This window comes from Pholis gunnellus (genome assembly GCF_910591455.1).
Source record: "Pholis gunnellus genome assembly, chromosome: 4".
Classification (NCBI taxonomy): domain Eukaryota; kingdom Metazoa; phylum Chordata; class Actinopteri; order Perciformes; family Pholidae; genus Pholis; species Pholis gunnellus.
The window spans coordinates 4461236-4605414 of NC_136530.1; the positions used below are offsets into that span (position 1 = coordinate 4461236).

At 44.6% G+C, this 144179-nt stretch overlaps 1 protein-coding gene across 1 annotated transcript; it reads right to left on the reverse strand.

The window, feature by feature from the left end:
• Window positions 1-601: 601 nt before the first annotated feature.
• On the reverse strand, window positions 602-105749 carry ncanb (neurocan b; the record flags this gene model as incomplete). The annotated part of the gene is made up of 15 exons (XM_079157367.1): window positions 602-732; window positions 2946-3128; window positions 11426-11570; window positions 11951-12033; window positions 16927-17085; window positions 32054-32167; window positions 52732-52848; window positions 73934-75112; window positions 79734-80531; window positions 81574-81867; window positions 85158-85285; window positions 87171-87345; window positions 91572-91740; window positions 91846-92075; window positions 105677-105749. 15 exons carry the CDS (start codon window positions 105747-105749, stop codon window positions 602-604), a joined length of 3978 nt encoding a protein of 1325 aa, XP_079013493.1.
• Window positions 105750-144179: the final 38430 nt, after the last annotated feature.

A 144179-nucleotide genomic window follows, 5' to 3' on the forward strand; every position in this document is an offset into this window, starting at 1 on the left:
AGTCAACAACACGGATGTCTTCCTTGACTCGTCTGATTTCGATGCGCCATTTTCAGTGACGTCGTCCCTATTTGTAGTTTGTACTAAACCGCTTCTCTCCGAAGAATGTTCGGCGTGGATCTCTCAAAAGTTTTTTTTTCTTGTGTTTTTTTAAAAACAGGTCGGCGTAGCCCCGTGTTTCAGGTCGTCGTTGAGCTCGGAGGACGAGTAGCTGGGTGGAGTTGAGAAGGACGGGTTGGGAGACAGACGAAGTTAAACAGAGAGAGGAAAGTAAAAAGAGTACAAAGGGACTCGCTGCTGTCCCGGGTTGACGCCTGGCAGCACTTCAGCAGGCCTCAGCGTTGACGCTATAATACAGGCTGACTCGAGGGGGGGGGGGAGCCAGGGGCGGAGCTAAGGGCAGTGCAGGGAGGGGAGGTGGGGGGGGGGGGCCTTGGGCAGAGAGTTTTGAGCTGTAACATGTGAAGTGGTGTTTCGGGGGAAACGGGGGCGAGAGGAAGGGACGACGGGGGGAGACAGGCAAACCGCAGTTGGCAGCAGAGGAGAAGAAGAAGGGAAAGACAGGGGGAGTGGTTATTTTTTTTTGTATTTTTCTTTTGGTTCAGACGTGGGCGTGGTTGTGGCCCGGCTCTCCTCCGTGGCGCCCGCCCTCTCTGTGGCCGTGCCTCTTGTGCTTCCTGCGCTCCCTCCTGCCCTTGTGGTGGTGGCGCCGGTAGCGGTGGGCTCGTCGGGCTGATTTGAGCAAACAGAGCGGAGCAGAGAGAGAGAGAGAGAGAGACGGTGAGATAAAAGGGAGAAAACGGGGGGAAAGGAGATTTATTAGAGAAGTCAGAGAGGAACACTGATGTAAGAGGGAGATGAATCACCGACGAGCATCGGGAGCATTCAGACGGCTAGTCGGAGGGAGGTTAAACCCAGCTCGGAGAGGAGGGAGAGGAGATCAGGTCAAACACCTGCATGTTCTCTGTAGAAGGTTTAGCATGTTTCCACCACACTGAGGGAAAGTGTTTTATCTCACAGTCAGTAGCCGGGGCGCCTTCAGCAGAGCACACTGAGCCAGCCACCCACTCACTGCCTCAGTGTGAGCTCCTTTCTGGGGCCAAATTAGGCTGCTCTGTCCCTCTGTGGGTTTTGCCAACAAAGACATGTCATCTGCAGAAAAAACAACTCTGTCCAAAGTCGAAAGGAAATATCACTTTCAACAGCGGCTACATTAGTTCAGTATTTCATCATTACTGTCACATTGTGAGCGGACTGAAATGAAGCACACGGCACAGTTTGTTGAATATGTAAATATATATCAATGCCTTTACATCTCCTTTGAAGTGGAGAGAAATTAGGCTGAAACGTGAAGACATTTATTCAGTCCGTTCAAATCATTTTTAGGGAAAAATAAAGTTTATTTTAAGGCTCAAAGGAGAAAAGGTGTGTGAAAGTTTGCATAATGAAGGAACGTTATCGTTGATTTTAGATGTTAAACTGTGTTAAAATAAGAGGCGGCTTCAAAGAGGAATGAAACATTTCGGTGTCATAACGTCTAATAGCGTTCACTGCTGCAGAGCTCCAAGAGCCACCCATGGTGGAATATCACATCTTTTAAGGTGGAATGTCACATGTGTTAAGGTGGAATATCACATGTGTTAAGGTGGAATATCACGTGTTTTAAAGTGGAATATCACATGTGTTAAGGTGGAATATCACATGTTTTAAGGTGGAATATCACATGTGTTAAGGTGGAATATCACATGTTTTAAGGTGGAATATCACATGTGTTAAGGTGGAATATCACATGTTTTAAGGTGGAATATCACATGTGTTAAGGTGGAATATCACGTGTTTTAAGGTGGAATATTACATGTGTTAAGGTGGAATATCACATGTTTTAAGGTGGAATATCACATGTTTTAAGGTGGAATATCACATGTGTTAAGGTGGAATATCACACGTGTTAAGGTGGAATATCAGGCATTAACGAATCTCTTAGTGTTGAGAGACCTTCACCCCTGCTTATAACGTTAGGTAACATAACGTCAAGCAGCAAATAACTTTATGAGTTAGCTATGCTAATGTCGTTAGCAAACCAATATTAACAGGAAAAAATGCAAAAAGCTTCAAGTTATCATTTCAGTTAAAGTTAACGTTAGTTTGCTAACAGCATTAACATAGCTAGTTAAAGTTAGAAAACTAATTTGATTACGAAATATTTTCCGCTTAACGTTACCGAACCTAATCAAAATAATGAGGTTAGGTTGTTTACCTTGGTGTTATTGGTGGATGTCGTGTGGCTTATTCAAACTAATGAACGCATGCTGTTGTATCCTGATAATCTATCGTGTACAAAATTATAGACGTTACTTTCTTCCACAAGCTCGGGGCCAGAAAGGGTCCCACGGAGGAGGTGGGCCTGAGCCTGGAGCTCTGCAGCGAGACCCTCTACGGGAATCATTATGATAATATTTGCTGCACTTGCAACCGTTTATTATTTATACACTAAAGCTCATGTATGAAACAGAGTCGAAAGGTCATATTTCACTTTGGTTTTAAGCTTTTAGTATAAATCCTTTGTATTTCATAATTGGTCAACAAAAAAATTGTTTTGAAAAGTCTGTAAAGAAGACCTCCACCTCGAGCATGAAGCACTTCAAAGGAGACCGTGCCACTTCTTAGTAAGCCCAGGAGACTGCATTCAGTCTGCAACCACAGTAATCTTTTTGCTTGCAATTATTAATAATGAGAGCAGGGATGGCGAGGCTGAATGCACGCGGTGACAGCGGCTCCCGGGGGCAGATAATGCAGGAGGTTCGTGTTAGAGACCTACGGTGGCGTGCATGCTAAAAATAACAAAATGTAAATGTGAAAATGACCTAACAAACGGAAATACTGCTCCAAGTCTTGACGTCTGGCCCCCCCCCCGCTGTGTGCAAACCCTGTCGTGTAAAACTTACATTTTATGCAGATGATTTTGGGCCGGTCCCACTTGCCGTTGGCGCGACACTTAGCAGTGGGCACGTGGCGCTGCAGGAAGCCGTCGGCGCACTTGTAGCGAGCTACGGAGTGGATGTCGTAGTGGGAGCGCTTCCGACCAATCAGGAAAGCATTATCCACAGTGGGCGGGGCTCCGCAAAGCACTGTAGAGGAAAGCAGCACAACACAGAATATCTGTTATCTAATAATAATGACTTTTACCTGGGCTCGCCTTGTCAGTATGCATGACTAAAACATTTCAATGTCCCTAGTGCTTTCTGCTTTCAGAGTGTATTCAGACTTCTGATTTTAAGGCACACACATCTCTCAGGAAACCACTCACAGCACACACATCAAAATGTGGATCTCGTGGCCGCAGGACAGCGTGTCTGTCCAAGTCTGTGAGCGAGTGGGCGGCTGTCAGAGTAACACAGCGTCTCAGAAAGAAGTAGAATCAGAAAAATGTTTCCCCAAGCTGACGTGGAGCGAGGATTGACACTCCGGTCGGAGACTGACAGGACGGCGAAGCCTCGGGGACGCACGCCAACAACTGCACAGATATTTGAACTCTCCTGTCAGAGGGAGCCAGGCCCTCCGGGGGAGGCAGCGGGTGAATGTGGGAGACCCTCCTTTAACTTTAAATCGCTGTTTCATCCATGTTAATATTTGATTTAAACATGAGTTAGGTGGACAATGTAGCTGTTATTAGTCATGACAGTGCACGGATTCTTCACCATTTATCAAATAGTCAGAGATGGAAGAAGCTCTATATTTCAATGCACGGCTGAGATTTTAACTGAAAGTTAGGCTGGTTTGTAACACTGAGGGGTCATTGTTACCAATAAAACTTCTTCATCAAGAAGGCTAAAAAGGAGTATTTTCCAATTTTAAAGAACGTGAACTGCATGTTTCCATTCTTTCCACACGTTTTCCCCCATTAGTTCCTGCTGAAACTCTACAAAAGAGTTTTTATTTAACAGGGAGCTCGAGAGGAATACAAGCTCCTTCATATTCTGGATTTGACTGACGTGTTTGGTTTATGTGGATTGATTATCGCACTCAACTATCCACTAAATGTCCATCATCTGCATTTTAATAGTTATGACGTCCACAGAATACTTCACGTTCTTTCTAAGTCCCAGCTTGAGCTCCATTCAGAGAGAAAATTACGTAATCACGGCCTGCACGTTGTGCGAAGAGTCTGCTGCACTTGACTGTCACAAATAGTTCCCTGATTAAAGCAACAGTTACAAGTCTCTGGATTCTACAAAGAAGGCCTGTTCGTTTTTAGATGCTTTAGAAACAGGAAGTCCTAAAAATCTCCATTTGAGTAAATATTTTGCAGCCAAATCAAATAGTTTTACAGGTTATTCAACCTCTGTGTCTTTATAATGCATGTACTGCTTGACTGCTTCCTTCAAAGGGCTTGTATGAAGGCAATAAAGTAGTCCATGAATACGAGATACGAGTGCACAGATAATTACAAACCCTCCTCTGCATTGTGGAGGCTGCTTTATGGCTTTTTGCCGGTTACACTCGTTGTCTTTTTGTTTCTTCACAGTTTGTTATGCCGGACGCCCTCTGGTGTTTTAGTGAATGATGCAACGAACAGCGCGTTGAGCGTAAACGCCTCCGTGCATCCTCGGAGCTCGCGTGCCATGTGTGAGTATAAACAAAGCTGAAGCGCTGGCTGGTAGTCTGAAGGCTTAAAGGTTGTGGAAACGTGTTTGAGTTAGTGTTAGTGTTGCACGGTGAACTGATATTAGAAACGTATCGCGATACCGTGAATAAACGGTATGATACCACATTTTATTAGCACTGGTACTTTGTTTTTAAAGTTCCATGTTCTGTCATTTATTATTCAATTCCCTTTCCTGGCATTTCAGATTTCTGCCGTGGTATCGTTCCAGCGACATCACTAACTTCCAATACGGCCCACATCCAAGGCACCTATTCTGCCAACACCAGAAACCACCACAGAGTCCACCCGTGAATGTGATTTACACACTTCAGTGCTGAGAGCGGTCTTGAGAGGACTTAATCAGCAATCAGAAAATGTTTACAAACCCTGTTTATTCCCTTGTCCTTTTCCTAATACCTCTTAAACTCTTAATAAGGGAAAAGCAATGCCATTAACTCTGATGAAAGGTTTAAATGCCACATTTACAGTTTAATGTGTTGTGGAAGGAAGGGGGCAAAAAGCACTTTCCTCCTCACTTGAGACGATCACACACTGGACACAAATGGCTGAGAGGTAGTTGTTTTTTTTCTCGCAGTGCAAAGTCAGAACGTATTGAAGTAGGGATAAAAGAAAATGTCACTGAACTCTGAGAGCAAAAGGAGCCGGGGTTTTATGTGAGAAGCTTTAAGTCAGAAAAGGTCTTTTGTAGAATGAAGCCTGAAGGACGTACGGGGCTGCTGCCGACAGAGGAACCAAGTTTCTTTTTTAAGAAGCCATAAAAGTCTTTTAAGCAGCAACTCAACCTTTGAAATAAAAGTGCGTTTGGTAAACCTGACTTTTTAAGACTAAACATTCAGCCGCTCCCGACATCCCTGTGTGTCTGACAGCGCACGGACAATATCTCAGACAATCTCAGACAATAATTATGCTGAAATGATTAGATCGGCTTATAATATAATATCTACACTCTTATCTGCTGTGAGCGGCTTTGTGTGTACAGACAGATTTAGAAATGTTCTCAAGACTAGTGGCTATTGTCAAAGCTTCAATAATCAATATTTGTGTCTGTTGAATCACAGTGCTGCTGAGAGTGGGAGTAAGGCTGTTAACTCTGTGTTTGCGAAGCTGAGAGAGTAACACACACACAAACACACACACACACACACAAACACTACTTGATGTCACAGGATCACTGTACTGTTCACACGCTGCTGTCTTGTAATCAGGAGTCGTCGTGGATTTCACGCTACACGGCTGACTGGCGCCAGTGCGTCACACACTACAAGATCCACGATGAGTCTCCAAACTACACGAGAAGCGACACAGTAAATACCGCGGCTCAGTGTGGAGCGGGTCGTCCTTCAATTTAGAAGATCAGCGGTTCACACAGCGGTTGACGTGTCCTTGGTCAAGACACTTAACCGCAAATTGCTCCCGATTGCTGTGTATTTGGTGTATGTTTGGCAGCTGATTTAAGGTATTTAAATTTAGCCGACATTACAAGGAAGTTACTCCTGCTTGCAGGTATGGTGTGTGTGTGTGTGTATGTGTGTGTGTCTGCTTTAGCTGTGTATTTGAAAGCAGCATGTTTCTAGAGGTAGTGTCTGTCGCTGCGTGGCAGGAGGTAGTCAGTGTGAGTTAGCAGCACGGGGAGAGCTGCAGACAGTTAGATGCTGGTTCCTCTCAGCACTCCTCCATGGCCTCAAAGCATCCGCACTCCTACTGGCAACGCTGTTAGAATGAATCGGAGACACATCAAAGTGTGTGTGTGTGTGTGTGTGCATTCGTACTGAATCACCACTGGAGTCTCACATGGAAACTACTATAACAAACTGCAGGAGTTGTTTGTGTGGATGTTTGCTGCACAGACCACCTCGCAGATATAAAAGGCAGTAAATGGGGATGTTTGAGATGACTGTATACCATGCACCACACAAATACTAGACGGACCACAGCGTGTCTTTACCTTCTGAAATATATCAGCAAACAAAAGACATCACGGAGCAATGTGTCACGACAACAAAAGCACAGGTGTCACCATTAACGTTAACAATGGCTCAGTTCCAATTAAATACTTCATTGAGGCAACATGAACAATACCAGAGTCCTGCCAAGATTGCAGCAATTATTAAAACAATCGTAAGACATTTTGTGAAATAGCCCTTTTCTGCATTAGACGAGAAGTAACTCATGCCTGCGTCAACTATGCAGCTGCAGCTAGGACACGTTAGCTTAACTTAGCATAAAGACTGGGAACAGGGGAAACATCCTGATGGAAAAACAACAATTTCAGCCTTCAGAATAAATCCTGCAGTAGGATTGACAAAAGGTTATCTGTTCATCCAGCACCTCTGAATAGCAACCCAAGGCTCCAGGAAGTCACTGCTCTCCTGTTTGTGGTTCGCCAAGAAAGGTCACTCGTGTTTAAATGGAATGAACAGACAAGATAAAGCTTTTATATTCTTGAGCTGCAGAGATTTTTGAATCCACCGAGCAGTTTCCCTCTGCTTTCAATCTTAACGCTAAGCTAAGCTAAGCTAAATGTCTCCTCCACACTTAACACACTGATAAGAGTGGTATCAATAATCTCCAACACGTCCTCACACCTAAAGGACAGAATAGGGAATTTGCCAAAACGACGTACATGACTGTTCTATTTAACGCAGTTTTAAACACGTGGTAAACACTTCTTGGTTAGGTTTATATCTTAACGTTAGCTTTTTAACGTGCAAGTATCATAAATGTTTGTTTGCCACAGATCTTATTTTCTCCAATATTTCCCCCCAAAAAATCTAAATCCAACGTTAACCTCGTGGTTGTGGATTTATGTGAGCAGGTGAGCAGTGAAGTGCGCTTAGAGAGCAGCTCCTCGGAGGTCTGGCGGGTCGTGGACCGCTGTGTCCCTGCACACGTCTCCCTGTGGAGCATGTTACAATCTGGTGCAGCCATGTCTACAAAATGACAAGACAGGGTCCCTGTGGGGGGAGTGTGAGGCCGCTCAGGTGGGGTCGGTGAAGCGGAGCTTTATCTCCTCTTTGTGACTGCAAAGATCCATCTTCAGCACTAAATATAAATCAATTGGGTAATTCATATAGAAATCTAACAAAAATAACTTTCCCCCTCACTTTCAAAATACATTTGACAGTTTAACGCCACACAATGTGCCTCCTACAATGATTTCATTACACACCAACGGACTAATCAACTGCCAAAGGCACTGACGACAGCCTATCATCTCCGAAAGCACTCGGAGAGCGCGCTGAGTATGTCTCGCAAAATTAGATTTCCTTTCTCTGTACATCAAAATAAATGGAACAATTTCTTCATACTTGCATGTCCTGTTGTGGGTAAATTCCCTCTCGTCCTCGCTGAGAGAGCTCAAAGGCAGCTCAAGAGTACGTGACTCTCTTGTTACTTGAATCCCAATGGAAGTGGAAAACTTGCTCTGTGCTGCTGTTTTCCATCAAATTAATTTTGTCCCCTTTTTCACAATGTTCCAGGAATAAAATACTGCTTCTGAATGTATCAACTGCTGTGTTTCAACCTACAAAATCATCAAATATGAAATGTTAAAAAAGTCACTCCAGATCACAAAACTCTCCATGTATATATTATTTGGGGAGGATCTGTGTTCTGAATGACCTATAGACCTCACGTCATTGATCTGAAAACGTTTGTGCAACGAATGAAACCACAGCAACACAGACTATCAGTTCATGCAGATATTTAGCTGGGTTTTGGATTTTTGGAAGAAATCAAAATCAGCAGGTTTAACCTGGCGGTCAATGTTAAGAGCCTTAAACTTGTATTCCAGTTAATGTCCACCAGGGGGCGACTCCTCTGGTTGTATAGAAGTCTATGAGAAAATGACTACTTCTCTCTTGATTTATTACCTCAGTAAACATTATAAACATGAGTTTATGGTCTCAATCTCTAGTTTCAAGTCTTCTTCAATACAGCATGATGTTCATTTAGTAAATGATGGTCCATTTAGAGTCAAATAGACCATAAAGCAGAGTATGCTTTAGGGCGGGGCTACGTTGTGATTGACAGGTCGCAACCAGAGCCGTATAAGACGTCTATACAGTCAATTATGGTCACTGGTTGCAAAAAAACACAATGGCAACGGCCGAATCTTGAGGCTTCAAAACCGCAGCCCTCAAACCAAAGGGTGACGTCACAATGACTCCGTCCACTTCTTATATACAGTCTTTGAGTTTCACAAGGTTCAACACATGTGTGATTAATGACTAGAGGCTTGTGTGAGTGGGTTGTGATGAGTCCCTCTCTTCATCCCCACATATCTGACCGTCGTGTCATCGGATGACAAGAATATCATCACCATCACCATCTGCATCACACATCACCCATCACCGGCTCCAGGGCGACTGATTGAGGTGTCCGATGGGCTCACATGGTGCTGTTGTTGTCTAATCAAGACTAAACAGATCAGTTGAGCTGTGGGCTTTAGAAGTCTGGATGGAGAACACTCAGCACGGAGCTGACAGACTCCACTAATAAGACAAGACATTACGTGGGGATACTTAGAGTGAAAGAAGACGCTGACGGGGAAAAGATGAAAAGAAATGGTGATCGTAGCCGACTGATTAAGGTCAGAGGTGGGCTGGATGCCGGGGACTTGTGACAGTGTGAATCGGAGATGGTGCAACTTCTTGCTTGTGAGGGAAATACCTTTCCTTTGGTACGGGAATAGAAATGGAGAAGTGCTCGTTGCCTGAGGCTTTAGAAGGACGATCTCTACGCTTGTGGCCTCTGACTACAAAAGCATCTGTTGAAGCACAAGTAATTTGTTCAACATAACATGAGGCTGATCAGTAAGGCCTGTGAGGCTTTTATGTTAAGGCTCATCTAATATTCAGTGACAAAGAGGGACGAAGAGGGAAGTTATTTGATCAGTTCTACATACGTATAAGTCAAACACCTCCATAGACTGAGAGGTTAAGATGACAACCATGAACCCAAATGTCATAAACCTACCCAGTAAAGATTTAGTTTATTAGCTGACTAATACCCTCATCTACCGTCAACATCCATGTCTAGATCAAGATGGGATTATTTGGATAATCCCACATTTATCAAAGTCACAACTGCTTTAAAGAGTTTGGAGTAAACTACAAATACTGCCTCGTGGTTGTGTGCCTCCGCCAACCGGCCAAGTTGTAGTTCAAAAATGTCATCCCTTCATTATTTTATCCTGTTAGACATTTGTGCAAAGAAAATCCCTCAAAGAGTTCCTGAGATATCACTAGGATGGGACGGGCGTGAGGTCACGGGGACCTTTGAATACCTCCTCGAGTCCAAATGGACGTTTGTCCCAAATTTGAAGAAATTCCCTCCAGGTGTTCCTAAGATATCGCGTTTACGAAAATGGGACATGAAAACATTCTGCTTCTGAAAGTGAAACTTTGCACAAACTTTACAGCAGAGCAGCTCACTGTGATCTCGTGATTGATGATGTTTATGCTCACAGCAGGAATAATCAATCAGACTCAATGATTTACTCAATGGGAGGGGATTGCAAATCAAATCAGACGCCAACTTTTGTCTTTGTTTTTGAACCCCTGATAAATGTATTATTCACATCTTAGTTAAATAGTGGGCTAAAACTACCATCATCTCAATTACACATATTTCTTCAGCTAACATATCATTCACAAGGATCAACGATGTTTTGTACATTCACTACAAAATATATCCCAAAAGCTATGTGTGTGCTCACCTCTGCTGCTGTGCTGCAGTCATCTGAGGTCTGTGATTTATAGCGTTTCTTTAAAAGCTTGAGAGTAGAACTGAAGGATTTTAACGTCTGCACGCCCACAGCCAGAGCACAAAGCTTGTTCCATCCAAAGCTCGGGGGAAAGCTTTTGGGGATGCAGCCACCGGCGGCGTCTTTGTATCCCAGTATTTCTTTAAACCTGCCAGCTAAACTCCACCTCGCCACTAACGCGGCTGTCTTTCTCGCCATCGGTCGTAAGTTCCGACCTGTATGCAAATCTGTGGCAAAAAATAAGCTCCTAATGGGCTCTCAGAGGAGCACGTGGCGGCCCGACTCCGGCTCCGAGAAGGGGCAGCAGCAACAGGGGACGTGGAAAGCGGAGGTGGCGGCGCATAAAAGGAACTTAACCAACCAACAAGTTTGCTCACCTCGTTTTGCTGAGTTGAAGTTTCCTGAACATAAAGCACAAAAGTACCTTATGCCCCCAAGACGTGCTTTACGCAACTAAAACAGAACATTAGGCAGAGGACATGGAGCCGCGGTACGAGAAAGTACAGCGAGAAACTTTTTAAAAGTCGTGCTGGAGGACGACGAGAGACAGAAGAAGAGCAGAGAAGAGTAATGAGTGTGAAGCTGAAGTACGTGGACTGATTGAAGAGGCTCTAATGTGTGTGTAATGTTAAGTATGACATAGATGTTCATGAAGGCACATGTGCTGTCAGAAAGAGGCTGCAAGTAAGTAAAACAATTATAAGAACATTTTGTTCGTCTTTTCCTCACTTTGGATTCTCCTCGTATGATTTCAGATTAAAGAACTGACAGCAGAGCGAGGTGGTTTCTCCGCTGTCCGATTCCTCACCGTCTCACTTCTGTAAATCCAGTGTTACCTCACAGCCTCTTCCTCTTTTTCAGTGTTCCTATTTTTCATCCGGATGCTCTCTGTCTCCTCACCTCTCCGTCAGTCATTTTAATCACCTCTGGAAGTCACTCCCTGCCACTCTCTCCTCTCCTCTCCTCTCCCCCTCTCCTCTCGTTGCTCTCACCTGTTCCCTTCTTGCAGACGTAGGGCAGTTTGTAGTTGCAGGGCACGTCATTCCATTTGCCGCTCTCGTGAGCGACCATAACCACGCAGTCTTCTCCTCCGGCAAAGAAGTTGTCTGGCTGGTTTTCACGCCAGTTCTCATATTGCTGCACACACACACACACACATGCAGAAAAAACAGTCACACACTCAGACGAACAACTGTGTCTTTTAAACATAATTTTCTTGACATCAGAGACTTGTTATTGATCAAACATCTACTTTTTTACCAATGATCAATTCTGTGCAGAACATTTTCTCCTTTAATTTCATGTTCTCTATTTGACGTGATGTTTTTGTATGTTATGATGGGAACTAAAGATACAAAACAACATATGTTGTTGTTATCTGTAGATAACTCTGTATCACAATGAAACACAAATTCTTCTCTTTTCTTTTAACAAGCTGCGGTTCAGGATGTCTCAGGCTGTGACACTGACTGTATTCAGTTTGTCTGGAGCCTAAACAGACACAGCTTGTTCCTCACCAGGTCCATCTTGTCGGTCCATTGAAAGTCGTCCTCCACCGTACGGTCGTTTAACCCGATCCAGGTGTTGTCGTGGCTTACACCTGAGCAGGAGGTAACGGGACGGGAATACAGAGAAATTAAAAAAGGCATACAGTACACAGTACACAACACACACAAGTTAGTCAGAGAAATAGCACCTGACAATATAATACAACTAATACAAACACAGAAGAAATGGGATTTGAGCAATTTTTCATTTGATAGACCAACTTCTCCACTTCAGCAAAGTTTAAACTTTTATCCCTTTTTTTATTTTTTTATATTTAGTGCATTTCTTCTTCGGGTTTTTATGTGCAAATTGAAAATGTGCATAAAAACTGGTGAATGTAAACACATGAACTGTTTTGGATTGCAATAGATTTCCTGATACTGAGTCCAGTATAAACGGTCCACTGTCACACAAAAGAAACCATGTCTGGAAAATAGAGGTTTAATTCCCTCCATGCATTAGAAATGTATAAATGTATAACACACACATTCAATAAAATCATCCACGAAGCACAATAGGTGATGTCACAGAGATTAGGAGTTAACATTTGTTCTAGTGTGGGTCGATCTCCAGAAACGCTTCTACTCTTCTCAGGTTGCAATAAATAGATTTTTTGGCAATACGACAAAAACAACCATAACATTTTTTGGCATTGCACGTTTCTACAAACCACGGATATGTTGAATGTCGACGTGTCTGAACCAAAAATAAGTTTTATATCGACCTCGTATCCTGCTTGCAGAGAAACACAATGTCTCGATCGTAACAACGCAACTACACTCAAACAATAACAATAACGCCCTTAGCAGATTTCGTCCTGTAATAATGCTACAGAATGTAACAAGCAAGAAGTCAACATTTACTTTTAGTTTCACACAGAAGGTGAACTGTGTCTCCTTGGTGAAAGTCCTTTGTTTGTTTGACCCACGTAGTGTTTTTTCCTCGCTCGTTACACTTATTATACCACGTGACTTTCAATAACGGTATAACAGGAATAACGACGTAACTTGCAAAAAACGTCCACATTCAACGTTTCTGTGGACGATGACATCATCTGGGTTGTTTCCCCACCAGGTCTCACAAAGCACATCATGCAGCTGTTTGCACGGGTTCAGTGGCGCTCCCCGTGACTGGTAAACTGAAATTTACTGGAGATTTAAAATGTGTGAAGCTCATTGATGTTTCATATTGTGCCGTGGGTTATTCTGTGTGCAACAGGCTTCATGTGTGTTGCACTTGTCCCTGAACCGTGAACAGCAGCAGCTGAGAGACGAACAACGGCGCAGATATACTGTTACCGTCTGTGATGCACTGCTGATGACAGTTCTGTTTACGTGAAAGGAAATATCACTAATGGAGTTTTGGGTTAATCTCATCTGTGTGTTTTTGGGGGGACGCCTGTGTGCACGGTCGTACACGGGGGCGCGTGCTCGTGCGTGCTTGTGTGAAATGGAATTTCAATCATGGTGTATCTGCTTAACATCATTACCAGGCCCATTAATCTCCCTAATGGGCCTGATCCCCTTATTGCAGGGGTGGAGACGTCCATTTTCGAGGCAATTAAACACACTTTTTGGTAACTGTGTGCGTGTGGAAGAAAGATGAGTGCTCGATGGACGGGCGCCGTCCTGGCATCTGTCCGATACAGAAGGTGGATCCAATATTACAGAGGGATTACTGTTGGTAATCTGGCTGCGGAGCAAGAATGAAACGCCAAAGAAGGACTGTGTGGATATTTGCAACAAAACGAAAAAAATCAAACAGCATTTGAGCATAATAACTCAGGACAACATGCTTAAAATACCAGGTGGGTGGACTTAAAAACGCATTTTCCTTAAATACAAGGGTTGAATGGGACTATTTGTTATCGCTCTATTTAAATAGAATCAAGTGCCTCTTCTGTCTTCCTACTGGTCGTATTTAACCCAGTTTAACATCACTGACACTTGCATTTCCTTCGCTGGACACAAATGGAGTTACTTCACCCACTGTGGGGATGTTTTCACCAGTTTAGAGACAAATCGCATCCTTAGAAAGAATATGATCGTATATTAAATGTTCTGTCACAGACACTTACATCAGAGCCCGCAGCACCTTTTCATTGCCACGAAAGGTGATGCACATTTATGTGGCTGAACTGACTCGGCTCCTGAGGGTGTTTTTCAGCAGGGAGCTCAATAAAAAGCCTTCAGGGGCCGTTCAGAGCAGATCCAGACATTTATCACTGAGTTATGGAATACACACACAAGGCAAGAGCTGCCATTGCCAAGTATGGTAATAATAAAGCAGATATAAATCAAAAGTAAAAGCAGTGTGTAGCTAGCAGACAGGAGAGGAAGAGATTATGAAGGCCATGTAATTGCCGTTATTTAAATTGTCTGGTGACTTGTTTAAATGTGATTGGTGGCCGTGAGATATATTTCTTGAGTTATAGAGTTGTGAAGTAGGGAGAGCCGCTGGTTCCACGAGTGTTTTTATCATGGCTTTAAATATCAAATTTGCTTTTACGTCTGTGGGTTCATGATCTGGTGATTAGGTTATTTGTTTCTGAGTAATCGTGTTCCTGTTTTTCACCATTTGAATATTGGATTTGAATGCTCATGAGTCTCAGCTGCTGTTGCTCTTGAGATAAAGTGAGTCACCTCTAGAGGTGCAATTCCAAACTGCAGCAAATTCAATCCCCACAGGATGAACCCAAATCCCCGACTTTTCATCCATCATCAGGTCAAAATGAAATGTGTCCAATAGTTACATGAACAACAACAATAATTTCAGTCCTGATACCGATACCTGGGCTTTGGGTATCGGACCAATAATCTGTAGGCCTCACTGTGCAGAAGTTACTGGGATCATTCTCATATGAACATTGCTTTACTAACTTTGTAAAACTAAATGTAACAAATAAACACAGATATCCTACGGTAGCTGTGGACTCGTTGTCTTGTCTACTTAAAGGAGCAGCGTGCAGGATTTAGAGGCATCTAGATTGCAGACATACCCCTCCGCTCACCCCTCCTCTTCCAAGCGTGTCAGAGGACCTACGGTGGCCTTCAGGTAACGTAAAAAAAAACCGTCCTCGCTAGAGTCAGTGTTTGGTTTGTCCTTTCTGGGCTACTGTAGAAACATGGTGCAACACGGCACGATGTAGATATGAAGGGCTCAAAGTAAGCTAACAAACAAACACGATGACGATAAACTAATTAAAACGTAGTTATGGATATCATATGCCATTTCCTCCAATAGATCTCCCTAAATGCTACACGCTGGCCCTTTACAGTTTTTTTCAATTGCTAACAAGCAGTGTTCAATACTGAAACGACATGTTCAAAACTCTTCACACGTTCAGCGACACACAAGTGTCTACGGACCAAACTGTGAATCATTTTTCATTGCTTTCAGACTAAATGCATTCAATCACCACATTTTTCAAAATTCACAAACACTTTTGTCATTCATACTCCACAAACTGCAAAAAACTATGTATTTGCAGGACATTTTTCATATGCTAACACACTGCTTTCAAAACTGATAAAAGCACATTCAAATCAGAATGATGGCAAATTTCAAACATTTCTGCAGTAATTATTTTGAAATATAGAAAATGAATGAAAATGAAATAATAATCATTCCAAGCTAATTGCAATTTCAGCTCAAAGCCAGCCCAGGTGTCTTGTTTTAGTCTAATTACCGGTAGCTTGGAACTGATTTTGTTTGGAAATATGGATCACAGAAGACAGGTTAGTGGGGAAAGAGGAGTGGTACGAGGGAGAGTGCGAGGAGGATAAAGGAGAGGAAGACCAAGAGCGGTGATATCGGATGAAATAAGGGCCACAATTACTGACCATGTTGTAAACCACGGTCTCACTTTGAGAGAGGCCGGTCTAAGGGTGCAACCTAATCTGCCCCGCTCAACAGTTGCGTCAATAATACAAATTTTCCGGCAAAACAACAGGTGAGATGATACATATTACAGGACAATAGGAGGAGTTTTCTCTGCATGGAGGTGGAAGGTTTATGACCACCATCCACATGACCAGATGACTTTACTGGAGGTAATGAATGCGGAGTGTGGAGACATTTCTCCTGAAGACTGCCAGGGTTGGGTTAGACATTCCTAAAGATACTTTCCAAGATGCATTGCCAGAGAAGACATCCGATGTGATGTTGATGAGAACATGTGGCCTAATCCAAGAGAGAGGGAGGACTAGAACCATCACAGAACTTCACAACGAGTGATTAGACTACACGTGTTGTTGACTTTTTCTTTTTTTTGCCCTGGAATTTCAGGATTTTTTTTTTCTTTTGTCACCTATTTACAGTATTTTCACAAATGAAGTACTATATTAAATATATATATATATTTCTGATTCATTCTTGTTACATACGTATGCTTTAGTACATTCAATAAATTAAAAATCTGTTATTCTATATTGAAATACTGTGTGTGAAAATTCATTCTAACTAAATAAAAGTTCAGAATTTATGTAATGCTCCCTGTTGCTAGTGTTTTTTAGGTCAGTGTGTTCTGAGTGACATGCATGTTTTCTGAATGAGAATTTGTTGCCAGTGATCGGTGGAACGAGCTTATTTTGAGACATGTATGAAGTGTTTTGTTGGTCTGAGTGAGTTTTGGAGGTTAGATTAACCGTTTGGCCAAAATGAATCTTGGTAATGCAGACTGTATGAAGAGTTTTGAACACGTGGTTTCAGTATTGAACACTGCTTGTTAGCAATTGAAAAAAACTGTAAGATTCAACTAGGAAAACCTTTTTTGAGAAGAATTATTTATTTTTTAAGTCGTGGAAGTGCTCCAACTAGCAGTTACCTACCAGTTAACGAGTGGAACTTATCTGCCTAATTTAAGACTTCCCACCAACATTTACACAGGCTACACTGTCTGTCCTTGTGTCCTCGTCTCCTCGTCTCCTCCCCGTCCTCCACCCACCTCTGACGAACTTCTGCTCGGCCAGGCTGTGGATGCTGGTCAGGTGGCCGCTGTGCTCCCTGCAGTCCTTCTCGGCATCCTCCCAGGTGTGTCTCCGGCTGAAGTACCTGTAGCAGTGGCCGTGGAACTTCCTCCATGTGTGCTCGCAGCCCTCGGTGTCTGCAGGTGTGGGAGTGTGGGAGGGGGGGGGGGGGTAATTGAAAAAGACAGTGATTAGTCAATCAGAAATCCATGGAAAGAGAAATGTGGGTTTTTAAAAATCGCTAAACCCCCACAGCCGACAGATGCAGAAGAATAATAGCGTTGCACAGGAAAAGAGTAGGAGGATTTAGGACCATTATTTATGTATTTTCTTTTTTGTATCGGATCACAGCAATGTCTTGCAGCACACAAGATCTAAATACTACTTCCTCCCTCTCTCCCGCTCCTTCCTTTCTTTCCTCTGTGCTATCTTTCTTTTCGTGCCCTCTGTGACTCTCCTCTCCGTCTCCATCCCTCCATTTCTCCCTCCGTGTCTTTTCCTCTTTGATTTTAGTTGGACTTTTAATCCACAGCAGAGGCAAGCCGGCAGTGAGACAGCTTAGACCAGTGAAAGGGCGTTTTAATCTATTCAAATGACAACAATCCTTAGAAATTGCTTCCAGTGCACAGCGCTCGCTCGGTAATTAAGCCCTGTCACAGTGCTGTCAGCACACCAACTCTCCCTCCCTCCCTCCCCCTCTCCCTTCATCTCTCTCATCTATCGTCCCTCATCTGTCTGGGGGTTAGCTGTGTGATTCGGAGTGTGTGTGTGTGTGTGTGGCTTTTGCTTCCATTTGTTCACAGATGTGGGTTTGCAAATGTGTACCTAAATATGTGGAAATGTATGTAGGGTTGATGTGGTTCAGGCCCGAATCTGTCAGCAAAGCCACCTCCGGTTCCCTCGTCATCCTCACCCCCTCCCTCCCTCCCTCCCTGCCTCCCTCCCCGCGGTGTGGGGATCAGGGAAAAGGCCTCAGCTTTTCCTCCAACAAATGTGAAGCGACACCAGTAAATTGCGTGGTGTAAATTGGGCCGTATGGGGCCCTGCTTAGTATGCAGAGAGATGCAGTTTTGGCCGCGAAAAAAGAAGAGGGAAGAGAGGAGAGGAGTCCATTATGAAAGCCCTTCTATACTGTAATATGAAATAAGGGCCTCGAAACCTTCTCGCTGCATCGAGAAGTGCTTTTCATAGCGTCCATTTGCTTGTTTGGTTCTGGGCTATTTGAGGTACAATGATGCGAAGTGCAATGACACCATTTCACAACATGCAGTGCGCTGGAATCACACAGCGAGACTGCCTCAAAGGGAGGTTTTTGCAAAACTCACTCTGCTTTGAATCAATATATTTGCGTATTTAACACATATTTCCATATCTTCTTTCTCGCAGCTCAATGCATCAGCTCGCTCAGAAGCTGCACGCAAACGCCTCCAGTGAGTGTGAAAGTGACAAAACGCACTAACTGACAGTGATGATGAGAAAACCCTCAGTGTGTCTAACCTGCAACAGCGTGCTGAAGTAGACTTGTGTTTGTGCTCAGCAGGTTTTCTTCGTCACGTCTCATGTACAGTCTCGGGTCTCATGCAGTGACATTACGCTGACAGGTCCACAATCAGACACAGATGAATGTGTAACCTTTTACAGTGGAAACCTTTTATAGTGATCATGTTTGTTCAGCTCAATAAGCTAATTATTAGAACCATTTTCATTTTATTTTTCCATATTTCTAATGCAGATTACCATCTAGTCTGCATCTGTATCTTCATCAGATAGATATATAAAGTAATATAAAGATAAAGTAATCTTCAGTGGATTTTATTGACTGTTTGAAACTACAGTTAAAGTTAGTAAAGTATGTAAATGTAAATGTATTTTTCTATAAACACTTTAGTGATTCATGATTTAAATTTCACTCAAACTCTTATGTATTGTATTTAATATGTAGATATAAAGCTGACTTTCTCTTTTCTTCTTTCGGGCGAGTCATTATCACTATTTTCTTAGTAGTTTCCAACATAATACCTTTTTTTCCAGATGATTTGTGTGATTTATGATCTGACTACATTCTGATGTTCGTGTTATGTTTAATACGTGCTTAATGTTTAATATTGATCTTGTTGTTTGTAGTTCTTTCATAGAGACTCTCTCTCCCTCATGTCAGACTTACATCGTTCATCTTTTTCGGACCAACTTGAGAGTAGATTGACTCAAACATGCTGATCACAATCACCTGAGTGATGAATGTGTTTGTTTCTATTTCCTGCTTGTTCTGCTTTCTGGTGCCTGAAGAAGATCTCTTCGTAAACGCCGTATTCAAAGCTGGGAGCTTTGAATACGGCGTTTGGATCTTCTGCTGGATTCTTGACTGGGTTTGATGACTAACGGCTTACTCGCAACAATTGCGAAAGAGGCTCCTGCGCGCATCAAGACGTGGATCAACTGATATTCACAAATAATTCTTTACATATGAAATACGGTTTATCACGCCAACACAGACATGCTGAGAACATAAACCCCCGTCAGTCACAGAGAAATATGACAAAACAAACATTTAAATACGTTCCTGTCGTTCATCCGACTAAACCCAATTTCCTGAGTACTTATGAACATTATTAGACCAGAATCCATCATACACACAAACCAATCACCCACTCGAATGTTTGGCTTGTGTAGTGCTAGTGCTACTTTTAGCGGGTGCATGTTGGGTCTCTAAAATAACAACACTTGATGATTCGCCCTGTGTTTAAGAGACACGAGCGCTCATGCTCTCTGCTCCAGTTATTTTGTTTGTTTGTACGACATAAAAAGTTTAGTGCCCGAGTTCCTCTTGAGCCACTTTACTACTATTCATACTCGATCTAGTCGTGTCTTCTGAGTAGTGACGGGAGTTGCTCTGACGCTTATTGCAAACGTGGAGGATTGCTTCATTACATCTGTTCTTACAGGTAACACTTCAAAACATAGAGTAAGATATCCGGCTGATGGAGGAACACAAATAATCTGTCCCGATGCACTGAAAGCCATCAATAAACCAAGCTGTCTAAGTGCTTCCCTTTTGATTTCTGCTTTATTATAAGCGTAAACTTTTTCCCAAACTAATTAATTTAGCATTAAACATTATGTAGAATTTGCATCTAACAATCCCGGTGAGGCATATATGGAAATATGTTGTTAGTGTTGGCACACTAACGTACCGGTTATCAGTGCTGGTTTCCAAATGTTTATTTCAATATGCAGAAAGTTTCAGGATCCCCAAGGCCCTGATTAAGAACGAATGAATTGTTTATTTAATCTACTGATTTTAAACGAGGTTTCTTATGTTGTAAATTTGTCACAGCTTCAGAGGAGACCAGCTGCATTAGAGTCGTACTTCTGAACAGAGAGAGTTTAATCAGCATTAGGTAGAATGATGTTACTTCTGTTATCTCTGATTCTATGGTCCCAAAAAAAAAAAATCTGTTTCACTGCTGGCCGCTAATGTGCCCCCTCCGTCATCAGACCTGGAAGCTATACCTGCTCAATATGTTTGCCCGCATGGCAGCGGGTACATCGTATTAGCATCGGGAGCGCGTCCAGTTTGGCTCATGGAGGTGGACGCTGGGTTATTATCTACAGGAACAGGGACGGGAGGAGAGTCAGGCCGGGTGTCACAGAGACACAAATAGATCTATAAATTAAACATGCACACCTCCATTGAGCCGACTGCAGTGAGTCTGTACTGTATGTGTGCAACGCTAGTGCTGACCACATTTAAACCAGAGACTACAAACTACACACACACAAACGCAGACTTGGAAGGAAGACAAAAAAAAACAACTAATTGCATCAAACACACTAAGTTACAGAGTGGGAGGACAGAAAAGAGAGAGAGAGAGACAGAATAAGAAAGTAAAAGAGTCACAGAAACAGAAAGAGAGAGAGAAAAGAAAAGATGAAAAGTAAACAGTGTGTTTTCTCCCCCTTCAGATCTTCAACCTATCCTCTGCTGATTTATTCTCCTACTCGCTGACAGTGACGCTCAAAGCTCGACATCACATCAACCTCTTCAAATATTTAGACATTACTCAAGTCGTCTTCTCTTTTTTCTCCCCCGTTTTCTCTCCGTCAGGCGCGGGGAGAGAGGCAGGGGGTACGTTTCAGCGATTAATATTCCCAAAGACTTTAGTGAGCGGCAGTTAGGAAATAAAAGGCGCTCACTTCCAGCTGGCTGATTGGCTCGTTTATCCACATCACCGAGTGATATTTCTACGGCTCTGCCTTTTTCTTTTTCTTTTTTTTTAGATCTCCTGAAGGATGTAACGGGCACACGTCTGCACCGTGTGCGCTGCCATCATGCCTCCTCCCTGTGTGACTCTACGAAAAAGGCTGACAGCTCAGTGCGCCATTTGTGAGAGGGCAGATGACAGCAGTCCAGAGAGAGAGAGAGAGAGAGAGAGAGAGAGAGAGAGAGAGAGAGAGAGAGAGAGAGAGAGAGAGAGAGAGAGAGAGAGAGAGAGAGAGAGAGGCTGTGGAATTATTAATGGTTGTTACGAGTGCAGTGTTGATGATTGGAACATCTTAATAGTGTGATTCTCACAATTAGGAGTAATGGATGTTACAGTAAAACAGCTCCGGAGCGCAAACATGAATGACTGATGTCAGTCTGAAGGCTCATTCTGCGTAATTAGCCCACAGACGTGTCTTCGCAGACTGATGGAGGAGGCCGAGGTTAAAGGGAGGGCAGCTGCGGGGAGGCCTGTACAGTAAACAGGCCAAAACAAAAGACAGTCTAGTTCAATCAACACGTAAACAGTGTGTATCGGTGTAGGTTGGAGACGGCACACACAAGCAACATATTTGTGTATTTACTGCAGCAGTATTGTTCTAAAATGCCGACGTTTCTGAACCAAAAATGAGTTTTGTGTCATCCAGCGGAAACGCACAATGTCACATGGGACGGTTAGGATTAGGCAACAAAACTACTTGGTTACGGTACAAAAAAATATGGTTTGTGTTCAAATAATAACTAAAGCGTAACTACATCGCAACCAACTTTCGAGCGAAATGTAACGTTAAAATAACGTTACGTAATAAGCGTAAGGTCGATGTTCACTTTTGGTTTCATAAGGGACCCGAACAGCGGTCTATTGGCCCCGCCCCTAAAGCATATATTGCTTTGTCGTCTAACGGGCTCTATATGGGACCATTATTTACTAAATGAACTTGAAGAAGACTTGAAGCTAGCGATAACCATGAACTCAGGTTCACAATGTTCACTGAGGTAATGAATAAAGCTTAAAGCAGAAGTTCAGACTCTCTTTACTCTCCTTTTCATTCATAATCTCTCTCTCGCTCCTGTGATTACTCTATCAGCTGATTGTGGGCCTTTAAATTAACCAGTTTCCTTAAGCCGATCACACCGTTGCTGTCAAACTTTACAGACGTTCTCCTCTCTGCTGCCGTCAGCTGTCATTTTCAGCTCAAATGTAAAACTTCCTGTGGTGGATTTCACTGTGGGCTGACGGTAAATGAAAGACAAAAGGAAGTGCAAAAGTACGAGCCAGGCTTCGTAACTTGGCCATCACAGCTCGAGAATTATCAGAGGGAGGAAGTTAGAGCGGCGTGCTAAACCTCGAGCCCAGCTCACAGTAGTGTTTTACACCGCTCCATCAGAAACCTTCATTAGTGCACAGCAGAGGAATACAGCCTCTCCTCTCTCCCTCCATCTCTCCCTCTCTCTCTCTTCATCTACACCTGCTCTGATGCTTCCTCTCTTTTCTCTTCTACTTTCTTTCTTTTCTGCCTGAACTTCCCTCCACACAGGAGAAGAGAATGACAGTTGCTTGAGGAACATTGTCTAATTAATCACCTTGAATGAGAATAAATTAGCCCCCCCCATCCCTCCGGCTTTCCTGTTGGGAGAGAGAACAGCATCGAATGCAACGATATGGAGTGAGAGTGACGCCTTGCTGTTATTCCACTTGAATAGCCTCAGCCAGGATTCGGCAAAACTTGTGTGTACCTGCCTGTGTTTGTGTCTCACTGTGCACGAGGTAAACCAAGAAGTCTCTCTTCTCCATCTTGGCACGTGTCCCTCTGGACTTGTTATTAGAAAGCATGAATATTCATTAGCATTAGTAGCCTCTAAAGACCCGGAGGATACACACAAATTAATTTTGAGCTGCTGAGTCGTCAGGGACGGGACAGAAAGGCACCGCGACAAAGTCGGCAAACTCAGACGCCTTCCTTCTCGGCTTCTCTGCCAACTCTGAAAGCTGATGCTGAGTCACGAACCCACCCACTCCAAGAACAACGATATATATATATATATATTTATATATATATATATATATATATATATATAAATAAAAGGAAATAACAAACAGAGGAAATCAAACAGCAGCCAGCAGATCACAAGTTCAGGCAAAGTGCTCGGTGTATTGTGGCTAAACAAGAGAGTGGAGAGAGGAGATAAGCTCGGAGTGACGTATCTAATTGACCAATGAGAGTTCATGAATGGACACCTCTGGCCCAGAAGCAATGGCACACGATAAGGGTGAAGTGACTGACGCTGATGATGGAAAAAACCTGGTCTGAGCCGCTAGAATCAGTCGAGACTTGTAGCTGTATTTGAAACAAGAGTTCAACAAAAGGACGGCTTTAATGTGGTAAGATCCTTCAGACATTTACTACGTTTTGCACTCTTAAACCAGTGGCCCTTCTGTAGTCACCCTGTGTTCTGTGTTTTCTTATATATATCTATGTTATAATGCTCCTGTTAAGCACTTTGTGACTTATGTCTGTGATAAGCGCCAAATAAATCAGTTTGACTTACTTTACTTACATACTACATACAGTACAAATTCATTAAAAAATGCAAAAACGTGATTATGAAATCCTTTGTTCAGATTCCAATCAAAGCATCATTAAGGTTAGGGTTCGGCATGTAAAACACTGGTAATGTAGGTTAAATGTCGTGGTGACAGTAATTGCAGCGTTTGCAGGTCTGTAAGTGGATGTTCTCCTGCAAAGTCAAATCTACGCTACATAAATATACACTACGCTACGCATGAGCAATGAACATTGGCACTGGACGTAAACGGCGAATTGTCCAATGTGGAAGCAGTTCCTAGGGATGTGCTGTTTGAAAGTCAATATGCCTTCAATTTATGTGCAAATCGCTGCAAACATTGCGCCTAAGTAAAATACCGTTGAAATATAAAATGTAAGAGCGTGCATACCGGAGAGAGAAGGTAGAATGTGAGGTCGGATGAGAGGTTTAGAGTGAATGACAGAGGGACTGCATCTGGAGCGTTCGGTAGCATTTCCCACCGCTGTTAGTCAGCTCAGCCTGCTCTCCTGCTCATTAGTCTCAGTGTGTAGGCTACACATTGTCTGCTGCCTGCCTCCAATCTGCAGCACTGGTGTTGCTGTTGGCGTCGACGTCCTCAAAGGTGCTCCTATCTGTCTGCCCCAGATTCACCTGCCGTCCTCTTTGGAGGGGAAGTTGTGCTCCACTTTTCTTCAGGGATCCTGTAATGCCGTCTAGTTTGTTTGTTTTACTGTCAAATGACTGCTGTGTGTCTGCGCAGGAATGTGTATTGTGTGTGCGTTTGTATAAACAGACCTGCGGCCTCATTACAGAAAAATATCCGGCCTGTCCTGTCTTCACTTCAGTTTCAAAGATAGGAAGAATCGTATCATCCTAGAAGTAATTCCTAAAGTCGTGTCCTATCCCGTGTCAGAGCGCTCTTATCTTCGGTCGGCTACTCGAGATGGACAAGCCCTAATATCGATGTCTCTCACTTCTTAAAGGAGAAAAGAAGACGTTCAATGTTAGCAACAACGAGTCAGAGGCATTAATCCTGTCAGTGGAGTAATGAAAATCCCACTTTTAATAATTTCTTCACGATATTGAGCGCTTTCAATCGTTATATGCCGGTGTTCATGTTCCCCACCATCATTGTGCACAGTGCTGCTGCAATTCTTGGCAGTTATTTTGAATTTAGGACAGGGTTCATGCCATCCTAGTTTCGGAGTCCTATTTTGGGATATCCTTGAGTTAGGAGGGTTCTGTCATAGCTAGATTTATATCCTAAAATAAGATATGATTTTCTCCTAAATGCAGTTCAGAAACGTGTTTCTGTCATCCCAAAAAATCCTAAATGTCACCCTGAACTCTGTCAGTAAACTCTGGGTGCTGCTCCACCATTAGTTCCCAGTCATAGTTGCCAGTAACAGCTGTGCAGCCTACTGGGGGAGGTAGCACTTTTCTCCCAAAAAAGTCAAATAAAAATGAATAAATATGGATGATTTGACGTATAGCAGCAGGGCAACGAGAGGAGGCAGTGGAGGAGACGACGGATGGAAGTGCTGGTCTTGCCTGTGAGAAACACATTCCTCACATAGAACCAAGCAGCAGCCAGACACCTTGGGATTAATTAGCTACACAATCCTTTTAACGCAAGCTTTCTGTTTCCAATTTGTAGATTGTTAGTTAGGAAACAGAGGAAATGAGAGAGGATTACTGCTTTTTTTAGCGTGTTGTTGAGTAGCCACGAGTTACTCACAACACTGTAGTTTACTGCTTGGGAGTCAGAAGTGTTCGACTGCCGCCTGAGCTGCTGCAGGATAAACAGAGAGGAGGAAAATATTCCGATAATTGGAAGGGCACATGGGTAGGTAGAGCTCTGTGTGTTTGCGTGGGCAAATAACGTATCAGTAGTAGTATCGGTTAGTGTGCCACCAAAGCAGAAGAGAAACGCAGCAAATGGGAAACGTGAGTGTTACTGTGTGTGGTTTCCATTTTCGTGAAAACATATTTAAGTTTCAGGCCTTGAGCAGTGAGGGATGTTTGGGAAAGAGTCGACATTTTGGCATCTAGGGGGATATATTAACAGAAATTAAATATAATATTCATAGCTATGTTTTCATTGTCGTATAATCACCTGAAACTAAGAATCGTTGTGTTTTCGTTAGCTTACAATGAGCCGTATATATCTACACAGGGAGCGGGTCCCCTTCCATGTTTCTACAGTAGCCCAGAACGGACAAACTGAACACGTTGGCCACCATAGTTCAAAGCACACACTTAGCACACACGAGAGGTTTCAGTTGGTCGCATCTGCAACCTCATCGCTAGATGCTGCCAAATCCTTCACACTGGGCCTTTAAGACTGTTAGGCCTTTACACACAGAGGGATTAACGAATAATCCACACAAAAATGCAAAATACACGCCTGCGAATATTTCACATCAAAACTATTCACACAAGCAGCGAGCACTACTTGGATCATATTGACACAGAGCAGCATATGGGAGTCTGACTGACGTACATTGTTGTTTTAGTTATTGTAAGCTATAAACTTGGTAAACAGTTAAAGGGTATACGTCTAGAGGCTTTTATTGTGAAAGGTAAGAACAGAGGATCTGGTATGCGAGGCTTTTGTCCAGGTTGAAAGGAGCAATAAAGTTTGCCATCTTGGTTCGATCCTCCCTGTTGGTGTTCACTACAGTGTACGTTATGAGTCTGTCTGTTCTGGACTTATTGGTGGTTGTAGTTCTGGTTGATGCCGTTACTCAAAAGCTCAGAAAATCGACCCTGTTCCACAAAACAATGGCTTTTTTGCCGCTTAATATTTAAGTTCTGTTTGTAAGTATCCTTGACCAAAAAAAACTGTTTTAAGAAATATATTGTTCCGTGAATATTCGCACAAAAAGAGGCCTTAAGGGTCGGGGTTAAGGCCTTTATTTGTGCATTATATCAATGAGGGTCCACAAACATATGCAAATGTGTTGTTGCTGCGTGAACGCCTGTACGCTGAAAGATCTCTAACTTCACAGCTCTAAGAAATGCTAAAGCATCACACAAACATCCGCACACACACACACACACACACACACACACAGTCACAGAGAACCAGCAGATGTGGTCTGTACAGACGCACTCATACAGCGACACACAAACACACTCGCACAGACCTCCTATGGTGCAGCGGAGATGAGAGGCACAAAAAGATACAAGGACTGCAGGGAGTGACAGCAGAAAGATATGAAGAGGAAAGAGGAGAAGGAAGCCAACATGAAACAGAGTCTACAGTAGTGGAATAGCAAAGTAAACCCTCCTACACGTGTACATTATGTCGTCTTTTCTCTCTAAAGAGACCGAGGGAGTCTGAGTGAACGACGGATTAAAAGACAGCCTGGAGGAAAGAAGCTGATGAGAAGGAACCGGCTAATGCTTCCTCCGTCACTTTTCCCTTCAGTCAGGCTCGGAGAGATTCGGTTTCTGCCTCCGCTGATTAGGCAGCGAGTCAGAGAAACAGCAGGTTAGACTCAAGAGTGAAACAGCTGACTAATGTCTCTGTTACTCTAATCGCAAATCTGCAACTTTTCAACAAGACCTTACTGATACGGAGCCGCTGGAAAAATGATTGCAAGAGTTGTTTTGCAAAACTGCAGTGCTGAATATCAGAATAATGTGAAAAATGCTGAAAGTAGAATTAATTTCTAAAACTCTCAAGTGTCTTTGTTACGGACACAGAATTGCTCTGAACCGGCCTCCTCCTCAGAAACAAAAACCTGTGTGAAAAATGTAAATATAAGCGTCGTCCTCTCTCTCTCTCTCTCTCTCGCTGGAGGACTTCTCGCAGTTATTGATTCTAAGATGGGATCACCATGGCAACAGGCCAGCAGCGGGCCGGATCTACCCAGAATGCCAGGCTGCGAGCTCACAGCACGTGAACCAGAGAGGGGGGGGGGGGACGCGCGGTGGACAGAGCCGGGGTGTTCTGACTCGACCTGCAGCCACAGTCAGAGATAACCACGATGATGGTATCTACTGGCTTTGTTGAGAGAGGCTTTCTTCTTCTTCTTCTTCGGGCTCTCTGCACGCTCGGGCCTCATTTGACTCTCCTACCGCACGAAATGGACCGAGAATAAAGAAATATCATTACAGCGAATAAGGCGGAGGGGAGACGAATGCCGGCAGACTAATTGTGTATATTTGTATGTGAATATATTCATTTTACCGCTGAATGCACTCTCGATGGGACAGGGCTTTAATTCATTTAGCAAAAAACTGAAAAGATGGGAGAATACGATCAAATCAGTATGAAAATGACTTCACGTCAAATAACATACCAATGTCGAATCAATCTTTAAATCTAACGTTAAAGGCTCATTTTACGGCACCGTGACCACCATCACACGATGAAGAGGTGAGGACTAAACAGAGAAAGGTGCGGGCACTTTTGTTTTGTAGCCAGCAAGGTAACGAAAAAACAGCCGGACACAACGGACACAAACTGTTTGATCGCTCTTGTTTATCGTGCCGGTAGAGCTGAAGGAGTCGTACTTGTGGTTGCTCGTGTTTTCCGTAAAATTAGCTGATTTGCGTGGAATCTAAACGATGTAGCGACGTGCAAACGTTACCTGCGGTCTAGTTGACCCCTGTGTTCATTTGTCTAAACGTGTAGCCACACCCGGAGAATAAAATGTATTACCTCATTTCATACGTGAGTAAACGTCATACTGGATAATAATATACTGAACTATTATTGTTTGCTTTTTTTAGAGGCTGCAGAGGCAACTGGCCAGAGAACAATACAAACATATTCTGTAGTTCAGCGAGAGCAAGAACAACCTTTGTGAATAAAATGAAACCGTGTTCTTGCTCAGATTTTCCCGGTCAGAACTTCTTCGTTCGGTGTCATTCCTAACACACGGCTCCACAGGTTTGTCGCGTTCCCTCAGCTGAGAAAACACTCTCTCCCTCCGACTAGAACTTCTGATAACTCGGTGCGTGTTTTAAAGCTGCTCCTGACCAGGTTCAGCGTGCAGCGTAATTCCCTTTCTAGCCCGGTTAAGAAAAAGACTCTGCATGGTGTTAGGCTCAGCGTACCTAATCTCTCTTCATGGTACACCCCTCTGCATAAACATGCACATCACATGCACATTCAAGAAGCACACAGCAAATGAGACGCAGAGAACCGGACCACTTTGGTGAGACAGGGACCAATTGCGTGACATTTAAATAGATGAAAGCCTCGGCGGAACGGATGAGTTCGTTTCCAGCGTTCACGTCGCGGTTCTGACCCCCCCGGTGAATATCAAACTGAGATCACAGCTGAATGGCAGAGCGACGCCTGGTGCGAAGTGTACTTTTCACAGCAGAATCCAACATTTCTGCAGAGCGCGGAGAGACGTCAGAGGCTTGAAGACGGAGACTTTCGTTTTTCACAATCAGACCCGCTGCTCCCAATTAGGCGTTAAGGCAGCGACGCAGCAGGAGAAGAGACGTACCCACAGCTCCAGTTCATGTCAAATGAGAGGCACATCCTGGAGGTGTGTGTGTGTGTGTGTGTTTGGGAAGGAGGGGAGGGATAACACACACTTTATAGGGCACACATGCAACACTGAAGGCTGGTAATATCGAAACCCGAGAGACGATCAAGCGGCCTTGATTTAAAGAAGCTGTACATTTAAGATGGCGTTAAAACTGCCTGAAACGCAGCACTATGCACAAATTCATGTTCTTTTTATTTTCTTGTTTGTGTATGTTCTGCACCACAGGAGGGGCATGAATATTTTAAAAGCAGCCATGACCACAGGGAAATTATAAAAAGCAGATACCAAAGTTAAATTCGGTTTGGTGAAAGATCAGAAAGTTAACGAGCATTAACGAGAAAATAACAAGAAAACTGTAAGATTAAATAGGAACTCGAGCAATTTCATATTTCACTGGTGGACTCTCCCTCTCCCCACTCAATCCTCTTGTGGCCCCTCGTATTTATCTAATCAAGTGAAGTCTATTTCATTCATAGGGCCAAATATTACAAACCAAAGGGCTTTGCCAGCTGTACAGCATTCAACACCCTCTGTCCTTAAACTCTCGCTTCAGGTACCGACCTTCAGTAAGGTCCAGACCCCCCGGGGAGTCTAGCAACAGATGGGATGGGATGCAAACAAAGACGATGAAGTGGACGAGGAAAGGAGAAGCGTTTCCATGAGTCAACTCAAGCAGAAATGTGACCGTTTGAACACGGAGATCACTTTCCAGGACATTTTCAGTGATAACCAAGCTCATAAGACAGAGAGATCGTACTTATATGTTCCTCTCTGTGGAACACTATGAAGTCTATGGCTGAAACTTACCTATGAAATCACCTCTTAAGCTTATAAATTAAGTCAAATTGATCATTGAACGATACAAACACACCTGTAGATTAACAGCGCTTCAATTCCAGAAACGTCAACTTTAGCAACGGAACCAAACATGCTAACTGAAATCCCGCAAGAGGTAACTTGTTGCTGGAGGACAACGGTGGAAACGTGAGTGAGAGTTGGAGGAGCGCCGGTGTTGTCACGGATGAATATGTTGACAGACACGAATAATAATCTGAAGACGTCAGTGAAAACCAGCACTTTTAGTGGAGCTACAATGATGGTGCGTTAAAATGTTTAGCCGCTGCTGTCTGCAGCGATCTCACTCGATGTTGGACCAGTTTCAAACATTTTGTCCCAATTACTCACTAAGACACGAGAACATGGGAAGAGAGAGCCCAGCTTGAAAAAGACCAAAAGTTTGGTCAGTAGCCGGTGTGTGTCGATGGCTGCTGCTGCTTTGCCAAACGACTGCAGTTCAGCGAACTAGCTCGGCACACACGGAGCAAAGTGAAAAGATAATTTGGAGCCAAATCTACTGTTTCTACAGCAGTTAAAATGTCCTGCTTTTGTGTGCTGCTTCTCTCTGACTTCTCTCTCTATCGATTGCTCAGACCCCGGCAGAGCAGCAAAGAGCAGAGGGAGACACTGGAAGCCAGACACAGAGAAAACAACTGATATTCAAAGTAGCATCTCTGCTGAGAGTTGAGGTGAAAGGTCACTCTACATCGGTAATCTGTCTTGGTTTAATGTGATTCAGAGCAGATTCCTAAAATCCACTCGTCCTCTCCCACTCGTTAAAATCTCACCCTTTCTTTGTCTCTCCAACTTCCTTTCTTACATTTTTAATTGTGTTATTTTAAATCTTGTGTTTTAAGAGATGTATAAGAGAAAAGATGTTTACATTATTTAGTAAAGTTAAAAAGAAGACTCTAAACTCCTACATTCCTGAATTCCCATTGTACCCCTTTACCCTTATTATCACTTATATATATATATATATATGTGTGTGTGTTCTCTATATATCAGCGTCATTTTGTAAGCTAAAAAAAAAGAAATGTAATCATTTTGGTGAAAATTGGATTTTAAAAATACCTTTTTCAGCTTTATCTTGTATTTAAATCAGTCCATCAGATAATCTGGCACATAAGCAGCTTGTGCACTTCTTCATTTCCCCAATGTCTGTTGCTAAATAACATTTTCTCATAATGTCACAAAACCGTGTTTACTTTCGGGACATAAAATCCGGGTGAAATAGTTTTGAATCAATCAACTCCTTTCAAAGATCTGCGTATTCTTCTGATAAAACGCCCATACGATCAACCCTAATGTAGACAGCAGCTGTTTGTTCTCCTCACCGTTGTTTTGCACAAACCTGTCGGCCATGTTTTCATGTAACATGCAGTTTGTGAAGAGCCTCCCTCGTGGCCCCCTTCTCACAGGGGAATCGCCGTAATGAGAGAAGAGCCCAGCTGGACGCAGGTGTCCTGTATAAACCTGACACATTATTCCAAAGGGCTTCCCACTTCCTCTTCCTCCTCTTTGTCTACATTCATGTCCTCTTCCTCCCACTTCTACCACCTCCTCCGTCTCCATTTACACATCCTCGTTATCTCCATCTTCCTCAACCGAGTTGTTTACTCTCCACTTCTGTCTCCACATCCTGCTCTTCTAGCCTCATCTTCCTCTACATGTGCTTTACCTCCTCATACGCCCTTCCCAACCTCTTTATCTTCATCTTCCACTGTCACACCACCTCGCTTCTCCACCTTCTTTGTCTCGTCCCTATCTGCCTTCACTGCCTTATCTTCCTTCTTTGTCCGATTTTTGCCACCTCCTCCTACTACTCTCAATCATTTCCTCCATCTCCTCATCCTCTCCTTCCTCTATCTCCGCTCTCTGCTTTCACAAAACAAAACACGCCTTTTGTCGGGTGAAAAGCGGAGTTATGGTCCACATCGTTACCTTTCTCACAGGTGGCTCCTCCGTAGCTGGGCAGACAAAGACACACAAAGGAGTTGATCTCGTCGATGCAGGTTCCTCCGTTCTGGCATGGATTAGACTGGCAGTCATCAATGTCTGAAGGGGGAGAACAGGGGGAGAGAGAAAGACAAGGGGGAGTCAGGTTAGATGCAAACACACACACCAAACGGCTACTTTTTAAACTACCTGCCATAGTTCTTTACTAAACAAACCTGGCCATATCAAACTTTTTGGAGAGATTAGAAGAGTTTCTGAGAAAGTTATAATTAAAGCGAAATTGATTGAACTTCATCAGTGAGCGGTTTGGGATGCACTGAAGCACATGGTGCTAATTTCAATGTGTTTGCAGGACGTGCTGCCGTTCTGCAGGAGCGAGCGAGAGCACAGAGTGGTGTGGAAGGTAGAAAGAGAGAGAGAGAGAGAGAGCGAACGAGAGCGAGAGAGAGAGAGAGGTTTGAGGGGGGGGGAGAGCTTTCATCCTGACCAGCGACGCTCACCAGCCGTGTTGCTAGTAGCTACAAAAACAGTCTGCAAATCCATCTTAATGTATGTGCAGAAGTGCCCCAATCAATGTCAGACGGCACCTCTTAGATGCAATATCAACATGAAGTCCAAATGTTTGCGCGCAACGTGCACACTCGCATGCATATTCACACATATGCACACATATTTCGCAGAGGCGTCGCAGGGGTGAAAGTTCCCAATCTGTTGAAAAATGGTAACTGTATTTCTCCGGCTGATCTGTGCCTGGAGGCAAAATCATTAAAACTGCAGCTGGTGATCCGCAATCCTCTGCCATCACAACAACGGAGTGAGTCCCTTGGGGGCTTGGAGAGAGGTCATGGGAGAGGAAGGGAGGGGAAAGTGAACTGAGAGGAGAGGGAGTGAAGAAGGATTTCTGGGTTATAGAGATGCTCAAAAACATCCTGAATGAAGGAGAGGTAATGAAAACATGGGGAGAGGTGATGCCGCGACTGCGGGAAGTTGGCTAGTTTCAGGGTTGGATTACAGAGGCTTTGCAGGCAGACAGCATTCGGGGCGGAGGAGTCTGTTTGGATAAAACAGCATGACAGCTTCATTGCTTGTGCTCTGCTCTGGGCCGGCTGATATTAAAGGCTGAATTTGATGCAGGAGGTAGAGACCCAGAGGAGTCGGAACGAGATGGCATTCGTGTTTGTTCAGGGTATCGTTGTGTATTTGTCTGACTCATGATAGGGTGGAAAAATAAAATATATATAAAAAGAGAGTTGACAAACACAGCGGGGATAGCAAGAGAGCCGCACACATGCCCCTCTGCAGAAAATGAGTCTTAAGTCTGGTTCAGATGATGCGACATCAAGCGGAGGGCTGATCCAAATTTTTAAGGGCCAGAAAAACGCAATACACTGAATGAATGAATTGGCTTTATCGCGCAACTTTCATGCACAGAATGCAGCACAAAGTGGTTTACAATTGATCCTTCGCTAAGCCTCGCCCCCCCCCCCCCCCTGCTGCTACTCGATCAAGCTGTCAGAGCCACCACAGAGCCCACACTGTCACTAACTGCACTCCCTGAATAAATATGATCTTGTTTTTGGAAAAACAAAACGTTGATTTCAGAGAGAAGCAGACAGAAGTGTCTATGTTGTGTTTGAAGGGTATATCCGGGATGTAAAACTGATTCAGCAGTGGAAAGATAGAAAGATAGAAGCTGAAGTCTGTTACGGTGTAAAAGTGAACCATCAGCCCCACAGGAAACCGTTGTAGGCAGACTGAAACATTATTGATAAAGCCAGTGGTAACTGAAGGAAAGGGTGTAATAACAATGAACTGCATGAGGTGTCCTGTGCCAGACACACAGCCATACACATCATGGGCCTTTATTACAGCGTAACATAAGGTCATTTGAGATCATTGAAGTTTTAATTCACCATTAAGACTCTGCAATCACCACTGAGTGAAAACATTACTCTGCAGGATTATTGGCCAATTGTGACAGTTAACCGCCATCCAACAAGAGGGCCCCAGTCTCCAAAGGCGCTTGGCAGTGAAGAGAGGCCACGCTCAGTTAATGGTGTTAAATGGTGTGGTGTTGAAGGTAAAGGACAAACAGCCCAACCGGGCATCGACTCATAGAAACCTGTCTGAGGAAATGAAGCCGCCTGCAGGTGTTTTCTTTACAATAAATGTGATACGGACCAACGTAAGTGTTTTTCCGGTGCATATAACACGTATTGGTGGTTGAAACAGACTTAATATGACCCAAAACAATCCATATTAAATATGACTACATGAACACAGAACCCTGAATTAACCTCTGAGGAACTCCATGTAATTAAAAATAGGCTGTATGATGAATGGCTCCCTCTACACTGCGGACCAACAGATGAGCAGGTTGCCAGAACAGCTACCGGGCCCTGATACGAGCCAGCATCTGGCCTCATTAAGCACTACAGCACCGGGCGGAGGAGCGGAGGAACCCCCTGGATTTTAGGAGCACCGGGGTCAATAAAGTACAACTCTGAACATCAGCTATTAGAGGGGCTACAGCGGGCAGGTGGACATTATCTGACATTGGAACCAACACAGTGATACTCTAGACGCTGGACGCTGCCGTAAACTGATTGGTGGTCAATGGATACCAAACTGATCCTTGATACTTGATTCTGTAAGATGGGCATTTTTACTCACAACTAATCCGGCCTCTTTGAGCTTGATACAATGGAGCTCTGGCAAACGCGAGATTAACAGTCGAGGAACAAACCGTGGCTTCAGATTGAGGCATGGTAGGTTTCACTAAAAACTCATCTGGGCTGATTGGCAACTGGAGACATTAACTTATCTTAGCCTGGTATTTTCTCCCAGATTATGTTTGTTTCTGAGGCATCACAAATACTTTGAATCAAAGCATGCATTAGTCCGTCACAAATCATGGGACTCTCCCTCTGTTTGTTTAAGTTGCATAGCGGACAACGACTGGCCTCTAAACTAAAATCACGCCCACACGAACACACGTCACACTCAGGTTTAACCTGAGTACCAACAAGCTGAACATTTCTTGAGTGGAGTGGGGATCCATGCTCATAAATCTGTATTGTTACCCTTGTGTACCATACGGCGGAGACAACACATTGTTCCTCAGTGACGGTCGGTGTCGACCTCACCTCGACTCAAGCGGAGCGTTGAGGGCCAGAGCGCAGCGGGCCCGTCCACTCAAAGCCCACTCAACCTCCACTCTGCTCAACTGGCTTAATGGGGGAACCATCCAACGTAAGCAGGTGGCAGCGTGTGTGTGTGTGTGTGTGTGTTTTGTATTTGTGCATTCTTATGTGTGTGTGTGTGTTCACGACTCTCTGGCTCGCTCCCCAGTACAACAAAAACAGGCCCGGGCACTAGTTCAGTCTCCAGGGAGTCAAGGAGAGCAGCGCTCCACTTATCTGCTGGCAGAGCATCGGATGGAGGGATAAACACGTGCCAGCCACCGTGGTCATGGCCGAAGGGCAGCTAAAGCACTAGCGACACATATCCGGCTTTTCTTTAAGCCAGCGTTGTTCGTTGGAATCGGTCGGGCGAAGGCAGTCAATGAGTGTGAAAAAAAGTTGATGTGGCCAACATAATGGCAGAGGAGACACAAATACGAAATTGGGGATTCAATTTGGTTCACCGCTGATTGAAAAATACATAGTTTGGAAAAGGGAATGTTTGATTACAGGATAAATATGTAACCTGTTCTTGTTGTTTATCCCCGCCTCGCTATCTGTGTGTGTGTGTGTGTGTGTGTGTGTGTGTGTGTGTGTGTGTGTATCCGAGGATAGCTGGCGAGTGAGAGGACGGAGGATGGGGAAATGGAGATAGAGGAATACGGGGGAGGATAGTGAGACGGCAGTCAGACAAACCGGGGGTGGTGTCGGTTGACAGAGTATCCGGAGGCTTACTGCAGGCATGTGTCGAGACCAGGGTATGAATAATTGAAAAGAGACAGAGAGAGCGAGAGAGAGCGAGAGAGAGAGAAGGGTGAGAGAAGGCTCTGGGTCAGCTTTCCCCCGTTTCCCTTTTGGGATCAATGTCAGTTCAATAGACCAAATAAAATGTCTATTAACTGTTCGTCCAGAGCTACGTTCAGACCAAGATCAACTCCGTCACCTTCCCCGTCCTCCCCGACGCTCTCGTCCTTCCCTTTCTGAATTTGGTCCTTTTCTACTTTACAACGGGGAGATTTACACTTTCATTTTATGCCCCTGCCGAGGCGTTTGAGAGCGGGCCAAATGAAAAGTAAACAGCTCTTTCTCCGTTTTCTAAACGAGACCTCAACAGCAATCAGCATTTTCATGGCTATGAATCCTTGTGGGTTAAGCCAGGAAGAGTCCAGAGAGAGAGATAGAGAGTCCACTCAGAGGGTAATAAAAGCTTGGAGAGAGGAATCAATATCTCAGCCAAGGTCTGGCACGCATTAAAACATGGTATATTATTTTAAAGGTCTAATAACTCTGCCATAAAAAGTAGGTCATGGTTATATACCTGCAAGAGAGGGAACGTCCCAATCCTTCTGCTGGTTGTAGGAAGTAGGATGTGATTTTTTTTTTTAAAAGGACAAACTTTGTCAACTCTCCAAGATAATAACAAACTCATTACCTAGAGTCTATTTGCCTTCACACTGGTGGAGGTGGAAAACATCCTGTGCTCAAATAATGAGGCAGCATCCGGACAAGAGGATTTAAGAGGCTTCTTCATCTCCAGATAGCACGTATTAACTTTAAATCACATATCGGGACTCTAAGTGAGTATTAGAGAATCCTGAGAGGGCTATGGATTAATTAAAAGACACACTTTAGACACAAATGACAACATAAAAGCACAGCTCAATGGATCTGAAGGCTTTTAAGGTGTCAATTGAGTAGCATGAGACGTGATGAAATTCCGTCTCTGCCGAAGATTGAACAAATCTTTTCATTAAAGTTACAACGAGCAGAAATCCATAAATTCCGACATGAAACTGGACTGTTACGATTATTAAGTCTACAATTGACAGTTTAAAGACGCACATCATTCTTGCATTTTAGTGATCAAGTGAGGACTATCTATAAACATCAATTCATAAGCCTGGAACATGTCGTTATCAGCTTCTTACTGTGAGTGATCGGGTCACACGTGAACACGAGAGTTTTCTGTATTTCTTTGTTTTTCAGAGTTACATTCATAATAGACAATACATACAAATAATAGGGCTGAACATTTCATATAAAATGTTTCAAGATGCTATTACGGGAGGTGCAATTGTTGTGAGAATAAATTAGATATTGCCGTGTGGCAGCAATGTCTTGGCCTACACATCATATTCTATATCATATAGAAAACATCTTTGTTTGGTAGAGATCTCTGCAACAATAGCGAGGTTACAATCCGTGCTTAGCGGCACAAACAGTCTCTGTTCTCCGTTAGGTTGAGTAGAAGATCATGGTTTGGCTCAAAATAAGTATGTTTGTTACATAACAAATTCCGTATTTAATGCTCAACTTTACATTAAAATAAGTCAACGCCGGCCTTTTGTTTCATATGGGACACGAATGGCGGTGAAACGTTTCTATTACTTATCCTTAAAGTGCTGCTCTGTCATTGATTACTATGCTTGTTGTTGATCCTTTTTGATACTTTGTATTTATTGTGATATTTAAAAGAAATCTGAACATTATTGTTTCAGTGAAATTAGGTCAGAGGTCACTGTACGTATCCCAGGAGCTTGATGCTACTTGGGTTTTTATTTGCAGAGAGAAAGGCTTGACTTGTCTGTGTCCTCATCTGTCCTCCACAGCTCATTACAATGACCTGAATAACGTCGGACTTCTTTTGGTCATCTTTTTGATTTCGCAGCAGTGAGTTGTTTTGCAAATTTTCTATTCTCTCCTCCAAACACTCATAAATATTCACCCACAACATCAAATAAAAGCACATGTTAGAGCGAGAAGCATTTGAGGTATTTTTTACTTGGCATTTGTTGGCTTTGACACAAAAATAGCTACAATTTCCTCTGCACGGGTTCTAAGAGGTTCACTCTGACTGTGATATTAAGTGTTCCTGTGTTTAGCTCCAGAGAAAGTACAGATGCCAGCTGCCCATTTTGAATGTCAAAACTACTACGAACATCCATATCAAAGGTCAAGATTGCAGCCATTTGCCTGACAACCTAATAGCTGTTTATAAGAGCGCTGGGAGCCGTGAAATTCAGCACTACGTGTGACTCTTTACTTATTTTAGAGCTATTTAATATTTGAGGAGAACTGAGAGTCTTGTTTCTGCAAAAGTAACTCAGATGAAATGACTTCGGCAAATTGTGAATAAGCCTGATGAAAAGTGCTGCGTTAAAGGGCGGGTCCATTGTTACTCGTTCTGGGATTGTATGTATTCAGATCCGACCATTTGAGTTTTGGTCGACATACGTATGATTTAGCATCAAAATACTCTTTTCAAAAGCCTAAAAACATTCTCCTACTTGACTTGATTCTGTATGATGATGTTGCTACACACACACACACATGTATATATTAAAGTAGACAGGAGTGAGCGAGGGAAATCTCATTATACGCCGTATATCATCCATCCCCACCAAACTTCTGTAGGTGGCAGGCACGGTGCATCTGAAAGCCGGAAAAGCACATTTTTCTTCTGTAGACTAAATGCCAGCCGTACAGATCAAACAGCAGTCTGATCAATTACACAGAGAACCTTTGAACCAGCAAATGCCACCTGGAGACTTCACACCTGACAGGGTGGTATGGAGGGCACGGAGGGACAACGTTAATGCGGCAGAGGAAGACTTTCTTTTTGTGTGAGCTACAAGAGAAGAAAAACGCACATTCATGCAAGCGTACGCTTGATCACTCTGTATGACACACACACACACACATACACATACAGAAGCACTCCAGCACTCCCCCCCCCCCTTATCAACCAACAGCAGTGACAGATCTGGTCACTCTTTTTTCTAAATTCGCCTAATTGCCTCCGAACCACAGCGGACATTATGTAAAAATAAATTGACATGACATCCTGTAAAATGGAGGCTTTGAAATGGAAATGTTTGTCACACAAAGGCTGTTTTTTTTTTTTGCTGAAAGGCTCTTTGTGTTTGTCATCTTTCATTGTGCGAGACCCTGGATGATTGACTTCCTTTTTGCTAGCTGAGGGGCATTGACATTTCCATGCCCTTCTACAAAGATGGATACCTTTCTATTGAACCGCCACTCGTCCAAACAGCATGCCCGCTCAATTGGCCATGTTGGGTCGTGTCAATAACTATAATGCTGGAGTGTGTACAGCAGCATTAATGAGCATATAATGATTTTTTTCTTTTTGCATGTGTGTGTGTGTTTATATGAATGCGTGCGTCTGTTTGTGTAAAGACTGTGTGTGTGTGTGTGTGTGAGCAGTGCGGGAGAGAAAGAGTTTCTCAATGTAATTATTGTGTGTGAGTGGTGCTCTTGCCTCCCATCTTCCAAGTGTTTTGGTCAAGAGCCTCTTTCTGCCCTTTGGGCAACAATAACTTAAAGCTGCACTAATCAATATTTATGTATTATTGATGGATCAAATGAATATGTGCACCGTGAGACGGGTCACTTGTAGTGACGAACACACACACAGATTCGGCGCCTGACTCCGCAGTTCCCTTTAGCGCCTTTCAGCTCGTTGTTTTGGTTTACCGAACTACCACTTATAGATATTCTGGTTCAGTCTCACCACTCTCATCGACGCAAACACAACTGTATGCTACCTGCATGAGTTTAAACAGAGGGCCAAAAAAACCCCAGATATTTCCCTCTGGATTCAACAACAACAACTCACATTCACCACATGGCCAGAAACACAAAGCATAAAATGAATGCTAATGTCTGAGTCTGCTGGATGTGTAAACATGTTTTGTTGACACCCCGCAGCTTACGCTAATAGTGCGACACACTTGCGCCGACTTGAAGGTCAACGAAGAGAAACACAACAGCGACTCTGAATACATTTAAACTTACAACGTCTACAGCTACAGCCTGTAAAACATGTCAAACTACACGTCAAGACTGCATTGAAGTCAGGACCATCAAACTGTCCGATTAAGACATCCTTCCCTGCTAGCAGCTGGATAATGATACAGGAGTTCTCCGTCTTTAACTGCCTCGTCCTAACGTTAGCTTCCTCTGCTACCTCAGGAGGAAAGATGTCGGAGCAGCAAAGCATCGGAGCTCTGAGAATTAAGTCCAACAGGTGTTCATCTTCAGATTTTCACTTTCAAGTACCTTCCATATGTTAAATGATAACTCTTTTGGTTGCAACGCGTAGGCTTAAGAAACAAAATGGTTGACTTAAAAGATATGAAAGAGGGGGAACATGCGTTTCTTGGCAATAATAGGTACAGTAGTGCTGTAGCGTAGAATAATGATAGGATTACTATATCTTCAGAGGAGAAACTGTAAAGTGGGCGTCGCAGAGGGATACAAGTCCCTCCATGTTCTTCTTAATCTCGGAGATACTTGAAGATGATCCTGGAACGTGGGTTGAATTCAGTAGTTATAAAGAAATCCTACACAATTCTGCCATTTCACCACGCTGGATCTCCACTTCAGATGGATTTATTTTAAAGAAATGTGATACTTCCGTCTGTGATATGTATTACAGATCTGGAGCTTTTGGTCGTGTCACATGATCTTGAGGTGTGAAAGCTACAGAAGAGCTGCTAAATGGACCTTGAGTTGAGGTTGTTGTTTTGTCAGCTGCTCTTTCTTTAAGACCAAGACTAAACTTTCAGTCTCAACTTCAAATGTTGAGACGTTCTTTTAAAGGGTTTAGGGAAAATGGAAATTTGAGCATCTACAATCCATAACAGCTGTGATGTGATTGAAAACTCCACAATAGCTACTGTGGCGTTTTTTCAATGTCAACACACTTAACTTTGTTGAGTATTTACAAGTGTGGTTAAGTGAATATGAACTCACTTTTTAAAAACACCAAAGTAGCAGCATAACACTAACTAACTAACCAATCGAGGGACCAGCAAACTGTGTTCTGTGAGGTTGAATTACTGTTTTTGTCAATGGAGTCCGGTGGCTTTGAAGAGAGCAAAGATAACAAAACAATCTCCGTTGGAAATGGCTGATTGACAGCAATGTAAAGCGGTGAAAATATTCTAAATATATAAAATGAGGTACACTTTTGTAAACTGACTTTTAAGGTGGGCCTTTTCTTTTAGGTCTTTCATCTAACATGTTATACACATTGTACATATCTGCATATCATATTATATTATAGACCCGTGTATATGTGAGTTGCGTGTTTCTCTTTGAACGTGTGTCTCTCTGTGCTTTAGTGTTTGTGTGCTCGCAGTTTACTGCAGAGTCTCCGGCCTTCAGCTGTGTTTGGATGCGGGTGGATTACAAAGGCATCGGGATCAGCGGGGACAAAAGGAAACAGACAAGACTACACAGCAGCTGTAGAACAGCCCAAGGCTCTGCGCTGCTCTCCAGAGAGCTCCGGGCGGCGCTGATCAACCCATCACAGCATCCAGCGTCTGGAGAAAAGTCATCTCATCCCGGGGTTTTCTGGTGTAAACAGAGAAAAATGTCTCATCCCCTTCTTACTTGGCTAAGACGTTAGGATGAGATGAGGACATGCCATACCTCACCACCAGCCTCAGATGCAATTACATCTTGGCGACCCGACGACGTACGGGGAGCCGGCGACAATCCAAATCGTCTGGGTTTACCGGAATGTCTTGTGCCTCGAGAGGGAGCGAGCAAAGTGAGCCGTAACCCCGTCGCAGAGACGTTTGTAAAAGTCACGCAGCGACATGAAATCCCCAAACAACAAAAGATTCATCTCAATTCACATGTTCCAATGTGGCTGTGTGAGTGTGTCCCTGGTGTGTGTGTGTGTGTGTGTGTGTGTGTGTGTGTGCCCGGAGAATGTTTTCAGACAGGTCCTTCGCTTTGGCTGACAGCACTTCTGCAACATTCTTAACAGCCTGGGAAAATGTAATGAGGTAAAGTGTCACAACATCTCACATCGCTCTGCAAGCCCTCAGCTCTGACAGTCTGACTCCACTCATTGACACCGTGTGTGTGTGTGTATGTGTGTGTGTGTGTGTCTATTCGCTGGCTCCATCTTCAGTGTCTGTTTATATTTGGGTGGTGGGGGTGTGGGGGGTGTGGGGGGTGAGGCGGCCATGGAGAAAGAAGCCAGGGACTGAAGAAGCCAAGCAAGCTGCAGCAGTGCCACCAGTATTATACAGCCTCACTGACTACTTCTGTCTCGCTGCAGAAGGAGAGAGAAGGAAACTGGAGATAGTGGAAGACTTAAAGCAACCGGAAATAATGAATAGTTCCAGAGAATCAAAAGCATTTGTAGACATGCCATGATTATTATTTCTCCTCTTCATTTCTCTCCACAGTCATTCCCTCCTTCCCTCACCGCCTTCTGTACTTCCTTTTCAGTCACTTCCGAGCCTCGTCACCTTCTCTTTTCTCTCCCTCCCTCTGGAGCTCTCTAAATGGCAAGTTTATCCTCCTTTGCCCCCCCCGTGGGCTCTTACTGGGCTAATTTCCTTTGAGTCAGGAGGGTTTTACAGGTGTCCCTCTGGGGCTCTCGGTGTTAGCGGCGGCAGCGTCCCTCCGGGCCGTGTGGGCTTTTGGCCTCTTCCTTGACAACTTTATCTGTCACCCACCCAGGGTGTGATCATTAACACACCTCACCTCAGCTTAGAGGAGCTCCACGTCTACCTCTTGGATGGATTGCTTATGCTATTACATTTCTCTCCCTCGCCGTTCCTCCTTTTCTTCCTTCCTTTTCCCGCCCATCCTCCGACCTTGTTGCTTTCTTCCACATTTCCATTCCCTTTGACCCTGCATCCTCCCTGTTATATTTCCCCTCCCTCCTTCCCTCCTCCTTTCCTTATCTCTTGGTCCTTACTTCTTACTTATACACACTTAAAAAAATACAATACCGCTACTCTTAAAGTAGAGCAGTTCCCCAGAGGCGTGAATGACAGGCTATTCTCTACCTCCTGTCGCTGTTTCTGACACACTTAAAGAGGAAATAGTAAAGTGGAATTATCTATTTTTTCCTTAGTGCTGTCAGAATCAATTAATCACTGACAGTGAAATTATATAAGGACGTGTTTCTGAGTAGAGGGAGCTCTGATGTTGAATCTATTTTAATCTATTTCTGAAAAGAAATGGCTCGTGAACCAAACACACACGGCCTCTGATAAATCTTAAGGAAAAATGATTTACTATTTTTCAGCTGATTTGCCTGTTTGACAGTCCATCATCCTCAGTCCTGGTCAAAGACTTTATCCTCTCAGTCATCTTCTGCTTTCTTTTTATTTAAAAACCCTGGCCCGCTACCATGGAGATTAGAAAGAAAGAGAAATATCCCCTTTGTACCGTATGGTAAGGTCGCTAAAGCGTGTGCAGTACGTGTACATGTGGGTGTATATTCATGGCTGTTTACACATCGTCATATAGAATTCACATGTCCTCACAAGGACAGGAAGATCACGAACATCCAGCAAAGAGGATTTATTTTTCTGCTTTGAACCTGCTTAATAGTCAAAGTTAGATTCCAGTTTAAGGGCTGATATATTTGATGATTTTGACTTCAATTACTGTCCAATAATAATAATATTTGTGGACAAAATCACAATTACCTTGTTTCTGAAGAAAAAGCAAACATCTATAAAGATATTACATTAGTGATATAGTTATACATTCAGTTATTAAAGCAAATAAAGCTACTTGGTCAGAACTTCTGTGTTCACAGGATACGAGAAGTTTGTGCTTGCTACATGCATACAAATAAACTTACAACGTAGGTTTAGCTAGTTTTGAGTTTACTTACATTAAGTTACTGAACACGACTAAGGTTGTAAGTCAACATTGGCTTGGTTTCATACGGGACACGAACAGCTGTCTCCTGGGTGAACATCCTGTGTTTGTTTGACCCGTCCATCCTCTCTTACCCCCCCACCCTCCTCGTACCTTCCTGCTTTTTAAACCACGTCAGTTGCTCTAACCGTCTTACAGGTTTACACTGGCGTCAGCTGAAAGCCTGCTGCTTGACATACAGATGGTCAAAGGTGCGTCGGTATCAGACACCGAGGGGCACTGACCAAGCGGCGCTACTCGATACGATGGGATTGAGATCGGGCTGATATGATCTACATAAGCACACAAGACCATCAGCGAGAAGAAGCTATTTCTGTACAGATATTATATATTAGTATAATATATATTATTCTAATTATTATATAGACAGATTCCCCTCGAAATAACACAAAACAATCTACGGCACACAGACTGGAAGAGACAATGTTTACATACATTGCGCAACATGGAGTTACATCAATATAAGCATTGGTTGCTAAAGCAAAGCTAGCCAACAATTCCAGTTCCACAGGACCATTTTGAGCTGGGACACATGTGTGTATTCATTGCTGCATGAGTGCATGGGCTCTCTCATACCCTAATGTGAATGAAGCATATTGTGATCCATATTCATACTGGATGAAACAAGTGTGTGTGCAGGTGTTTGTCTGTATGTGTGTGTTGTTGTGTGAGTGTTTCTGGAACACTGCCCCCCCCGCCCCCGTGTAAAACCCAGTTCCCCGTCTTCATGGGAAATCAATTTGTCCTGCTTTCTACATGGCCAGCCTTTATATGCTTCACTTCCTCTTACAGCTGTCACCCAGTGTATACAGAGTCATCGCCTCCATCCAGCACAACACACACACACACACACACACACATGCTAAACCAAGCACATGTCAGCCACATGCATGCATTCATTATCATTCAGTGTACCCGACACTTCAGCTGACGACTAAATTACAAAGACGAGTAGTAAAGATGAGTCAACTCAAGGTGGCAAGTGTGTGAGTGTGTGTGTGTGTGTGTGTGTGTGGTGTGTGTGTGTGAGTGTGTGTGTGTGTGAGAGAGAAAAAGAGATAAAGAGAGAGTGGTGAGCCTTTGCAACTTGGCCAGCAGCTCATTAATCTGTAGGTGTGTTTATACCAGAGAAATACTGCATGCAGCAGTCACACACACACACACACACACACACACACACACACACACACACACACACACACACACACACACACACACACACACACACACACACACACACACACCCTGCAGCTCATTCTCATTCAACTCTGCAGCCAGTATGTCCTTTGTTTCTCATTGTCCTGAGGAGTTTGGAGAGGCAAGAGTGTCCCCGCTGATTGAAAACTGGGAAATTACACCGTCTCCCCGTTTCTTATACAGTGTGACCAGAGTTTAACCGCAACACTCGCACACACCTGCAGGCGCTTGAGGTTGAATTTGCATGAAGTTGTGTCCGTGTGCTTCCATGTGTCTGTGTTTGGTTGCTGAATTTCTGTGTCAGATCATGACTGAAATGTGTGCATTGACCGGTTTTGAGTGTGTTTGTGTGTCTCTTATTGTGTGCAGGACTGCTTTTGTGAATGACAACGTCTAAGTATGACTACTGCAGTCAGCTGAGAGCCGAGGAGCTGCAATCAGGCAGTGCTGGTGGTGTCGGCGGCACTGTGGTACGAGTATGGGTGGCTGTGGCGGTGGGGGAGGGCGCAGCCAATCACGATGCTGATTGAGGAACCCGATGGCGTGGATGAATTAATGAGGCGTGTGAATACTGGCTGAGCCAGCCAATCAGAGCCCTTTAGGAGCTGCTCAGCTGCCGACAAACTGTGACAAACTGCTGGTCATCAATTACACAAAAGACACATACATTTGCACACACGCTGTCACATCGAGCCTCACGCGCGGTTCATCCGAGTCACTGAGTCATGTGTTGTTATATGGCCGTCAGGATGCTTTAGCTGTTTAGAGAACAGGAATATTTCACCAAAAAATAAGTGTGAATATCTACAATGTGGTGTTTCTACAAGTCAGTTTATATATTGAATGTGTATGGAATAAATAATAATAAACCTTTGTGGGGGCAGTTTTCAGCAAGAAGCCGAATAATTGAGGTGTTCTGATACCATTTTGTTTCCTTCCTGATGCCGATTCCATTACCTGAACTTGCGTATCGGCCGATACCGAGTACTGATCCAATCACGGGAGTCACCGCTGGGTTTAACTGATGGGATTTTCGGGTGTAAAATATTCTTAGATTGCTGACATTTTGCTCGCTCTGGCTAACGTAACACTCTGCGCTATAGGCACCCGCGGTACTGCACACAAGATGGCTCACGCGTAAGCCTCTTCCATCATTGATTTCGGACGCAGCCATCTGCTTTTTTCCAGAGCTGATGATTGAAAGAAGCAAACAAGCGAAGCCATCTGCTTCTTTTTTCCATCTCTATTGATAATTGCATAATGCAGGGTACCGATTGGGCAGCATGTACAGATCGGGTAGCGGGTGACTCAAGCGTAAATGAGCTGATGAATGATATCACGTGAGATCGCCTGCTGCATAGACTCACATACTTGGCGATACTGGAGGCATTTCTCATACTGGTATCGGAACAACTCTGCGAAATGTGAAACTATTCCTTTAAGCCACATGTTGAGCTGCCTGCAGAGTTTTACGTCTACAGACTTTGCACTTTGCTTCATCTGCACATATTCTAAGTTTTTGGCCACACAGCCGGACTGACCCGCCGTTCAAGCAGTTATTAATTGGAATCGATGAACTACTGCAGCTGTAAAGCAGATCCAGGGATATTACTTTTAAAGACGGTTGCATCCCAACGGTAATGAGGTTTAGAGGAGGCGTCTTCACACAGACACAAAACCTCCGGGTTCCTGGAGGTGTTTTACTGAGAAAAAGGAGCAGAGTTAGAGTTAAGTAAATACCAGAATTCCCATTTCTATTATTCAACCCTCTTATCCTAGTCTGTACTGTTGAACCTCATGTGAGCAGTCAAACTGTTCATAACGGCACGTTCTTTCCCCCCTAACATTGCAGGAAACGTAGCAGCCAAGAAATCGCAGTAAAACTCCACAACACATCGACGTAAGCACTAGAACTTGGGAGGATTTGGATCCAAACACATGAATCCATTCCATCATTAATGAAGGGCTGAATGTGATGTCCTGTGGGGAGCAGCATGGCAGCACCGGCCCTATCCATCTGTCTTCCTCTACATACCCTCGCAGCTCACTGAGAATCCCATCTATCTGCAGCTTTCCCTCCTTTCTACGCCTTACACTTTTCTTACACTCTTGGCTGTAAGTCAGCTTTATCACACACAATACCTCTCGCTCTAAGCGTCCCAGTTTCACTTGTTAAGGGATCAGCTGACAAATATCTCGACCGCCCCGTCTGTATCTACAATAAAAACCAGCGTTATCCTCAGCCACAGCCTGTCTTTCCCCCTTCCATCCTCTTTGACCTCGTCGCTCAGATCTGTAGACACACTGAGGTGGGTTAGGGGCCGACGATATTAATAGACGCAACCTCATGAATCTTTCAAGCGCAATCACATGAGCTGATGTGAGGAGAGCGGTTCTCAGAGGATGAATTAGTTAATAAAGTCCAGCGGGGGCGTTTCTCTTTAAACAGGAGTTATGCATTAGCCCTTCATATAGTCTTGGGTACATATTGGTTTTAAATAAATGGCCCCAAACAGGTGTGTGTGTGTGTAGTAGGCCAGATCTGTGTGAGAGGAAGATATTTATACATACAAAAAAAAGAAAGTAAAAAGGAGAATATATTTTGTGCACACCCTTGTGAGCATATTTGACAAAATTTGAGTATTCAGGTGAGTGAGCGTCGGAGCTTGAATAAGTTTCATTTTATGCATGAGTACAGAGGAATTTCTGTATGAATAATTGTATTGGCCTTTGACAGAGAGAGAGAGAGAGAGAGAGAGAGAGAGAGAGAGAGAGAGAGAGAGAGAGAGATGGTGGGAGGGGGGTCAGGAAGTGAGGCAGAAAAATGAAGTGTGTTATTTGGGAGAAATGCTGGCGGGCTACTGGCTTGTTTTCACCCCAATCTCTGCACTGCAGAGCAATTTGAATACAGCGCTGTACTCTGAGGAGCAATGTGTTGGAGGAGGGGTGAGGGGTTTGGGGTTTGGGGTTTGGGGGGGGGAGTCAAAGTGTGATAGCAGGGTGTCAAGGAAAATTATAGAGACAGCGAAATTTTATAGGAAAAAATTATAGAGGCAGGAAAATGTTGTGAAAGAAATGTAAGGAAAGAAAAAAAAATCCCATTTGATGTTTATGTAGAGAGCTGGGAGGGCGAGAGAACTCAGATCTAATCACCATGATTGGAAATGAGGCCAGAGAGCGTGGGGAGGTGCAAAATAATAATAATAATAATAATAATAATAATAATAATGAAAAAAAAGCATCAGGTGGGCTTCCTGTCAAGCAGAAAACCAACTGCAGGACATTGCTGTGTGCACAGAGAGGATGTTGCTATTCAATTTATTTTGCTGAAATTGACCTGAGAGTTGTTCAAACCACCTGTGTCCGACTGACTGTTACGGTCGTTTGTTTAGTGATGGGACGGCGTATCTGTGTTTGGCTCTTTCTGTTCCTCATGTGTCGGGTTTTTCTCCCCCTGCACTCTGGTTGTTGTTTCTGACCGATTCGCTCGAGGAGTAGAGGGAGAAATAAAACGGAAAGGCTGATAAAGAAAGAGAAAGTCAGACGGCAGCTCGGGCTCCGTTATCTCCTCTAATTCAACATGCGGGACGGGACGATAGAGGAAATGGAGGCGCTCGAATCCTCACGGGGCCATGAGAAAGATGGATGGAGAGGAAGAGGGACAGGGGTCGAAAGACAGGATGAGATAATAGAGCATTCAGAGTAATTTCCTCCTGTTAAGAGGATCAGTTACTGTCTTCACCTCGCTACACATTCTACATCTGAAATCCAAAAAAAGCACACGTGTACCAGCTTTGATTCGGCTGCAGAGAGCCTAGAAGGAAACACCGCGTTCATGTGTCCGTCTCTATTTGTCGGTTAATCCAGATGCACATGAAACGTCTCTCGCGGCTCAAAGTGATTTACCCGCCCGACGCTCTGCCGCTCCGCCGACTGATGGGCTGATGGAGGTCTTTCTGAAGAACAAACAGCACAAACAGCAGGCGACCAGAAATGATTTGCCTAACTCCTGCTCCCGTTAGAATCAGTGATTTGCTGACCCGTCTTCAGCAATAGGCTGAGACAGGTTAATGCATTTCCCCCCCCCCAACAACAAATCACATTCCAACTAAACAGAAATAGCTGCTGCCGTCAACAAGAAGGAGATTTGATTTCTGAGCGACACAAACAACAACAGGACGGACTCAATATAAATGTAAAACAAGGATGTGACTCAACCTTTAAAACAACTCAGCCTCATCACTCTATTTGTGGGTTCTTGAATCTAAATGGACTAAAGATTTTGTACCGAACGGCTCTCAACATGGCGACGGTCGAGCTGGCGGCTAGCAGCTAACGGTGCTGACAGAACAAACAGCGCTGACAGTGCAGACAGAGCGTCAGCGATGTGAGTGTAGCGCGTTAGCGATCGAAATGCGAGTTCTGGATTTTGAATTTAGCACCTTTAAAAACGAATTTTCAAAAGTTATATAATGTTACAAAAGGGAAATGTGGGGTTTAATGATTGTCTCATTCAGTGGGGAGTGGCGGTATTGAAAGATATGTCGCATATGACGGCCCTCATCAGCAGGCTGGGTTTGTTCAGATGCTATTGAACTGTAAATGTTCAAACTTTCTGTGAATCTGAGCACCACGACTTGTCCTCTACAAGGACAAAAAGCCACTCAAAACCTATGAGTACAAGGTGTTTGTGCTTGTAATAAGTAAACAAAAAGCTGCCAATAGAACAAGTAAAACTTCGCTTGGTAAGATTTATTCAAATGTGTCTCTACTTTATCTCAACATTATCAGTGGATGGGCCGAATCCGCTGGAGGTGCATTTTGTTTACATCTCCGTTTATTGATATCTGTGAACAAATGTTCATTCCAGCTGTGAGGAAGGCAAATATAATTCATTCTTGTATCTCAACACACAGCCATCAAACAGACAGGCTTTATCGTGCCTCATTAATCACTTAATCTGCTGCAGGAACCAGATTTAACCCTAAAGTCCTGCTGATCAATGGCACACAATAACCTAAAGCTTGGGTTTTTTATAAGGGTGCGACAAATTATGGTCCGCGCGGCTTTACTGACAGCCCTGAATCAATTTAAATGAAGTTAGGAATACAGATGGAGCGAATGACTTTCTAAAGATGAGGATCCAGTGGAGCTGGAGCGCTAACATTGAGATGTATACAGCTTCTCTCTCTCTCTCTCTCTCTCTCTCTCTCTCTCTCTCTCTCTCTCTCTCCTTCCCTCATAAATATTAACTACAGACCCACAGTAGAAACATTGGCCATCAATAATGCAGCTCCCCAAAACGCTTCTCAAATAATTGCAGCTACAAGCCAATTGCTGGAGAGAGCTTCCAAGGTGTGTTGCAGCTGTGTTGCCACTGCCTCATTTTTGCCTAAATAACCCTTTCACGTGGACTGCTCTGCTCTCCACGTGAAAGGGTTATTGTGTTGGTTGATGTGTGTTGGTTGATGTGCCTCTCCGTGATGGGGCCATGGTGGACGTATACAAACTGGTTTGGATCCGAAGGAGAAAGAAAACGATTCAATAAGATTCAAACATGAACAATGAAGTGAAGGAAAAAGAAGCTGTGGATGTGAAACACAGATGAAGCGACGCTTCCCTCGCGGCCTAATTCCTCTCGAACAGCACTGTGTTAAGTTGGTAAAATTGTGGTCAAGCTTTTGCTGTAATAAGCAATTAACCTCGTTGCCTTTGGCCATAATTCCTATTAAAAACATCAGATATGCAGCTGTTTAGCAACATAATCAACAAGGCAACACTTTAGTAACACTGGGAAAGGCAATTAATCCTGAGAAACGGGAGCTAAAGGACAAGTGCAGAAGTAATCAGTAAACACCAAATATTCTACGAGTGTGCTACCCTTCCGACATTTATGTTAAAATGGCATAATTTATTCCAAATGCTTCTTAAAAAACAAACAAGTTTTGTCTCATTCAATAACGAACCCAAACCACATCGACTGGAGCGAATCATTACAACTACATGTGTGTGAAATTCACGCAGTTAACATGCATTTGTCTGAAATTATTGACCCGACGGCAGATTGTTGATTGATCTCCAATAGTGTTAATGCACAGGCACACCTTAATGCTGCATAATATGTGCTTCTGGGTGTAAGAATGAAAGGTTATTGATAATCAGACCCAGGACAATAGGCCTCACATGACCCCTGACCCCTGATCTATGACCTATTTCAGTAAGTAATGACCCGTAACACCTCAGCTTGGCTCTGTTGTCTCTGTATGTATGATTATTGGATTCGCAGAGCTCGAGAAGTCTGACTAACAAAGGGTTCAACATGCTTGGTGGTGTTTCTAATTCAGGAATGATGGTGCTTCTATCTAATAACTGTTAATCCTCAAAGGTTCTTAGTCTGAAATGCAAAGCAATACTATAGCAGCACACAACTATCTCAGCAAAAAAAATTGCAATCAATGAAAATAGAGTTGCATCACTAATGTGTAGATGTTTTTTGCGTAATCTACTAAATTCAACCTAATTCTTCTTCTCTTTATTTTCCTGTTTCCTGTTTCCCTCAGCACTTTAACCAGCTGCTCCATCCCTCACTAAACCTGATCATGGCTCCTCTGTGGCCCAGTGTCCTTGCATGTCTCAGTCACACCCATACACACACACACACACACACACACACACACACACACACACACACACACACACACACACACACACACACACACACACACACACACACACACACACACACACACACAGCTGAGTGCATATAGCTCGCAATCAGCAACCTCTGTCACAACTGGCTGACTTGCAGCATATGGATATTCCCAGTTCACTTTCAGTCAAGGAGCTTGATCCAAAACCACTGGACCTGACAGGAGAGCTCGTCTTGGATACAGAATCCTGCTAACAAAAGAGGAAACAAAACCCCAAAACCCAAAGGAAAAACGAAGACAAACTCGTTGGTGCTTTCCTCTTAAATTCACTGCTTGAGTCGCAAACATCACTAACAGTAAATGTCATGCCAACATATGCCTGTCTCTCTTTCCCTTAGGCCACAATGACACAGCATTTTTCTGCAGCTGCTGACCTCTGAGGTTTCCCAACTTAGGGGCGTAACTATAGACAGCGTAAGCAGTGCGGTTGCACTGGGACCCCTGGGGGCCCATAGAGAAAGCGGGTCTAACAACAATGTGTTGGGTGGCATAGAGGCCCTTACCATAGTTTCCCAAAGCCTCCCCTTAAATACACTTGTGTTCAAAATAGTATTACAATACTGAGGAAACCGTTTCTATATCTACCCCTTTAAAATGAATCATTTCTTATGTTCATTGGTATTTTTGTCATACACAGATATGCAGCGATGATTGCTGGGTAATATGTATGTTGATGTTTGATCATGTGATGAGACGATACGTTGTCCGGTGGCTACTTTAGGCGCAAAATCTGTCAAGACTCGCAAGCTGAGCGGGCAGTCATGCCTTTCAAACAAAACCAGTATATACCAGCGTGCACTGGGGCCCTTCGTTACCCCCTTAGGCCCCCGGCCCTGACCCGGCAGTGACTCACCGATCTCGCAGCTCTCTCCAGAGAAGCCCTGAGGACAGTAGCAGCTATAGCCGTCGCCTTCCTGCAGGCAGCTCCCTCCGTGGAGACAGGGGTTGGTCTGGCACGGGTTATTCTCCCCTGCAAAGACAGACAGAGTGTGAGACACATATGAATTTATCATTTATTTTTTTTCTCCAGGAGAAAGAGCGCTACGACAGTGCCTTGAATGTTGACAAACTACGACAGGCAGTGAGGCAGCATTCTATCCTCTCGCTGCTCTCTGACGGAGACAGAAGAAGAGCAGAGTGGGCAGACAGCGCGTAGACTCGGCCTCTGTGACTTTCCACAAGGTGACGGATTGGCTGTTGTTGCGTCCGCCGTGCCCCTGTTTATCATGACTGATGCTCGCCAGGCGAAGGACAATGTGCTGAGTCGACCCCCTCCTGGCGTCCTCCTGCTTCTCATCCCAGGTCCGACTGATGAGCCGAGGCCCCCATAAATTAGCTGATCATCGCCCAGTCGTGTCATGCATACTGGCGCGGGACACCTATTTTTATGGCACATTACGGCGTTGCAGAGGAGGCAATAAACACATTTTATGCTGCTGGGCTATAACGCCATGCCTCTTCATGGGAAATATTTTGGCTGATGAATGGCGGAGATTGAGGAGATTAAGTCGTAATTATTGCTCTTATATTTTAGGATGGGACGGGGGGGGGGGGGGGGGGAATTTGACAAGGACGGTTAGACCGCAGAACAGGCGTCAGGATGTGTGCAAAGAAGGACTGTAGGGAACTGGCTCGATTAAATGTCTTTTTATTATCCAATCCTGATAGGATTGCAGCCCCTGACGCAATCTGTCAGGCCATCTAATACACTGCATCTTCTCCATAATAACAGCCCGGCTCATTTAATGATGTATGAGCCCAGAGAAGCTGTGCAGAACGCGGAGTGCAGTTCCCCTCAAGGACTGGGAATACCGTCATTTGTATGTGTTTGAGTGCGTTTATGCATCAGCCTGCGTGTGCAAGCGTGTGCGAGTGCATCTCTGGATGTTTGTCTGACCCTGACTCATTGCATACTGGTGAGATATAGAGTAACACGAGTGTGTATTCAATTTCCTGTGAAACGGGGTGATGGACTCACAGGGCAGGGGAGATGATGGAAAGTCTGCCTTTGGAAATACATAAAAGTGATTCGCTGAATGAGAAAAACCATTAGAGACTCGTTTCTTAATTCAACAGCAGGGAGGGGAAAAAAAACAACACTGTACGTGATTTGAAAACATACATCACTGAAAGGTTAATGATGTGCTGATGGAAGATGGTAAAATCTGAAAGTGCTGAGCAATTAATGACATAAAAATAAGATGAAATGGAAAAAACAGGACATGGTCAATGTGTGAGGACAGGAAATGAAGAAAGAAGTTGAAGGAAATGAGCTGTTTGAATCATTATCTATTCATCCATCCATCCAGGGTGGATGATACCAGTGTACATATAATGCTCTTAGACCTCTAGTTTGACATTATATTATTTTCAAAAGTTTCCAGTAGCATGGCTAGCACCAACAAATGCTAAATCCACATCAATCTAACCCAGACTAGTTAACTGTGCAACGCCTAAACATGAGTAAGTATAAGTAGTAGTAGCAGTAGTATTTGGTGTTGTCAACAAACGTGTAGCGTACCTGTACTTTTTCAAAGTAGCTACCCCAACACTGGGAGTTAAAATAGATAATCTGTTTCCATCAACAGAGAAAATACCCAATGTGGCCTCCTTTGTTGCTTCTGATTGCTATGTGTTGGTTAAACATACCCAAATGATTGGTTTGCTGTTGCTTAAATGATTTGTTTACCACATACTCTCAACTTCACTCCATGTTGTCGATAAAAGCATGTCACCAACAGTAGCTTCAGTGTGTTTTCATGAGAGAAGATATGTGACGGTGGGAGATTATCAGCGTGAACCTAAATCTACTTTCACTGCTGCTGTCCACAGCGACTCTTCAGGTAAATTAGGTGATGTGATGTGGAAAGCTATTTTTACTCAAACTTGGCCAACTCTCGCTCTGTGTGACATATCGAAAATGTCAAAATCATACAATTTTGGAAAATGAGCTTTTCAAGGTGGCTTCACTAAATACAAAAATGCCTCCAAGTGGTCGGCTGCTTTCATCCACTGTGACATTCAATGTCTTTTTGACACCAAATAATAAAATGCCACCTTCCGGTTGACTAGTTTAAATAGAGTAGGTGTGAGTAGGTGTTTGTGTCATTTGAGACACTCTATATGCACAAGATACAGGACATCACACTGTGGAATAGGCATCAGCCAAACTTAACTTAAAATAATGAGATATTTCACTCAAAGCCACAAGAGCCAACCTGGCGATGACCTTATAAGAATTAAGGGATCACCAAAGTCTGTAGGATTCATCCTCTGGGGAACATGAATGTCTCTACAACATGTTAGTGCCAATCCATCAGATGATAAATTAGATATTTCACCTGATACGTGAAAACTTTGACCTGTTGGTAACGCCATAGCATCACTAAAGTCATTAGAATGTATCCTCTGAGGACCATGAATGTCGACATTGGTATGTAGCTAAAAACAATGTCACTGTGTTGTTTCTAATCATGATGCTCAACCAGTTAAGCAATAAATACATTAATGTCTAGTCTAGTGCAATGCTACTGCTCAATGTTAAAACCTACAGGTGTCAATGATTGATGTACCTTAAGAACCCCAGAAAGAAAGTCTCACTCTGATGAAATTTTGTACACAAATCACCCTAAAATAAACATCAGTCTGGTTACATCAAAAGCAAAAGTCAGAGATGCTGATGTAAAGACCAAAGGCAAGAGTTCAGTTCAGCTTTTAAACGCTTACATTAAAGTTTGTAACATTTGCAACATATGCTCAACAAACCCCTCCCCCATGCATTAATCTGCCTGAGTCACACTTGTACTGCAAAAGATAAGTCTGACATGCGAGTATCTCTGCACGCGGTTTTGGTATTAAATCTCAGCTTCACAAACGTCTCTTCAATTTGAGTCACAGCACATGTGGACATGTATCTGCTGCAGTGGAGAAAGGCAGTGATGCACACAGTGTAACTGACAGCTGAGGACCGGCTCATCGAGTCGACTTAGTGATGAAGGCTTTGGCAGCCGAAAGGCCAAACTTCTTATGACCATTCTCCCGGTCAATCACACCACTGAAGGTAATACTGCAGCTCTGGCTGGTGTTGTTAATACTGGACAGGGTTTTCTCCTCAGCGTTTAAGTAGACGACATCACCAACTGATAGGAAAAACTCACCTATTTAGAATGTAATCAGCCGATTGAATGGGCGTTATCAATGGTTATCATTAGAATTCTAATGCTTCAGATGAGCCAAGCTGCATCTACCACGTTGTGAAAGTGAAAGCAAAACTACTACTTGGTTTTAGGTAAAGATAGTGGTGTGGCCTTAAAATACGTGGCCTACGTTTGTTACGTAACTTACGAAGGCGTCAGTTAAGTACGCAAGTCACATTACAAAAGTATGGTAAAATAAGTAGACTTCTTTTATGGTTTCCCACGGGACACGAACAGTGGTATCCTGGGTCAAAGTCCTGTGTTTGTTACGTAACTATGTTACGTTTTGTCTGGTAACTTTTGAAGGCGTGAGTTAAGTACGCAAGTTATGTAACGAAAGTACGGTAAATTAAACAAACATGGGACATAAACAGTAAACCTGTCCATCCCAGGCGGCAACCTCTGATTCTGCCAAGTGAAGCCAATGCGGAAGTGTCTTTAAGCTTGCATTCTCTCTAATGTCCATCAGGGGGCGACTCCTCTGATTGTATAGAAGTCTATGAGAAAATGACTCTACTTGTCTCTTGATTTATTTCCTCAGTAAACATTGTAAACATGAGTTTATGGTCTCAATCTCTAGTTTCAAGTCTTCTTCAATACAGCATGATGTTCATTTAGTAATTTATGGTCCGTTTAGAGTCAAACAGACCATAAAGCAGGGTATGCTTTAGGGCGGGCTTACTGTGATTGACAGGTCGCTGCCGCAACCAGAGCGGATTACGGTGTCTCTACATCACTCCTCCACGGTGCAAATATGGTAATTTACGTTTATCGGTTCCAAAAAGCCAAGATGGCGACGGCCATAATCCAAGATTGCAACGGCGAAATTACTGAACTCAAGGCTTCAAAACTGTAGTCCACAAACCAATGTTTGATGCCACAATGACTTCGTCCACCTCTTACATACAGTCTATGGTTCATCCACCGCAACTTTCTCCCTACAAGGACTTTATACTCCTGTCATAATTATTACGGACAGTTTATTTTTTGAGCATAGTTAGTGCGTGACAACTGTGTTTATTCATGTGTGTGGACCTGCATGAGTTCAATGGCATAAAAACCCTTCAAAGTCCATTCTTATTGGCCCATTTCTTTTCACAGAAAAGACCATTCATTAACGTAATTTGACCAGTTCCAGCAAAACTGCCTCAATCATGATGTGAGAAGGTCTTTTTCCTCAGCTACCATCTACTGTACCAGCACTAATGAATGGCGGCTGTGCTGTCGGTGGTTTTACAGACTCAGAGCTGAGCTGTAGCAGAACAGGACATTGATCCAATCTGCGGACAATTAGTAACGACTTATTACACACAAATGAGACTGTGCGCTTCACCATCTGTCCACCAGCAGCAGCCTGCAGTCTTAGCGGTGACATCACGAGTACAGTATGCAGAAATGAGAGAGAGGTTATTGGTTTTATGTGACTAAGGCAACAATTTAGTGCACAGAAATGTCATGCATGAATGGATGCACACACACACACACACACACACACACACACACAGAGCCAGCCCTTAACATGGTAACAAATGTGTTAATATGTTAACAAATGTGACTGTTTAGTGTTGGAACATTCCTGTCAGGGCATTAGATGACATTTAACGTTTTTTTATAATTAGGGAGGTTACAAACATGTGAAACTAAAAATGTATATGCAAGTGAAAAACTGATTAAAAAAGGCACGAGGCAGAGAGAAACCCTGGTCTCTGGGAAAGAGGAGAGGATACAAATTAAAATTTAGTGCAGAGAAGCACAAATATGAGAGAGAGAGATGGACTGAGAATGAGAATGAGAATGAGAGAGAGAGAGGGAGAGAGAGAGAGAGAGAGAGAGAGAGAGAGAGAGAGAGAGAGAGAGAGAGAGAAACATTTCAGCTAGGGAGGGACAGAAAGTCACAGAGGGAGCTATCATGCATTTCCTCCTCTCTTAATGCTTGCTGCTAGCTCATGATTAATTACGCACCGGTCTTAAAATAGGTCGCCTCTTCCACTTCTCCTCTGTGCCTTTTCTGTTTCTGTGCAAAAGACGGAGAGGAAAAGAGAAAGATCGGAAGCCGAAGTCCGAGGAAGCGAAGAGGGAAGAGGACAGTCTGGTTTGTGCTATACAGTTTGTGAAACAGTCGTACTAATAAAACACACAATGTGAGGTCTTCCTCCCGGACATTGAGCCGATACTGCAGCATCTCTTCAATCCTGTGCAGAAAACGATGTTCTTCTGTGTGACATTTTCCTGCTCTGTGGGGTCATGTTTAATTTTTCCTAAGCCTCTCAGGAGGCGGGAGATTATCTCAGCCCCATGGCACATTTGGGAAGCTACTCCCCGATGTCAACTCGTACACACACACACACAAACACACACACACACACACACACACACACACACAAACACGGTTTGGAACGGACCATAAAAGAGGATTGCGATAAGGGAAATGTCTTGCATCCTATGAAGTTCGAAGCTGACTGCTTTGCAGATTCGACATAATGGAAGCCTGCATTAAAAAAGGTTGTGCTGACAGAAACACCAAACTCTGTGCGAATAGACGTGTGCGACACACACTCTAAAAACTGCACACACACGCACTTACATTTACTGTATATACACCTGCTCATTGCCTGCCGCGTTGCTGTGCTTGGACTCACTGAACCTTGTAATAGCTTTGCTGAGAAGGAGATCATACCTTGGCCTGTTCAAGTACCCCCCCCCCTCCCTACACTCCCCTCTCTATGAGCGTGATAAGCCATCACCTGGGCTCCAGCAAGAGCTGCCCCGTTAAAATGTAACGCTACAGTACATCCCTAAAAGGCAGTGAGGCACACAGAGCAGTTACAGCCGTGTGGACAGCTGAGCTAAACTGCATCGTGCGAGCTTCGATACTGGCGTTGTGTGAAATATTCATGTTGTCACTTGCATGATGGCGACGGTGAACATGTCTTTCATGCGTTTAGCGATGATACAGAGCAGAAAAGGGCATTTATAATGCAAAAGTGTAAGTGGCTCTGCCAACGATGAATGACAGCTAAGCCTGGTCCAACAACACATTCCTGAGCAGGACTAAGATATACATTTTCTGCAGGTAAATTCATAGTTATTAATTGGTTGTAATCACTAATGCACATGCTAAAACCTGGAGGTGCAGCAGCACAGTAAAGTCCAAAAATGACAATAAATGAATGGTGAGATGATCAATCACACAAACAAGTTATTTTGTTACATTCTCAGCCACATTGGATAGTTGATCATGTAGAGGCAAACTACCAAAAGAAATAATAAAAAGTAATTAATTATTTTTTTTAATTTCTTTATGAAAAGTCCATTCTACGACATTCGGAACCGAACCTCGGAACCGAACGTTCCCCATTTCGGGCTTGTTCGGGTCCATTCTTTTTGTTTGTTTGTGATGATTGGATTACAAAGATACACACAGACCTCCACCCGAGGTTGCCGCCTGACCCCAACCTGGCAATGCCACCAATGCATCGACTGCCACTGTTCACTGAGTCATCTGTGCGACCTGTGTGACTCCTGAAGTTTCCATCTCTCCGCTGCCAAGACGGACAGACAGACTCACAAGTAGGAACATGATCCATGTATCAACGTGTCCCCAGACAAGGCAAGTCACTCACTGCAGATGAGCTACAATTACTGCCCCGGCAAGCTGATGATTACACACCGGGGGGAATATGAAACCTATTTTTGCTGAAATATATAACGCCACATCTCTCGCACAAAGATGCAGACCCCAGAGCGGTCTCAGATTACTTCATCGTGATGGATGGACAGAGGTGAGCTACATGAGGGGCAAAGAGGTGGCCGAGGAGAGGGGAAGAGGTGCAGACAGACAGAGGTTACGGTTGTTTGTTGGTGGAGCTGCTCCGGGTTGGTTCTGATGATGTCAGCGCCCCAGCAGTCAGCCTGCAGAGTCAGGCAATCTAATGTGTGCAGGGGGCCTGACAGTCTGCAGTGAGGGGGGGTATTACACCAAACTCTTCAGCCATTCAGTCCATGCGGTCATACACACAACGGGGAGGGTCAGTGCGCCTCGCCGCCCCAGCAGCAAGCTTCCACCGCTTTCCTTTTAACCAACTGCACCAGCTGTCAGTCAGCGGCATGCAAGAAACATCCCACGTGTTGAGAATTTACCAACGGGATAGAAAAGACATGTTGTTGTTTTTAGATTTGGCAGAAGGAGTTTAGTCCTAAATTTCTGACACTGAGAATTATGACGCAGGCTGTCTTTAGTGGCTGAGGCTCTAAATTGTCCATCTGTGGACGTGTCTCACCATTTTTGATTGACGAGTGCAGTGATCAAATGAATGAGGACATGTGGTTGTTAAGACCACAGAACTACAGCCCTATTAATCCAAGGGGTCACATATGCTATAAAGCCCGCCCGTCGTAAAAGAATGATAATGTAATACTCTATTGATCTCTACCCGCCGCAGGGAGATCAGAGCACCTGGTCGGCTACCGAGCGTTCCCAGGCTGGCAAGGAAGTCAGCGCTCAAGGACGACCGACAACTCGGGACACTTTGCCGTATCCGGGCTTGAACCCAGCTTGACCACTTGAAAGGCTGCAGACGTCTGCATCGCCCGGCATCCTTAGGGAGTGCGAGAGGAAAGGGTTAGCGGATGGAGCAGGTGTAGCGGTGTGATTACTGTACCGAGCCGGGGCAGAGCGGCCTCTGACAAACCAGGATTGATGAGCACTGCAGGAGGAGGGAGCAGCTATTTCTGTCCGTCTGACCACATGCGGAGCCCCGTGTCTGGCTGCACCTTTGTCTACGTGAGTGTGTGTGTGTGTGTGTGTGTCCGGGGGTGTAAGGGGTGAAAACAACACTGGATGTCGACCGCAGTCCAAAAAAATCCACATGTAATCCACTCTATACCTTGGAACTGGAAAAATAAAGCACACCTTGTTATAAGGAATGGATTGAACTCATGGCAAATACGGCCTCATAAGAGTTACTGTGAGCCAAACGGAAAGACTGAGTCAAAATTCACTTAAGTGTGAGGTAGCTTCCTCAGATTTATTAGGGGAGGGGGATCATTGGATTGTAATATGTAATAGAAAGCCTTAATGTGTGCAACTTATCCTCATACAGTGGTTCATATATCTTACGAAAAGATTACTTTTCCTGTGAAAGTCCAGCAACACGTGTCAATTTACGCTCTTTATATGCATGCAGTCTTTTCAAAATAGTTATAGTGATCAACTTAGTTAGGTTTAGGAAAAGGTTTGGGTAAAAATAACTACGGATGTAGTGCTACTTAAGTTCTGAAGTTACGGACGTGACGTGACAAAATATACTATGACTTCAGGTTTCACACGCAGTACGAAGAGCGTTCTCCTGGTTGAAAGGCCGGTGTTTGTTTGACACGTCAACCTCCCGCCTGCCCTGTGTGGATTTTTGCGGTCTTTGTGCTTCCTGGTTAGTTATTACGTGGATATCTATGAATTTCAGCGGATTCTTTTTCATAGGTATACCTAATAACGCTGTAAGTCATGAGCTCTCATGCTGCGCTGCTGCGTTTGCTTTGAGGTCGGGTTTCTGTTTGCTCTCTGTGTTTGTGTACGTCGTTACCTGCAGACTGTTTCGTGCTGTAATGCTGCAGGAGGTTGGTGAAGGAAAAATAAAGCTCTTAATGAAACGTGTAACCCCCCCCCCCCCCCGACAGCGATGCATTAATTATTACTGAGCACGCTGAAAGCTGCAATCAACACTGGATTACTCAAATGATTAAGAGTACCGTGCCAACATATTAAACTGTTCCAAGTTATCATTTATTTACATCGTGCTATGATCAATTTACAGTCATGTCTGCAGGGTGGAAATCAATCCGTGTATCACTTGTTCTTTCCATATTCAACTGGGAATCCAATACAGGAAAAAAGAAAACCGAGTTTGATATTTAGTGTGTCTGATTTTTGTGAAGTTACGGACTTCTTTGTGTGTTGTACTTTAATGAAATGAATAGATAAACCTGACACAATAGTCATCGCTGTAACACAAACCGGACACATTATCAGTCCCAAAATCTAAATCAAATTCAGTCCGTGGAGTTTTTCAGTTCTTATTTACTACTCAAGATTAATATCGAAAAGTACCAAAAACAAGCAGATTTGGATTCAGAAATGATTCCCTATTGAACATGAAAATAATGATTGGTACGCGGATATAAATCAACCCTTAAGGTATACATGACCAAAAAAAGCGAGGTTGAGAAAAGAAGTCTAATAACACTTATAAGAGTTTCTGATTCTATTTCGATAGAGTCCTCTCCATTTATAGTTTCACCTCTTCTCAACTGCATGGAATGTTTTCCTCCTCTCTGCACAAGCACACACACACACACACACACACACACACACACACACACACACACACACACACACACACACACACACACACACACACACACACACACACACACACACACTCTGAAAAATTGTGACACTAGCAATTAGCTACAGTGCCAGAAGGCTGAGACAGCAGAAAGCAGCCGACGCGCTCTCAGTGAGCGCCTCGTGAACCGAGCGTCACACTGAATCAGCCCAGAGAGGGCCGGTGAGGAGTAACACGACCGGCAATTCAATACAAGCCGGGACGGCGAGCCTGACGTAGAAATTGAGGGTCTTTTGTTACGAGAGCGGCACTTGTGGCATCTCCATTCGTCCTAAATAAATTGCATTATCTGGGCTGTCAGAGTGGAAAGAAAATAATCCATCTTGGCTTATCATCACAAACACATTCTATCCACCTTGGATTTTTCCCCCCGCTCGCTTCTCTTCAGTGTGTCTGTGCTCTCATTTTCAGGGCTTTGTGAAATGAGAATATTGAATCAACCGCATTCCCCCTTTTCTAAAATTATCGAAAAATATTCTACACGCACACAAGACCGGAACTGTCAGCGATGTACGATGAATTATTCATGTTGAGACTGCATGATTACTGAACAGAACATGTTTTGTTACACGTCAAGTGATGCCACAGTGCTGTGAACATGCTCATATGCTTGATTGGTATGCCTTTAAATGAAGTGAGGGATGTACACACACATGTGAAGGCTGAGTTCCTGTTTCATGTACAATTAGACAAGTGGTGCAAGAAGCACGAAGACGATGTATGGCGAGAAAGTGAGAGGCGAGATGAAACAAATACAAGTAGTGCAAGCGGAGGTGTTGGTATATTCTGGCCAACATTAGGTCTGCGTGCCCGACACGTTCTCACTCCTAACTCGTTAAATACTGACGTTTGGTCAGTGGCTTCGCTTCAAACTCTGAAGCTAAACTACGGTAAAAGTTGACTTGGTTTCACACAGGACACTAACAGCAGTCTCCTGGGTGAACGTCCTGTGTTTGTTTGTTCCCCCCCCTACGTCCCCTATGAGGGCTTTCCTGCTCGTTATACTACGTCAGTATCTCTGACGTCTAACAAAGAGGCGTTGGGTTTACGTTGGAGTTAGTTGAAAGCCAGATGCGTCTCATAGAGACACTAAAGGGAGTTGGGAGTGAGAACGTGTTGGTGTGTCACTTAGTTGAAGATATAGCACCAAGAGCCAGCCGATACAAAATGATCCTGAGTTATAGACATCAACACCTCCATGAGATGCTCTCCAATCCCTTTACAGATTTAGATCAACGTCAAAATAACAACTGCAGAGTGATGACAGAATGCCAGAATGAGGGTAAAATGGGCTGTGTTACATGTATTACTGTGAGTATTTCTTTCTGTTATCTTCCATCTCCCTATGGCCACCTGAAGGCAACAGGACTGACTGCATCTGCATACTGGAAAAGTCACGTCAAATCGCTCAATGATTCATTGTGGCTACCTTCATATAATCATCAACGAACGTCACCAGGCTGCTGCAAAACCACTCAGGCTGCCTCAGTCTGCAACGCTGAGTTAATTTCTGAGTCTTTGCTTGTTTTCTTGTTGTTTAACATGAAAGGCACTCAAAATCGAATTCATTATCATTATCAATACAGGAGGAAATGCACACTTCGAACTGGAATATTCTCCAATTACGACTCTTGACTGTGTGACTGTTTTGGTTAAATCTCACAGGGATGGTTCAGGGATCTAGCACTACCTGCACGGAGTAGTTAGCGTGGGTTATTGCATCCTGATCAGACAGTCCATACCCGACAAATGTAAATTCAACGTACAAAGGGCACATCGTGTGCCTTTGGCAACACATTTGTGGTGCTGTGTGCAAACATCACTATTTCCTTATTTGGAAAAGCTGATTTGCACTCTTCTCTCCATTTGGTGAGTCACTGTCATCGCGTCCCACTGTGATTGGCACAGCTGCTTAGAAAGTGATGAGGCCAATCATGTGACTTGCTGAGGAGACAATGATTAATCACCAAAACCTCCTGCTTGTATTCTACCGCAGACATAAACAACAACAACAACAACAACAACAGGTATGCTTGGACACACCTTCACTGATGCTGCACACACGACGTAATGTGTTGTGCAGTTTGCTGCGAATATGCAATCACAAAAAGAGCCCAAAGTCAAAAAGGAGAAGCAGGAAACACACACACACACACACACACACACACACACACACACACACACACACACACACACACACACACACACACACACACACACACACACACACACACACACACACACAGACAGAGATGGGGGATCTCATACTCCCTCGCCTGCATGTTCGTAGTCCACTGTGGTTACTATCAAGAAGTTGTTCTGACAGCAGAGCAGCACTATTTGTAAAAGCAAGCTGTGGGCAGCAGGCTCTGCCTGGAGACCTGCTTAAAACTCAACAAAGAAGAACTACTTCACATGACCTCACAGTGACCCTGCCAGCAGAAACTCTGACAAGACGCTTGCTTCTCAAAATTCCTCCAAGCCTCCATTGCAACTTGCAAACATACCCTTTCTTAGTACAGCTCACCAGACTCTGTAATTTACACCTTCATATCCACCACTCCCTGAAGACAGCTTCCTCCCCTGGAGCCTTTTAAAGGGATAGTTTGGATGTTTTGAAGCGGGCTTGTATGAGGTACTTATTCATAGTCAGTGTGTTACTAACAATAGACGACGGTCGGCACGCCACCGGTCTGGAGAAAAACAGACAAGAGTTACTGCGCAGAAGCGCAGCAATGTGCTGCTGTGGACGGGGATGTGAGCAAAACATAATTTAGCCAACAAAAAAATCCTCAAATAGATTTAGAGTTTGGTGTAAGCTTTTAGAATATTTCAGCCAGTTTAATTGGCCATGAGACAGCTATACAGCTATATACGTTCCCATCAGGGATCTGAAACAAAGCCACCAGACTCCATTGTTATTTTACCTTGGAGAACACAGGAGTTGCTGGTCTACCGCTGCCTCGATAGGTTAGCTCGTTTGTGTTATTGTGTGACTTTAAAACATCCAAACTATCCCTTTCATTATTTCCCTGCCTCTGAATCCTCCCTGCTGGGATGGATCTGTGGGTGTGTCTGACATGCCCTACATGAGGAGACCCCTCAACCCTTCCACCCCGCTGTGGGCTGCATGGCTGCCGCATGATGCGTTGTGACTGACGCCGGCAGCCAAACACACCCCTGGCTGCCACCGCGAGTGTGGAGAGGGAGTGAAGTCAGTCAGGCAATCTGGCAGCTCGAAAAAAAGCTCCAGCTGGGTGCACTCTTCCTCTCTGCCGCCACTCCTCCGCAGCTAGAAAAAATACCTCAATTTGAAATCATGCATTTCGCTGTTAACCTTGGTTTTCTCCGACGGCGTGTGCTCGCATGTGTGACCGGCTGAGTCTGCCAGCAAATGGAGAATGAGAACGCAAAAGGGGCATCTCAGGGACGCCGCTGTTCAAATCCTGTTGGGCGTGCTACAAGCATAATAGAGCCCCCATTTCCACAGGAATCTGCTGAGCAGCTTCACATCATAATACATCTAAATTCAGATCCCTCTTGTTTTTGAGGTAATGAAAGCAGAGTGCTTCACCGTGCCGCTAGTCTGTCTCTCTTCTTTGACCTCTGAGAGGACAGACCTGTTAGATACAGATAGAGAAGTGAAACATCCTCTCAGTGAGAGGAAGCAGATTCCTAACGTCTGATCTGATAGCGCCTGAATGCCGGGTTAGTCTCATCCCGCTCTGCACAGCCACACAATGACTCCACACAGAGAGGATCGTATTCCTTCTGACAGCGCCCTGCCAAGCTCTCCGTCTCCATCCATCGCTCCCATCATTTCCCATTTGGTGGCACACAGAAGGTGATGTTGTTCCTTTCTTTATTAAACTCTACGCACCCGCAGGGGCCCTGAGGGGCCTGACAATAAAAACTCAAGATAGGGATTCATCGTGGAAGAAGAACTCTTCTCAGTGAATCCCTGTCTGTGTTTTTAATGGGGTGACATGTGGCTCTGCAGAGGTCTTCTCTTATCGGGTTTACAGATGCGGCGAAATGAAAATAACTCCAATAAAATCAGAGGAGATGGCGACGCCCCCGAATGCTCCAACAAGCGGTTGATGGCTTCATCTGCTGCGCGGCTGTTTGTTTTACTTTTATTTATTTATTTAGAGTTTGTTCGGTCACCCTGTTTGGCTGTAATTGGAATAGCACCGATTATTGTGAACCCTTCCAATCCAAATATGCAAAGTTATGGAAAGTCGAAACGTTAAAAAACGAGACCACAAATTCTCTCGGAACATTGCATCGTGCATACGTGAGCGCAATGCGCTGCACTCACCAAACAAATACGTGATTAAAAAACATGTGTTGTGTACTACTGACGTTAACGCCTGCCACCCGACTGATCTTTAGAGGGCTGTGATGTGAGAGAATATTCATAAAAAACACCAACAAAACCGGTTTTGCAGCTCTGCTGCGGATCTGCCACCAGCACGAGTCAAAAGATCCAGTCATTCATCCGCCATAATGGGAGCTGTGGGTCATGTGAGCTTGAAAATAAAATACAGCTGCCTGTGATGGGGCTGCTAGAGTCTGAATAATCACCAGGTTTTGTTGTGGCAGCACAGATAATAAAGCATTTTTATGATGCCATAAAAAAGGCCTGTTTAAGACAGCTTCCCTGTTATTTTTTTCAGGCTGACAGCAAAAAAATTAAACCCAAAATGTTGTTGGTGCATGAGCTTTACAAACATAGCTGTTTGTTTCATTGACTTTTTACATATATAAATCAACACTTTCTACTCCCCAACATTCACCAGTATTTTTGCCTGATGCACATAAAACCCCCTCTCTGAATTATTTAGTCACTGTTTCCGTTTAACGGTTTGAGAACCAACAGCACTTTGCGAAACGGGCAAATATTTGCCTTTCATATCGCAGCTTGCTGTGATGTTCAACAGCACTTGACTCGGTCCACGGAGAGACTCCAGAGCTGCCGCGCTCACACACACACACACAGATGTGTTGACGACACTTCTTGAACGCTGGAAAGCTTACGTGAGAACAAATTAAACAAGTCAGATTCGACATGATGTACGACCTCGCAGCGCACATTTTGACTGATGACTTCTGTCTACGCGCTCCCTCCCTCCTCCATATTCACTTTAAATCCCCTCACTCTTCTTTATCTTTACTTCAGTCCTTATCGACTGTTGTTCTCTCGGCGCTTAGTCGACATCATATCACTTTTGTTACCTGTCACTTTCAAAAACAATCTCAGCGTCAGAGGGGTTGTCTTTGTTGTGTTCCCGGTTAGTTTAGCTTCTAGCCGAGCAAAGTTAGTTAGTCAGCCTCTCTGCACCCGCAGGTAAAGAAGCCACGCTTTAAATTAGACCAGCTCGTCTCTGCTAAAGTTACTTTAGATGCTACAGGCCCCCGAATTGAAAGCAGGCATGACAGCGATAGTGAAAGTTCTGTGGCGTGGGAAGGACGGTTATGTGGCCTGGTCTGCAGTCACCATAGAAGAGGTAAATGTGCCATAGTGGCTAGACCGTGGAATTACAACTTCTGGGAACGTCACGTGACGCCGTTGGGCCTAAAAACACTTTTCCCATAGACTCACATTGGGAAAGAGACATCTGTAAAGCAGACATCTATACATAACTTCCCAGTGAAAACACTTGAATAACCTTTATTTAAAACATTAGGCAAGGTTTAAATAAACGCGAGTGAGCTTCCTCTATGGGCCCCATGGAAGCGAGAGAGCCGGATCATTTTATACTCCGAAGTAAAAAAATTTCGGCTTCACGAGCCATTGAGCAACTTTCATAGGAGTAAACGGGGCCCTGCCTCCAACGCTGTATCTACTTATACCTCGATGGTAAACAGATGGAATTGATAAAATGAGCTGACCCTTCATTAAGTCCCAAATCATCAATCATAGCATAACACCAGCTCTGACCAGGGTCCGACAACTACACGGCTCTGCTCCACAGACTCTCGTGCAATCGTTTCAGATTCTCTTCATTTTCAGTCTGGTTTTGTGGATTTGGAGCTAGTCGTGGTTAAACGTTGTGTAATAGTGATACTTGTTACCTGGAAAAAAATCGAAGTCATTTATACCTTTCGTAAAAGTTAAGTTTCTACTAAAAAGTTAACATTACCATAGTACGTCAGCACTTCATTATATAGCATTAGCACTTCTATGCTTCGCTAGCTACTGAATGTCGACACATAGTGCTTTTGCTTTTAATATATTGTAACAGTGAATAAAGACCTACACGGCTTCACAGGAACATTGTCTTCTGTCTCGATCGCGGTGATGTGGTGGTTCACTTTTACACTTTGATCTGTGGGCTTTAGCTTCTGTCTTTATCCTTTTCACCTGTTTTTCTCTGCTGAATCAGTTTACATCCTTCAAACACATATTCTAGCCTCTTCTTTTATATCTGACTCTGAAATAGCGTTTTCTTTTGCAAAAAAAGTGTATAATGTTTCTTCAGGGAGTGCAGTTAGTGACAGTGTGGTCTCCATCGTAACGTAGCGCTGACAGCTTGATGCTGTAGCAGCGGGGGGGAGGGGGGCTAAGCGAAGGGTAAATTATGGTCCTGTAACATTTAGTGAGCAGCCGTTCCAGTGAGCCAGCATGTACTGCAGGGCTCTGGCCCAGCTAAATGGAACGGGGCCATAATTAATGTTATTAATTACAGCTGTGTTTACCTGTCAAAGTGGCTGCTCTTAAAGGAACCCATCCATATTTGATGGCAGCCCCTGTTGCCTCAGGGTTACACAACACACTCTAGTTATAGGGAACTCCATTACCCACAGTATGAGACGAGCATCGCCAGCTACACTGTTCACCCCCCGGCCACAGCTTCTGGTCCAGAGGGTGATCTGAAGGGGCTGGTGTTGCGTAGGGAGAATCAGGGAACACAACACTACTAGCTTTAGCAACATCGTCATCCATGATGGCATCGATGACGTGAAGATTAAGCAGTCTGAGGTCACAGAGGAAAGCTGTGTAGGACATCTGATTCTGCCAGTGAGATGAGTGAGAGATGAGGCACTGATTACTTTCCTCTGGTCTGGTTTTTTGTAATAAACAGGGTTTGTGTTTTATAACTGGCCTTCTATCTTGAGCAGCGCTGAACCTGCACATCAAAAAAACTGTACAATCGATTATCAAAATAGTTGGCGATTAATTCATTGTTAGTCACTGCATTATCAACGGTCGTACCACAAAAAGGCTCAGTGTGACGCCTCACCACGGTGTACTTAAGCTCATTTCCAACACTTGGTTAACAGGATACAAAGAGCCCGCACTCAGTCAGCACAGAGTGCTGTGTAAACGCTGTGTAACGCCGTTTCATCCCAAACCACGACGGAGCCCAGTGTCCCTCAAGGCTGTTCTTTAACAAATCCCATTCATTTAATATGCAGCAGCCAATAGCGGCGGATTAGCTTCAGCAGGAGGGTTTGATTTGGAAAAATGGAGGAATTACACCATGAAAGAGGAACTTGGAGACGAGAAGCAGATAGCAGGACGACAGATTAGGCGAGCGGATGGATTTAAGGGAGGTGACGAGGACCCTGCCGAGGATGAGGATCTCACGAGGGACAGATTCGGTTAGACGACAATTGACTGCCCTGTGTCGTACCACACTGCAGTTCAAGAGGCTATCGAAACATTATGCCAGCGAGAGTCATAACAGTGACCAGAGGAGTAATAAAAGACATAAAGTCAGGGAGATGGGGAGCGGGGGAGAGCGAGAGAAAAAGAGAGAGAGAGAGAGAGAGAAAGATAGAGGGGAAAAAGGTGAGAGAAAAATCAATAGACTTCTATATGCAGCAGTGAGAATGTGGTCTCTCGCTCCAGACGGCCGATCCAAGGACTCCAACAGCCAGCAGACAAACTGAACATCCATCCACACACCCAAACTGATAATGTGCCACCGCAGCCTGTCTCCGTCTCCATCCATCTCCGTCTTTCCTCCTCCGTCCACACACACACACACACTCCAACCTACTGGCTCCTCTCCTCCAAATTTAACAGTCTAATTTGGTTGAGGGCTGGCTGCCGTGTTATTGATGTCTCCAGAGGTCTGATCCATCTCGGGGCCCCGGGACAAGGCTTTATTCAAGAAGGGGGGGTTTATCTCAGAGGCATCCTGTTCCCTGTTTGGCAGAGTATCAAACTGACGTTGGTAATTTAAAGGCTGGACAGACAGCTCGCGTTACCGTGTCGGCCCACGTTGCTTCGTCACACCGCTCCGAGCCGCTCGGTACATTTCCACGCCTGTTTGGGATTCTCTGGACGAAGAAGCCACTTCTGTAACTTTTCTTGTGGTGTTACAAACTTTCAGAAGTACTGACTTTAGGATTACACAATATGGAAATGAAGATATGAGTTATTAAAAAAGAAATAAAAGGAGACTTGTTTACTTCCTCACAGTAAAAGGATTAAGACATATTCAGTGTGTGTGTGTGTGTGTGTGTGTGTGTGTGTGTGTGTGGATTATCGAGGTTTACTCCTGAGTGAGCTTGGCATGCTGGTGCTTCTTCACATACATTTAGTCTTTATGTGTGCGCGTATGTCCACCCATCTGTGTGGGTTTAGCTGGAGGCCAGAGCGAGGGGGAATCGGGAAGCTGGATGTGTTTTCTTGTCTTATCGCTGTGATATATGGCCAAATAGGACACAGAGGGGCTGAAACTGGCCTGATAACCAACAATAAATGAGGATTGGAAGAAATGTAAAGAAAAAGGAAAAAGGAAATGAAGAGGAGCGAAGGAAGGAAAGGAAAAAAGACGAGGAACAGCGGACTCTCTGGATGCCTGTGGAAATGTGTTAGTGTAGCTTCTGATCATTGATTAAAGAGGTTTATGTACTCCCACCTACAGCAGAGGAGAGGACACACTTACCCCCCCCCCCCCCTCTCTCTCTCTCTCCCATGCTTCTGTCCCAGAGCTGTCCATCCATCTGCCCTTCCCCTCCTCTCTGTCTCTATCTCTCTGCTGAAATGGGCCGACAACCATTGCTGTAATTTTATCTGTACTATAACTGACAACTACGGAAGGTCAGTGAGAGGGAGGGGTCTCCTGCTTCTAATCACTCAACCAGAGCAGGTCCGTCCAAATGTCACCACAGCAGAAATACCGATACAGACGACCAGCGTAGTAATACACATACCACCATTCAATCTTCCTACAGCTGCGATTACACAAACCAACATCTCGCTTTTCTGCATGAAATCTGAATTATATGTTCACTTCATTCATTGATAGGGTCGTGGTGATGTTTAACCCAGTTGTCAGCAAAGAAAGAATTACGTTTCTGCAAACCACTGATATGTTGAATGTCGTTTTCATAATTACGTTCAATCACGCTTGAAGGAACGCAAAATGCCAGGGGGTTAACGATGTGAGGCAATTGTTTAGGTTTAGTTTAGGCAGCAAAACTACTCGGATACAATTGGTTAAGAGATTACGGTATGTTTAAAAAAAAGTAATGTAACAACACAACGTAACAACTGCCCTTTGCGGACTTTCTAATGTAACGTAACAGTTTAAAGTAACAAATGAACGTGACAGCACAACATAACAACCAGAATGTAACAACTGTAACAATGTAACTAGATATCAAACGACTTTCTTACTTGACAAACGTAGCAACTTTCTCGAACAATCGTACTGATGTATATTTTTAGTTTCACACAGGACACAAACAATGGTCTCCTGGTTTGTTGGACCCATTCTCAACCCCTTCCTTTACTGGACCTTATCACTCGTTTAACTCATTATTATACCACGAAACTTTCAATAACACTCACTTGATATTCTACTATTCTACTTCTACTTGCCCGAATGCAAAAACGTTGACATTTAACATAATTTAATCCTACACTGCCAACATCTTTTGTCCCAGGCGACTGGCCTGTCGTGCTCCGCATTAAACATTCAACACAGCAGTTTCAGATTTGCGGCTGACTTTTCAACTGCAAGCTCAGTTTTATAGCAATATTCTCTTTCTGCTGTTATTAAATGGAAGAAGGAAGTCCCCAACTTCATAATCTCCTGTAAACTAGAACACATCACTTGAACAGAGATGGTTCCCCTGAGAAAGACACTCACTACTCAGACAATGGTCAGTGGGAAAGTGTTCGTAAGTGACCCAACAATGGAGGCAATCAAGTGGAGAATCTTCCCCGGAGATGATCTGTGATGGAAGTCAAGTTGGCCAGCAGGAGCAGTGCAATTTAAAAAACATTCAGTCATTTCTCAGAACATTGTCATCTGTCGAACACATTGCAAAATGTTGATGTCAGGACAGAATAGAGAGGTGTGAACATGAGGCGCGTGTATTCTGAATAGGCTGTTATCCTCATTGTGATGACTTGTGAAGGAAAGTGTGAGAAACAAACTTTCCTGAGCAGGATGACTAATGATCCAAGTCAGAATTTAGAAAATATTTTCTCAAAACCCTGAAAATCCCAAACACACTGAGCTGAGGATGAATGAGTGACATTAGTGTGGCGGAGACACGGGATAAATAATGCATTAATTCCAGACAGACACATCAAACATAAGCAAACACATTTTGGTTGATTGCGAATTCAGACGAGGGCGAGAAGAATGCAGCGTTGTTGTATGTTGTTGTCGCTATTGTGTTTCTTTTATTTTGTGGTTTTCTGCCACAGTACCAGGTCCATTAACTATCAAGAGAAATCAATGAGAGTGAGCTGAGGCGAACACCACAGACAATGCTATTATTGTGAAGTTTGGGGGGAGAGAGTGCGAGAGCAGAAAGTTGAGCCGACCACGAGAGAGAGAGAGAGAGAGAGAGAGAGACAGAGACAGAGAGAGAGAGAGAGAGAGAGAGAGAGAGAACATGGACGAAAACTTTAAAACGAGGAAGGAGAAGCGACCGCAGTCAATTACAAGTCCCATCTTGTAGTTTGTATCTGCATTGATTTGTTTGGGGACCAGCATCTCGGCCTCTCGCCTCTCGCCACCTAATTGCACTCGCTCTGACCCGCTAATTACTTCACTAAGACCTAGTCGGCCTCACCTCAGCGCGCTGCCTCGCTGTCGGGAGCTGTCTCTCTAAACCAACGCGGGAGGACGGGGGGAGAGGAGAGAACTGGCCCGGATTAAGAATGCATGATGCGTGTCAGAGCAGCAGAGGGAAGGGGGAGATGTAGAACGAAACAACAAGAGACAGGCACAGTGAGGACGTGGAGGTGTGTGTACTTCAGGTGGTCTACGGAGGCTGTGAATTCGGGTGGAGGGTGTGCAGCAGCGTTAACTGGTGATGTACCGCACGGCAACCTCAAGACAGCGACGACGTGAGTGATGTTCCCCGCTGAGCTGAGCTGCATACATAATTAAATAAATCGCTACCGACCAGAGAATCGGTCATGATGGTGAAGATAATGGTGACAGTGAAGTTCATTCATCGTGGGGAGCTCACATACCTGACGGGATGAGCCCGAAGGCCCAGTTGGGTACGAGGATCCCGAAAGGGTCCTTGCTGTCTTTCGATGTCGGAGCTTTGTGTTCCTCCGACTTCGGGCTCGCGCTTTTGAAAGGAGTCCAGCGGCTTCCAACCACGAAGGAGTCAGACACCGCGGACCTGGATTCCATTTCTGTGGCGCCGACGTTGGAGCCCGACGCGAAGGTGGTCATCCGGATGGCACCCGTGGTGGTTTGAGATCCGTCGCCGGGCGCTGGAGTAGCTGAGAGGTCCGGCGTTCTTTTCTCCCGCTCTTCCTGAAGCCACGAAATGGAAATAGACGACTCCTCGGTGGTGGCGCTCCCTGAGGAGCTTTCCGTGGCGGTTGTTGTGGTGGTAGGATCCGTCCTCTGAGCGTCTCTGGTCGTCAGAAGCTCCGCTGTGGTCACTTCGGAGGGTGTCAGCACCTCCATGAGGGCTCCGGGTGTGGAAGTGGCCGCCTCCTTTCTGCTGGTGCCTTTGCTGTGCTTTTTAAAAGGAGAAGTGAAACCTGAATTCGAGGTGCTTTCTGCTCTCCGTGAGGAAGCCGAGGAGAGGTCGTCGGTGGGCCTGCGGATGTAGAGGATCTCTCCCCTGGCTTCCTCTGCTGTGTCGGGCTCCTGGGAGCCCCGAGGTGGGGCGGTGGGCTGTTGCACCAGCTGCCACCGGGACAGAGTGGTGAGCTCTGCCACAGTCACGAGCTCAGTCTGGCTTTGGGCGAGTGAAGACTTTGTTTCAGGACTGCTTTTGGCTTTCAATGCAAACCCACCAGGAAAGCTGCTCCCGTCACTGCTCCCCTCCATCTCCTTCTCCTCCCCCGATGCAGCTCTGGCAGCCGATGTAGGGTTAGCATCCTCCCCGTCTTGGTCCTTCCCCTGGCCTGAATAGTTTTCCGGGTTGTCCTGTCGAAGGGAAGTGGGCAGGGTCATCACCTCGAGCGGCCCCGCTTTTGCTTCCATGGGCTCCCAGGTGGGACGGTTGCCCACGTAGGGCACATTCCCAGGGGGGCCTAGTTTAGAGCCACGCATGGATTTGATGTCCCACCAAAAGTGGCTGCTGGGGACGGGAGCCAAAGCCGGGCTTCGTCTGGGACCCTGAGGACCGGATACGTTGACATGTTCGGCGGGTGGGGATGTCTCGTTGGGACCCGAAGCAGCGAATCCTAACGGGAACAAAGAGACAGAACAGACTAATTAATACCATTCCATTATGGGGGCGGAGAGGACGGGGGTGGATTTAATTTTATGCATGTGGAATTAGCAATTAAAACTAAAGCCTGGCTTACATGAGCCCCATGTAACTGTTACAGGGAGCTCAGTGTGTCAGGATCAGCGGTGTGAGCACTGCCCGGTCATGTGGGGACCACGTCACTGGTGTGTTTTTATTGCATATTTTCTTCTTTTCTGTGGCCACAGTACAAACTATTTATATTTGGGATAGTGAAGTAAACAGATCCATGTCTGTGTAGAAACATAAAGTGTGAATAGACAAATTCTCAACTCCCAAGTTCCAAGCGGGATCATTTTTGGCACAGCAGGCGCAAAGACAACAGCTCGCCGTTGTCCTCAAAGAATACTAGTAGCGACAAATTTAGCGACTGATTCAAACAAACAGGGAAAAAGAAAGAAATGTATTCCATTATATTATACTGTAATTCATTTCTAATGAATCGACTGCTCTTCTGCCAACAGCACTGGATCTCTCCCTCTCCCCTCCTCTCCCCTCCTCTCCCTCACTGCAACCGACACAACAACAACTAAGCTTTATGCAAATGAATGCACAAGGACTTCGACTTTATGCAAATGAGCACATGACTCTTGGTGCTGATGCTAGCTAACACTGCGTTTTGTTTTTAAATGGAGCCTCATTCCCCGGGAGGTCGTACCTGGTGGCAGACAGAACTTCACAGTGAAAGAGAGGCTTATGGGGTGACCATTCTATAGCATAACAGCCCTTTTTACATTAAGTGTCTAACACACTGTAATATGTGCTTTTTATAGTTTGTTGAAGATGTAAATATGCAAATACAGTATAAAGACCTTTAAATGTAATGGGGAATTAGGTTAAATGTCTCTTCTATCCCTCCGTGTTTTTAGGCTGTAGACTGTTTGATGAAATAAAAGTAGCAGTTAACTGTAATTCACTGTAAGTTGGATGTGTTGGGCTTCTTTCCTCACCAGTGGAGCTGATCAGTGGGGCTACCGAAGCTGCTGGAGTTTTTAGACAAAGATGGGAGGCGACCCTCGTAGGACGCCCATACACACACAGACACACCAGAAGGATGGAAGGATGTATTCAAAGTAATTTCACACTTCTCTTCTCTCTCCCTGTTTTCTTATTCCCTGTGGATTCTTCTCCCCCAAACACACTTTCCTGCGGCGAGAGAAGCCATGTGGAAAAACGCAGGAGCTCCTGCAACGCGATGACTAAATTACTTTCACCACGACAAGCTCCCATCTCGACCTGTTTATTTAGATGAAGTGGCCCACTGTACCTTATCAGCTTACGGCCTTACACCAGACACTGTCTACACCATCAATAATTCATTCTGTCTGCATGTGTGACTCACGGCTGGTGTGTGTGTGTGTTTTTTTGGGCTGCAGTGCAGTCGTGTCACTGAGAGGCCTCAGCTAGAGTCGCTACCATCATCATCGCTCAGCTCGGTTTGGCCGGCTTCAGTTCAGTTACCGTGTCTGCAAAGCACAGCAATGCTGCAGGAGGGGGAGGGGGGAGCAACGCGACTCAGCACAACAAATTACCACGAGAGGGTAGAACATACACAAATATGTCCATGCATGAAATATTAAACTGTGTATTAATTATTCAGAAGGTCCGCTGTTGCCTTATGCCCAAGAGAGGTTTATGAGCCCGAGGTTCATCTCCATAAGAACCATGTAGACCGGCGTAATTGTCGTATTAATAACCCAAATAGCTAATTACATACTTTTACTACACACTCCGAGGAAAGTGAGAATAATTAAACACATTAATCTGGTGTGATCATCTACGTAATGGCCCATGTAATAAATAAAATGAGACAATTAGGCGTGGGTTTGGATGACTTGAGCGCGGTTTAAGTTCAGCACACTGACACTGCGGATCTGTCAGTGGGAAAGCTCCACGCCGAAGACGTGGCAAAACAAAGTTACAGTGAAGCGCCCTGTTCAGACGGTAATTGTGTGCTTCCACTGTGAGTGGTTCTGCTGCGTTGACTCCACTTTACTGGAGTAAACAGGCTGAGAGAATCCCCCCGAGTCAGGCGGACATGATATTAAATTGTGAGAGTGGAGGCTGACAATGAGAGAGACACGCAGAGCGGGAGCTGGCACCGATGCCACCTCATCTGCGGATATGGCATCTAATAAATAAAATAATAAAAAAAAGACTGAGGAGAAGTTATTGCATGGCCATGTGAATCATGTCAGGAGCAACTACATTGAGCACACGGTCTCCTATCGCATAAATTCCGGTCGGGTCTTGCATGTCGAGCTTATTCAAATGCTCCCTACGTTTATTGGAGGCCGATCGCTCCACTAGGAGCTTAATATCATTCAATAAAAATACAAAAAAATATTGTGATCCGTAGGGGACATCATTCAAGTCATCGCTCTACATTCAGAGGCCTTTTTTCCAAATTTGTAAATTAATTTGATTCAATGTTTAAATTGAGATGTTTCTTGGATGTGCTCCTCAATCAAAGAGGCAACGTGGCACCATCAGTTACTGAGGAGCGTTGAGATCCAAGGGAAGGCCTGCGGCGAGCAATAACAAGAGTTAACTCAGCTCACTGATGCTAGTTTAAGAAGAGACGTCAGCGGGGCAGCTTTCCATCACAGCGACATTAAAAGACAGAACAACGACTCATCCACGCCACCCCATTTCCCCGCCCCCACCCCTCCTTTTCTTCCCCCTTTCCTCGCGTCGCTCGTCCTCGCCGCGGCGATCATTACTGCCTGTGCCTTCAGAGAGCCGGGGCTTAATTGGCAGAGACGTAGACGGAGGTGAGAGTGGGCGGCGGCGCGGGCCCAACCCCCGCGTTAATTGGATGCGGCGGTGAATAATGCATGCGGACTAAAGCTTGGATTTTCATTAATACCCTGGTGGTTGGCATCAAATTCCAGGTAGCACAGCAGTGAGTATTTAAATGAATAAAGTCGGCATCCGGTAGGTGAGAAAAGCCCATCACCTTTATTGAATCATTCCTCTGGATGTCTCCGGGAGACTCTTAAGTCTTTCATTGTATCCCCCCCCCCCTCTTAAGCTGCTGCCAAAGGATGTGTTATTTGTGGTGGCCATTAAAAGCAGAGCTGCATTCTTCCACCCAAGGCTGTGGTACACTTTCTTCTTCCGCTCCAATCCGGTACATTTTGTCTACTTTTGGCCGATGATCAGTGTCTGAGCTGGAATTTGGCATAAACTTGCCCTGGTGGTTATCGGTCCAGCAACCTTACAGTCGGGAGCCGTTCCTCTGATCTGTAGTCTATCTTTATCAGCGTAGTTGGGATCGAGAGGAAGTGATCTGGCGTTTGGTGCCAGGGTGCTTTCGAGAAGACATGAGCGGTGGCCTCGTGATCTTTTCTATCCCTGGATGTGTTGTTCCTGAGGGTAATTCTCTCCACTGTGGATGTTACCTGTCTGACAGGGACTTTCTGGTTGTTCAGCTCGCACACACACACACACACACACACACACACACAAACACTAACACTGGACTCGTGCATTCTCCACTGAGCATTTCTGTCTTTGTGTCCGAACCAAGCAGCAACCTCTGGGTCAGAGAAATGAAACCAATGCGGAAGTGCCAACAACTGCAGTTCCTCTAATGGCCACTAGATGTTGGCTCCCAAAAGCAAGTCAATCCTCATAGACCTCTATATTAAAATGCCCAACTTTATAGCAGAAATAAACATGTTTACATCTTGGTACAAAAAAACGGTTTTGGTCTCTATGGCTAGTGTACAGCATGAATTTTTAAATAACACAAAATCAAGGGGCGAGGCTGCTTTTTGTGTCTCAGATTGCTAATTGCTAGCTGTCTGTTCTGCTGCGTCACCCAGGCCCGCATCCGCTCCCCTGATGATCCGCCTCTTTCTGGATTAGCTGGGAGTTAGACGGAGTCGGCACTGCCAAGACGGCGACGACAGGAGCCCCCCCCCCTCTGAGCACAACGGCTCTTCTATGGTCTGAACGCAGACTTCTTTAAACGTCCATCCATGTGTAATTCATTCTCCACAGCTAATACCAGCCATTGTTTTAGTTCTTAAACATGAGCTGTAATTTGTGATGAAGGTCTGCCTTGTTTTAGGCAAACATTACAGATGCGAGCAAACCTTTTACTGCAAAGTAGATTCAAATTGGAGCTTCCTTCGTACTCTTTCTGACAGCCTGTACTGTAAACAAAGCACTCTGTCGGTGTATGAATATGAGAATGAAGTCTCCACTCCAACATGTTGCTGCATGAGGCATGCCCCTTTTGTTTGTTTGCAATTACTGTTTAATTAAATCTACAGCGCTACTTCAAATTGCCCTGCGGAGGAATAATTTATGGCATGCTCGAGGGAAAAGCGGAGGGAGTGCAACAGAGAGACAGAGACTGTTTAAAAAGCACGACATGAACGGATCCTATAATTCCCAGCGACATTTACGGTAAATGCATCAGGCCTCGATTTCAAATAGAACCGTTTCAATTTACCCTCATTTCTATTTCAATTTCATCCTCGGTTATTAGTTTAAAGGTGAATTCAAACACACACACACAGATAAAATAAATGTTGAGCTCATACCGTTGGATGGAGGATTGTCGGCTCGTTCTCCTGGCTGAGTGGGGGTGTCATTCTGCCCTGTGCTCTGGACTGCAGGCACTAATCGAATCAGTGGCATCACCTCTTTCTCCTGCTCGGACAGACCTTCCTCTGGATTGTGTAGTGCGCTGGTAGGAGTCCTGAAGGAGAAACTACCACTCCTGTGCTCCATGATGGCATTGTCCACGCTACCCTTGTCCCCACTTGGTTTTGGTAAACTCAGGTTCCTGCTGGATGCTTCTCCCTGCGTCCGGTTCTCTCCTGCCTTTTCCTCAGCAGCTGACATCCCCTTTCCTGTCTCCTCCACCTCCTCGCCTCCTCTCCAGTACCTGAAGGGCTTCATCAGAGTGTTAACAAACTCAGCCAACACACTGTTATTAGTCTGAGACTGGGGAGTGGAAGAGGCTACTGATGATAATGTCGGGGACGATCCAAAATAGCCGCCGTCTTCTTCTTCATGAGCTGAACCTCCATGGCTCTCCAGGCTCTCCAGGTCAGTGAGGCCTATGGTGCTGCTGCTCTTCGTGCCATCAGACTCCTCCTGTTTCTCCCCCCAGCCCTCCTCTGGCCTGAGGTGGATGACGACGTGCTCTTCAGAGATCTCGGAGGAGTTGTCGATTCCGCCGTTGTCCAAGTTAACCAAGCCGGCCCAGTCGGACGTCTTGGGAAAAGCGTCGCTGCGCTGGGCTTCGGGGACCGAGGAGAAGGGCTCTGCTGCCGGGTCGGGGGCCTGGTTCAGAACCTGTGCCCCTGCAGCCTGGACCCCCGCTGGCTGGTGGGCTGCAACGCACATAAAGTCACATTTCACCAAAAGCAACAGCACTTTTTTTTTCACTTGACCTGCTTTATCTACTGCCGCTGCACAACACAGAACCTCATTTTCCCTCTCTCCTCCCGCTGCAGTGAACCTGTTACTGCTACTCCAACAAGATTAAATTCAGGGCATGCTGCTCGGCGATAGACTGACAACATGTGGCTCGGATTTGTCAACCACAAAATCCAATCGTTTTCAAATGAACAAACACGCAGCTATTGTGTTCATGCCATATTAATGAGATTGCATCGACAGAATTATCTACATGAGCCAAATTCACGCTATGAAACAAAACTATCGTTTTTATCAACGTTTAGCTATCTGAAAGACATCATTTGTTTTAAATATTAATCAGTCAACGACGTGCATACGGCTTCGTTGGTGCAATGTGGAGGTTTTGACAAATACTCCGCTGCTCCGCTCCCATGCTGTTCTTGTTGACTTGAAATGATTGAGTTATGTAGATGTTTCGCCTCAATGAAAATTTAATAAGCCGACATTGTGAGGGATAAAAACGTCAGGTTTTTCCCCCCCGTGTGTGGAAATACAATCGTCAAACATCAGTCTGTAGTGTGCTACAATCAACGGAAGCCAGAAAAAATTAAAAACAAGCTCCAGAAGAAGAATCATAGGCTGGATAATCTACGAAAAACACACAATATCAGTGAATATCTTATTCCAGTCTCAGTTGGCTCATGATAAAAGACAAGGTCAGACACAGAGTCACTGCAAAACCCCAGTTGGACTAATTCATGCTCTTTCTCTCTCTCTCTCTCTCTCTCTCTCTCTCTCTCTCTCTCTCTCTCTCTCTCTCTCTCTCAAGCTTCACAACATACAAGCCCTTAAATCCATCAGGGGGACATAAATGTCACACAATCTCTTCGCAACGACTTCATGTGTGACACAAACATGTCGCGCTAATTAAAAAAAGAGAACAAGAGCCCCTCTGTCGTTGCTGTGGCAGTTACCACAATGACGGTGCACCGAGTTCATCATCACTGAGAGTACCTCGGTAGCAGTAGGCGTCGTACAGGGCCGTGGTGTCGGGGAAGCCGATGCGGTTGGGGTTGTTGTAGACCGTCCGCACCCCGGGCTTGTTCCCGCCGCAGTTCTTCCGCGGGACGTTGATTGGGTAGCGGGCGCTGCTGTCGGCGAGCCAGCCGGGGTCGCACTGGTCCAGGCCGGCCTGCCAGGCGAGGTAGAGCTGCCCGACGGTGGCCAGCTGGGCTCCCAGGGAGTGGCAGTGGGTGGAGGCCGTAGCAAGGCTCAACTTGCCCGCCACTGAGGAGTGGAAGACTTCACCTGCGGGAGAAGAAGGTGAGGAGAGACACGAGTTCAGTTTGAGAGTACGGCTCTTTGTTGAGCTGTGATTGTAGGTTTTCTAGAGTTAGTGAATGCATTCTGTCTGTACGTGAGTCTGTCTGGGTCTTCTTTTACTTTAAAGACAATTAGTTCGAGACAGTTTGCTTCTTTTCTTTGTCAACTTTGCCAAAGCAATAAGAGGTGCAGTCATGAAGTAGTGTGATAAAAGAAACGTTTTTACTTGTCATGCATAAGAATGAATTTTATTTTCTGCATAAAAGTAATAAAAATACATCAGTGATTCAAATAATGGACCGTACAAAGACAGTTCTTTGAATTCAAAGCAGTTGCAAAGAGGGATCTAAGAGGAAGACAAGTACACAGACTGCAACTGAAGGAGAAGAAGAAAGGAAAGGCGGGGTTGATGTGGTTAAAATAGTGATGCAAAAATAAGGCCTGAGCAAGCCAGACAGAGAGAGAGTTCAAGAGGACCTGCGCAGCACAAACACAATGATATGATCGGAGGATCCACTGGCAGTTCAGTGTGTGGTGAAATAAATATGAGCTGGAGGAGTGGACATTGGGAATGAGTTCGATCCAGGAGATTCATGCCAAAAGCAAAGAATAGAGTTGCTGATTTATTGAAGAGGGTCGGGAAGGTAAAGGGTGAAGATGCGAACACGAAAGAATATGAGCTGCAGAATGGTTTTAGGATTGACTTTGTAAGAGGTGGACGTAGTCGCCGTGACGTCACCCATTGGTTTGTGGACTGCAGTTTTGAAGCATCGAGTTCGGCATTTTGTCTCTCGCCATCTTTTTTTTTTTGCAACCAGAAGTGACACGAGAGGGTGGAGCTAAGAACAACATGATGAAGGCATTTGTGAGCGACCAAAATGTTACAACTAACCCACGACCTGAAAACTCAATGTCAAGTAAGCCCCGCCCTAAAGCATACCCTGCTTTATGGTCTGTTTGACTCTAAATTGATAATAATTTACTACATGAACATCATGCTGTATTGAAGAAGACTTGAAACTAGAGATTGAGACCATAAACTCATGTTTACAATGTTTACAGAGGGAATAAATCAAGAGAGAAGTAGAGTCCTTTTCTCATAGACTTCTATACAACCAGAGGAGTCGCCCCCTGATGGTCATTAGTAATAATGCAGGTGTAAAGCACTTCTACATTGGGTTCGCTTTTCAAACCTTGAGGTTGCTGCCTGAGATTACATGAAGAGTTTGTTTATTGGGAGCGTGGTGAAAAGTTGCTAATTATTACAGATGTATGATAGAATACAAAATACATTATGACAGGGTAAAACTCAAAATATTTGTGTTCTCTATTTCTCTAAGAATGTTGCTTCCCTTTTATTTTACTATGAATTTACTAAGATTTTAAATCTAAAGTACTTAAACACTTCTGATACAGTCAACCAAACCATGCTGAAATCCATGCAGAGACAGAAAAAAGGCACATGGGTTTGCATTGAACAACAGAGATAATTAATTTAGCTTCAACTTGTTGTTATTTATTTTTACAGAATAAGAGATAAAACACCAGCTATGTGTCAGCTAGTAATTTGAGTTTGATTAAAGACAATTATCTGCTGATTGTTTCAATCAGGTTGATAATATCCCTGAATGAAATTGGATACAAAGTCTACAGGTGGTCATGCAATCTTTTCTGCTCGGCAACTCAGTCACATGTGGGGTGTTCATGTCTACAATAGCTCTGGCACTGTAACTCCTACTACTATTGTGCTTAATAACAGTTGTGGACGTACCAGCTCACAGCACGTGACCCAGAAAGCCTAACCCCTGCGGTGTGTCTGATTGTGCTCAAAAAGCCTGCTGCGCTTATGATTGTTCACTGGAATATGCAAATATCACAAACCCCGAACAGTATTTCAGTTTGTCCACTGCCGAGGACTTGATTTTAATGTGAACGCAGAATACGTGCAGCGCTGATATCTAGCGTTTGGGCTATGACACCCCCATAAGGAAACCGCAAAGCTCAACACAGCAGGATGTGGGGAGTGATGAGAATGATTTTCCCCCCCGGGAACTTAAAACCTGAGTCTGCAGGTGCATGCTGGGGGCAGAGGTTGGGTTTATGAGGTGCTACAGTATAAGAACATAAGTGGCAGGAGTGACAGCAGGTGATGGCCATAATAGACGGTCCTGCGGTGCCGTAATAGAAAGGGGGCATTTAATATAGTGCAGGGACGTGGCAGTTTGATTGGCCCCAGGTATTGCTGCTCGCCGCCCTGTTGGTGGGTGGGTATGTGTCACTAATTGCTCGTTTACCCCACGGAGGTGACGAAGAGTTTGGTCGTAATGTTAGTATTTCAATCATCCAGTCAGCAAACATGAACTGCAGTCAATGAGCCACGTCTTGTAAATGCCCAATTCGGATGCCACGCTACGCTCGGTCCGCAGAGCCCTGAAGCCCCCCCCCCCCCGCCGCACACAGCGCTATCCCATTGCTTGTCTAAGTTGCACCTTTAACACTGCACGTCCTCGAGGTCCCCAGCACAACACACGCCTAGTGCAAAGTGGATCGAACGAACGGTTCTCGAGATATGCGAAGGACACACACACACACATAGAGGCAGAGACAAATTGTCTAATGAATGTGATTTGAAGTGAGCTCATGAATGAGCCCACTCCCAAAGCTCTAGGACCTTCCTATCACCCTAACCCTAACCCTTATCCTGTGCTTGGCCCCAGCTCAAATTAGACAAATTGTCTCATGAATGAGATTTTGAAGGGCTTTAATTTTGAAATTTTACATCAGAATGTCCTGGTTCTGTCAGAGTGAGACCTTTAAGCCAAACAGAAACTTCAGTCCACCCTGTAATATATCTTAAAGAATAAACAGTGAAACACTACATGGAGGAACGAAGGCCTCCAGTTATGTGGACATTGATAAGATTATATAAAACTTTCCATCTTCCTTAACCAGAAGTAGTTTTAAATCCATAACCTCCCAAAAAACGGTTCAATATCATTTAGATTTAGTGGCGTTAAAATGGATCTGACTGCTGTGCCTGTCGCGCTTTCCCCTCCAGCACATCGGTTTATAATGACAGTGGTGATGTACCACTTTAGAAACAATGGACATCATGCTCAAAGAAAGAGGCTAAAGCTACATGTCCCAGGTAAGGAGTCAGCCTCCTCATCAGTTGGTGATCCATGAAGGAGATCCATGACATGGAAATGAAGGACCAGCTAGTTAGCCGGACAAGCTAACGTTTGCAGCTTACAGTAAAGTTTTAGGATACCCACCTTGAAGCTGCTTAGCAAAGCAGTAGACATCGAACAGCTCATCGGGGGACCTATTGCCGTAGTTACGGACTCCAGGTGAGTCCTCGCGATCGCCATAGCAACCGGGCCGAGGCGTCTGGATGGGATACCTTTAAGGAGACGAGGACAGAGAGTGTGAGAGGGAGGGAGGGAAACAGAAAGGGAGATTAATATAGACCGGCCACGAAAAAAAAAGGCAGCCGCAGACAAACTCGGCTCCCTGTGGACAGGTCTGTGCTCACACACACACACACACACACACACACACACACACACACACACACACACACACACACACACACACACACACAAAAGAAGATGAAATCTGAGCTACACTTTTATCATCTCCTGCCCTGAATACAATGAGTTTAAGTATGTCTCCCTGCCAGAGATTACCCAAATACATTACCCAAAGAATAACAGGAATAAACACACAGATTCCACCCCGAAAATTGGCCAAAAAATGCTAAATCGAGTTATACAGTAACATTCATTAACTGTCACAACAACAACCTCAGGACAACATTTGGGAAGCACTTCAATAGATACAATATCTCGCTTCCGTTAATTATTCTGCCCAACGTGCGAGTTTCACTGAGAGAAATGACCCTATTGTTTCACTTGAAATTGTTTCGAAATGTGTTAAATGGCAATATAAGAATTCCAGCAGAGAGAAAGAGAGAGAGAAAGAGAGAAGGGGAGGTGGAGGTAGGAAGTCAAGGAATGGTTAACAGAATCAGGAATTCCTTCGGTGGCTTGGCGAGCCTGTCGGGGCGGAGAAAACAGCGATCTATATTCCGGCTCCAACTGAGCAATTATTCCACGAGAACATTGATTCAAGCAGCACCGGGGCACAGGCAAAGAGGCTGATTAAAAGATTACGCTGGGCACACAGGGACTTGCTAGGAACAGACACAATACACAAATGCAGACAGAATCAAAAGGTACATGCAGAAGACGCTCATCAGGCCTGCACATAACCATCAACCTGCAGCGTCTTTCCTCCTGCAGCGACCTGGTTTCAGTCAAACAAGAGAACTGAGTCTTGTAACATCCCCGGCCTCAGCCTTTTTGTTTCTGCTCGGCAGGCCGATGAAGCGACGGCTGATGTCTGTATTTTTTCCCCACCGCATTAATTGGACGCTTTCCTCCTGGCTGATGTGCAGCCGGGGCCCTCCTTGATCTGGACCAATTAGATAACTTCCGAGCGGAAAACAACAGGAGCGTAGGACGGAAGGAAGTAAAAGAAACGGGAGAAGGAAGCGACGCCGCGAGAGGGTTGTGAAAAAACGGTCAGGAAGAAAACAGTCAATCTGCGGTTGAGCAACAGCGATTTGAAATTAGAAATGTAGGGAGAACACTGTTGAGAGACGAGCTCTGACTGGTAATGTTACCAGGGACTTTATGGAAGGTGCACACGCAGCAGTCTGACAGACAGCTCCGAGGGGGCAGCTGCAGTTAACTGCCTTTCCAGTGTGCAAACAAGCAATTAGGCCCAATTATGTTGCACAGTTTTGTGTTCATAAAAACACCAAACAGATCTAAATGTGTTGCACGTTGCCATACTTCATACTTCTACGGAGCACGTTCTCCTGTTTCAGGCGGCTTTTTAGTAGCAGAGTGCATTTATTTTCGTTACGATGTTTGATCATGTGGCAAATTGTAAAAAACATCAGGCTGAAACTACTGTCTGATGGAGATTTTAAAAGAGCAGCCTAGTCCAACAAACAAGAGCTGCCAGCAAACCTTGCTGCTTTCAGCCCACGACTGCTAATTGCCATCTAGAGCAGGATATATACGAAGATGCTGCTGCGATGTATGTGATAATAAGGGGACTATAGAATGAATGTTCTGCCCCTGGATCTCAGATTGTGATGCCTTCTCAGCTCTAATTGAATCAAAGGAGTAGTAGCCATAGTGGCAGTAAAGAGTTTCCTCCCAAGCTAGCTGTTGGACGTGATACCGTGTTAAGTATGCACAGTTGAGGAACCTCACCGTACAGTCTGGTCAGACAGCCAGCCGGCATCGCAGTTGTCATATCCATCGGCGAAGGTGGCCTGCAGCTGGCCCGGCGTCGCGATGACGGCCGAGTTCTCCAAACACACTCTCCTGGCGTCGGCGAAGGACAGGCCGTAGCGGTCATGGGGGGCCCGGTAGTGAAACACCACACCTGGAGAGAAGAGATGAGGGTGGAGGAAACTAACCATATTGAATATACGACCTGCAAACATCCTGGGTCTAATATTTATGAATTGCAAACCTTGTACCGCTAAAAACATGAGCAGGTACACGCTCACAGACGTGTAATCGTGTACCGACATTGTTCCATCTGTGTAGGAGGGAAAAGACAGCATTCGGGTTCAGCAACCTGCGCGCGTGAATCTCATTTGTCGGTTCGGCTTATCGTGAGAGAAAAAGAGATGTTGCCCTTGGATACAGTGTCTGACAAAAGGCGGCAATGTGTATTTTACTGCTTTAACAGTGCACACACAATGTCACCCTGCTGCCGCGCCGCACTCATGATGAAAAGACAAAGAAGGTGGAAATAGAGATACTCCTCATTCAAGGAGATGCATGTGTTATGTGCTTCACATATTGAACCGCGGAGACAGCAGGAGAGGGTGATAGGTAGACAGGAACGCAAAGAAAAGTGAGCGGGAGAAAAAATGGGAAGTAGCAAAAGAGAAGAAATAAATCAACTGGGTACAAAGTGAGACACAATTCTCTTTGCGGTGAAAGAGGCATATATTTCACTTAAATGGGACAGGATTAGCTTCAGAAGTGTCCGTCTAACGCTCCCTCACCTCCCACCTCTGCCCGCTATTCACGCGCTCGCTGCTCCCCAAGAGGAGCATCCAGCGACATGAAAGCCGGTGGGCGGCCGGCCGCTAACACGGGTCCTTTATCTTCGCTGGCTTTGTCTGGGAGAGTGACAGAGATTCCTGCGAGATGCGAGGCCTGCATGGCAATTTGAGCATTAGCACTCCGGGCTCCCACAATCCCAGAAGTCCATCTAGCCGTCCTGTCATCGTGGTCTTATTCTCCTCTTCACTAAAATGTGGAGCAGAAATCCTCTCTTTTTCTCCTCAGTTTCCATCCTCTCTCCTTGGAGGCTGTGGAATCTTGTCCAAACAGAGATGCAAAGCTCGCCGGCTAATACGTACACTAGAGAGACAAATGGATCTCCTCTCAGTTTGGGGAACCCGGTGTTAATCCACATGAGGGTTGAGTACCTTATGCCTCTATTTTTACCCTCTGCGTCCTGACACGTTCCCACTCACGGTCTCCAGAGGGAAGAACAGGAAGACACCATTTGTGGGTAGATGCTTCATGACTGTTTGCTGCCCCCATTGTAGCACTGTTGAGCAGTTGGTGTCCCTGGGCAATATTGGTTAGTAGTACACTACACTGATATAGTATAACCTTTACTTTGTTTAAAGTCAAACTGAAATTTGAATTCTCCTCACATATGACAGTATAACAATCACAATACTTTAGATATTGGGTGTATTTCTCCATTTTTCAAAAGCAGGCATGTTTATAATGGATTTGTGGAAACATTTGCTGTGTCTCAATTTGTGTTCTTCAATACTGACACAAATGTATAAGTGCATTTACACTGACAGGTATGGCAAAATACGGAGCAGTTTGAGTACCTGGAGGGTGTATTTTCCATCACGCATTAAACAGGGGGCAGAGACAATCAAGTAAAAGCAATCACGTTCATTTTTATTCATTTTTAATACGATTGTTAAGTGAGCAAACAAGCCGGGAGATTTTTGCAGGCGACAATCGCAGTCAAACGGCGGTAAAGCTCTGTCAGGATGCAATTTACCATTAAAAAGAAGAAGAAGACAAAGAAGAAGATGAAGTGGACGAAGGAGAAGCAAAAAAAGAAGAAGAAGAAGAAGCGGTCAAATGCTGCGATCGTCATTTGGAACCAGCATTTCATGTCCACTGGAGAACACTAGGGGGCGCTCCAAAAAAGATAAATAAATGATCTTGTGCTAATGTTGTTTTAACGATTACAATATGCTTTCCACCCTGCCCAGGGCTGATATACCATCTATATGTCCTCCCACCAGTTAATGGTGGGCGGACATATCTCACCACAGACAACGGCTCAAACGGCTATCAGAGGCGCTGTCCTCTAATTGGTGAGACACAGCCAATTGACCGGTCAATATGTGCCACGAGAAAGAGAGAAAATGGAGACTAAACAGGGAGCGAGTAAGACAGAGGCAGCGGGGGTGAAATTAGCAAAGAGATGGCAAAAGAGGAAGGACATCTCATCGAGGCTTAGGCACACGCAAATTGCTCGAGCAGTGTGGATTAATATGATATTGATATAGCTGAGCAGTATCAATACCTGCTAATTAATACTTTAAGCACTCAGTAGAATTAGTGTGAGGACGGCTGCGGTCTGCCGTCTAGCGTGACTGCCAATTAAGACTAAGCCCTGGAGATGGCTAGTCCTCGCCAGCTACGTAATTGGTTTCTCTCTGAAGTAGTGGTTTTCATAGCGCGTTAATCGATTGGCCATGAGGGGGAGGATGCAGGGTCTCCATAGCATCATGACAGGGGTCCCTGTTGACTAAAATGCAGACTGCCGTAATGGAGAAAGATGAGGTGCTCTGCTTACTTAAGAAAATTAGACAGCATCCTTGTTGAAATACTGAATTTATTACGACATAGTTCCCACACGCATATGCGCGCCTGCATCTGTGCTATACGCAAGCAAATGCACGGAGACTATCTGGGTTACTCTCAATGACGGACGATTTATCTATTGTTGAGTGTAAAATAATAAGGCTACTGGGCCTTCACAGCTGATGTTAGCGCTTAGCATGGGGATTTGTGCATAGCGTACGGCGGCTAATGCCTTGCGTCATCCCCGAGAGTCATTATAATAATAGCTTATTATCAAAAAAATAGTGAGTGACCTGGAATCTGATGAAAGCGCCGCAGCTCAAATACCCTGACAGAGTAATCACGGTTCTACTACAGTGAGATACCTCCAGGTCGTCTGGTAATTCCACAAATACGGTTGTCCTGGACACAGACGATGCAGTAAGTGGTTTGCCCATTTAATTAAGCCACCGAGAGCCATACAAAGCGCTCTGAGTTAACACTTTTTGACAATAGCGTACACTGCTGGGTTCCTGCCTTATTGGGTTCATTAGGCTTTCAGTGCATGAAAAGCACCTGAGTGGCCCAGGTCAATGATGTTTAATGTGTCCTATAGTTCCCTCACCTTTCTCCACATCATCATACACTCTACACGGACGGTAAACAAACCTGGGTGTAATGGATGTATTAGCCTGACAAAAACATGGAAAACAGGGTCATTATTATTCATAGTGGCAGACCTTGAGAGCACCGGGAGATCTGTACACAACCAAAGACTGTTAATTCTGAACAATAAATTATGGAGGTAAAGACATGCATAACGCCTGGGATGAAATAAACAGTGTTAATTACTTTGTATATCATGTCTCATCATCAGTTGATGGGGATATTATATTTGAGATGAGATGATATTACCATCTCGTCGCACAGAAATAATGAGGTGTGTGATGGTAGTTTTCTCTTTCTCTCTCTCTCTCTCTAATCCAATAACGCTTTAGTGGTGTGACTGTCCAGTGTTAATATTACTGTCCAACACATTACAAATTAAAAACAAGTAATAAGAGCAAGTGGATTCACCTTTCATTAATTCAGGACCCTTCTTGGTCATTGTTACTGTTATTGTCCCTCAGCTCACATGGTGGAAAGGCTTGGCTAGCGATAGCTATACCTCCACGAGGAATATATGTTCTCTATTAGCAGGCGTTTTTCAAGTGGTGTTTAATTAAACCACTTAAATGCAACTCAAATTCATAGTTTGGTTTTAATTTGAATATTATCTTTTATGGTAACTGTTTACGATTGTGTTGGTTTATTTAAGATACAACTTTTACTTCTTGGAAAAGCTTTAGCGTCTGCAATTTTATGCTTACCACAAGTAATGTTTAGCACTGCAAACATAAAGCTTCATGACCTGTAGATCATTTAGTTAGAAATTACAAAATAATTCTAAAGAAAAACTCTAAGGAAGTTAGCAAGTGTGCTAGCATGTAGTGGCTAGCTACCTAAGTTAGCTACGTGAGCTAGCTACCTGACTACTTAGCCTGTTTTCTCAAAATGTGAAGAAAAAGTATATATATATATATATATATATATATACAGGTCTGTGAAATAGATAACGTTTTAATACATTGGGCAACACTTCCTTTTGTTTGTTTAGTGCGACTAGCATGAAGCTAAGTTTGTTCTAGCATGACATTTAGCCCGACAAGTGTGGCTTCAATTCAAAATGGCTGCCTTACTGTCAGCCCAAACTGTCATTTTATTCACCTGTGACCTCCAGGGGAACTGTGTCCTGCTCGTCACTGATGCCCACCACAACCTCACAGCGGTACAGCCCGGAGTCGCTGGAACGAAGCCCCGACAGAGCGAGACTGGCGTTGTAGCGGTTGCCGTTGTAACCGGGCAGCGTCACACGACCCTGGAAGGCCTTCTTCACCTGAGGGAAGAGTAAGAACGACAGACGGAGACAATTTGTGTTTCTCTTAAAGACACTTGACACCAAATATTTCCCAGTGGTGGTCCACCTCAGTATTTATTGTACCTTGACCACGTTGTCTTTGGCCACCAGGACCGACTGTTCCTTCTGCAGGCCGTCGGAGCCTCTCTGGCCCCAGACTTTGGTCCACTTGACCCTGGGGGGCTCATGGGATGAACTGGCACCGGGGCGGAGGGTGAAGAGGCAGGGCAGGAGAACGGTTTTGGACAGCTCCTCACTAATGGTCTGATGGGTCACCTTCCGCATATTCACCACAGTGTCGGCGTTGGCTCCGCCTGACGGGAGAAGAGGAGAGGAGAACACGATCAATGCCATCTTGTAAATTAAGCCACGGGACGCTATTTCTCATTACACTGAAAAGACGTTAAGTAATTGCTCCTTGTTGCGGAAAACACGCTCTCCTTTAGGGTTCCTTTGTTCCGTCAGATCCTCCTGGTTGAGGAGCAAAGGAGAAAGAACAGAGGCTCATTGTGGTTCTGTGATTGTATGTCATCGATCCAGCAAACCACTAATGTACCACCTGAACCGTGTGAGGCATATCGTCTCAATCTTAATGAATGCAAGAAAACGATTCACAAATGTATTCCGGGATTTATACATGAATGACTCCCTCCACAAAAAATATGTTTTCAATGCACACAAAGAAATATAATTATATGCAAACAAAATTCATATACAAACGTAACATCCAAATATGTTTTTGATGAAAACTTTAAATCCTTTTAAAAACATGAATTTGTGGTTTGGTCTTATATTTATTTAGAAAAGGGTAATATTCGTGTGTGCATCAGAAATACATTTGTGAATCTTATTTTTTTTTTGTAGATTTTGTTCACATTTCTATATAATAATAACTACCTTTGTGTGCATTGAAAAATCTTTTTGTAGAGAGAGTCGTTCATATATAAATCACAAAATGCATTTGCGAATCCTTCTGTGTGCATAGTGGCAGGACTAGAGTGTGGAGCGAAGATATCAAAAGTGCTTTCACAAGCCATACATCAAACCTGGATGTGCATTATGGGATCAATATCAGCCACCTCTTTGCAGCTTAAAGCACCGCCGCCGCCATAGAGATACAAATATTACTTTCATCAAAACAATTGATGACAGAGCGAAAGGGCATTATCGTAAGAAATTCAGAGTGCGGTCCGTTTAGAAGATATCAGTCACCGCATTTTTCTTTGTTTGTCTTTTGGCCCACCGACTCATTTTACACTGGGAGAGTGACATCATGCATTATTGTTAGACTCTAATCCTGTGTCACCTTGCCTGAAAAGACAGAGGTGGCTCATTTACATTGCAGAGGTATAGATGTGAATTCCACTCTCACAAAACAGCGATACAGGTTATCATCTCTGAGCTCTATCTGCTTCTGTTTATCCAGTGTGCCAATGAGGTTTACCTGTAAAGTCCTCAACCCGATCAGATTATTTTCCAGCTCCCTTATCCGTCACTATTCCCTTTCTTCTCCCTACTGGGAATGCTGGCAAAACATGTCACTCTATCTAATCTAATTTGCTCCAAAAGCCCAGCGACAATGCGTGCATTTTCAATCAGCTAACCACTTTTTAGCCACACTAACATCGCGGCTCCAGGCATAACAAAAGGGACTGCCAGGAAATTTCTAGTACAGAGATTCATGGTCCCCAGAGGATGAATCCCAATGACTTTGGTGATCCCCTGACTTCTCCTGTTGTGCAACCATGAGGTGGACATTTGTGGTTTTGGGGGAAGCCACATAAGACAAAGAGAGGAGAGAGATCAAAATGAAATAACACAAAGAAGCCCTCCCTCTGTGGGCGGAACGGTTGAACAGTGGAGAAAATGAGCTTATTGATTTCTTTTCATTAGTGTCGGTTTCCATCGGCCACTTTGTGTGTTCGTCCTGCTTCGGTCCTGTTTGATTGGGTGTATGTTAAAGCGCTACAGGGCCGGCCCCTCCCGTCCGTAATTAAATTGCAGATCGGTGGAATAACGTTTTTTTCCAGCGGTCACAAGATCGCCACTGTGCGAGTACCTCAACCTCTCTGTCCTCTGTCATTTTTCCCCCCTTATGCCCGGCCATTTTTGTTCTCCTCTTACTCCCCCGCAGTGCGACCACCCGCCAGCTTTCAGATGAGCATTTCAGTTCTTCACTTATTTTTTCACCTGGCAATCTTATTTCGGTTTTATCTACAGCATATAGATAGAGATATGCTGTGTTTTTGTTAGACTTTCAGGATTAGATATTTTTCCCCTCGAGTCATGCTGAGAAAGTTCCCTTCATGATTCAGATCAACTTTTAATCAGTTGCATCTTTTTTGAGTCAATTTTGCAGCGCCGGAAAGTCCATGTGGGTGAAAATTGCCTCGGGGCGTCACTTAAGTAAGGGCGGCGAAATGTGGGCAAACTGTAGGCCTACATGTGTAACCAATTGCAGGAGCTGGAGTCTCGCCAGGCTAAACATTCTGTAAACACATAGAAGTGCTGAGGAATGCGTCAATAGCTGCACACGCCTCCCTATCCCGCCTCCCACCCCCAGCTAACACGAGCCAACAGTAGTCTTGCCACCACGTTCGATCGCTTGAGAAAAAAACAAATGCAACGTGAGAATAATAAAGCAGCGTGTCTGAACGGGCGAAATTATCTGAATGAATGAAAAAAAAAGGAGACGATTGAAGGAGCGAGTACTCCAAAGTTATATTGATGCGTCTTCAAGTCAAGTAACACGGGAACCAGGAGATCGCTAGCACGACTAATGCTAATGCCGTTGCTCCGAAGGGAGGAGAGGCAGCAGGTTGCTCAGATGTCAGAGGTGAAGGTTGCTTCCGTTGATGATGGAACTTGCGTGCGCACATGAGAAAGTGGTGCGCAGGACAGCTCAGCTCTGGTATATCATTCCGTTTGAGGAGCTGAAATTGGATTATTTGAAAATAGATATACATGAGGCTGTCATGTACTTGGAACTAGGTTATTAGGAGTTATTCAATATTGACCGTGAGCACACTAGCGTTACTGTATCCTTTGGATGTTTGGAATATTGCCGTTTGTGTGCCGTTGCTGGTGGGGTAAGTTGCAAATAGACGGGGCAGCGTGATTGTTTTTCATCTAGAAAGGCATGCGCCGGTCCTGCAACTTTGCCAACAGTGTATGTCCTGTGTAAGGGTGTGTGTTTATGTGTGAGTGTGTGTGTGTGCACTTGAATGCTCTCACAAGTGAAAACATCTCATCTGTCATTTGCTATTCATGGAGCACCGTATGCAGACCCTACACACACACACACACACACACACACACACACACACACACACACACACACACACACACACACACACACACACACACACACACACACACACACACACACACACACACACACACACACACACACACACACACACAATGACATCTTTGAAGCCACCATTTTTCATTCCTTACAGGATGGTTAATGTGACTTTGAGCACACACAAATAGCAGGCGCGTGGATTGCTGTCATTGCTCATTCCAGCAGCCATTACACTGTTGCAGCTGCTCAAGCTAAGAGGCTGAGAGCCTCCACCCTGATAGCTTAACATCAGCCCTCCCATCACATTTCCTCCTCCCCGCCGGCGCATGAACACACATAAATACCCACTTCTTCCTCTCTTCTCCCAGCGACATCGTCTCAGACAAGTGCTACTTGTCTAACTCCCCTCACCGACTGATCTGTGGTGCTCTGCATGGCGGCATCAAAACAGGATTTGTGCTCTGAAAATGGTCTCTCGTTTCGAGTTGAGCCCGTGGAGCGAGGCGACCTGTGAAACGAAATGCATGGGGCTTTCACAGGCGGAGGGATGAGATGAGACGAGCAGGGGAGGTGAAGAACAAACAAGCAAGACAGTGTGGGCCGCAAACCATCTTTAAGGAATAGTTCCAACAATTTGTGGAACGCGTTTATTCAGGTGGAAAGTTAAACGAGAAGATTGATATCACTTTCATATCTGCCCATTACACATGCGGTTACATTCAGGAAGCAGGGCTTTGTCTCCAGGGCGTAGCTTTCGTTTCTGAGCGTCAAACACTTCCTGCACTCTGGTGAATGTCTCTGCATCAATTTACGGTGGAAATAATTGTATTTATGGAAAGGAAAACACAAAATTCAGGTGCCAGGTGACAAGGCACGATTTAGTCTTTCCACCTCTTTTGTGTCTTTTGTTTGGGGAAGTAGCCTCGACAAATGTGCACATCAACGATACATTAGCTCATTTTAACTGATGTATAATAATAATAATATAAACTTCACTTTAGCTGTTTCTGACAGATTGTGGCTCATATTCAAAATGTTCTGCACATTCCAAACACAGCCCACGTATCTGCGTTCTCTGAGAAGTCGTAGCATTTTGAGAAAGAGGTAATATTACAATTATAAAGTCGTGTGTTCACTCCAAAGATAACGCGAACGAGTTCGCTCAAATATTGGTGTGGACATGTCCATATGCAAACCTCTGCTGTAGCTTCATACAGAGCGCTGCAGGAATGAGTCCTGCACTTCCGCTTTCCTTGTGTCGAAGTCAATGCAGTTGTATGTGCGATGCATCAAATGTGGTGTGTGGTTAACACAAGCTTTAGAGACTTTGATGTTTTGTTCTACGATATGAAATACGTCAGTACATTTTAAAGCTAGAACGTGTAAGTATCATGCCCGTGTACTAAAAACCCAAATCCAAATGAAATATCCCGTTGGCTTTTTGTTGAGGTCGATGCTAACTTTCAGGTTGGCTGATAAAAACATGTCATCCCTGCACCACTCTGTGTATCATACAAACATGAGAGGTGGGATCAAAACAAATAAGCTTATTTCCCAAATTCCCCAAATTCAAGAAAACTTTATTAATTCCACCAACGGTCAATTAGTTACGAGCAGCTTGTACAAAAACAACATACAAGCTAAAATGTGGAATAAAGTCTATAAATAATGATGGTAAAATAAACCTTTGGAGCATCTAAAAGTCGGATTGCAGAGGGGATGGATGGTTTTAAATGGTTAGTTTTACAAGCAGGTAAAACACAACAATGCTCTGGCGGTTGCAGAGAGGATTCACTTAGCAGGAAAATGACCTGAAGAAGCCATATACTTGCTGTTTTCCGCAGGATTTGTTGGTCGCGGAGAGATTTCGGGTCTCTGTGTTTCACTCCCGTGATAAATGTTGAACTACGCTTCGCAAAGAATCATTATTTCTTTTGATATTACGTAACGTATCATTTTTTTTTCACAGAGTAGATGCAAGTCCAATAATGTTACAGGTACTCAAATTTGCTGTTTTATTAACAAAAGCACTCCAAAAGCTTCAGTGACTGCAGGTTAAAATGTTGTGATTTACATTTGTCGACCAAAGTGGCTTTTTACAGTTTGTGGTCCACAAACTGCGCAGTAGGAGTGGGTGTAGAGGAAAATAGAGTCACTGTTTGAATTTGTCTTACTTGCTAGAAGCAGCAATGTTCTTTTCACACTGAGAAGAGGGGGAAAAACAGAAGCTACGGAAGAGATGAACAAGCACAATTGACTCCGGCATAACGGAGTGTTAGATAGTGAGCGGCGGCCGCGGGGGGAAATACATGATAAATAAAAATTTAAAAAGCTGGAGGTATATGTGTATCGGGCAAATTGGAGTGATGTGATGTGGAAAAAGGAGTCAAGAGGGTGTGATGGGAAAAGTAGAGATGCACTTTTTGTGATTCAGCGAGAGGTGGACTGACATGGTGTCACATTGGTTCTCACACAGACACAAACTCACTCAGAGAACACATCCTTCACAGGAGGCTTTCAGCTTCCACTCCCTGCTGTCACTCTCTTTGCTCTATCCCCCTCGAGGATGTGGCACTCATCTTTGTTTACCACACACTTGCGTGTGTGCCCCTTCCCTTCAAGCATACACACACAAACAAATAAACACACACACACATACACACACGCGGAGTAATGTGCGGTCCCAGAAGACAATCAAACTGCAATTTCTGAACCACCTTGCCGAGAGCTTGCTAGAAACAAAAACAGGCAAATGTATTCTCCGGGTAAGAGGCATCAATATTGTTTAATCCGCTTGCCAGCTTCTTGCCAGGTTCCACCTGGATAAGCACCATTTGGGTGACATTAAGATACTTCTGTTGCCAATGGCGAGACGGTGCCACAAATGAAGCAAACCAAGCTTCACAATCACAATCAACACTCCCTTCACCCCGCCCCCCCCCCCTTCACTCTTTCTGTCCACTTTATTTGGACAAATGTTTATCTTTGTTTCCCTGCTGGTGCTGCAATTTGCTGCGACACTAAATAAAATGAAATCAATTGCAGATCCCGTCTTGAAAAGCCTAAATTACAGCGTGAAGGAGAGCAGGTGAAAATAATAAAAAGAAGGGGAAAAAAAGCACATTGTTCTCATCCTTTGTGGTAATGAATGTAAACTAGCGAGGGGCCCCGATGCCACTGCTATCAAATCTGCATTTAGATGGAAATGTTGTCACAAGCTTAACCCCCGAGATGCTTTCTTCTGTTCGATATCTATCTGTGTTTCATATTGCTCTTTGTCACCCTTTTATCTAAACAAGGCTGATACAACGGAGAAGGAATAATGAAGCTGGATGTCAATACTAAATGGTGCAGAAATAAAGACTGTGTGCTAAGTTAAACTCACTGGCTAGTCCAGGCCGGTGCGACGGGGGCCGTGTTAAATGTTAACGGGCGATCTTTCATTGACCTCGTCCTGTGTCTTTGTGTGGAGAAGGGCAGCGTGTTCCTCCTGGAAGAACCACTTCCAACGTCTCTGCACACAGAGCTGGGATTTTCTTTTTCCCCGGAGGTCCACTGTGTGCTCGTCACCTGTCGGCCTATCCGTCTTTGCGCTCTCGAAACGACTAAACACCGTTGGAGAGCCTTTATGGTGCTGGCACAGAGCTGCACACCGACACAGGGTGGGTGGTAATGCCATTTCTCACTGTAATAGAACACAAGTGCAAACATCATTTCTCGTTCCCTCCCTCTCTTCCTCATTCTTTTTTTTTTTTCCCGAGGAGCCTGCACCGGGTTTTCCGATGATAAAAGCCCCTTTTCTCTCCGACTTGTCCACATCAGAGCCGTCAGCCTGCCAGTCAAGAGCTATACCGGGACTGATGGAGTGCATCCCCTGCTGTCGTCGCCGCACCACTCCTGCTGCCTGCGTGTCAGCTGATTATGTGTGTGTGTTTGTGTGTGTGTGTGCAGAAGTGTGTGTGTGTGTGTGTGTGTCACAAATCATGACGGATGAGCTGTCTGAGAGAGGCTCGCCGCTATTAGTTTATCACTGTGTTAGGAAATGAAAGCTGATACCACACAAACAACTGGACTGCTTTAGTTGTTCTCTTGGTTTTAATCTGGAGCGTGATGGATGTGGTTTATTAATGCAGGAGAATGTGGACTCAATGGTAATGCTTTTACAGGTCGATAGATTATGACTTCCTAGAACGTTTCCTGGTAAGAAGAAGCGTGAGTGAGTAGAGAGAAAACAGGGACAACGGTTGTTTGCTTCATACTCCTCCTTCACTTCAGTAAAAGTAGTAAAACCACAGGAAACAAATACGCTGTGAGATCGTAAAAAGTTTTGCTTTCCAAATTTCACGGAGCTTTATACGGAATTCAGAGCGAATCTATGATTGAAGGTGCTCCTCCACACGTCTGTCAACATGGTAACGGCTGAGCCCACGGCTAGCAGCTAATGGTGCTAACAGCGCAAACAACAGCAACAGCGCTGACAGAACCGTGCTTTACGTGGTGAAATGGACGCTATCCGCCGTATGAGTCAGAGTTGTATTATATTATTACCATGGTGTTTTTTTCACATTGTGAGTGTGTGTGTGTGTCATCAACGTGGTCCTGGAGACACCCACTGTATCGGGAACTATCACGGAAGCGGTTTCGAGTACTTAACCAGATGTTTATACGTCTGTATCTGTCTGTGGACAGATGTTGTGACTGCGATAGCGTCGCAGACAAGCAAGATTCAGTAGCGACACTTAAGAGAAGAAAATGATTGAGTTTGAAGATGGGCGTGGTCTAAGAAAAGGCGCTGGAATTAGGGGGGTGTGAAGTGGAGAAGGAGCCGAAGTCCCCCACGGATTTATCATCGCGGCCGGTGTGATCTCTAGTTGGATTATTATTATTATTGATGCATTAACACATAAGGAGCTTTTTAATGTTGCAGCTGGTAGAGGTGGAGCCAGTTTTAACTACTTAATAGTGTATGTAGTAAAATAAGAAGCACAATATTTGAAGTATAAATTTACCACTGCTTTCCAGAAACCTTTCCATGAATATAAAGTCAAATATCAGCTTCTTTCTAAGAAATGATAAGAAACCACGAGTGATTCTGGCTTTAAACCCAAAAACAAGATTTACATTCACACTACTGTACAATTTAGATACACGGGTAAGATGATCTCATTCTATCACCTAAAGGGAATATCACAGACCGAAGATGGTTCCTGTTGAAATATAAACACAGAACAAACTTTTTGGGGACGAGTGGGAAGAAGTTGAATCATTTCTGCCTTCTGATATGAATAAAACATCTCGAGGAAAGCGGCAGCGAGTGTGGGTTTGTTTGTGCCATCGGACGGTCTGACAAAACTGCTGGTTCGTCTTCATTGTTTCTGTTGCGGGATGCGGAGGAATGCATCCTTTTAACAAGACCTTCGACGACGCACAGAGACACAAACGGAGAAAACGAGCGACACGGAGAGAAATAACATGACGAAAGTGGCGGCGGCTCTTAGAAAACCGATACGTTATCGTTTGGGAAGATGGGAAGGATGCTGAGAATGCCTCAAGAAAGGATAACCATGGCAACAGAGGCACCACGTATGGAGAAAAAAAAGGAAGAAGGAGCTTCTGATCAGGGCAGGAAACACACACACACATACACACATTTAACTGTGTGCTTTGAGGGTGGCCTCTTCAAAGAGCACATCTGAGGTTATGTACTGTATAATGTATAATGTAATGAGGAGGCGCTGGTTTCCTCCTTGTTTTTCCACTGAGTTTCATCACTGGTCTGTGTTTCACTGCAGCACACACACACAAACACACACACACACACACACAAATATGCAAAGATACACACACTCTCCCATGAAGACATTGTACACAACACACTCCTCACTGAAGTTCCCTGTGTGTGTGTGTTTGTCTATATTTGTCCACGTTGCCCGTCTAAAACACAGCAGGTCTGTGGGGCGGACATCCCGCAGGGTTTGGAAATGATGTCTCCTCGCTGGCATTCTCCCCGAAACATCTCTCCCAACTCTCTGCGGCTCCCTCCTCTCTCTCTTGTGCTCTACTTCTCCTCTCCATACATTCCTCTCTTTTCTCGTCATTCTCTCTCTCTCTCAGGCTTCCCTTTGTCTCACGCTAGCAGCCTTTGAAAACTGTGATGAAACGTCTCACGTAATGACCTGCCTAACCTGCAGAATTAAGCATTAAAGGGCGGCTCCATTAGATATTCAGTAGCTTCCCAGCGGTGTTCCTTAAGTATGTATGATTGAGCGTCAAAATGCTATTTTCCTGAGCCCTTCCATAAGAGTTTTTTCCTTAGATATGACCTGACAAGCAGCTCCCGCGTAAAGTTACTGTTTTTGTCAATGGAGTCTAGAGAGCGATACAACGACTACAGCTCCCTGGTCAGAAAAGGCGTGAAAATATTCTAAATATAGCGTACACTTAAACATTTTCTAGGTGGCTAAAATATGTTTTACGTCCACAGCCAATTCACCCTCGCCGTCAGCCCTTCCCGACGGTAAACTGAAGCTATTACATCACTCTCTTCAAACCCACCAGTGACATTAACCAAAAACAGTATTTCTACCTCGCACAGCAGTGGAGTATACATACAAACACACTTCTAAAAACCCTGAACTAACCCTTTATTTCCAAACTTAGCACAGCTAACGTTGATGCAGCTAATGCTAGCGTTCACATTATTCCCAACATTGTTGATTAGCTTTCTTTGGTGACCTAACTTCACTGCTTTCTGCTGAGGTGGCAGGAAAAAAAAGCACAGACGGAGTTGACCTTTAAGCTAACGTTAATGTGAAGGACTGTGAATGTGGATATAATTATAATACAAATCTAAATCATGTTAATGTAACCTACGGTAAATGTTTGATTGATGTTACAATAATCAGGTCTAGGTATTGTATGATAAGTCAAAAATGTAAAGTTATCGATCTCATGTCAGTGTCGCGTACGATCAGCCCGTCACGTAATTGTTGTGACGGGCCTACGCTGCAACCATCGCTTTGTGACCCGGACTAACTCCTCTAGTCTCCTCATCTCCAGTCTCCTCATCTCTAGTCTCCTCATCTCTAGTCTGATCTGACTCCTACCAGGCCATGTCAGGCTTCACAGGAACTCCCCTCAGGCTGCTGCCGTGACTCATTTTGCGCCCTCTGAAGCATAATGATACGTTTATCTCGCACGGCACACAGCCAACATTTTCAAATTCCTAAACACACGTACACGAGAACTTATACACAAAAAGTGCAGGCATGCTCACGCTCTCATCAACACACACACGAACACGCACACACATGTGCAAAAAGCTCACCCCTAATCTGTCTGTCCCCCCCCCCCACACGTCCCACCTCTCTTTTCAATCTCTGGGCTGTCAAGCAGTGTGTCACGGGGTGAGCTTTAGTGCCAGCCCTCCCTGTGGTCCTCCACCTCCCATCGAAAAAACTAACACAGAATGTGGGAACGGAGGGAAAAGACATCAAGAACAGGAGACGGTAATGCCCTCAAAAAACTAAACTCCTCCAGAGCAGAGTGTGTTATCGGGCTCCTCAGAGATAATCTGTGTGTGTGTGTGTGTGTGTGTGTGTGTGTGTGTGTGTGTGTGTGTGTGTGGGCCACAGTGCGAGCCGAGTTGGCTGCATAAACTACCTGGCAGACGTAACCTGAGGGTTTCCGAGCAAACACATACGCACACGGAGGAGTTGGCTCCATTTTCATCATCTCTCGGCTGGCGAATCTGAGCCCCCGAGTCACAGAAAGGACCCGGTGCCAGGTGCTTTGACTTTTTTATTTTCTATTTTTTTTGTTACCTCCACAGAAGGCAGGAACAATACGTTAGAGCGAGGAGCAGGCGGTCAGGGAGGTCACTGAGAGCACTGAGGGGGCATGAGGTCTGTACATACACACAAACACATGCAGATACAAAAGAAATACACAGCAGGGGAGTACGGGGAGAGTGTAGAGAGGCCGAAGAAGGATGTGAATGCTTGTATTGCATCCTCTTTCCTGCAAGGCGCTGCAGAATAGACAGATAAAACTGCCATACAGGGAGGATGTTGAGCGACCAGAACAGACGTACAGATAGATAAACGACTCAGAGTTTTGCACTATGACACCGAAGCCTCCGTTTCTCTCTTTTCTTAAAACCCCCGCTTCACATTTCCCTCTCACGCTGTCCTTCCCTCAGCTCAGTCGAGGGGTTTAAAAGATTCAGTCAAATTATCATCCAAACAGATGCAAAACGTCAAGTCTCTCTCGCAAGAGTTTGTGAGACCCGCTGACACATAATGAGAGGATTACGATCGAATAGAAGCTAATTTTTAACGAGCACTGCAAACGTATATTAGAAACATAAATCTCGGAGATTTAACAAAATATCAAAATCATCTTTCCTTCTCTTAGAAATGGCTAAGAGGATTACTGTGAGCTTTTTGACATCTCAGATTTGTTTTTCTTCTTTACATCTCGTCCTCACGCCCCGTCTCGGGAGTGCTGTTTTTTGGAAATCGTGAGCAGATGAAACGGGAGAAATAAGTGGGCTGGTAGCTGAGCTGTGAAGGTCTGCCAAGTGCTCAAGACACCAACACACGAGACACGGGAAGGAACGGACCGACCGACAGACGGAGGAGATGTCAACGCGACGGAGGAGGATCAAACGAGTCGTCCTCACAATGCCACAAACTGCTGCTGTGGGCTTCATTCGTGGGTAGGCGGGACATTCACTTTGCTAACCTGGCTGTCACTCACTCATGAATGCTCCTTTGTGTCCACGCGGTGTTGACCAGTGTGAGTTGTGATTTTGCCAGTCAACAAACCAGAAGCAGGCACGAGGGAAGTTTACAGAAGTGGGTTATTTATAGCTGTATGATTGACTTAAAGCTGGGGGAGGCAGGTTTATTTTGGGCATCACACAATCCATAAGAAGCCAATAGGAACGTCTCGTCTCTGAGATGACCTGTGATCGGTCAAAGCATCACATCACTAACTGGATTTTCAAGTCAATAGACGGCGCAGAAATCTGGTTTTTAACACGTTCTTTATACTACAAGTGCTGGAGAGGTTTTCACCCCCAAGGAGCGAGAACAGAAAATGTAATAGTTTGAGCCATTTGAGCTAAGCTTTTACAAAATCCTATACTAATGGTTTCATTCTTAGAAGGTTCTTGGCTGAGAGTTTAAAATTGTGTGATTGTGCTATTTGGCGTTGGAGGTGATTTTTGTTTATCTTTGACTGGAAGGACATGCTGGATTATCTGTATCACACATAGATCTGGCTCTCGTCCAGTCCCCCTTGCTTCCCTCCGTGCTCTACAACCAGGTTTTTAAGCAGATGTATTCATCTCCCTATAATTGCACCGGGGACATCATTTATCACATCCTGTACATGGAAGTTGGTGTGGTGACAGGAGCTGGATCCAAACTCACAGTGTCCACCTATGGAGGAGTATTCTGAAAATCAACGCTCGGTTTTGCAGGATGGTTGCACAAGTAGTCTATCAAATATATGATGTATTTTTTATTTTCACTAGTGTTAATGATAACTATGAATCATGTGGCAGATTGAGTGCACACAGAATCTGATATATCAGAGGTAACAAGACCATGAAGTATTCATAGGCTCCATTTCTAGCGGTAAAAAGGATGAGAGAGGCTGTATATGTCTGTGTATTATGCAGCATATTAATGTACTGCATACTAACCTACTGCATACTATATACTCATTCAGTATGTACTGCATACTGACTACTAAATGAACAATTTATTCAGGCGTTAACCTCCCGTTCTGAAAAGTGAAGCCAGGGTGGAAGTGCCTTAAACATTCTCTCTAATGACCAGCAGGGGGCGACTCCTCAGATTGTATAGAAGTCTATGAGAAAATGACTCTACTTCTCTCTTGATTTATTCCCTCAGTAAACATTGTAAACATGAGTTTATGGTCTCAATCTCTAGTTTCAAGTCTTCTTCAATACAGCATGATGTTCATTTAGTAAATTATGATCCATTTAGAGTCAAACAGACCATAAAGCAGGGTATGCTTTATGGCGGGGCTACCTTGTGATTGACAGGTCGCTACCGATACCAGAGCCGTACTCCTCTTCTGTCCAAATATGGTCACTTCCGTTGACTGGTTGACAAAAAACCAAGATGGCGACAGCCAAAAACCAAGATAGCGACGGTCAACAAACTCAAGGCTTCAAAAATGCGTTATTTGGATAAACTGGTAACATTCTCACCAGACAAAAAATATTGTAACTTAATAAAATGACACATTAAAACCTTTATCCGGGCTCAAAAACTCACAAGACTGACGCAATGCATTGTGGGGCAGTTAAGCATGTGCAGTAAGCTCATATATTTGCAAATTCTTGCAAATTCTTGCATTTCTCAAAATGCACACACCTCGCAGTGTGAACTCACTACATATTACATTTTACGTCACGCTTAGTGTGATGAATACTTTGCCAGTGTGCGCTTTCGACCACCAGCCAGAGATCGGTTCAAAGGCTTATCCGTGCACGTGACGATATGAAGTCGTGTGCTGCATGCGCACTGGGTCGGGAGACGGGGGACCGCCCACAGTTTAATGAAGACTCACCACAGCCTGCAGTCTGGAGCAGAAGGAGGGCCAGCAGGGGCTGCAGTCCACACACAGGCAGGACGCCCTGCATCCTGCTGCACCTGGAGAGACAGATGAGGAGAGGGAGAGAGGGGGGGTGTTGAGTGCACAGAGGAACAAACCCAAAGCAACACATTGCCCTTGTGAGGCTCGTCTGACACACACTGCATGCTCGGATGAGTCACCGGTTGCAATTTCCTTTTCATAGGATTTTTTTTTTTCTTTTTCTTTTTTGCACAGGGCCTTAAGATAGAGGGCAATCAATTCATTCTTCATTCTAATTTAATGTTTCATAATGTGGGGGTGATGAAGTCTTCTGGAGCACTTTGAGACCAGCTGTGATTAAAGGCTTTTAACGGCTATACAAATAAACTTGACTTAATGTGACCGTGGCGTTTCATATTTTTCAAGTACGACAAAGACTTAATCTTTACACTTCACACAAGTCTTGCCCCTAATGATATTAAAAAAAGGTCTCATTCATTTATTGTCTTTACCCTTTTATTTCTATTCAGGGTCACAGGGTGGTTAAACCAATCTCAGCATGCACTGGGGAGAAGGCAGTGCAGTGGTAAACTGGCAACTTTCCCAGTGTGTTTTATAAACGCAGGTGCTCAGTTTATTTCTCTGCTCTCATAAACCACCTGGCTCGCATGTCTTCGGACTGAAATCTACACTAACACGGAAGTCAGCAGCGCTGAACACTGAAGCACCGACGTCACAGTTATCCAGGTGATACGATCGTTTAAAAGTTCTTAGACAAAATGTTGAACGTCGTTATAAAGGTTGGACTTTGGATGAGAGCTGTTTCCTTCAAAGTGTGAGAGAAAAATCTGTGGAAAAAGAGAAATCTTTATTCAGTTTACCTTGTAAATAAAAGCTTGTTTGTTGAAATGCGGCGTGGGATTAACAGAGCGTACTCAGCTGGGTGCAGAATAACAAGAGATTTTTTTTTTGGGGGGGGGGGGGGGGGGGGGGGGGCAAAAAAACCAACACAACAGGGAAAGATATATTGATCTGTACATTTTTAATATGTTTCTACTTTGCACTGTGTTGATTGTTAAATGTTATGCACCTCATGTCGAATTCCTTGTATGTTCAACATACCATGGCAATAAACGGTTCTGAATGATACGGATGCATTTTAACAACAGAAACAGCAAAAGAGCCAAATCCAACTTGATGGACCTCTGTGTTCCCTTGCTGCACACGGCGCGCTGAAAACTCTGCCGAGCTGAAGAAATATCAAAGCGGCGTCGACGCTGTCACAATAAATATAGAAAAATATCTATTTGAGAGCCCAGGTTGACAGGAACAGGTTGATGTGTATGGTATGTCTGCATTATGTGGACAGATTTTTTTTTGTTTTTTGGGAGGTAACTGGGGATTTTTGTTCAAGTCGTACAAACACACACGCATGGTTTTCCCTTAAATTCTTCAAGGGAAGCGAGTTCAGTTTTATCTGCGTAGCTGTCTGCGTGCTTACAGCAGCTAAGAGCAAGCAAACAGACAGAAGATGTCTCCTTACACACTTAAAATCTGTGCGTTTTATTTACGTATATTTCACTGTAATATGTTGTGTGTCAGGTGACTGAGAAATGAGGTCGGTCAGCCCCTGCCGCGGGGCCTGAGAAGCCCTGTGTGTGTAAATAATGAACATAGTGTCTCTGGGGGACTCAGTGGAGCTGCCGGACATATAGCCGGTGTCGGTTACAGCAGCGTTGGACTCAAACCTCAAAGGTACGGCCAAGGACAAACACACTGGCCTCATAGCAAACAGCTCTGCTGTGCCGCGGCTCAGTGGAAGCTCATTTAAGAGTCTCTGGGTGTTTGGAGTGTAGTTTCACGTTGTTTGTGACCGATAAAAGTCACATAGTTCAACAAATCATTCAGTCCTTTTAATGCACTATAACAACTACAACTGGTTTACTTTAATAGTGTGATTTGAAATAAGCAGATATACATCTTACATAGACTTTTGGTGAGGTAATGTACTTGAATGACGACTTTTGCTATAATGGACCATTTAGGAGATTTATTTTAGGTTTGCATTGAGCCTCTTGTCCTCCGCCTTCATTTTAAAGAAACGCCGGTCACCACTTTAGAAGGCATCTACTAATTGGACAGAAATTCGAAGGTAGGGTGTTTGTATTGTACATGGTTGCACAAAGGGTTAAACATCAACCCTTTAAGGGTAACCACTAAATAACTGCTCTCTTCAGAACAGTCTTCGCATTTCAGAGAGGGACATTTTTTCCAAGCCTGAAAGTAGCCTAAGTACGGGTACGTTGGGGAAACTGTTTGAATGGTTTGCTTGTACAAAGCTTCTGTATAATTGCTTCAAGCTTATTTTATGACAAGACTACATTTGTAAAGTAGATCTATTGTGTTGCTTTGTGGTGGGGAACAGAATGGGGGGGGGGGGGGGGGGGGGCTCTCTGACAAATGATTCACATTATCAAATTCATAGGGCAGCCCTAATTAGTGAGGAGATGCAGAACAGACTTGATATCACACTAGAAAGTAAAATCCGGTTTATTAAAAATGAAGCGAAATGACATTTCGGGTATTGTAACTGCAACTTTCATGACTCAACGTGTATAACTAATTAGATGTGCCAGCTTAATGATGGTATTAGTCCGTCTGAATCTGCATTTTCTTCCCCTGTCATCGTCTCTCTCTCTCTTCAGGTCATCAACAGCAGCTACTCGTGTGCTCTCCAGGGCCAGAGCCTTGTTTACTGTGACCATGCTATTACACGTCTCCCTTTTATTTTCTGCTCCTATCATCTCTCTAACACACTTACTCTGCTATTGATTGCTCCTTCTCCTTTATTTCCCAGTGCTTTGTTTGGCCTCCTCTTACATTTACTGTACTGAACACTACACTTAATGGGTTTTTTTTGTCTCCTCTTACTGAAGCACCAGGAAAAGTACAACAGTAGAATAAGCAGAGCAAAGTACAGTCTTACAATATCGGTGTTTTAGAGATGGAGACAAACATATTGCTAATAGTTTAGCTTCTGCTAACCACACTAACAGGCTCACGGCTGTGGCTACGCTTAGCAGAATGCTAAACTATTAGCAACATTTTTTATCCATCGCTCTTATTGTTTAGCCCTCTGCGTGAAGAAGCAGCTGTGACGACTATGGTTAGCAGAAGGCTAAGCTAAACTATTAGCAACATTGTCCCTCCATCCCTCTAATTGTTTAGTTCTGCGTGACGAAGCAGCTATGACGACTATGGTTAGCAGAAGGCTAAGCTAAACTATTAGCAACATTTTCCCTTTATTTCTCCAATTGTTTAGTTCTGCGTGATGAAGCAGCCGTGATGACTGCGGTTAGCAGGAGGCTAAGCTAAACTATTTTTGTGTTTGACTGCAGTCTTTCCTTTGTGTCGCCTCCAGCTAACACTGTGATGTAATCATGACGCCGGCACAAAAAGGGTCGACAAGGGGTTACAAGAATTCTAGGACAAAGTTTCATTGTGCGTGTGTCTCATGGCATCGGACAGGACACATGCTGTGAGTGTCCTTTCAAGATATCAGCTCACTCGAGTCAGACACCCACGCATGAGTCTAAATTCAGCTGCTGTGACACAATAGCCTGTACATCCCCAGTTTGCCGAATGCATTTTCCATGAATGCACACAGTATGGATGTGCTTTAACATTCACTAAACCCTGAACAGCAATTTGACAGAAATTTGGAACCAATCTCATTGCAAAACTGTCGTGCGAGAACAAGCAAGCAACAGTCAATTTTCATTGAATTCACACCTTTAAAAGCTGCTTTATAGACAAACTCCCCCGGCTGCACCTGAGTGATCTCAGATGAGCACACTGTTCCCTTTTCCAGCCTGTCACAGATCCTGCAGATGTGGCAGATCCACTGGGTGACAGACGGTGAGAAGGTTACGGACAGACAGATATGTGCTAAAAAATATGTACCGACTTAAAGTCACGGACCTTTACAGAGTCCAGCCCTCAGCCTGAGATAAATCTGGTCTAACCAGATCTGTCATCTCATCTTAATCTGTATTTGGGAAAATGTAGCTGCCAATCTGCCGCCGTCCGTGTCGATGACTCGCGATTGTGCGTTTGTTCTTCCGCTCTTCCTTCTCCTTTTCTTTGCTCCTCGCAAATTGTCCCGTCACTCTTTCCTCACCACCGTGGTGCATTATTAAGAGGGCTCATTAATCACTCAGGCTGCCTGTCTGTCACTCCATCACCGCACACTGCTGTTCCTGCAGCACACACACACACACACACACACACTTTTCCAACACACAACAGTGCTGGTTTCACAGGGGGGGTTAGTCCCATCAATGTCTGTGTAAAAGTCCCTTAGAGTGAGAAATGAGGCCACCCCTTCGAGTGACAAAAGACTGTTTTCCTTAGTGGGAGCATATTACTAAGGTTTTAGAACCTGCCACACTGTGTTACACATAAATGGCTTTCGCGGTTCACATTTTCTGCACTAACAGGGTCGCTTCTGTGTTCGCACCTGTCTTACAGCACGCATCGTACTTGGGTGGCTTCTTTTGTTGCTCGGGAGTTAATGTGCAGTATAAAAAAGCACTTAAAATGAAAACAAGGGATGAGTGGGCGGCTATATTCCAGCTTATAAAACCTGTATGAGGAGGAACAGCAGGACACCACCAGGTTATAAAAAAAGAAAAAAACCCAGGTACTGTGGGCCAGAACACACCATGTTGTGCAAGAGACAGTTGAAGATGAGTCACTGATAACTCGCTAAATGAGTCAATTACAATCCATGCAGAGGGAGGAATGAAGAGGGGCCAGGGATGTGAGACGGAGAGAGACGGTGAGAGGAAGACAGGCGGTGGGATGTCGACAGAAAGAGGAAGTAAAGGCAAAGAGACGATACGGAGAAAAGCCAAAGCTTATTTCAGCCCCCACTCAAATGCCAAGCCTGACTGGGTGACGGAGGACGGAGGACGGAGGGGGGCTTGAATCCTAAGCAGCCATAAATTTCCCCTGATGCTTCGCTAGGCCCGTCGCTCTATCTGCACGCTTGGAAGGGAACGGGAGCTGGTAGAACCAATGAGAGGGGAATATGGCGAGGCTCCCAAAAAGAAAGGAAAAAAAGAGAGGAAATTGCCATCAGAGTCAGAGCCCACCATACGGGCTCAAACACACAGCGTGAGCCAGACACAGTGTCATTCCATCACACACGTGCACGCGCACAAACAGTGCACGTTCAGGAAATGGCATTTTCCCCCACTGCATGAGAGCAACCCTGTCTCCTACTAAATGACATTCCAATACACATTAACTGTACTGTACGTAACGCTTGTTCTCCCGGATTACACACGTTGAAACAAAACTAAAATGCAACACAATTACTTGGCAACAAAACTAATTGGTTAGTGTTAGTGCATTTGTTACATTATTTAATTTGCAGGTGTAAATTAAAACAAGTCAACGTGGACGTTTGGTTGTTAACGGGACACAGCCAGCGGTCTCCTGGGTGAAAGTCCTGTGTTGTTGTTTTTTAACAACCCACCCCGACCTCCTGTCTTCGCAGACTTCCATGGACTATGATTAAAATTGTGGTACATCAAAGACAAACGATCCGGGAGAAAAACACGTCAAAAACATATGTGACGCTGTTTCTTTGTGTGGGAACGTCGGAGGCGGAGCTGTTGGAGGAGAACTTCCAACAGTACCGGTGTTTTAATGAAGTCTACTCTATTAGGAAAACTGAATATGCAACGTACAGTGTGAATGACACGGGCAGATGCTCCTGTGAGCGTTGAGCACGCACACATGCATGCGGCACAGAGCCATTAGTGCACACATCTGTGCATACATCTCAACTGAAGACACACTCGAAAGCTTTTTGCAGACGATTTGTATTAACTTACAGCGCTTTTATCCCAAAGGATTTGGGCTCTTTATTGTTATTGTATTATAATTCTCTCATTGTTGCATGGCCATTGATGCATTTCATTTTATGCAAAGCACTTGGTAATTGTTATATTGAAAGGTGCTATAGAAATGATTTTTAATACACTCGGCTGTACGCGAATGAGGAGCTGCTCGTGCTCACATGAAGAGGTGCAGTTAATCAGGAGGCGAGGCAAGGAGGGATGGAGGGATGAAAGGGAAGGAGGGAAGAGGGGATAAGACGAAGGATGAGTCTGTGCTTGTTCCAGCGTTATCGCCACGGAGCTGAAAAGTGCTGTCAATTACAGTGAAGGGTTTCGCTGCACAGCCTGCATGAACAGTTGCACACCCAAACCCACACGCGGTGCATTTATTAAGTGCTTGCGGTGTGGACTACGTGTGTGAGTGTATTCAGATGCTTTTCTGCTTTAATTCTTCAATTTTTAATAAACACGGCGGTCCAAATGGCAAAGGTGGGGGAGAGAGAGAGAGAGAGAGAGAGAGAGAGAGAGAGAGAGAGAGAGAGAGAGAGAGAGAGAGCACAGTGCTGACCAAGCTCCACAACACAAAAGCGGGGGTGACACTGCTGAGCACCCTGATGGTGCAGAGTGGGAATGAGCTTCGGGGCTGCCCAGAACTATACAGAAAGCCATTACTTTTCAGCTGAAATCCACCCAGGTCTCCCCTATTCATGCAACGACCACCAGCCAGAAGCCAGCACAGCCGGGCGCCCTGCTAAAAGAGGAGGATCGCCACATTCCTATCCGTAAAAAACACATTACATCGCTCTCTGTGGCCAGAGAGGATGAGCTCGTCCTGTACATGTGAATAAAGATAAAGAGGAGGATATGGAGAAAGAGAAGATACTGAGAAAAGAGAATGGGGGGGTAAAAGGGTGAGAGAGAGAGAGAGAGAGAGAGAGAGAGAGAGAGAGAGAGAGAGAGAGAGAGAGAGAGAGAGAGAGAGAGAGAGAGAGAGGGAGGGAGGGACGGAGGGAGAGTCTCCTCTGAAAAATGAGGCGACAGAAAGCTTTTTACGTGCAGGAAGGGTGGCCAGGCAATTTTCAAATGTCTGAGGCCTCTCATTTGCCGAGGCTGCAAAGCCACTTTAGGCGGTGGCAAATGTTAAACTTGTTCTGGGCACATCAAGGTCCCCTTGGCCGCCTGCTTGTCGTCGCCAGGAATATAAATGTGGCTCGAGACGAGGGTACGGGGGAGAGGGGGAGGGGGAGGGGGAGGGGGGGTGGTGGTTTCGACAGATTGTACACAAGAGTTTAAAAAGGCAGAGTGGAGAATACCTTCAGGGTTCACAAAGGCTGACTTAGTCTACGCATATGTTTACGTGGATCTGGATGAAAGACAAGTGTCTGAAGGAGGCCGTGTGCTCTCCTCAGTACAGCACATGTTTAATGTTTAATGGTTAAATGATTCGGGGCTACAACTGATGATTATTGTTCCAATCAAAACCTTCTATCAACGAATTCACGAATTCCCCTTCATATTAGTTTGTCTGCTTGTTTAATTAACTCTCCTGTAATTTCAGATCCTACCATTCACACCCGATCACCTCTGATTCCCCTCACCTGGTCCTCCACACCCATCTCACCTGCAGCCCATTCCCTCATTAGGCCTCACTAATTAGGTCCCCTCACTTGCACTTGTTCCCTGCCAGATTGTCTTTTGTGTTATTGCCAAGTTCTCCAGCATATCTTTATATCGTTCCTGATATCTGCCTGTTTTCGACCTTGGATTTTTGCCTGTTTGACTGACCTCCTGGTTTTTGACCCTGCCTGAACTCAAGTAAAAGAACTAAACTTGTGTTTTGTCTCCGAGTTGTGCTTTTGGGTTCAAGTATCTGTAATCCTTACAGTCAACCAAGTTTTTAATAAGTGAATTCATTATTTAATCTATAAAATATTCATTGTAAGTTCCCAGAGTTTAAAGTGACATATTTAAACTGCTCTTAGCTGGAATTCCTCACATTTTCTAAGCTGGAACATTTTGACATTTTTGGTTTAAAAGGTTTAGTCCATTACTTGTTTAATAGACGAATCTTTTCCGCATAAATTGTTTTTAATTTGAATGACTCTGAATGTCTTCTGAATCAGAGCAAAGCAGGATGAGTCTGAGAAAAAACACACCGCATGGGATGTTAATTTAATGATGCTGTAAAAATCATATAAAATGATGTAAAGACAGTAAACAGAGACGATAACTAAATGTTGTCAAATCCAGCTCGTCCATGGGTGTTAAAAGCTGGACTGATACAATTACGAGGGGCATGACAACCCAAAGATATATTGGTACGGTCTCTGTCGGGGTTGTTTCTTAATCAATACCACTCACTCACTCTCTCACACACACACACACACACACACACACACACACACACACAGGCCAGGAGAGACACAACGAAGCATGAAGCCATTACATAATGATCTCTCCTGTGACCGCCCGTGGCCACTCGACACACTCAAACATACACTGTTTACAGATGTACACAGTTGTGGTGAACGGATGTTATCGGTACATTACAGGAGGTGTGGGTGCAGGATGTTTCACTGGGAACGCTGCCAGGTTTTTCCACTCCACACTCCCATCATCTCTCCTCTACAATGTCTCTGCGTTTCCACTCCATCTCTCCGGGCTTTACCGTCTCCCCCCGGTCTCTGTTTTTTTGTCTGTCGGCAGGATCCGATGATGCCGTAAATCCTGGCCGCACGCTGCGAAGACTCCTCCGTTAATCAAAGTCAGCGGTGCGGGGACACTGAATCATGCAGGGGCAAAGGCCCAGGAGCCGGTCAGTAAACCTGCACTATCATCCCCACACCAGATCCGCCATCAGAATAAATACAGTGGCAGCCTATAGATCAGCGGGATCGCACCATATGTGCAGCGTCACGAGTTCACTCGAGCTTGGCTTTTGACCTGCAGCCACACAGGCGTGCTGTGTTTTAGTGAGTACAGAGAGGGGTGCAGAGGTGAGTCCGTGCTATATGATTTATTGTTCTATTTCAATGGCATCGCATCACCATGACATGCCCATTTTCTCTTATCACGTTATAACATTCCGATGTGCGAATTCATGATGTAGGGCAAATTATAATAAAAAGAACAAAACATGTTATTTGAAGATTTGTTTTACACATCTGAGCCATTTCTGCAGACTTTGCCTGTGGGAATAACCCACAATTCATAGCGTTGTGAGGTTGAACGCCGGATTATCAGGGGAAGCCTGGCGGCTTATTCAAGTTCTTTTGACAAAAATAAACCGTAAATAGATTGAATGATAACCTCAAGAGCCTGGAAGACGTAAAAGCCCCCCCACAATTTACATAACATATTACATTGTCAAGGTAACGTGATATGTTGCAGCAAAGTGCTGACCCGTTCGTATTTATGCCATTTCAAGTCCTCGCATTCTCTCCCACTCAACCATGTTCCAGGTTACGTCGGTTAATTAACCCACAGAGAGTCCAGGGCTCACGGCCTCAGAGGGGACGTTGGGATTGGACCATAGTGCAGCTCAAAGCTAAATGCTAACGTCAGCTTGCTAACATGCTCACACCGATAAACGTTAGCATGATGTTTAGCAAGTATCCGGGTTTCTGGTCCGACGGCTAAGTGTCTTTTTAATTCTTCCCCCAATGCTCGGAGCCTGAGCCGCTGTTGTTCCACACTAAAAATACACAATTCCCAACGCGGGGAGCCCGCCGGGCTTTAAATACACTGGCGGACTGTAATGTTTACCTTGTTCACCATGTTAGTTTAGCCTGTATGCATGGATTTTTGATCTAATGATGGCGCGAGAGGAAAAGTCAGAGGATAACCAAAGTTATTACAATTCAACCTGAAGGGACGATGACTGTATGTGCACTGGAAGAAAAGTCAGAGGCTCACCAAAGACGGCTGGCTTCATCCTCTGGGGAACATGAATATGTGTTCTTTCACAGCAATCCATCCGATTCTTGAGATATTCCAGATATGAAGCGGTGGATCGACCGACAGGCTTTGCCGTCTCTAGAGCTTTACCGCTGGAATTGTGTTTTCAATCCTTTAATACGTGCAGGATGATTCATGATGGATTCATGAACCCAGAGCAGAAAAGTTAACTATCTATCACAGCCATGTCTGATGTGCACGTCAAGTCATCGGATGAGAACATATCATGCACACAAAAAAAAGAAAATACGTCCTTCCTCCTTTCTGCCACATCCCATTCCCACTCACACTGCAGCCGCACTGAGACACCAGACTAATTAACAGAGGGATGAGAGCTGCCTGTCGTTTAGGGAACTCGTCAAATCTTCTCTCGCATTTTCCCCAAATATAATGAGAAGCAGCGTGGGAGGAGAGGGAAGAGCGACTGGAGGGTCAAAAATGAAAGAGATGGATGTTGAAAACTGGAAAGGTATGCATTTAGAGATACACCCAGGCAGTGTGTGTGTGTTTCTGTGTGTTTCTGTGTGTGTGTTTCTGTGTCTTTTTTCTCTCCCGTCCAATATCTCAGCTCTTCAAGGTCCAAATTTCGTCCGATCCACTTATATCGCTCATTAAGTCATCTCACAAACAGACGACACACTGGGAAGCATATGTGTCTGTGGCCTCGGTGTCCTTGGCACACACACACACACATGCAGAAACACATTAAGACATGCACAAAAAAAGCACAGTGGAGAGGGTAATCTGCTGCTTTGATGTGCAGTTAAATCAGTCTGCATCTGCATCTCATTAAAAATCACAGTGTCAGTGGCTGCCAGATACACACATCCAGCTGAGGCACCTGGAGGACACACGCACGCACACGCACACACACACACAGACACACACACAAAGACACTGACAAATCATCCACTCACCAGGATGCAGACAGACAGATGGTGTGTTTGTGTCATGTTAATGGGGGTGGGGATGTATGTGTGCGCGATACGTCTCATCCATCACTGTGGCCACCTGAGAAGGAGCTGCTGAGCCAATGAGGACCCAGACAGACTGGACCGTGTCCACCTTCAGTGTTACAGCTACTGGCTGACCGACAGCTAAACACTCTGGCTCCAACAGCGAGTCAACAGCCATCCCATGATATTTAGCAGGCACATTGTTTATCCATGGACTGTATATAAGAAGTGGACGGAGTCATTGTAACATCAAATTCATGAACTGAAAACACACTGAAAGTGAACAGTCCTAAGAAGAAATCCCAGATTGGATAAGGAGGTAGTAGCGACCTGCTTCATGGTTTATTTTATTACAAATAGGACCATCATTTACTAAATGAACATCATGCTGTATTGAAGAAGACTTGAAACTAGAGATTGAGACCATAAACTCATGTTTACAATGTTTACTGAGGTAATAAATCAAGAGACAAGTAGAGTCATTTTCTCATAGACTTCTATACAACCAGAGAAGTCGCCCCCTGCTGGTCATTAGACAGAATGCAAGTTTAAGGCACTTCAGTTTGCCTCCTTTGTTTACCATGTTCACCATCTTGGTTTAGCGTGTTTGCATGCTAACTCTTGAAAATTAGCACTAAACACAAAGTACACCTGAGGATACAATTCATCCTGAGGGGGACATTACGTTTTTGTTCCAAGTTAGCTAAGAGTACGGACTTAACGGGTAGAGAGAGAGAGAAGAGCGACGGCGAGATGTGATCAGACGTTAACAATTCATCAGCTTTGACAAAAAGGACCAGACTGAGGATATGAGGGAATGGCATGTAAAGAAACTGGACTTTGGAGAAAGTAAAAAAAAAGAGGTTTTAAAACTGATGAGAGACGGAGATGAGATGAGGAATGTCAAAGCACAATAAATACATTGAGAGAAAAAGAAAATGTGATTTTGACAGGGGGAGACGGAGAGAGTGAGAAAAGAGCAGAAAGACACTGCTCAACGAGAATCGGAGTGTGAAGAATGAAAGAGGAAGAAATCAATCGCCCAAAGCGCAGAGAAAAGAAACGCTGCCGGGGGGGTGAACAGAGAGCAAGCACACTGAAAGTGGCGGTAGCTTCAGTGTGCTTTCTGCTTAATAAATAACCACGCTTAGAATGGCTGATGAGTCGGGAAAGTCTGCAGATGTTTTCCAGTATCCTTGAGAGCTGCAAAACAGAGAGCTGCTTTAAGTGTAGACACAGAGGCAAGAGGACGGTGGTGGTGGTGAGTGCAGCCATGGGAGATGCAGAGGAGAGGAACGACTGCCGGGAGAGTTAACACACCTCGGTGAGAAAGAAGATAACAGGAGATATTGAGGAAGGGGAAGAGTGATAGAGAGCAAGCGAGGCTGGAGGGGGGGGGGGGGGGCTCGATGGTGCAGCCGGGCTATTTCCAGCTTTTATTGCAAAGCGCCGCGGTCCGGTCTCAGTCCGAGCACGATGGCCTGGTGTGATATGGAGACGGACTGTGGTCCCCTCGGTGTATATCGATTCTCAGGCACGCTCATTTGGGAGAAATCAGAATGGATGAAACCTGCCTCGGCCCAAGGTTTATTTACTTATTCAGCCGGGTGCCCACGCTCTGGCCCTGGCCCTATCTGTCTGGGTATATGGGGCTACCTGCTGGGGCCCAGCAGCTCGCAATGTCCAGGCATGGCAACTAATTTGAAGGTGTGTGTGTGTGTGTGAGTGAGAAAGAGAAAGAGGGATAGACACTGCAGCCGGCCTCCACCCGCACCATAAATCAGGACGAGGCAGCCAACACAAATTGACAGCTCACAGAGGGGCGTAGTTTAATCTGAGGTGCACTTGATTGGTAGTTTTAGGCTGTTCTTGCGATGTCATTTGGAGTCAGTCAGACTGCTGCCGGAGGGATCAATTTAAAACAAGCTATTTGCTTTACTCCCTGCTGAAAAGTTTACAGTCTTTAAATTGCACCCTGTCATTTTCTTTTAGTTTTTAATCAACAATGGAGACTTCCAGAGGCTTCTTCTCACTTCTCACACCAATCCCGGTACACTTTGACACCGTGCCGCTAATTTTAAGTGTGAAAACTATTCACGGTTCGGGGGGGGGGGGGGGGATTATAGGCCAGACTATTACTCAGCTGGGAACAGGAAGGGAATTGTAGTTTTTTGTATGGATTAAACAAACAAGACATAACCGTGTTAATTACTTTGCTTTAGAAGCGCCGGCGGGTGGATTTTGAGCCGTTTCTTCCTGTTTCAGTCTTCATGGTGACGCTAAACTCACTGGCCTAATGTGTTGACATCAGAGTGCTATCAGTCTTCCCTTTTAACTCCCTGCCAGGAAGCGATTAACGTGTATTTCCCCCCAAAAATGTGGAACTATTAGCTTGAAGCGTCGTCGTTTATCTGGTGACTAGAAAGCCAAGTAAACCGTGGCCCCCGCTCAACGCACGCGCGCGTTTCTAAGCATCGTGTATAAACGTTTTCCATCAATGAAAGTCCTCATATCTCACGGACAGACAGTGTGTTTTCCCCACGACTTTGCTATCTCTCTCTCAGCCCTCCCAATCCTCCCCCCCCCCCCCTTCGTCGCCCAAATCTTGTAAGCTACACAGACTGCCTGATAATTGGATTTGAACAGACAGTTCAAAACAGCAGCGTAACACAATTAGCGACAAACCTCGGCATCAATCCGTGGCCTGGCAGGTCGCTTTCTACGCATGATGCGCAGTTTAGAAGATCTTCGTGCACCTGCGTGACGGACGTTTGGCGCGAGAGTCGCGTTCGGATGAGTGAGTCTACACATACGTGTTCGTGAGCGCGAGGTTAGGGTGCATTCAAGCTATGTTTGCTTTCTGATCTGGACAAATATATATGTGTGTGTAGATAGTGATGAGAAGCCCTTTGAGTGTGAACGAGATGTAGCAGAGCATCGATACCCCCCCATCCCCCATCCCCCATCCCTTGAGACAGGAACAAAGAGGCCAGACTACATCAGGCAGGCCTTTGATCAGCTCAGCTCTATCGTGTTCCTATCGGTAATTGACAGCCCTTTGGTTCCTCTGCACACATGAAAAGTCTCCACGTGCTCCGAGACATCGTGCGGCCTTTTGTGTTTCCTGTAGCAACAACAGGCTAATCTGTTTCATCGCATTGACTCCGGTGACCGCGAAACACGTCCATGTAGCTGCGAGAGTTTTCGCCGCTCTATTAATCTCCCAACCGGCCCTTGAGCACTTGAGCTAACACTTGACCAAGGAAAATTAGAGCCCGCCATAAAATGGTTATTCATCTGCGCTGAATCCACCTCCAGAGGAAAAGTCAGGGGGGAAAAAGAAAATGAAGGCGCCTCAGCCTGAATGTGAAGTAATAAAGTGATTTAGTTTCTACTGCTGCTTCATTGGAAGCAAATTAACCTGCTTTACGATGGAGAACAGCGTTAGCAGCCTGTAAATTTGATCGTATTTATTATATTTCGCCCGACACAAGAGAAGAAGAAGAAGAAGAAGAAGAAGAAGTTTATAGTTTTTACTCTGCGAGCTGACTAAAGGAGAATGAGTTCACCATCGCAGGGCTAACGCACTTCACTCAGAACTGCTGCTTCTTCTCGATGAGTCAACAGTGTCGGTGTGTTTTCCCAATAACACTTCACACCATACAAACACACACACACACACACACACAGCTATGCAATGTAAACCGCACACATAAGACAGAAACCTGTGTTGATTGTGCGTCACAGTCACTCATTTTTATTTCTGCCTTATGACAAGCTGTCAATTATGCTCAAATGTGACTTGTTCTTCTAATCTTGTTTGATAAAAAGCTTAATGGTCCTCATTGTTGTTCCGCGGCATTGTTGCTGGAGAGCCGAGCTATTAGCCCGTCATATATCAAGCCCTCGGTGGCATGTGTAATGGCTAAGTGTTTTGAACCAACTCGCTCGTGGCGGCATGAATCTTCCTGAGGGCTGGTGATTATTAATGACAGTGGCAGCGCGGAGCAGCCACCTTCAATCACACTGCAGGTAAATCCTCCGACGAAAAAGGCGACGGCGAGGAATCGCCCTTTAATTCCTTTTTTGCCGGGAATTAATCAGCCAGGTTTTTAATTTCTCACCCGAGCGATGTTAATGCCTGTCCCGTGTGATACTCTAAATAAGAGATTAGACGGCGCACGCGCACGCACACGCGCACGCACCATCGAAACTGATGACAAACGAGGATGCAGCCGCTCATTTGCATATCAGAGAGAGAGAGAGCTGGCGTGCCGGCGTAACCTCCTCCAGCCTGTACGGTAATTACTGCGTGCTGCAACACAAGAGGAAACACGTGGGGGTTTATGAGGCATCAGAGGAGGCAGGTTTGAAGACAACGAGGGCAGTCGAGTGGAAAACGGAATGAGGAAGAGAACACAAGTGGACTAAAGAAGGAGTCGAAGAGAAGTCAAGAAAGTTGGAGGTGATTTAGGAGGAGAGGCAGCATGTAATGCTAGCACCATCTTTCTCCTCTTTATCGGGCCGACCCGATGGGACAGAGATGCAGGGCAGTTTCCTCCGACCATCTGTTACACGGAGTCCCAGTTGCATACAACAGTCGTAGAGGGATAGCCGAGGAGCAGCCGATTTCTCTGCATGACGCCGTGCTTATTGGGTTGTTTAAACTAACCATTCCTCCACTTCCTTCTCTTATCTGTGTTTCCTCCCCTGAATATCTTCAGAAGCATTAAACTCAAATGTCCCTTAATTCATCGTCCTCTTTATACCTTTATGTCTGCTCCTCATCATTGCCCGTCAACATCCCGTCTTTTAATACCTGAACGACAAAAAAAGGTAATTGCCTTCCAAAATGGCCCATAACAGCGTTTCTGAGCAGCCTTTGTTGATTATACGTCGTAAAGATATTTGGCACCTGTTTCTCTACAGCAACCGTGATGGAGGGAGGATTTCTCAAGCATGCCAGTGTTTTCTTTTAAAGGTGCTCAATATGAAATTCAGTAAATATCTACGAATGAGGGATTGATTCCACACAGCTCTCATCATGGAGACGGCTGACAGTGAAAACAGCAGCAACAGCGCTGACAGAGCTAACGGTGTTTAGCTGAGGGGGAACAAAGGGTTTTCCTGCTGTTTACTATGCTTAACAATTAGACCAGCACAACTATATATATATACATAATATAATAATATATTTGAATGCTTTTCCATCGGCACCATTGTGAAGGTTTTAGTGCAGAATAACAGTCCCATTAGATCCTAGTACTGCACTTTTATTATATCTAGTTTATCATGTGTGGTTCTGCTGGTTTCTGCGGTTCTTTGTCTTTATCTTGACCATTTTCTTCCATCCACATCTCTCTCTCTCTCTCTCTCTCTCTTTCCAATTTCCTGCCCCGTTCCTCCCTCTCTGTGGGAGCACTGATGAGAGCAGACCCGGCGAAGGTCTCACTCCAGGGGACTGTCAGAGTTTTCTTCAAGGGCCACACACACACAAACACACACACACACACACACGTTCATACATCTTATTCCGTGAGCACAATTAAATATGATCCATTGTTTATGTACAGTTTTTAACGGTCAATACTTCCCTTCCCTGCCTCCCTCTCTTTCTCTCTCTGTGCGACTCTCTCGGAGACCCTGCAGGTGTCAGCTCTCGCTTCCCTCTCAACACTTTAATGACTAAATTGGAGCAATTAATTACCCTGATCAGTGACGCTAACCTCCACCTCCTTCCACCTGGACTCTTGACGGTGCAAGCAAACCGGACCATTCATTCTGCAGCCGTGCACCCGGCTTGCGATTCATCCTCGATACTGCGGCGGTCTTTCCAAGAGCATGCTTATCCAAACGTAACGAGCACATTGAATATAGTGTATATGAGGAGAGAGACGGTTCAGGTATCGGTCTGGCGTTGAGAGGGAGATGAAACAATGAATGATATTTGCACACAACTGGATCCACCTTGAATCTGCGGCTCCTCTCCCCTGACCTCTCTCTCTCTCTTGGCTCGTTGCCCCTCGTCTCTCCTGCACCTGCAGCAGTTTGTCAGGCTGCTTTGGCTAATTGCACATCTCATCCCCAGCACACACAGCTAGAGGCTCTCAGCAGTCCTCCTGCATTACCGCCGTAGTGGGACTTGATGATTCCGACGGCGGGGTCGGGAATCAAATAAGAGGTCCCAAAGCAACAACTGAGGCAAATTACAGACATAGTCCGTAATTACCTCCAGGAAAAAAACGGGGGGGGGAAAACGACCCGCTTCTCATATTTCACGAGCAATGATGGGTTAACTATGGGGGTGATATTTGTGAGTGTGTGTTTACCGGCTGAGCCTGCTCTCTCCGTGGGCTCGTACCCGGTTAACCTGCCGTCGCCCATCAAGCCCTGATGGATGCTGTCCTGTCTGTGCAGGCAACTGGTTAAGTGATGATTTCCTCTCTTTCCCCAGATGCAGTGCTGGCAGCTCAGGACTACATTCTGATTTGAATAGCTTTGCACATAAATAAATGTGTATTAATTAAGGTTATAGAACACCTACTTTGGATGGCTAAATATCTTTAAGACCAAACAGAAAGTTTCGACCTGCCTTTGAATTGTTGCATTTCTAGACATTTCTATTTGAAGTTTTCTCTCCTCTCTCCTGTTTGCTTCTCCTTCCTCGCCTGCGGCTGCACCGGCGTCACCGTTTGGTGAGCGATGGCAGCTCAATCGGTGGGTGGGACTCAAAGGGAGAGGCAAAGCCCAAAGGAGTGAAGGATGCATTGATGAAAAAAAGTCCTAGAGAACGGGGACATGTTTTCCAGCCTGTGGTGAGGGGTGATGATGTTCCTGATAGCGGTCCAATCTCAGTACCGTCTGCAGACTCTTCACACACGATAAGTAACAGTTAACAGAGAGAGAGGGAAGGAGCGGTTTGGCACAATATCAAAGTGTCACAATGTTGAGAGACACATGTGGAAGTAGAGAGGAAGGAAGAGCTACGTGTGAACAGAAACTGAAAGTTATTTCAGGGATAATTCAACTCGACTCTGCTATTTCTCTCACCAGGCTGGCTGTTTCCCCGTTTTTGGTCTTTATGCTAAGCTAAGCTAAGCGGCTGCCGGTTGTAGCTTCATATTTAGTGTATGGACATGATAGTGGTATCGATCTTCTCACCTAACTCTCAGCATGACATCAAAATAAGTGTTTCTCAACAAGTTGGAATGTTGTTTGAAGCACATACTATGAAGCACATACTGGGAATTTGGAGCGCTGCCCTGGACTCACAAGTCTTGTGGTCGTCGTTCTACTTGATTTCTCCATAACTCCCAGACTACAACTTGCAAAGGGCAACATCTTTTTATCTTTCAGAATGAATCTTTAAAAAGATGTTCCACAATGATAAGATTTGTCTGAATCGTCTGTAAATCTGTGTGGTTTGACAAATAAAGCATCTCCTATCTCTTACACATTATATTACAGTACTTGACCAACGTCCCCGTTATCATTTAGTTTGTTGTTTTTGTGGTTAATTTGTTTCTTTTATCAAATAAAAAAACTATACTTTGTAACATGCTAATCTTGTGATCAATACTTAACATGATTTGGCGTCAAAGCAAAAGCGCAGACTCGCAGCCATCCAACGTTAGAGATCAAGGGAAGCTCTCTACACATATAGAGCGTCACCAACAAATATCTTTTCTTGTCAAATGTCCGGTATGAAGCGATAATACCGGTGTTGTTCGGGGGAAACGTCCTCACATGCTTCATCCTTATATGGGCTGGATATGTTCTACCTCAGAGTATGTTTCTCCTCCTCCGCTGTGACAGCTACAGCACCACAGAAGAACACCTGCCGTCACCTGACAAGAGAAGAAGGGAAGGTGCCGCCGCAGCATGTGCCGCGGGGCAAGGAAAGTACTTCTCCTCTGAGACTCGCACGGAGGAGGAAGGGTGTGAACGCTGGTGCAAAGTGCTGTGGTGCAGTGTGCTGGCATCACTGGATTTGAGATTTTGGGGAAAGGACGGGAGGAGACTCAGATGGGATGGGATGGGGGGAGGGTTATGGATATTTTCCTGCCGCTATTGTTAAAAAAGCCCTTTTTGTTTGATGTGATATTTGTGAGAAATAAAAGCTTTTGTTTGTAATGTCTTGTTAGTGTTATTTTACAGACTCCCCCCGAGGCGTGAAAAGACACTCAAACGAAGGAACAAGAAGATGAGCAGCACGAGGTTCCCATGTTAGCGGCACGGGCTCCTTACATGCTCATATTTGAACGTGGGCGTTGTATAATTAATGACAACAAACATGAAAGCCCTGGTTGCTCCAATGTAATGAGTCACAGATGAGTCATCCACACCATGAGAGATTTTAAATGGTACCCGAGGAAAAATAAAAAACATCCAGTGAGGCCGAGAACTGACGCATCAACAGCCTTTATCTATTATTTGCTATTTTAGATGAGAGCCTGACCGTGACGCTCATAAATGAATCCAAAGTTTTGGATGTTCAAGCAGTGTGTCATATTTATATTTTTATCTTTAGACCCCTCCAGTGACATTGTTCTTTCCATAAGGGCGCCTCCTCTCTGACGGAGGAGGCGCCGGCGAAACTAATTCAACTCATCAAACAATGTTTACCGGGAGAGCAGAAGAAAAAAAAGCAAGCACCTGCCGCTAATTCAAAATGCACTTCCACGCAGAGGCTGAGCGGAGTGACGGGGGGGCCGGAGGGAGGTTTGTTAAGTAAATGATGAGCCGCAAGGTTTAATTGAAAGGAACGGAAGAGTGTGTGGGTGGGTGTGGAGCTGTGGATAAATGGGTGAGTGGAGGGTTGATGTAGCACGGAGAAGTAAAAGAATATAAAACATCTGTTAAGTGAGGGAGACGTGCTGAAGGAGGATGTTGGCACAACAAAGAGATCTCTCGCATTCCCCCTAAAAAGGGGCTCATTAGCGCGGTAGATTTCTCCCAAACCTAAACGTTTTTGCCGTTATGTATTTTCATATACTTTGTGTGGTGAAATGCAGTTGGTATTGACGATTGATTGGCAACGCTGGTGCAGACCTTTGTTGCCGTCAGCTCTCTACGTTAAAAGGGCCAAAATTGGCCCTTAAAAAAAGTCATAAAGTCTGGGGTTTGCCCTAACCTCCCGGCTATATCACACTGATTATCACACTGTGAATCCCCTTTCACTTCCTTACAGTAAACTTTGCCAGATAGCTTTCAACCCTTAATGTCCTCATGTCCATCCAATAGTTGCAGAGACATTTCACTCGTGGTGGCGCTAGAGTGAGAGTCAGAGGATCACCAAAGTCTTCGGGGCCAATCGTCTTTTGTGCTAAATCTTCAATTAGAAGTTGAGATATTTCACCGTTTAAATGAAGACTTTGAGGTGCTGGTGGCTCTAAAAGAAAAGTGAAGGATCACTAATCATGGACTGACCATCAAACATATCCACCAAAGAGCCATGCTGCTATAAATGACAATTCTTCAGGGCACCGATAATCGGTTTCCTGAAGCACACCGTAGTTATTTCCAACCTTTTTTCAATTCATGTAAGAGTGAAAGTCTGTCTCATAAACGTTTCTCTCTGCTTAGTAATTTGTGTCAAAGCCAAAATCTGAGAACTGGCAGACAAAAAAGCATCCAAATCAGGAAACCGTGTTCCAGGAGACAAATTATCCAAAAATGGAGGTTGTGAGAGCGATACTTTTTGCTACAATTTTGGTAGTTTTGAATTCAACACCTTTGTAGACATTTGTACAAGAGCTGGCACAAATCCTCTCCTCCCATACATGCACACAGGTTTCAAAACTCCATTAACATTTCACAAAAAAAGGGTAATCGAACGAAAGACTCTAAGTTGAAACCAGTTGCTGTGGGAAATCCATCTCCATACTTGCGGCCGGCTTTGGGAAACGGTTGGCAGTGAGCTAAAGCATACATGATTCGTGGTTAACGGGCTAACACATTCAGAACTACTGGTCCCTTTAAAGCGCAGCGCTCCGAGCTCACTTTCCCCATCGAAGCCACCTGCGCTGACCTTCTGAAAGGCAACCGGCTCTGCCAAAGAAAAGCAAACACCTCATTTATCTGGCGGCCAATGCAAAGAGCAGCTGCCGCGGGGGGCCTCGGGAGCTGGCAGTCGGATCTGCGGCGGTGACAAGATGAGCAGCCTGAGCTCCCGGCTTTGGGGAAAAAAAGGCAATAGCCAGTGTTGGATGGTGCGCAGGTGGGCAGTTTAAACAAAGCTCAGCACCAGACATAAAAGCAGTCAGGGCACACAGCACTGAGTGAACTTAAGCACCTCCATCTAAAAAAAAACACCATCTAAACGACACTTATAGTCAAATCGCAATCTTGAGAATTCATTTACAGCGCTACTTTTAGTCTGCTTTTTTTTCCCTTAAAAGAGCTATTAATCCCGAGCAGCTTCTTCAGCGGAGGCAGCAGCAGCGAGGGGGTCGAGGGAGAACCGGCAGCCAATTAAGGCTGTTTGTAGTAATACACTCGAAACGACAAACGCCGTGATTGCTGCGATGTGAGGTGATGGGATGAAGACGCTGTCCTGTCTGATATCCTGATTAAGAATAAACAGTGCAATCAAGGAGCGTGATTGCGGGAATGGCCTCTCCAAAAGTTCGATTGTGACCTTGATGCGTGCGGAGGGATGATAGAGAGGAGGAAGAAGGAGGCAGAGGAGGGAAGACAGAACATGGGCGGAGATTTTCCGCGACCACACACGGACGCATATTCTTGAGCACAGAATTCAGTAAAAAGAATCCACTGAGAATCTCCACCGGCCACTTTAAATCCACTCCAAATTGCTCTCCTGCCACCTCAGCATCTATAGGTTCGGAGGCAGCGGAGTGAAGGTGGGCGGTCAGAAGAAATGTTTTCCTAATAAATCACAAGGGAGCTTTTTAAAAGTGTTTCAGAACCTGAAGCGCACACGAAGCTCGACTGCTAATGGCTCGGTGGTAAATCACGTCTCGTGGAGCCGACTAGCCATTTGGACCGTGTTGCAATTCTCAGGTGCCGGTCAAGAATGCATGTACAGTGGAGCGTGCACAAACCCAGAGACTAGCCACTGAGGTGAAAACATCCACTCCACAGCTTTCAGACAGCTCTGACCCTTTTGGAAAAGCTTCGGGAGGCAGCTTGTTCGCACATGCCTTGTCCACCGCTGAGCCTGGGGGTTTGACATGGGGAGAGGAGAAGAGAGGAGAGGAGGGGAGAGGAGAGGAGAGGAGAGGAGAGGAGAGGAGGGGAGAAGAGAGGAGCTAACCTCAGCTTTGGAGTGTCTCCCTCTTATCCACGCTCTGTCAAAACAATGAAGGTCACGCTAAGACGAGGCCCAATTAGGGCTCGGCCTCAAACGCCTGAGGTGTCTGCAGCCCTGCGAGCTTAGAAGAGCTTAGAAGAGCCTTGTGTTTTTCTGTGTGTGTGTGTGTGTTTGTGTGTGTGTGTGTTTCTAGTGTTTGGAGGCGCATGTGCGCATGGCAAAAATCTGCGAGCAAGTGGGCAGCAGAGCATTATGAGACACGTCGCGGCGTACATTAAAGTGAAGAAAAGGGCATCAGCAGAGAGAGGCATTTTACTGCAATTACGCCTTCAAATAAAAAGAAATAATCTTTATTTTTCTCGCTGCTGCTCTCCACTGAGGCGATGGGGCACTAATGTAACCGCTGGATGGAGCGACACAGATAAGAAGAGTCGGAGTAAAACAATGATTATCTATTAATGAACGCGCTCGCGTGGTACAGTAGCCCCCCCCCCCCCCCTTACACAGGGACAGACAGTGGTCAGTGATCAACAGCTAAGCCAATAGTCCAGTGCAGAGAATAATCCATCACAGACAGCAGTCCCCAATCAATCCGAGCACAGAGCTGGACCGCTGGGGATAGCAGTGCTCTCCGACGAAGCCATGACACAAATACACACCCACACACAGACAGAGAGAGAGAGAGAGAGAGAGAGAGAGAGAGAGAGAGAGAGAGAGAGAGAGAGAAACACACACAGGCCAAGTCTCAGGCATCCACAGCCAGCAACAGTTCTGAGAGAAGTTGCTAAATTCATCAAAAGGCCGTGGTTACACTTCGATCTGCGTCGTCCGATCAGGCCAGGACTGTAGAGATAAGATCAGCCAGACCTCCTGCCAAGGTGGCCTGGCTCGCATTGCGTTTGGATCTCCGTGAGGAGTGGACAGCGTGTGGTGTACAATTTATCAAACTTAGTTCTCCATCATCTTTGCCCCACACGGGAGTTCCTCTCCCGAGGAGAGCAAAGGGAACAGAATCCTGTTCCGTTAGAGCTGATTTAAACCCCAAAATGTTCTGATTTTGCTGTTACACAAGAAACGCTGTTAAATAACAGGATATCAGGGGACTTTGTATGTGAAGAATATCTACGAAAATTATTTTATCTGAGCTTTGTTAGCCGATATCCTTATCCTTGAATTTAAAAGTCAACTAATACTGCAGGGAGAAAGAGTAAGCACCAAACATAACGGGGGACTTTCACTGTGAAGAATTTATAGGAAATGAAATGTGTTTATCCTGCGTTTTACAGCCACTACTTTGACCCCAAATATATCCGATCACTATTCGATCAGGCAGGTTTGCATTAAAGTGTCAAGTGTGGACATATGCGGACACGGATGACTTCTGATCTGGTGCACAAAAGTCCCATTAAAAAGACAAGAGTAACTACAGCCAAAGAGTTCTTGGAGCAAACTGGAGGGCCCCAGCTCTACTCACCAAGGGGAGTTACCAGGACAGACAGACGGACGGACGGACAACTTGACTAATTACAGCTGAGGGGAAAAGCCCAGAGAAAGTGGGCAGAGAAAAGGACACAAGGGGACATATGGTTCGTCATGTTTTAACCTTACAAAGAGGTCCAGGGAGGCGAGAGAGGAAGCAGAATCAGGACGAAAGCAGATGTGAGCGCAGAGAAGCAGGGAACACACAAACACTCACACACACAACACAGCGGCTGATTAATATCATTGTTGACTGACTCATGATTGACTGACTGTGGCGACGTCTCTTCATTTTCTGCATTTTCCACAACTTATTTTCTTCTCCATTAATTTTGCAGCGTGACACTTAATTACAATACAGAGCTGGTAACCACCTCGGCAGTTCATTTTGAATTTGCCAGAGCAGAGCAGAGACGCTGTGCTCTAACCAGCGAGGGGGAATTTGTCTGCGGAGCGTCTGCACAAAGCCCCGAAAATGGTCATTGTTTAACAGCCTGGTACATAAAAATGTGCGACCACAGAAAGTGACCTCCGTATTCAGGCGGGCTTTTGGCTGACCGGGTGGCTGACTTTGGTTTTCTCCTGATTTGGAAAGCAAACAATTGGGTTTTTTATTCCTTTGCTTGCTCCGTGTTGTCAAAACGCAGCGAAAGCAATTTGAATAGAAATTAGGCTTTCAAAATGCAATTTTCCTGTGAACAATGCGAGAAACACTGGCAAAATAAATGTCCATTCTCTTCAAAAATTGTTGGGCCATTTACGAACTAAAAGTCCCACATTAGGCACGGGCCTCGAGTGAAAGTTCCAAGCCCTTAGTTGCTCACACATACACACCTGCATGTGTGAGCAACCCCCCCCCACACACACACACACGCACGCACACACACCTCTACCATCGACTCTAATGCCTCTGAGCTTTGAAGGCAGCATGCTTCACAGCTCCATGTAAAAACCACTTTGGGGGAGCATTGGCAATCTTATTACGGACTGCAAAACGACCAGCGACTCTACTGGCAGGACATCTGACCCGCTCTGAGCCTCGCAAATTCCATATTAGAATCAATTTGATGGTGTCCCCAGTTTTTCATCCTGCACCCAGAGGCTGGGCGGAGGAGACGAAGGGCAATTTCAGTGAGGAATTAAAGTCTGGTTGGGACTGGATAACACAAAGTTATTTCACTGCCGCTTATTGTAAAGAGACAGACGAATAGATAGAAACTCAAACAGTTAGGAATCAAGAGGATGGATGGATGGATGAATGGATGGGTGGGTGGATGGATGGATGGATGGATGAATGGATGGACAGAAAAATTGATGGATGGATGGATGGATGGGTAGATCAATGGATGGATAGATGGATGGATGGGTGGATGGATGGTTGGACGGATGGATGGATGGATGGATGGATGGATGGATGGATGGATGGATGGATGGATGGGTGGATGGATGGTTGGACGGATGGATGGATGGATCGATTGATAGATAGATGGATGGATGGATGGATGGCTGGATGGGTGGATGGATGGTTGGACAGATAAATGGATGGGTGGATGGATAGATGGATCGGTGTATGGATAGATGGATGGATGGATGGATGGATGGACGGATGGGTGGATGGATGATAGATGATAGATGATGGATAGATGGATGTGTGGATGGGTGAATGGATGGATGGATGGATGGATAGATGGATGGGTGGATGGATGGTTGGACAGATAAATGGATGGATGGATGGATGGATGGTTGGACAGATAAATGGATGGATGGATGGATGGATGGATGGATGGATGGATGGATGGATGGATGGATGGATGGATGGATGGGTGGATGGATGGTTGGACAGATAAATGGATGGGTGGATGGATAGATGGATCGGTGGATGGATAGATGGATGGATGGATGGATGGATGGATGGGTGGTTGGACAGATAAATGGATGGGTGGATGATAGATGGATCGGTGGATGGATAGATGGATGGATGGATGGGTAGATCGATGGATGGATAGATGGATGGGTGGATGGATGATAGATGATAGATGATGGATGATGGGTGGATGGTTGGATGGGTGGATGGGTGATGATGGATGAATGGATAGATGGATGTGTGGATAGATGGATGGATAGATGGATGGATGGATAGATGGAAAGATGGATGGATGGATGATCGATCTGTCAACCAGACTGAAACATCTAAACAGCTATGAGCCATTTCAGGTCATTCATACATTCATGGTCCCCAGGGGAAGAATCCTAATGTCTTTAGTAATCCTGACTTTTCCTCCAGCGCCAACATGAGGTTGAAATTTTCGGTTTTCAGTGATAACTATTGGAAGTGTTTGCCTGCAACTGTTTTATTAGAATGTAAGAAGCGGCATGATCATGAAATGCAATGAGTGCTGTGACAAACATTCAAAGGCAGTATTACCACAACAATCAGAAGCTTTAAGAAAAATATGATTCAGCACTCTGCGCCTACAGGGAGACAGACGGGAGGATTAGAGGAACCAGTTATTTCTGGTTGGTATATGTAATAAAAAAGCACAACTGATTTTTGTCTTTTACAAACAAAGAATTACACCAACAACAAACTTTTTGAAGCCAGAAATTACAGAAATTATGCACTGAGGCATTCTGTGAGTAAAGCCCTTTGGCGTTCGCCATTCAGTATTTGCTTGAAATACACAAAGGAGGGAAAGTCACATTGTGACTAAAATTATTAACCAATATCAATAGCAACAAAAATCAAATACTGCACTCACGCACATAAACAAAGCATTGACATGAAATAGGAGGCAATCAACCCGACCTGGGTGCCAGGGACCTGGATGAAATTAATTATACAACTTTAATATTCTATCCCGTAAATCCATGTGATTGGTTTCGGTAACCCCAGAGCTAGATCTCTGATTAGCGAGCGGAGCTTTATAAGTATCACACTGGTGCCTCGGCTTCACAAAAAGCCCCGCTGTGTTGAATCCAGGCAGGTAGAGGAAGACGTGCAGAAATCCCTCTCAGTAACAATGGCTTACATTCCTCTTCTTCTGCCCACTTGTGTCGTAATTTCCTTTAGCCTTAGTTCCCATTTTTCTCAAACCCGCAGGATTCCTTTTGTACCTCTACAAATTAAAATTGAACACACAGCATTGTGAGCTTCTCCTTTGGGGAACCGAGGCACACGAGGCTTCTCAAGCCCTCAGAGTCTGACAGACCAGTGATGCCAACATTTACTTGTTATCCGTGAGCAATGCATCTCTGAGTCCTTCACCTTGTTTTTAAAGATGGGCCCTGTCGAGTTTCTGTTAAAAAAACCTACGAGACGGACGAAACAGACAACGCGTCTGGAGCTGTCCGGTGCTGAAACCACATAAAGGGCCCAGAGGGAGCTTTCCTTCGACTGAGGATTAACTCAGACAGGAAAACACTAGACTAGCGTCATGTTAAAACAAACAGCCGTGCTCCTTCGGGGTGTTTAAGGAGGTGACTGATAGAGACGCAATCCAATTCAGATCTGCTGACATGCCGCCTGACTTTAACAAAGGAAGCGTCGCTCGCAACCAACTGGAGAGACAAAGGAAAGGCCGGCAGAGGAAAGGTAGCTGAAAAGACCCCCCCCCCCCCCTCCTAAAATCACGGGAAGATACTCCACCGTGTCATTAATTCAGCAGACAAAAACTGTTACCAGATGTCGTTATTTATTTATAGTATTTAATAGGGAAAATGCTTCCTTTGAATAATACATTTGGTGGGAGAGGGGTGCAGAGCTGGGTTTGGGGGTGTGGGGGGGGCTTTGATGAATATTCACGAGCTGCGTCTGGAGGGATTGTGGTAAACTACCTTTTTCTTTTTTTTCATCCTGCCTCTGTGCCTCCTGGGCTTTGTCTGCTCTGACACCGGCCATGATGGCACAGCTGCGCTGCTCGTTTGCTTGGCTCTAGGTGCTCTGGCTAGCTCAATATGGCTAAAGCCAGACTATTAAATTATTAGCCAAGGCAAAGCTAGCAGCGGCCCACTTAGGCCCGGCTCCATCTGCTCGGCGGTGCGTCGGGTTTGGGAGGAGTGGAAGGAGGACGCGGGGGCCTGTCGATCAAGAAGATTGACGTCCTCTGGTAGGCAAAGGTACAGCCTTCATTAAGCCGATGAAACGGCCCTGTGACCATGGGGGGGGGGGGGGGGGGGGGGGGTGGACCCAGCCTAAAAGATGAACTACTGCCTCATACATGTGCACAGTGGAACCTGAACTTAAACAGACAGTACAAAGCACCCCCTTGATCATTCATACAAACAGAGCTGAATGTGTGTACAGGCTGGTATGAGTGTTTTTTCCCTGCTTAATTGGATCAGGGTTATCTAAGTCTATGAATTAGTCTCTCTCTGCAGGAATCTTCCAGCATCCCTCCTACTCCTTCTTCCACTACAGCCAGAAGAAGCTACATATATTTGTAACACATACAGCGAGCCGTCGGCGCTGATCTTTCAGCAAAGACACACAAAAAAACACGGCATAATAAATGGCTCTTTTTCCACTGTAGAATTAGGAGGGTTAACGCCATTAGCCGAAGCGGCACAACTGACTCATAGCACCACACGCTTCCAACTATGGGATTTGTAGCTGGAGGCCCTCGACCAGTCAAACAGCCGAACTGAAGCCCAGAGATCCTGCGCACTGATACTGTGCAGTCGCTTGGCTGCGCTCCCTTGTTTCATCTCGAGCCAGGGTGACTGTGTTTGTTTTAAGCGTGGCAGAAGGTCCGTTGCAAGAATATTAATGTCTTACATTTGCAAAACTCACAGTTTCCCATTCCCTTTGCTTGGACACTGCTCAAGTGCAAAAATTGAATTCTCGCCCATTCGCGTCTTCTGCTACAAGTGTCTGCTCTAAGCTGAGCGCAGCCGGGCGCAAAAAGCGCATTATTGAAATATGTGAACACACAACCTTGTGCAAAGACCAGATAATTCTGTAAAATCATTCCAGCCTGTTACCTCACTCGCGCTCTCTCTTTTCTTTGTTTCATCCTTCTTTGATTCTGTCTTTCTCCGGAGGTTTCTGAAGCCGCTTTTGGCCTTGACCACAGTTGGAGTAGAGCCACCGTGAAGCAGTGAACCTCGCTCTGAAGGCACATTGTTCGCCCATTGTGATGCCTCATCACACAGAGGATGTGAAAATGGGGGGCAGTGAACTGGTATAATAGCGCAGAAAGGAACACCTCTTCAGAGAACAATGGCGCTAACAGCAGACCCCTGGCGGATCCAGCCCAGGAGTGACGGAGTCCAAGCGGAGCGAGACGGGAGAGAGAAAACAGACGGACGAGAAGGGGGGAGACAGTCGGAGAGACAAACACAGAGACTTTCTGCAATATGCATGAGGGAGCAGAAGGCTGCAGAATGACTTAAAAGAGGAGTTAAATGTGGAGCCACATCCTATTAGAGCAACAGGAGCTGATAGTTCACCAACACAATACAGGAAGTGGCAGCACAGGTGACCAGCTGCTCACACGCACACACACGCACACATAAATAAAGGCAATTACATGGCTGCTCAGCCAGTGAGAAGGGAACACTGAATGAAATTGAAGCTGATGGGGGTTTTCTGATCTCTGCGTGTGTTGGGAAACAGAAGCTCCTGATCCACCAGCCAGCCCGTCTGCAGGTTCTGGCTTGGCCTTGCACATTATGCATCGCTCTGCCAACACTAAGGCCATGGTCCAGGATCGCCCCGGTGTGCAACGACGGGGAGGCTGGGAGGGATGATGTAGCAGAGAAGAGGAGCGTGGGATCAACTATGCCAAACACAGCTTTGCAGATAGGTAAGACTGCCTGACACATGCATTGAGAGCAGCACAGAATGAAAGGCTAACAGGGAGGGAGAGAGAGAGAGAGAGAGAGAGAGAGAGAGAGAGAGAGAGAGAGAGAGAGAGAGAGAGTGGTAACCATTTCACAAAATGCTTGGCCGAATCTCTGCTTAATTTCCCTGGGGGTCATGAGCAACTCCGCTCCTGCCCTCCGCTGCCATCCTCTAACTGACACCCTGCCATAGACTCGGAAAATGAAGACGAGCAGACGAGAAGCAGAGTTGGACGTTGTTTTCTTTTCCACCCTCGCCAACATCCCTCACCGGGAGATATTTCGCCAGCTAAACACAGCCCATCGGACCTCGGTTTGAGGAGCAGTTGCGCGGCAGCAAAGTCCCCGCCCCCCCCCCCGGCAGAAATAATTGAGGGACCCATTTGAGCGTTAGTGCCATCAAAGATAATGTCTCGGGCTTCCCTCTCTGGTCCACTGACAGCCCTGTCAGCCCCCGGCTGCGTCGCCTATATCGACTTTCTCTCCTCTGTCCCTATCTGCCTCACCTGGAGGCTTAAAGCGGGAGGACAAGGGGGGTTTACTACGAGAGGTGGAACGATGGCCACACAGATCCAGATCCTGCAGTGACCTTGTTAGGATGAATATCTTTTATGAAGTTGCTCAACATTAGTAGCTTTAAAAGTGGGACAAAAGGGGAATGATACTTTAGCCTGCTACATGTATTACTTGTTAACAGATGCAGCATAATTGGACATTCATGACATCATGCAAATGACAAAAGAGGAACACCATGGCAAGACAATCTTATATTTTATGTTTCCTATAGAAACCCTTTTTTCTTTGAAATAGGAGGAATTTGGTTGCAAAAGAATCATTAATTAAAAAAATGTTCTTATAAAATCAAAATACATTGCATCATGGCAAAACGGTTCATCTTTCAAAAAAAAAAATCAGCCTGATGTAAGCATTAACCAGAGCAAAATAAAGTGAATTTAGGAGTGAATGAATCATACCATTACAATAGCCACACTCCTGTCTCTTATAGTGCACCTGTCATTCTGATCACAGCCGCGGATCTTTGTCTTTGAACAGTATTAACAAGCTCATCTCCAATTCATCCCCGACTGTGGAGAAAAGAAGCTGTAACCCACCTTTTTTTTAATGACGTTAAATGGACTTTGTCTGCAAATGTTTTCGTCAAAATGCCCCCCCAAAAAAAGAGCAACTTGAAGAACTCGCCCTCACCTGAGAGTGAGGTCCAGTCCTCAGGAATGTAGAGCGATGCGGGAGCCTCAGAGCACGAGCGTGGGTCTGATGCGGTGCAGGTGGAGTAGCGCCACAGACGAGAGGAGCTTCAACCATCCACCGCCGCGTGGGGGAGAAAAAAAAAAAGGAAAGATTCCTGCAAGAGCGGGTGAAAAAAACGGAGCAGTTGTGGGTGTCAAGGTGGTCGGGTGTCGAGAGAGAGCGCGAGGCACGGTTATCGCTTATTGCACGCGGTGGTTCTCGAGCGGTGTCTTTCGGTGAGACGAGCAGCAGCAGCAGCAGCTGCGACGAGTGGAGCAGCGGCGGAGTGGTGCTCACCTCTCCAGCAGCTGAGCGCTACTGAACAAAAGGGTGCTCCGCAGGCTCTCTATTCAAATAGCTGGAGACGGATGGGGGGGGGGGGGGAGGAGGAGGGGTGCTTTTGGTCCTGAGGTTGACAGAAAGACCACACGTTTCTGCATCTAACAACATCGAATACCAAAAAACTTCATGAGAAACCACCATGGCTGTAACTAAATTAACGGGCTCTAATCTGACTGATGACCCGCTGATGTGTCACTGTTTGTTCAGCGTGATAAATGATCTGAGGTGGGACACAACACCCACACAGCCATTAGTCTGGATCCCAGCTGCTTTCATTTATGACACAGGAATGGAGGGAGAGGGTTTGTTTAGAACGTGATTTGGCATCAACCGCAGGGTCCATAATCCCGTGTTTTGCTTTTGTCTGAGTGCCACGATTAACAACCTGAGGGATAGAATTACATTGCTTGGCTTTGTAGCGTTGACCTGAGGTTTACTAGCTGTGGCTTAGACTATCAAATTAGATTAGCCGAATGCTCAAATTGCCAAGGATTTAGTTGGCAGGCTCGGACAGCAAACGTTGGATCAACGTTTTCGTTGATCCAGAACGAACAGCATGAAGGCCTGCTTGGTGAGCCTATGTATTGCTGGTCTTTGCGTGGCAGTTAATATAAAAATCATTATGGTCCGTGTAAAAAAAGCGCAGTTGCAGCGTGATGCCTACAGTCATTTAAAAGATGCTGGTATACATCCATAGGCAGTGAGCGACCCACCGCTTTGTTGCAGATAAAGAATAATGACCCCCCACGAGACGGCGAGGCGCGCACAGAGAGATTAACGCTTTGTTCAGCAGAGTTGTGTATTTTAAGCACAGCTCGGGCTGCTTGCATTATTTTTTGTTGGCGTAACAGAAAAATACATTGTTTTCTTAATGCAGAGTGTATTGTTTTACCATAAGCCAGCAGTATACTTTGTATAACTTGAGAGAATGGATTGACTACTGAAGAGGCCTACTTGACACAGGCCAAGGGGCCCGAAGTGCCAGGGGCCCCGCTGGCCCTCACCTACAAAATGTCACTCAAGGAGACACATACCAACCAGGACGAGACTCAAAATGACCACAAATTAACATAAAATGATTACAAAGAGACACAAAACAGCTGCAAAAACAATTAGACTCCCAACAACTATGAAAAGCTGCAAAACAACCACAAAGAGATACAAAACAACTTTAAAGGGACACAAAATGACTACAAAGACACACAAGATGGCTGCAAAGAGACACAAAACCACCACAAAGACACATATTGATTACAAAGACACAGAAATCCACAAAAGGGACACAAAAAGACTATGTAAAGAGGCAAAAGAAGACACAAAACATTCACAAAGAGATTCAAAATTACCACAAAGAGACCTAAAACAACCACAAAGGGACACAAGCTTACCACAAAGGGAAACACACCAACCACAAAAAAGACCCAAAATAGCTGCAAAGAGATACAGAGACCACAAAGAGACAAAGAATTACTCAAAAAAGACCCAAAATAGCTACAAAGAGAAACAAAACCACCACAAAGACACGTAATTATCACAAAGAGACAGAAAACAAACACAAATGGACACAAACAGACTATGCAAAGGGACAAAAGAAGACACAAAACATTCACAAAGATATGCAAAATGGCTACGAAGAGACGCCAAACAACCACAAAGGGACAAAAACTGACTACAAAGAGACACAAACTGGCCACAAAGACAAACACACCAACCATAAGGACACACAAAACAGCTGCAAAGAGATACGGAGACCACAAAGAGACAAAATATGACTACAAAAAGACACAAAATAGCTACAAAGAGACACAAAATGACTGCAAGACACAAAACAACCAAAAAGAGACACAAAACAACAACAAAAGGAGGCTTAACTACTAGCCTAGTCTGTAAGTTTTGCTTGTAGTGTATGAGAGGTGGTAGTGCCCTTTGCATGTCTGTGCCCAGGGGCCCATTGTCTCATCATAAACCCATGCTTGAGAGGGGAGGTTGTAATGAAGGTCACTGAAGGGGGGAAATAGTGCATCATTGCTGCCTCTCAAGACTCAAGGAGCTGTCCGTGGTGCTGAACCGGCTCAGCGTAGCAGCATGACGGTGCTGCTTTCAGATGGAAAACATGTGTCAGCCGAGGATTTAGCTTGAATAAATCATCGCCACTTCAGTCGTGAATGTTGCATGGTGAAATGTCCATTATCGTTTCAAAAGCCTCTTTTCCACTGTAAAATGTTTCACCTACAGAAAGAAAAATAACATCTTCTTATGAATAAAAACAGAATCAAACTTTGCATCTGTTATTTCTGTCGCACAGTATGTTCCAGTCTCCATATCATTGATTATTTCATGCACACACAAGCACCCGGCCAACGAGGACTCATAAGTTACCGCTGCACAAACATTTGTCTTACACATAATATTGCCTTATTATCAATAAAAAAGAGGTTGAAGTAGCAACTCTGAAGAAGGAAATCTGCCACGAAAAGGCTCCTTTTTTAAATAATGACCCAACCAGAGGAAGCCATCAGAAATGAAGGACATGTCAGTGAGAATGCAGCCGGAAGAGTCTCCATATAATGAGCAGTAACACGTGAAATCTCACCTCGATCGCATAATAAAGAAAGCCTTTTCTTCTCTGTGAGACTGTTAAATCTACTTTTTTCTACAGCTAATGGGCATGTGCCTGAACTTAACACACAATTTCAGTTTCTACGAGCAGCAAGGAGATGATTTCTAATGATTTTAGTCTTCTGGACTTTAGTCTATAGCGCCACCATCAGGTTCAAACTTCCTCCGAAAAAAGATAAAGGACAGATTCTCCTGTAAACAAAGCAATTGGAAAGCGTATTGTTATTCAGAGTAACAAGAAAGAATAATAAAATTGATCTACGTCATCCTGAAGTGGAATTTTAAAAAGTACTTAATGCTGACCTCATCTGATGTTTGGCATTAAATAAATGCTATGCTGACAAAGCATGTCTTGAAATTGTGTTTGAAGATTGTCAGCAGGCCCGATGCCCTCAGGTCCTCCGACTGGCTGTTCCAGAGGTGATGGCACTAAAGTCTGCTTCAACACAGGTCTTAGTCCTGGCCCAGAGAGCAGCCAACAGGCCAAATAATGTAGAGGTCTGAACAAGAATTATCCTACGAGTGTTATGTATGTATTCAGTTGCTGGTCCCCTGAGTGATTTAAAAAAAAAGAAAAGAGCAGTATCTTAAAGCATAATATTAAAAATAACAGCAAATAAAGGGGCTTTGAAACAGGAGTAATTCAGTGTGGCTTTGTGGCACAAAGGCAGTAGAAGCTGTCTGCCTGTCTGTCTCTCTCTCCCACTCACTCAGTCCATCTAACTGTCTGTCTGCCTGCCTGTCTCTCTCTCACACTCACTCAGTCCATCTAACTGTCTGTCTGTCTGTCTCTCTCCCACTCACTCAGTCCATCTAACTGTCTGTCTGCCTGTCTCTCTCTCACACTCACTCAGTCCATTTAACTGTCTGTCTGCCTGCCTGTCTGTCTCTCTCTCCCACTCACTCAGTCCATCTGCCTGCCTGTCTCTCTCTCACACTCACTCAGTCCATCTAACTGTCTGTCTGCCTGTCTGTCTCTCTCTCACATTCACTCAGTCCATCTAACTGTCTGTCTGCCTGTCTGTTCTCCATGAACAGGCTGCTGGCACACAGGTGTTCGTGATTAAGGTAATCAGCAATGTTGATAAACACAGATTCACAGACACACGCACACATACACTTCTCTCTCTCTGTCTCTCTCATTCAGTCATTCAGGTCTTGGATACTTTTAGAGGACCCCCCACACACACACTTATTCTAATGCTACTAATACTTCTACGACTTATAATACTTCTACTACAACTACAACTTCTACTACTACTACAACAAATATCGCTACTGCTGACATTTTTTAAGCCACAGAAACCATTCAAATATTAAAATGTTCAGCTCTTTCAGGAGAGGAGTGATATGACTTTTCATATTTGTAAGCTTTAAACTTTGAATTATTCAGCTTTTTGCAACCTTTTTTTGATTGGATATCTATGGAGAAAATCTTCAAATCCTCTTAAACTTCTTCAACTTTCAAAGCCTTCTTCTTTCTCATACTTTCAGCTACAGACACCATAGTTAAACATTTCAACTAGAAGGGTTTTCAGCAGTGCAGTTTAAATGCTTTCAGGCTACAACATTTTTCAGACAGGTAGTCTCCCATTTCTGTATTTTCAGCAATTTGTAATCTTTAAACTTTTTGAATTATTAAGCTTTTTGCAATTTTTTTTTAATTGGATATCTATTTTCAGCAATGTTTTTGCAATTAATTTAGTAGTGCTTTTTCTTCAGACGAACTTGGGAATTTTCCCTGTTTGCTGTGTTCAGCTACTATTAACCAGTAACATATACACAATATTTAAACATTTTTAAAATAGACCTTCTAGTTACAGAATTGTAGTCTCTTTTGTATGGGTTACAATTTTCGAGAAAAGGCCTAAAAAAAAGGCTTAGGGTCCAAAAGGTTAAAATGTTCAGCTCTTTCAGGAGAGGAGTGATATGACTTTTCATATTTCTAATCTTTAAACTTTTTGAATTATTAAGCTTTTTGCAACTTTTTTTTTTAATGGGTTTCTATGGAGAATATTTTCAAATACTTCAAAAGTTTGTTGCGCTTCTCCTCACCTGTTTACCTTTTATTGAGTACAGCGCTGTTTGATCAGGTCCGTAAGGTGAGAAGAATGGCTCGACGGCGGGCTGGGCAGCGCCGCCTCCGGTCTGGAGATTCGGCTGAAGTCCGGAGTCTGTTGTCGTTTCACTAATCTACTCACGAGATTTACAAAACCATCGACCTCTGCTACCAAATTTGTTAGTGAAAGAGGACACAGACTAGACTGAACTCAATAGACTTAAAATCAAACAAAGTATTTATTCTTAACAGGAGTATTCTGACGCAGCAGATCGATACGAGCTCGGACCTAAATCAAAACTATCTGTGACAGCAAAGAAAAAGGCGCTCCCCAAGGGGGGGCACAAAACTATATAGTCCTTAAGGGCATTTTTGTGATTGGTTGACTATTGTTGGAGACGGCTCTTGGTTTAAACTTTCTGAGAGCCTCATTGGTGCACAGAACGTCCGTCCCTACCGGCACCCGGATAGCCGCTCCAGTGATGAGTCAGATCAGTGTGTGTGTGTGTGTGTGTTTGAGAGTGCATTCTGAGGCCAAGGTCGCTTAACTGCTTCTTTGTTGAAACTGTTATTTTGTACCAAGCAGTGGCAAGACCGGGAGTACCTGGTTTCTGCTATTGGTCAGTTAACGATGGGCCTCTGCGTAGGTGAGAATCACTGCAGCCTCACTCTGTGACTTACACTTAGAGACATATTATGATTACTGCACATAGCATATGGTTTAAGCTTCACTAAATGTGTTTACGAATACATAGCAGTGTTTACAAATATATAGCAGTGTTTACAATATCATCATTATAAACATTGTAGAAGATGCTGTTTTTTACTGTAATGATACACACTGGCTAATGGATCAGGTAGACTACAGTACTGTACTGACTCAGTTCATCTAGTCATTATAAATACATTAAAATCACTGCCTGACTTACTATAATGTTTTATCATATTATTATATGTCTTTTATCAAATAATTCTTATCACAAATTCATGTCAACCAGCTCCAAACAATTAATTATATATAGATGTGACTGAAAACAAAATGGACGTGAAAGATTCCATCATTGCTAGGTTACATCTCAGTGCATCATTAATATACGATGATAATTTAAACATAAACAACGCCTCAGATGGTCAAGAACAGTGTTTTCTCAACTTTCTCCTGACGATTTGTTGCAAAGTTTCGCATCTACAGACGATTTGGTACATCAACAACTACAGACTCACAGAGACTGAAGGAAGAAACACAACTGACACTATGGAAAACGTGAGATTTAAACACTTTGAGTGGTTTTTATGTGTTTTAGCGTCGAGACGTTTAGCTAAAGCTAACGTTTTTAGCTAGCTAAGATAACGTTTAGCTAGCTTAAAATAAGTTCTTTTAAGCTAGCTAAACTTCTATCGGTTCTGCCTTGAACACTCCCTCACTGAAACAAAAAACTAATAAAACTAATTCATATCATCATAAATATGATTCATATCATCATTAGAAACATTATAGAAGATGCTGTTTTTTACTGTAATGATACACACTGGCTAATGGATCAGGTAGACTACAGTACTGTACTGACTCAGTTCATCTAGTCATTATAAATACATTAAAATCACTGCCTGACTTACTATAATGTTTTATCATATTATTATATGTCTTTTATCAAATAATTCTTATCACAAATTCATGTCAACCAGCTCCAAACAATTAATTCACTGTGGCTTTGTGGCACAAAGGCCTGTGCCAAAGCACACTGACTGTAATCCTGCGGGCTTAATTGTTGGAATGCTCAAAACTATATAGTCCTTAAGGGCATTTTTGTGATTGGTTGACTATTGTTGGAGGCGGCTCTTGGTTTAAACTTTCTGAGAGCCTTATTGGTGCACAGGACGTCCGTCCCTACCGGCATACGGAATCCATGCCTCAAGCGATGAGTCTGATGAGTGTGTGTGTGTTTGAGAGTGTGTTCTGAGGCCAAGGTCGTTTAACTGCTTTCTTTGTTGAAACTGTTATTTTGTACCAAGCAGTGGCAAGACCGGGAGTACCTGGTTTCTGCTATTGGTCAGTTAACGATGGGCCTCTGCGTGGGTGAGAATCACTGCAGCCTCACTCTGTGACTTACACTTAAAGACATATTATGATTACTGCACATAGCATATGGTTTAAGCTTCACTAAATGTGTTTACGAATACATAGCAGTGTTTACAAATATATAGCAGTGTTTACAAATATATAGCAGTGTTTACAAATATGTAGCATATTTGTTTAAGCTTATTCTTAATGTGTTTACATTATCCTGTTTCTCTTTATTCCACTATTTCTTCCGTCCCCCTTTTTTGGCACTTATCTCCTTCAACATTTTTTAAGCTTTTCAAATATCAAAATGTTCAGCTTTTTCAGCTTATTTCCGCTATGCCTTTTATATTTCTAATCTTTAAACTTTTTGAATTAATAAGCTTTTTGCAACTTTTTTTTGAATGGGTTTCTATGGAGAATATTTTCAAATACTTCAAATAATTCTTCAACTTTCAAATCCTTCTACTTCCTCATACTTTCAGCTACAGACAACATTTCAACTTTAAAATACTGAGAACATCTTAAGCTATTATTGTATGTTATAATCTTTTTGATATCTTTTATACTTTTTGAACTGTCCCATTTCAACTTTTATGATTTTTTCAGTCCTTTTCTGCCTTTATAATGGGTGTGTATTGCGCAGCTTAGAGTGCGTGATGTCACCGCTAGAGTGAAGAGCAGCGTCAGATTCAGGCAATTTTTCTCATTTGGAGATTGATCTATGTTTTATCATTTACAGCTTACCCAACT